The sequence below is a fragment of the Pelodiscus sinensis genome, chromosome 10 (genome assembly GCF_049634645.1).
Source record: "Pelodiscus sinensis isolate JC-2024 chromosome 10, ASM4963464v1, whole genome shotgun sequence".
In the NCBI taxonomy this organism is placed as follows: domain Eukaryota; kingdom Metazoa; phylum Chordata; order Testudines; family Trionychidae; genus Pelodiscus; species Pelodiscus sinensis.
In genome coordinates this window covers 3,976,430-4,120,608 of record NC_134720.1, presented here as the reverse complement: position 1 = coordinate 4,120,608, position 144,179 = coordinate 3,976,430, and the positions used below count along the sequence as shown (strand labels likewise).

Sequence of the window (144,179 nt, the reverse complement as noted above, 5' to 3'; positions counted from 1 at the left end):
ATGGCAGTTGTCTCCTGAGTTGCCAGCTGACAGCTGTTCTTCAAGGTTCTTTTTGTAATTTTCAAATGTTATAAACTCTAACATAAGTCATCACAACACTAAATGTATGGGCTCCTTAAAACTTCTACAATTGGCTCCCACTGTCATTTTGATTCATAGATTGAAACACAAATGTGAGTTTTCCCGCTTCTTTCAACTCCCAGTCAATTTCTTAGATTTGAGTGAATAATGCCAAATGAAAATATTCTCTCTGCCTACAGTGGAAGCTACTGGTGTGAAAAATTGGTTTAGCAACTGAAGGAACTCTGTTTCAAGGTTCCTAACTAATGATTTTCACTGATTCAGGGGAATTACTTTGTTCAAAACATCATGGCTGTGTCTAGACTGCATCCCTTTTCCGTAAAAGGGATGCAAATTAGACACATCGCAATTGCAAATGAAGCGGGGATTTAAATCCCCCTGCTGCATTTGCATAAACATGGCTGCCGCTTTTTTCCGGCTTGGAGCTTTGCCGGAAAAAAGCGCCAGTCTAGACTGGGATCTTTCGGAAAATAAAGCCTTTTCCGAAAGATCCCTTATTCCTTTTCCTTTTACAGCCCATCAGTAAACGATTAAATACATTTCAGGGGATGGAGCGAAACTACTATGACAGACATAACTGAAGAATGATTTTGAAATGCCCATATCACAGCAGCATCATTAGCTTTGAAGTTAGGTATCTATCTTTATACCTGGGGTTAAGAATGCTCACAAGAAAATGAGGGTGGAGTTAGTGTTTGATTTATTCACTTATTTATTGCCCGCAGTTTAACTTTCTGGTGAGGAATTTTTTTGTCAATGCCTCTTGAAATGCCTTCCAAATTTCAACAATGTCTCTGAAGTTTGTTTAGGGCTATGGACAATAGATTTCAGTATACCAAGCATATCCTCTACATTTCTCTTTAATCCAATGTTAGAAACTTCAGAAGTTTTATGAGAATAGGCCAATTAATTCTTAATAAGTTGTTCAAAACAATCAATGGTAGTAAAATGGTTGTTACAGAAGTATTTTGTGACTTTAATATTTTATTTTATTCCTGGAGAAGATGTACTTAAGTCTTTGGCTAAAAGATGCAGTAAACGGGCACTGCAATCATATGTTATTTAGGAGCAGTGTTCCTTTTCTTCTAAGGTTCTTCTCATCTTTGCCTTGGTTGTAGCATTGTCTTGTGACAAACCTGTGCATGGGACAGTTGAATTTTTGTTCACAGTTTATTATAGCTTTCACTGCCACTTCTTTTAAATATTCTGTTGTGTGGGCATTCCCTGATGTATCTATTGTTTCCGAAAGGTATGCAGCCCCATCTTCTGTTGTTACACAGATACACATTACTGGATCATTGTGTACATTGCTCCAGCCATCAAGGCTTAAACTGGCAAATTTGTCCTTGATATTTTTGCATGCTGTTCAACTTTCTTCTCATACACTCTATCAAGCAACCTTCCACCAATGTTTGCTCTACCAGATGGAGTGTAGCCTGGTCGTAACATGTCAATGAAGGTGTTTATGATGAAGTGAATTTTAGCCACCAAAGCTCATGATACTGTTTATATATTTTTGTTAGTTTGTAAGGTGCCACATGACTACTCATGTATAAACTTACAGACTAATACAGCTACCGCTCTAATATAAAAAGGAGAATTTGTGGCATAAATGAACCGAGCAATCTTTTTATCTATGGTGTCTTGATGGTATTTGTTGGTCCTTACTACAAACCTGTCCGTGGTGATGGTTTTACTGAATGATTGAAATGTTCTGCTTGCTACTGATACTCTGTGGTCTGAAATATATTTAATTGCAACATTGCTACTAAAAGTACCAACAGATGATTCCAAAGTTGTTGCAGTTAGACAGTCTAAGTCTTTTATGCTTAAATGATATCCTGAAATAAAATTCAGAAATTATCTTGAATAGTCATTCTTCTCACTCTAATATTCAGTTAATCTTTTACATTTTTTTTCGGCAAAGAGGAAAGTCCAGTTCCAAATTACCAAAAAAGCTAAGTGACTGAGCTTAGAATGCACTTGATTTTGGAGTAAACCCCATTGAACTCACTGGCACCACTGTGCCCTGTAAGCTGAGTGTTTGGGCATCTGCGCAGGATAGATTCAAATGATGCCAAGTTGATTTGCAGAGCACCCACAGGCGGCAGCATGTGTTTCTACTGGTGGTGCACATCTGCACATACCATGGAGCATATAACAAAATGTATTCTGCCCATGGATGGAAAAAATTAGAGGGAACATAGACTGGCACTTCTGTTTTTGGAGAATACAAATATAGGATGGGGTTCCCTTGGGAAAGCAGAGCTATGCTGAAGTAAAATAGGGAATAGACTTATGGCATCACAATTATGAACATAAGAACGGCCATACTGGGTCACACCAAAGGTCCACCTAGCCCACTATCCTGTCTGCCAACAGTGGCCAATACCTGATGCCCCAGAGGGAGGGATCACAACAGGTAATCCTCACGTGTTCTCTCGCCTGTCACCCACCTCCAAAGAAACAGAAGCGAGGGACACCATTCCTACCCATCCTGGCTAATAGCCGTTGATAGACCTAACCTCCATGAATTTATCTAACTCTTTTCTGAACTCTGTTTAAGTTCTAGCCTTCACCGCATCCTCTGGCAAGGAGTTCCACGGGTTGACTGTTCACTAAATGAAGAAAAACTTGCTTTTGTTTTTTTTAAACCTGCTGCCTATTAATTTCATTTGGTGATCCCTAGTTCTTAGATTGTGGGAATAAGTAAATAACTTTTCCTTATTCACTTTTTCCATACCAGTCATGATTTTATATACTGCTATCATATCCCCCTTACTCTCCTCTTTTCTAAGCTGTACAGTCCAAGTCTTTTGAATCTTTCTTCATATGGGACTCATTCCAATCCCCTAATCATTTTGTTGCCCCTTTCTGAATCTTTTCCAATGCTAATATATCTTTTTTGGGATGAGGCAACCACATCTGTACTCAGTATTCAAGACGTGGGCGTATCATGGTTTTATATAGAGGCAACACAATATTTTCTGTCTTATTCTCTATCCCTTTTTAAATGGTTCCTAACATTCTATTGGCTTTTTTGCCTGCCGCTGCACACGGAGTGGATGTTTTCAGAGAACTATGCACAATGACTCCAAGATCTTTCTCTTGAGTAGCTGTAGCCAAATTAGTCCACATCATATCATATGTATAGTTAGGATTATTTTTTCCAATGTGCATTACTTTACATTTATCAACAGTAAATTTCATTTGCCATTTGTTGCCTAATCACTCAGTTTGGTGAGATTTTTTTGAAGCTCTTCACAGTCTGCTTTGGTCTTAACTATCTTGAGCAGTTTGGTATCATCTGCAAATTTTGCCACCTCACTGTTTACCCCTTTCTATAGATCATTTATAAATAAATTGAATAGGATGGGTCCCAGGACAGACCCTTGGGAGACCCCACTAGTTACCTCTCTGCACTCGGAAAACTTACCATTTATTCCTACCCTTTGTTTCCTGTCTTTTAACTGGTTATCAATCCACAAAAGCACCTTCCCTTTTAACCTATAACAACTTACTTTACTTACAAGCCTTTGGTGAGGGACCTTGTCAAAGGCTTCCTGGAAATGTAATATACTATATCCACTGGATCTCCCTTGTCCACGTGTTTGTTGACTGCCTCAGAAAACTCTAGCAGATTAGTAAGGTATGATTTCCCTTTACAGAAACCATGTTGACTTTCCCCCAACAAATTATATTCATCCATGTGTCTGGCAATTGTATTCTTTACTATAGTTTCAACTAATTTGCCCGGTACTAATGTTAGACTTACTGGTCTGTAATTGCCAGGATCACCTCGAGAGCCCTTTTTAAATATTGGCGTCATGTTAGCTATTTTCCAATCATTAGGTACGGAAGCTGATTTAAAGGATTGGTTACAAACCACAGTTAATAGTTCTGCAATTTCCCATTTGAGTTCTTTCAGAAGTCTTGGGTGAATGCCATCTGGTCTCGGTGACTTGTTACTGTTCAGTTTTGTTCCAAAACCTCCTTTAATGCCATCTCAATCTGGGACAATTCCTCAGATTTGTCACTTAAAAAGAATGGCTCAGGTTTGGGAATCCCCCCAATATCCTCAGCTGTGAAGACTGAAGCAAATAATTCATATAGCTTCTCTGTAATGACTTTATCATCTTTGAGTGCTCCTTTAGCATTTCGATCGTCCAAGGGCCTCACTGGTTGTTTAGCCAGCTTCTTGCTTCTAATGTACTTAAAAAAAATTTGCTATTTCTTTTTTAGTTTTTGGCTAGCTTTTCTTCAACCTCCTTTTTGGCTTTTCTTATTATATTTTTACACTTAATTTGACAAAGTTTATGCTCCTTTCTATTTTCCTCACTAGGATTTGACTTCCACTTTTTAAAAGATATCTTTTTATCTGTCACTGCTTCTTTTACCTTGTTGTTAAGCCATGGTAGCACTTTTTTTCATTCTTTTCCTGTATTTTTGAATTTGGGGTATACATTTAAGTTGGGCTTCTATTATGGTGTCTTTGAAAAGTTTCCATGCAGCTTGCAGAGATTTTACTTCCGTCACTGTACATTTTAATTTCTGTTTAACTACTGTAATTTCCTCATTTTTGTGTAGTTCCCCTTTCTGAATTAAATGCCACAGTGTTGGGCTGCTGAGGTGTTTTTCCCACTACAGGGATGTTAAATTGTATTACATTATGGTCACTATTTCTAAGTGGTCCAGTTATATTTACCTCTTTAACCAGATCCTACTCTCCACTTAGGACTAAATCAAGAATAGCCTCTCCCCTTGTGGATTCCAGAACCAGCTGCTCCAAAAAGCAGTCATTTAAGGTATCAAGGAATTTGATCTCCGCATGCTGTCTTGAGGTGATGTGTACCCAATCAATATGGGGATAGTTGAAATCCCCCACTATTATCAAGTTTAATTTGATAGCTTCTCTAATCTCCCTTAGCATTTCATAGTCACTATCACTGTCTTGATCAGGTGGTTGATAATATATCCCTACTGCTATGTTCTTATTATTGGAGTATGGAATTACTATCCATAGAGATTCTATGGAACATTTTGGCTTATTTAAGATTTTTACTTCATATGATTCTACATTTTCTTTCACGTATAGTGCCATTCCCCCACCAGCATGATCTGTTCTGTCCTTCCGATATATTTTGTACTCTGGTATGACTGTGTCCCATTGATTGTCCTCATTCTATCAAGTTTCTGTGATGCCTATTATATCAATATCCTTCTTTAAAACTAGGCACTCTAGTTCACCCATTTTATGGTTTATAGCAAAGATGTTCCAAAATAAGAGAGATGTATTATTTAATATAAAATAATAAAATTACACTCACTGGCAACTCTCGATTTCTCATAATGCAGCATTCTGTACCATATACTTGGGTGATAGATTCTAAATCTAGTTAAGTAATTAAAAAAGCCATAAACACTAACTAAGCTAAACTCTTTTTTTCTGGCAACAGCCAACATAGCAATTTGTTTGGGAATTTACCTGTTAAATCACACTTATATGAAAAGGCATAGAGAGTGTCTTGAAGAATGATGCATTGCAAAGTTGGTCCACACTGTTCTTCAGACATATGCACATAATTTTTCCCCAATAAGTGGTTTTCCTTATGATATTTCATTCTTGCAAACAGGCCCTGTATCATCATCTTGCACTGCTTACACTTGACACATTTTCCTTTTTTACCCAGTAAATTAATTTCTTCAAAATATTCCTAGAGAGGGTCTCTCTTATGGTCAGAAGCCATAACAGTTTTTCTGTGGTAAAAGTGTGAGGGACTATAGGAAGCCATGTACATGCTGAATGTTTTCCTTTTTGCTTTCCAGTCCATTCCACTGTTCCTTTCAATGCAGCCTCTGTCCCTTCCTATATATTGTGTGTCTGTCTTTTAGACAATGTCTTAACTCATTCCTCTATCGTGCTTGGCCCAGGTTCACTACTACATAAGCACAAAACAAACCAATCCTATCCAATTTATGTCCTCCTTTGCACGTGATTTTAGTCTGCTGAGAAACCTGAAAGTGAAAGTCCAGACCTTTCAAGAAGCAAGAGCTGGTATTTAGGCTAGTCAGACTACAACCATTAATTCATTTTTATGAGACTGTAAGTGTAGGTGTTGCCTGTTTGTGATGAGATGTACTTGTAATGGTTATTTTTAATAACAGTATTATTAGTATTTTATTGATTTTAATTTAAAAAAATGTAATTAAAAAAATAATTGATTTTTATCCACCCTGTATATAACCATTTGTTTCCAATATTTTCTGCGTACTCTCATTTGAATCTCATCTCTCTTTTAAGAAAACTTTTGCCTATTTTCACTATAAACATATGTAAGTTAGTGTGTTAAACTGAGCCGTGAGCCCAGGTGTAACGGGTAAGCTGAACTGTACTTCTTCTTTGGGAGTGGCAAATCTGTGAATGCTATTGTCCAGTGGAAGAGGGGCTGGAGTCTCCAGGGAGATGCTCAGAGATTGGAAAGTGCCCATCACAGGGGTATGCAAGCTATGGCTAGCCAAGCCTTTTAATATGGCCTATGGCCCGTCCCACTGGAATGATTGACACAAAGCAGCTTCATGCCACTCAAAGTGCTGATTGCTCACTGTAGCTCTCTGCACTGCAGGCTGAGGCTTCATGCATTGCCCCACCCACAGCACAATCTCTCAGCTCCTATTGGCCGGAAACCAGCCAATGGGAGCTGAAATATTTGTATGGGGTTGGGGGCAACGCACAAAGTCACCCCCTCCCCGCAGTGACCCATGGAACAGCTCGCCTGCCTGAGGCTCCTGCTGGCTGGGAGCGGAGAGAGCCCGCCTCTGGCACGCTATGGGCACGAGACAGCCTGCCCCACTCAAGGGCACAACTCCCCTCCAGACCCTGCTCCTTGTACATCCCCTCCCTCCCTCCCTCCCTCCCCTCCCTGCCCACCCCCGCACCCACACTCCCTGCCGGCGGGACCTGGGCTGGCTGCGGGCATCGCTGTCTCCGTGCCAGCTGCCCCGCTGCAGGGCGGCGAAGGGAGCGCGGCTCGTGCGAGCAGCTCGCGGGGTCCCTGCGGGAAACCCGGCCCCTCCCAGCGGCTCCCCGGCGGGGCCGCCACAGCAGTGCGGGGCGGCTGCCCGCAGGGGCCGCTGCTGCGCGCTAGACAGAGCGGCCTGCAGGGGGCGCCATGGCGCGCCAGGACCCCGGGCTCGCACACGCGCCACGCTCCCAGAGGCACCCTGCAAGCCCGCGCGCGCACGGCGTGCGGTGCCCGCCTCCTCCGTACATGCACGCGCACGCACCCGCTAGCCCCGCCCACAGTTGGCCCGTGAGCGCGCGGGCCGGACTCTGGCCACGGGCCGGGCCAACGCCACAGCCGCAGGAGGGCTGCGGATGGGGGCCGGCGGCAGCGCGGAATGGGCGATGCACTAAGCACGCGCGGCGGTGGAGGCGAGAGCTGTGACGCGTCAAGCACGCGCGATGGGGGACGACGGCGAGTGACGCAATAAACGCGCGGGGGCGGGGCTGGTGACGCGTTAATCCCGCGCGCCCGAGGGGCTGGTGACGCAGAAAGCCCGCGCGGCGCGATGAAGGTGGCGGTGGCCGGCTGCTGCCATGGCGAGCTGGACAAGCTCTACGAGACGCTGGAGCTGCTGCAGCGGCGCCACAACGTGCGCATCGACCTGCTGCTCTGCTGCGGGGACTTCCAGGCCGTGCGCAGCCAGGCGGACCTGCGCTGCATGGCCGTGCCGGCCAAGTACCGCCACATGCAGACCTTCTACCGGTGAGCGCCGGCCCGCCTGGGCCCCCACGGGCCTCTGGGTCCCGGCGCCCCTTGGCTGGGAGGGAATCGGATCAGGGATCAGAGGGGCAGCCGTGTTACTCTGAATCCGCAAAAGCGGCGAGGGGTCCTGTGGCACCTTATAGACTCACTGAAGTGTAGGAGCGTCAGCTTTCGTGGGCAAAGACCTTGCATCTGACGAAGTGGGTCTTTGCCCACGAAAGCTTATGCTCCTACACTTCAGTGAGTCTATAAGGTGCCACAGGACTCCTCGTCGCTTTTGCTCAGGGATGTCAGTCTGTTAACTGATTAATGCTACAGACCACATGCATTCTCCCCCCCTCCCCTCTTCAACACACACACTCTTTGCCAGTACATTTTTTTAGCAGGCTGGCCAGCAGCCCAGCTCAGTCCTGGCTTGTGCTGGGTTTGGGACCCACTCCTGCTGTAGTTCTGCATTAAAAGCGTATTAGGGGACAGGCAGTCTGGCTGAGTCCTGCCTTGCGCTGGGTCCGGGAGCTCAGACACCCCTCTGTAAAAACCCCACTGGTTTTTAAACTGGCTCCCTTCATGTACCAGCTCCTGCATGGCACCCTGCGCTGCTGCCTCTGATACAGCAGCAGCAACAACATGGAATGGGAGGAACCGTCTTGGGATTGAGGCCAGAGCGCACTGGCTGCTGGCCCCACCCCCAGGAATTATAGAATAGATGAGTAATTGATAAGAATTCATGAGGTTAATCGACTATTTAATTAACTGATATTTAACATCCCTAATTCTTCAGTGAGCTGGTGGAGGCGGGGTTCCCTTTATGGAAACACAATCCAAAACTGAGCATTGCCGCTTGTATGTACAAGTACATAACAGTAGCTTTGCTTTCAGTGTTTTTGTGGAAACCTCATGATTGCAGCCATCAAGGCTTAAACTGGCAAATTTTTCCTCAATATTTTTGCCTGCTTTTCAACTTCCTGTGGTGCGTAGGCCTGTTAAACAGAAAGACTTGGGGCTCTCTTTGCACAAAGCAGATTGTGAGACTGATGCTTTCTGAAGGTTACATGTACGAATGCTGGTTTGGAACTATAAAATCATCTGATGGTTATCTTTTCAAAATAAAAAAAAATCCAACATAAGTTACTTTTGAAATAATAACTCCTGAAATAACAGTTTCAAAAAGGCATTATTCCTCATCACAAGCAGGGGGTTATTTCAAAATAACAAGCATGTTGTTTTGAAATAACTGTCTTGCTGTGTTGACCCTCATCTTGTTACTTTGAAATAACTTCCCAGTGTAGACGTGCCCTTCCATGTGGGCTCATGTAGGCCCAGTCTCTTCTGTTGTTTAAGCATGTAAACATTTTGGAATATCATTTGTGTATTGTTAAAGTGATGTTTTTCTGTTTTCTGAAATAGGTATTATTCTGGAGAGAAGAAAGCTCCTGTTCTCACAATCTTTATTGGGGGCAATCATGAAGCCTCAAATCACTTGCAGGAACTGCCATATGGAGGATGGGTGGCACCAAACATTTATTATCTTGGTATGGAATGTCACTTCCTTTTTTTTTTTTTTTCCAGCCTTCCTGTATAAATATGGGTTTGTACTTCTAGGGCTTAAATAATGAGGTATTTTCTATAAAGTCTTTGTCTGCCTAAGTTGAAATACATATTACTATTTTGAATTTTGTTTGTGGAGTACTGGTTATATATTGGGAAAACTGAGGGGGATTGAGTTCTGCTTCAGATGGTTGGTCCAAAATTAACAGAATGTAAAATGTCTTTGGCTGGGTGATCTTGCAAGCCAGAGTCCTTGATTTTCATATTTTTAGTTTCTTTCGGTATTTTTCCAGGACCAGTGTTTTAAATTATTGAGCATTCTCCAGTTTTTCTCTTTATCCTCCACCTCACCCTTTCTGTCTAATCTTTGATTTCTAATTAGCTCTGAAATTTCCTTTGGGATGACCAGCAAATGAATGGATTGCATCAAACAAGATGTTGAGCAGGTGGACTTTTGTGCTGCCGTGGACAGATGTAGATGGCAGTGTTTGTATGATGACCTGACAAGTTGATGGAATAAGGGGACGATAAACTGCCATCATATTAAACTCTGTCTCCGCAGCTGAACTTAATCTTCTTAATCTCTTTACTTGTGCTACATTCTCTCCTCTTTACTTATCTTTCTTATTTCTCAGGACCAAAAGCTCTGTGTTATTGCTGACCTTTTTTCTTATTTGGTTTCTTATTGGTGGCTTGCCCAAACTAGCTTAATTATCCCTGTGACAGGGTGCAGTCACAGAAGTCCCCTTGGGATTGTTCCTTGGTGTGCTGATTATGCCACTGATGCCTGCCTACCTTGCTCTATGAGGCTCCCCACCACCTTGTCCTTTCTGGGCCAGATCCTCTGGTCTCCCACAGACAAAGAAGAGAGTTGGAGATCCCTCCCCCTGCTGAGCAGTGTAGATACTGAACCACTGCAGCTCTCTGAGGACTCAGTTCTAGGGTTCAGCACCCAGGAAATTAATTGCTAAAAGGGATCAAAACCCCAAATAAATCCATCTTTCTTTGTGTAGAAGCTTTACGCAGGGAAAGCTTATAAGGTAAGCTCCTTTTATCAGTAAAAGAGAGATGTGCACAGTAGTTACTTCCCTCCAGGTAATAATTATTTTAACACTAGGCTAGTGGCCTGGCCTGGGCCACGTTGCTTCCTGTGGCTCCCCTTGGCTGCTAATGGGAGCCATGAGGCTCCATGGTTACAGAGCTGGTAAATAAACACACCAGAGCAGACAGTTAGCAGGTTTCTCAGAGTGGTTTTGTGGACCACTTTGAGAAACACTGCTCTCAGGAGCCACAGAACTACTCATTGCTTTTAAAATTACAGACTGACATGGCGACCTCTCTGAGGCTTTTTATCTGAACAAATTCTTTCATTTCTAGTGCACATTGTGTTCAAGTTGAACAGACCAGATTACAATTCCTGAAAGCTCTCTGGTTTCCTGTATATGTAGAGAATTGTACTTGAATCTCTTCTCATTCTAGGTTATGCAGGAGTAGTAAAATATCGTGGTGTAAGAATTGGTGGAATTTCTGGCATTTTCAAGTCTCATGATTACAGAAAAGGTAATATTCTTAACGCATACATTCAGAAACCTCTTGAAATTAAGACTACATGCATACTTTTTATTAGGTGTTCTATTTATTGTGGGGGTTGGAGAATTTACAGATTCTCTAAAGTTCTTGTAATCAGAATTAATTTAATGAGTGGAGATTGCCTATCTCCTAGAACTGGAAGGGACCTTGAAAAGTCATTGAGTCCAATCTGCTGCCTTCACAGCAGGATCAAGTACCATCCCTGACAGATTTTTTCCCCAAATGGCCTCCTCAAGGATTGAGCTCACAACCCTGGGTTTAGCAGACCAATGCTCAACCCACTGAGCTATCCCTCTGTGTCCAGTCTTCTTTTCAATAAGCTTACTTCTCAGGTATTGTCTTGGATCTGGCTCCCAGCTCCTCTCCACCATTGCAACTGCTGCTAGAGGTGCTCACCTTTCATTCTCCATTCACGCCTCATTCGTTTCAACAGGACAATGAATGAAAAGGGAGAGATCTATTCTACTCCTAGCAAAAGACATTTTCCTATTCCTAAGGCCTATAACATAAAGGGCTTAATACGAAGTTTCAGTGGTCTATAAGAAGTAAAGACCTATAAAAGATCTATCTATATAAAGACTTACAAAGTTTCTTTTAATACAAAGTTATATGAGAATGATACATGGTTATATGGAAATGTTGCGGAGATTTATCCACATTTTTCCTACTAGTAGAAATTCTGAAATTTTTGCAGTGCTCAGAGGGACTTAATTGTAAATTGTATTAAGTAATGTAGTTTGGTGCAGAAAGGCCCCCAGATGCATTCTTTTGTCCCCTGCAAACTGTTAGGCCACGTCACGGATTCTTTGTTTCTGTTTTTAAAATAGCGTATTGGAGTGTATTTGCTTCCTGAATGAAAGGTTATTGGCAAAATAACATGTGCAACTGAAGCAGCTCTGTTGCAAAAGTAGACTGAGGGACTGAGCGCTTTGGCGTCTTCTCGAGGCATCCAAGTGGATCCAAGGGTTTTACATAGAGAAATGCTGTTCATTACTTTGTGAGAACTATTTTTCTTGATCTGTTTCAGGTCATTTTGAGTGTCCTCCATACAATCAGCAGACTATAAGAAGTGCATACCACGTGAGAAATATTGAAGTCTTCAAACTTAAACAGGTCAGGGGCAAAGCTTTCCTTTAAAGAGGGTAGATAATATTGCATGAGATTAGGCTAATCTAGAGACGAGGATGTTAGTGATCTAATTTTTGATACCTGCTGATATTGACACAAAGTTTGCTTTGTTGTTCACAATAGAAGGGTAAACTGCTGCCTTCAGTTGATGAGGAAACACACTGTGCCGTGTGTCTCAGCATGATGCAAATTCTTAACTACATCCTAAGCAATATCAACTAATATTCAAGGAGACTTATGTAAACATCTTAAGTGTGCAGTGTGTTGGAGAAATTGGAGGCTGTAGCTAAGGTTTTATGTTCAAGTCTTGAGGGAGGCTAGTGGGGTTTCTGTGGTCACCTCATCAGCTTGAAGCTGAAGGATGTTTATTGTAGCGGTGCAGAGCCTGGGACTGTTAACAGACGTGCTGTGCAGGGATTGAGGTAAAGATAACAGGCATGGCATAGGGTTGCCCTTCGTGTGGGAGGAGGGGAATACAACATAATCAGTCTTACTTTTTTTTTTTGTTGTTTTTTTTTTTTTGTTTTGTTTTTGTTAGACAAAACTTCTAATGGAATTTCCTGACTTTAATTCAGCAAGTGTGTTTTGGGGAGGCCGTCTTGTGAAGGACAGTAGGGATGCCTGCTCCAGCTTCCCTGTGAGGTGTGAGGATATGGCAGGAGCAAAGAGTCTTGAGTGTGGGTGGAAGTGGGGCCTTTGTGGGCCTCTTGTCTGTCTCACTCCAGCACTATGGTACCTGTATTCTTGGGCAACAGGGACCTCTCAAGTACCATGTCTGCTCTTCTAGGATGTCATGGATCCTCAAAGGGGAGGAGCCTCTGTGAAAGCTACAGAGCTTCCGCAGAAGCTGGTGCATGCTTAGCACTGGAGCTTTTAGTTTGTCCCATGCAAACCTTGGAAGTTTCTCTCTGGCTAAGACAAGGTTTCAGTTTCCTGCCTATAGAGCATAGGGAGCAATTAACTTCCCTGAATTAAAAGCAGAGTTAAAGTGACACTTTCCATGTAACCGTAAGTGATGCCTTTGATCCCTGCCCTAAGGAGTCCCTGAATGAGATGACAGTCCTGATCGTTCCTCGGTCTTTTTGTAAAGTAGGATCACTGCAAATCTGCAGCAAGTACTTCTCAGATCGGACCCATTGCACGGAGCACAATGGCCTGTTGGACTAGGAGTGTTGCACTCCAGGGATGGAGCTTGGTTCCACATTAGGGAGGCAGGATAAGGGACCCACTGAAGGTAGGGAGGCAGTGTGTGAACTTGGGGATAGGGTAGGGATTTGCCTGCGGAAATGTTGCATTGGACTAGTTGGGCATTGAGAATGGTGTTTCTGGTTAGGGAAGGTAAGGTGCTATCATTCTCAATTGCTGGTGCCATCCCTTCAGAGACAGTTAAGGTAGTGTGGCAATTGTCACTGTAACTTTGCATTTTGTGATTTTTTTTTTCTAGCTGTCTTTGGTGTCCCAAGGAAAGCAAGAAAGTGGTACACAAACCATATAGTATAGAGAACGCAAGATCAAACTCTATGGCAGTCTGGAAGATTGCATCCAGTGGTATAACCTCAGAGGTTAGAGAGTAAGGCCATCAATCAAAGTCAGCTCAAAATCAGATAAAGAATCAAGTATGCTCGCCCCTCATTAGCAGTCATTCAGGTACTGCTGTTTTCCTATGTTTGTTTATTTTATTTTATTTTATTATTTTTTTTTGTTTTCTAGCTAAAGCACCCTATGGATGTATTTATGTCACATGACTGGCCACGAAGTATATATCACTATGGAAACAAGAAACAGCTTCTTAAAATGAAATCTTTCTTCCGCCAAGAAGTGGAAAACAATACTTTGGGAAGCCCTGCTGCTTCAGAGCTTCTGCAGCACTTTCAACCCACCTATTGGTTCTCAGCACATCTGCACGTAAAATTTGCGGCTTTAATGCAACACCAGGTAATAAACAAAAGCATGTCATCTGAATATCTCAGGAACTTTCTAATGCCAGGAGCCAGATCCACACAAGCATTCTTTTCTTTGTAAAAATGTATTTGCTTTTCCTTTCAGAAATGTATTTTCATAAAGCTTATGGAAAGTCCTCCCAGGTCGTCTAAATTACCTATTAATTTACCCTCTCAATCAAAGGCTTAACATAGTCTAAGAGTCTTAACTCATGAAGACAGAATGGCTACGTCTAGACTGGCCCCTTCTCCGGAAGAGGCATGGAAAGCAGGCAAGTCAGAATAGGGAAATCCGCGGGGGATTTAAATAAACATGGCTTGCAAGTAGGAATAAGAGATCCTCCGGAAAAGGGCTTTATTCCGGAGGATCGCGCCAGTCTAGATGCTCTTTTCCGGTTTTTCCCCAAGCCGGGAAAAAAGCGGCGGCCATGCCTCTTCCGTCTTATGTGGCCAGTCTAGACGTAGCCAATATGTTTTAACTTATTCTGTTTGTTAAACTTAAGATACTTTTAAAGCTATTTGTAGAACTGTTACCTTTTTTTGTAGTTTGAAAAAATTAGTTTTAAATTACTCTGCCCTCGTATCTGGACAAGCTAAGGTAGCTAAACTAGGAAATTTAATTTTAAAATGAAGCAGTTGGTTTTGGGAAGCAGACAGCCTATACATATGATGGCTTTGTCTACACTGCAGGGTTTTCGTGCAAGAAGTTTTTTGCTGCAAAAACTTCTTGCAAAAAGTGCGTCCATACCTCAAAATCACATTGCAAAAGCGATGTGCTTTTCTGCAAGAGAGCGTCTACACTGTATGGACACTCTTGTGCAAGAAAGTTCTGATGGGTTTCTTGCACAAAAAGAACCTCTGTTGAGTGTCCATACGCACCTTTTTGCGCAAGAACCCTGTAGTGTAGACATAGCCACAGTGAAGGAGGAGGGCAGAGAGCAGTTCAAAGGAAGATAACCTTTGGGTTATTTGAGATAAGTATCACTTTTGGATGCCTGAAATGTGGCAATGGTCAAAGCAGACAGGGAGAGTTCATAAATAGCCCAGATAAAACCAGAAAACCTGCTGGGTTTAAACTTTTTGGTTTATTTGTAGTTACTTGTCAACCATAGTAATTCAAACTAATAAGGTCATTAGCTGCATTCTCATTGTGCACCTTAACAGCTGGTAAACTCCAAGGTTACATTTACACTGACGGTTTTTTGCACAAGAACTGTTTTGTGCAAAATGTCTTGCACAAGAATGCATCTATGCTGCCATGTGCTTTTGTGCAAGAGATGTGCTTTTGTGCAAGAACATCCATGGCACTGTGGACGCAGTCTTGTGCAAGAAAGCTCTGAGGGCCATTTTAGCCATAGGAGTTTCTTGCACAAGAAACCCCTGTTGCCCATCCGCACTGCCTTCTTATGCAAGAAGCCCTCTGTTCCGATGTTATACTGTAAATTTATTTGCATAAGAATGCGTGTGCAGTGTAGACGTAGACCAAACAGTATAACAACAAACCTTTGGCAGCTCTCATCTGTCAAGAGCTTCCAATTTTCCTGGCAAATCTTTCTCCTTATGAGAACAGCCCCTTTTGAAGTTCAGTGTGTGGCCTAATTCACATTAGGGATGTAAGTTAAGCTATGTAAATTACATAACTTAAGCCAACGTAATTTACGTTGACTTAACACAGCGTCTGCACTGTGCTATGTTGATAATAGGTGCTCTCCTAATGACATAATTAAACTCAATGAAAGGCAGAAGCTAAGTCGACTGAGTGCTCTCCGCTTGACTTATTGCGTCTTCACCAGGTGTGTGAAGATGCATGTTGCATTGATGGAGATAAGGCCTTTGTGTTTGACTACACCTGATTGCTTCAGCTGAAGGAGACTTGTGGTGCACCCACCCCCCGCCCCCAGTGTTACTGGTGTCACTTACTTCTGCTCAAGCTCTCCCTCTTTGTGCCATAGCGACCCCCCCCTCTTTTTTTAATTTTTAGGAATTTAGAATATTCTGTTTAATGGAAACTTAAAACTTTAAATTCTGCTCTGGAGTCTCCATGCATAATTTGATTATTAGAGAAGTCCTATTGCAGGGAATCTTTAGCATTTCAGTAATGGCTTCATTCCTGTTTCCTAGGCAAACAATGAAGGACAGCTGCCAAAAGCAACAAAATTTTTGGCTTTGGATAAATGTCTGCCACACAGAGACTTTCTGCAGGTAAGACCACTGTTACCACTTAGTACTTGATATATCTCGGCGAGGGAGTGCACAGATAGGCAGCAAGCTGAAGAATGATTCTTCTATCCCCAGATAATGAAATCTCTCAGTTGCGGCTCATGTACAGGATGAGGATTTAATGGGATAATGGAAAATTAAGGGGCTCCTTTGAGCTGCACAGAAGTACAGGGGATTATAAGAATCCGTCCATATGCCCCTGTACAAACTGCCAGGACCTTGTGGCAGGATACAGGGATGAGGGGCACTTTGTATTTGCTTACTACTACTCTAGAGTACAAGGGTGGGGAATACACAGAGCTTCTGCTCTGCCCCCTTCACATGCTGATCAGTGGGGAGAGTAGTAGTAGTAACTTGTTGGTGGTATAGATCAAAATTACATTACTTCTCTCCCCCACCCTTCTTGACGCAAGTGGTGATTGCGGGAGGGAATTGTCACAATATCTCTTTCCTGGGCAGGTGCAATGATACTCCACATCTCACTGTTGGTGCTATTCTGGGTCCCCTGCCACTTGTGTTCTTCTGTCTTTGAAGACCATAGCTAAGTAACCGAAGGCTGCTGTAAAATGCCTGAAACAAAAGCCCAGGGGAAATATAAATAAAAACATTTGAGGACAGTAAACTTCCTAAGTCGGTCCTGCGAAGGAATAGGGAGAACCCCACCACAGGCTTGGTTTTGTCTTTATTTCATGATATTTTGAGCAGGAGTTTGTGGGGTGAGAATCTGACCAGGGCAAGGTGGAAAAATGGAGACAGTCATTCTACCAACTTTAATATTAATCTAGGGTGATTTTTAAAAGTAGCTGGTGATCCAGTGCACAAACCCCAAAGGAAAATTATTTAACAGGGTAGGGGTGTATTGCTGTAGGGTAGGGGTGGGGAACCTTTTTTGGGACGGGGGCCACTGACCCACAGAAAAATCATTCATGGCCACACACAAGTGAAAAGCAAAAAACAGCAACAACAACCCCTCCCCCCCCCCCCCCCCCGAAAACAAACAAAAAAACAACCCTCGTGGACGTGGTCCCTGACTGAGAAGGAGAGAGACTCTTTCCACATTCTCCTCGCACGCCAGAGTCTACAGCATCTAGGGGGCCTAGGCTAGTAGATTTTGTGTGCTCCAGCCCCATGGTCGGGCAGTGGGGGGACAGATTGGAGTGCCAGTGCAGGCTCCCCAATGCTGGGAAGGGAGCCCTAAGGCTTACGGGCCAGATCAGGCAAGCTGGGGAGCACATCCGGCCCCCGGGCCTGAGGTTCCCCACCTCTGTTCTGGGTTATTCAGGCCCTATCTGGCATTGGGACTTTATTGTGCTAGGAACTGTATATGTGCAAAAGAAAATGGTCCCTGCCCCATGAATCAAGACAAACTGATACAGTCAACAAAATTGAGCTTGGCAAAAGTCAACTACACTTCTGTCCCATTTCTCCTTGAGAGAGCCTCCTCTTCTGTGTACCATGGCCTGGCAAATGTCTTCAATTCTTGCTAAGCCAGATTATCCTCCTTCATCTCCTTCCGTCCTATTGGGAAATTTAGCCCCATTCTGACAGAAACAAACAAAAAAGACCCAAGTTGCCAAGGTGGTAGATCGCTGTCACTTCCCCAGTTTGCAGTAAGGTTGATGTCAGACTTGTTTCTAGGGCAGGTGAGAAGTGGCTTACCTGGCCCAGCCCTGTTGCACTCGCATTCCCAAATCTGGCACTGGTTCATGGACATGCTCCCTCCGTTCAGCATGAGAGGCTTTAATCAAGGGGATACAATTATTCCATATATGGCAAAAGCTTCAGCATTCACTATGCAAATGCTGTCACATGAACCGGTTTTGCTGGGATTACAGCAGCAGGAGCCTGGCTAATGACTGAGCTATGTCAAGGACTGCAGGGTTAAGTTGATAGTGAAGTTCCTTGGTAGACGCATCACCAGACACAGAAATAATAGAGTAGTAATTCTGATTGGACTGACCACTTAAAGACTTGACTTTCTGCAAACAGGACCCTGGTGGGTTTTCAGCTATCTCCAGCCTGTTTGGGTTTGAGTTTTGAACTTGACATACAAAACTAGAGAGAGAGTCTAGTTCTGAAATGGAAGGTGGAACACAGGAGTCCCTGGCTTAGTCCACTAGATCATTGTGTCTCTCCAGCTAGTGAGCTTTACCCTTTGTGGCAAGAGGCCACACAGACTGCTCAGCACAATAGCTGACCCAAATCAGGCCATGTCATAGGAGGAAACTTACAGTGGCCTTATTTGCCATCGGTGTCAGAGCAGCACTACTCTACAATCAAAGGTCAAGACCATTGCCAAGGTCAGTCCTACACGTAACTGTAGGGAAGACGATCAGTGGCTAGTACTCTAGACAAAAAACAGTGACTGATGCACTAGTGATCAGTTGTGTGTTTTCAAGGCTGTGTTCAAAAGGCCCAGGACCTCTTTTAGAATCGTATAACACAGGGGATGAATGAATCCCAGTGAATTCTCTTCTCGATCTGAAAGAGAAAAGCAGCTCTGCTCTTATTTTGCCTATGGGATGATTCTGTAACTACCATTCTATGGAGATGCAGCTGTTCCTTCCTTGCTACCTTTTGTTTACCCTCAGGGAAGGGTTAAATGAACCAGTTTGAGATCAGTGGAAACTGATGGACCAAAAAGTCACTTTTGCTTGTTAATCTACATCTAGGACTGGTTTTGTTCAACATCTTTATTAATGACCTGAATAAGAGGATGGATTGCACCCTCAGCAAGTTCACAGATGACACTAAGCTACAGGGAGAGGTAGATACTCTGGAGGGCAGGGATAGGATCCAGAATGACCTGGACCAATTAGAGGATTGGGCGAAAAGAAATCTGAGGAAGTTCAACAAGGACAAGTGTAGTGTCCTGCACTTGGGACGGAAGAATCCCAAGCATAGTTACAGGCTGGGGACTGAATGGCTAAGTAGTAGTTCTGCAGAAAAGGACCTGGGAATTACAGTGGATGAGAAGCTGGATATGAGTCAACAGTGTGCCCTTGTAGGCAAGAGGACTAATGGCATATTAGGTTGCATTAGGAGGAGCATTGCCAGCAGATCCAGAGAAATGTTTATTCCTCTTTATTCGGCCCTAATGAGGCCACAATACACTAGTATTGTGTCTAGTTCTGGGCCCCCCATTATAGAAAGGATGTGGACGCATTAGAGAGGATCCAGTGGAGGGTGACCAAAATGATTAGGGAGCTGGAGCAACTGGACCTATGAGGAGAGACTGAGGGATTTGGGTTTATTTAGTCTGCAGAAGAGAAGAGTGGATTTGATAGCAGCCTTCAACTTTCTGAAGGGAGGTTCCTGAGGATGGAGAAAGGCTGTTCACAGTAGTGATGGACGGCAGAACAAGGAGCAATGGTCTCAAGTTACAGTGGGAGAGGTCTAGGTTGGATATTAGGAAAAACTGTTTCCCTAGGAGGGGGTGAAGCACTGGAATGGGTTCCTTAGAGAGGTGGTGGAATCTCCATCCCTAGAGGTTTTTAAGTCTCGTCTTGACAAAGCCCTGGTTGGGTTGATTTAGATTGGTCCTGCCGTGGGCAGGGGGCTGGACTTGATGACCTCCTGAGGTCTCTTCCAGCTCTATAATTCTATAATCTCAGATGCGCCCACCTCAGCAGGTTATTGAATATATTGCCCACAAACTCTTTGCAACTTTAACTTTATTTTTAACATCAAGCACTCAGAAGCTTGGAAATGATAGAAATTAGGTTGCCTATGCGGCCTTAATTTAGCTTTCTTTTACATTTGCGTTATGATAGTCGTATGTGATGGTGTAATTAGAGACTTTTTTCACAGACCCCCCCTTCCCCCCGCTTTATTCAGTGGGCTTTAAATTAAAAACTGGCTGCCTAAAGATAACGTGAAAAGCGAGAACAATGTCTTTCTGTCAAGATGACCGAAATGCCTCATGTGTCAGTATTGTTTTTCTAAGGTAATAGATATAGACCATGACCCCAACGCATCTGAGTCTCTGGAGTATGACATTGAATGGCTTGCTGTTCTCAAGGCTACTAATAGTCTTATTAACGTGACTTCAAAGGCATGGAACATGCCTGAAAACAATGGCCTCCATGCAAAGTAAGTAAAATGAATATTGGGTTTAAGCTTTCTTTGAGCTGAAAATATGCACATACTTTGGAAAAGAGAGATTTGGGATATTGGGGAGAGAAGGTGGATGAAGTAGTATCTTCTGGGGGCCGGAGTGAGGTGTGCGGTGGTGGTGCAAACTCTCAGTGAAACATTCTTGATCTTCAGCCAGGCCCCTGCTCTTGTGGCATCTGGTTTTCCGTGGCATGCAGTGCCAGCTGGGCTCTCCATGCCACACTTTCATCATGGAGTTGGATGGCTTGCCAGTGCAGAGCCTGGTTCTGTTGTGAGTTGTAACGCTTTGGCTCAAAGTATGGAGTGGTCCTCCTGTGGTGGTCAATTCGGTCAGGCATCTGCAATATCCTATGGGGCATGCTGGGCAGGGAGTGGCCTGCTGCCTTCATGTTCCCCCTGGTTAGGCCTCCACCATGGTGGAAGGTTGTTACGACCCAACAAGGGCAGTCAGAACCATGGGTCAGAGACGAGGCAATCGTGATGTGGGGGTCATGGAGGTGTTTATCCATGTAAGGACTGAAATGGTCTCAGCCTTTGAAAGTCATGCTGCCTGGAAGAAATGTGCAGAGCTGAATTTTCATCTTTACTAGACTGGAGAAAGTCTTACACAAAACTGAAATGATGGGCAGCCCATCTGTGTATATTGTGGTGATACAGCCGTCCCAACAGAAAATGAATCAGTTGTTACTTAACGTGCAAGTTCAGGTTTACCTCTGTTGTGACTTTCCTGTTCCTCGTTATGCTGATTTGTTTCGTGTAATTCTTGATTAACGAAAAATCAGGCGCTCCGGGATGATTGCTGCTGTGATTTGATCGGTTTTCTCCCCAGGTTGAGGGGTTAAGAATAGGGATGTTGGAGTTTAACTGGTTAACCAATACGCTGATGCTTATTGGTTGATGTTATTGGTTAAACTCTGCCGCGCTCCCAGGGAAGCGGCTTCACTGTGGCAGTGAAGCCTCTCTGGGGAGCTGGGCTGGCAGCCCCATTGCCAGGGAGCCTTCACTGCTGGCTTTGCAGTATTTAAACTTGGTCCTGCAGAGCTCTCAGCACATGTAACTGCTAAGATTTTTAGCGGATACAGTTACCTTCTTAAACAACTTTTAACATCCCTAGATTCCCTTGTTTTGTCATGTCAGTTTCACTGGCACTACTGTGTGTTAGGAAGTAATTGGATACATGTTTACACGGTTAACTGATAATTCTCGGTTTATCCGTTGCCATGAATGGTTCCGCGTAGGCTGCCACCCCGTGCCACTGGCTCTGAATCTGGAGTGGGCGGGAGCCAGCTCCCGGCATGCATCTGTATCAGAGGCAGCAACACAGGGTGGTGTCGGCTGGCTCCCTGGGAGCAAGGCCACCAAGTGGCGCTGGTATGTGCTGGGAGCCGTCTTAAAAGCTGGTTCCAGGCATGCACCGGCTCCCAGGGAGCTGGCTGCAGGTGAATGTAACCACAGACATTTTCAGAGATTATATGGTTACCCAAGTACCCGCTTCTTAACATCTCTAATGCTCATGCATATGCTGAGTAGAAACTTCCATTCTTCAGACAGTCCCACCAGTATTTGTATATGCCTCCATAAGAAAGCCGAGCTTTTGGTTTAAAGAAAAATGCTTCCATTCAGAGTAACTAACATATATCTATCTGGGTTAGTTTAGCATATCTAAATGTGTGCAATCTATCCACAGGATTCACTGTATTGTAGTTGGCCACAATATTTGGATGGGCATTCTGGAATTTTTAGCATAAAGTAGTTGTGCCTTTGTTGTTAACCAGTTAGAAACCATTAACTGTCTTCCTATAATGGCATCTCATCTACTGGGGCTCATCATTAAAAGGCAACAGAGTTTCAGAGAACTGAATCTGTAGTCTTTGTGTGCCTTTATTTGTAGCCTAAAAATGTAGATAATACTTCAGTTAAAGGGAAAAGTTCCAGTAGTTGTATCAGTTTGAGTGACTTCCAAATATTTTAGATACTATTCTTGATTTGAATAAGAATTTAAGATTAATAAAGATGTAGCCGTGTTAGTCTGGTCTTGCTGAAACAAAAGACAGGACTATGCAGCACTTTAAAGACTAACAAGGTGGTTCAAATCAAAAGTTTCAGAGAGGTAATTGAGTTAGCCTGTAACTGGAAAAATTTAAAAAACAAGGAATAGTCAGCTGCTGCTAGAACTATTCATTCATTCGTGTTTTTTGTTGTTGTTAGTCTTTAAGGTGCTGCTAGAGTATTTTTTTTTTTTAAATTTATTCAAATCAAGTTAGATTTCGCCTCCGTGTATGGTATTTGCAGGATCCGTGCTGGAGTCCATAATATTAAAAGGATGATGATGAATTTGGGTGCAGAGAAGAACCACAAAAGTAGTTTGAGGGAAGGAGAAAATCCCTTACAGTGAGATTCAAAAAGCTCAGTCTGTTCAATTTATGAAAAAACATTGAGAAGTTTTAATTACTGCGTAGGTACCCTTACAGGGAGAAAATGCAGAGTATTAAAGAGCTGTTTAATCTAGTTGAGAGAAACATAAGAAGCAGTGGCTGGAAACTGAAGCCAGACAAATAAAAATTAGGCACTTCTTTAAAAAAAAAAGTGATGTGAATGAGTAGTCAACTAGTCGATTAACCGATAAGCCTAGGTTTACCAGTTAATCTAGTCGACTACTCGCATTCCCCCCCTCCAGTTCTGGGGGAAGCCGGCTTTTAAGTCAGTCCCCTCCAGCAACAGCTCCGCAGTACTGCTTGCCCTCCCCTCCCCCCCCCAAGGTGGGGGAGGGGCAGGGGAAGTTGCCATGAAGCAGTCTCTGCCTGCAGCAAGCCCAGGCCGGCTCCCTCCCTCCCCCCCACAGCCAGAGGCTGCTTTACTGCCAGCAGCCCTTGTCCACGGCCAGCCCAGGACTATGCTGTGGCCAGCCTTGGACCCCCTGTGGTGGGGCTGCTGCCGCCCCGTGCTGCTGCTTCTGATACAGAGGCAGCAGCGCGGGACAGCAGGCAGCCAGTCCACGAGGGGAGCTGGTTTTTAAACTGACTCCCCTCGTGGACCAGATCCTGCCTGGCACCCTGCCTCTGATAGAGAGGCAGCAGCGCAGGATGGCAAGGGGCTTCTCAGGAGTGGGGCCGGACTTCACTGGCTGCTGGCCCCGCCCCTGGGGACTATAGAACTGTTGACTATCTGCTAAGAATTCACGTGGCTAGTTGACTACTCAGTTAACTGATAGCTAACATCCCTACTTAAAATAGGAATAGGAAGAAACGTGTTTTGGCTAATTGAGCTCAAGATAATATGACATTATTTTTATTCCTGCAGGTGGGATTACAGTGTAACGGAAGGAGCTCTCAAAGAGGTATTGGAAAAGCTGAACCATAATCTCAAAATTCCTTGTAACTTCAGTATGACAGTTGCTTGTTATGACCCCAGCAAACCGCAGAAAAATATGGAGCCAGTTCATATAATCAATCCACAGACCACTGAGTTTTGTGCCCAGTTTGGCCTCACTGACATTAACGACAGGATTCAGCAACTGAAAGAAGAGGGTGCAGTTCGGGGAGAATATGAGGAGGAAGAGGAAATGGACAGCACTGAGTCAGCCGAGGAACCCAGTGAATATTATACAGATAATTCTGGGCTGTCTTCATCTATTAACCCAGATGAAATAATGCTGGATGAAGAGGATGATGAGGAAGCTCAGAGTACACATTCTGTGGATCCTTCTCCTGATCACCCTCCTGACTTTTCAGCAAGTTTTTCTGACACCAGGATCATGCCAGATTCCATGTTGGTATCCTCTGATGATGCTATGGACTCCACTAATGAAGACCTGGAGAAATCTGTTATGAGTGAGCAGACTGAAGAGAGGAGCTTAAATGAAAAAGCTTTAAAGCGGATTGGAAAAAATGAGAATGGAAACAGTGCCGTGAAGAAAATTAAAAGACGGAATCAGGCTATCTATGCTGCAGAGGATGAAGATAAAGTAGAATGAAACTGCATTAATGTCAGAGGGGTTTTTTTTTTTTTTTTAAACTGCTCTGACTAGTTACATTTTTGGTGTGTTGGAGGCACTGGTGAGGGCTTTTAAAATCAATTCAGCAACTGATATGGGCCACCGTATATTTCACACTATAGTATGCTGCAAAATTTCTGATGGAGCACCTGTTCAGTATTCTTGCTCAGTCCTTTTCAACTAAGTGTGCATACTCAGTTGGATCTGCTTCAGCTTTTGATAAACTCATTTTATTTACGTTCTGATTTGACTCCATACAATCTCTAATACTTGGCTAACCAAGGGAGAATTTCTTTAAATTATAGCTAGGTTTGGAGGGAGAGGATCTTTGCATTGCCTTTAATGCTTTCTTTCAGCAAAAGGTAACACTTTTATTGCAGAACAGTTAATGCGGTAATTTTCTGCAGTGTGGTTAAAAGCGGAACACCCAAGATAAAAAGAGCAATTAAAGAAGATAATTATTTTAAGGTCTTTGGAGTTACTGTTCCCATGGCAGAAAATCTTGACAATTTGTCTTTAAAAAATTAGTATGTATTATATGCATTGTCTAATACTGGTTTTTATTTTTACTTCTGATATATGCAAAAAAAATCTCACATTGTAAATACTAATGTTGAATGCAGATGCATTTGTTTTCAATATCAATTTTCATATTTCACTCCCAAAAGATCAGAGTAATATTTCAAAATTAAAATACCAATGAAAACTATAATTAAATAGCAATAATCTTATAGACATTTTGTATCAGAACTACTTTCTCAATAACTCTGAATCTTCTGATTTTCTGGGTAAGTTGCATGTTTGGTGCTTTCAGAGGAGAGGACTAAAAGTTCATACACTAACAAAAGATAGTGAAGCCAAGTGTTACCTAACATGTTAAGAGTGTTTATAACTTCATCAAATTCTATTTGGGCTAAAATTTTCCATGAGAGCGCTTTTACTTGGAAAAATACAGTAAAAAAACCTGTTTCCTAATCTCAGATAAAGGAGATCGAACTGATAGATGAAGCGTGTTTCTTCTAGAGATGAAAAGGCTGAGGGACACAATCTTCAAACATGTAAGAAGTTGTTGAAGATAATCATTCTCCTGTGTCCAGCAAGGGTGGGACAGCGAATAATCAGCGTAGTTTGCAACAAGGGGGATTCAGTTTTTTTTAAAAAAAATATTTAAGGATAGTTAAGTACAAGAATAGGTTACCTACAGACGTTGTTCAGTCAGTATCGCTGGAGGCTTTTAAGAATGGTTCAGACAACAGCTGTCAGAGATGGTCTAGTTTTACTTTGTCCTGCCTAGGGATTTTAATGAGTAATTGGTTAATTGGTTACAATAACTGGTTAACCAGGGCCTGACTGGGCTGGAGTGGCTGGGCCCACCGTCTGCTCTGGCGTGGCCAGGCCTGCCATGCTGCAGGATCCTAGTTAACTGTAATGTTCAGCATTTTGTTTTACCAGTTAACTTTTTAATCAGGATTTTACATCCCTAGTCCTGCCTGAGTGGAATGGGCTAGGTGATGTCTCCAGATCCCTTCTAGGCCCATATTTGTGCTTTTATTTATTTATTTTTGATATTTAAACAGTTTTTTTATTGAAGCTCTACTGTCTCCATCATTTGGTGCTAAAATTTGAGGGAGTTGCCTTATGCATAGCATTATGCCTTTTGCTGGCCCTATGAAAATGTGTTGCCTGCACTTACTGAAACTTCTTTGACAGCTTCCAGTCTGCACTGAGCTTGCTCCATCCCAGAGTAGCAGGTGCTGAGCAGGATGCTCTCACCACAGGGATGGCTATGCTGTTAGAGCATGTCTATACAGCAGGGCTAAAGCCGAAATAAGCTATGCAACTTGAGCTATGTCAATTGTGTAGCTTAAGTCAAAATAGCTTATTTCCGCACAGCAGGAAGTCTGAGAGAGAGCACTCTTCTTCCAACTTCCCTTACTCCTCATAAAATGAGGGTTACAGAAGCCGGAGTAAGAATTCCTCCAGCTCAATCATTTTGACATTATTGAAATAACTGCTTATAGTGTAGACGTGTACTGTTATTTTGGAATAACGTCAGGTATTCCGAAATGAAGCTACTGTGTAGACATAGCTTTAGATATTAGAACTGAGAGAAGGGGGAACATCTCTCCTGAGGCAGGAGACTAGCAGTAGGAAACACAGATTCATGGGCATCTTGTAACAGACCCTTAATTTCTATATATACTTGCGTCAAAACCTGAAATGGACTGGAAGATGCCTGCTTCTGCATAATGGATTTGGTTTGCTTTTTAAAAGAAAAAACCTACACACACAAACTACACTGAATGAATGTTAAGGTTGAATGTCAAGGATTCAAAAGTTGGATCTGAAAGCTAAACTGGGTCCTTGCCCCTTTCAGGGCATAGAATGGATGATGCTTTCTGTTATACTAATTTCACCCTTATTCAGTGAATAGCCGTATGCCTTATTTACTGCATACCATTCAACCTTTCTCTCAGTACCGTATTTCTTATGGACAGGGCTTGACAAATCACTAAATCTACTTGCCCGTGGTGAGTAGATTTCAACCAGTCGCCCTGTTCACCGGCAGCGTGCGCATGCACAATGCGGGTCTTGCGCATGCGGAGTGCGGGGCTGGCGAGCAGATTTCACTGCTGTTTATCAAGCCCTGCTTATGGACATTCATCCCTGACTCATTGATGGTGTTGTAGTCTCTGCAAAGCAGTACAGTGACAAGGAGGGAGTCAGTTTCAGGTACTATAGTGATCATATAGCAGAGGCAGGCAAAATACAACTCATGGGGTAGATTCAGCTCAACAAGCTGCCAGATCCAGCCCATTGCCCAATGGGAGGCTTGTGCAATCTTCCTGCCTACCCTGCCTCTGCATGTTGCGTAAATTGTCTGACTGCAAGGACCATGAGCTGCTTTGAGCAGTTGGGGACAGGCGTTGTGCACTGCCTTTCCCCCCAGCACAATCTCGCAGTTCCCATTGGCTGGAAACTAATGGGAAGCTGTTTGGGCTGTGTTTGAAGTGCAGACAGTGTGCAAAACACCTGCTGGGACTTGTGGTACTCAGGGACCATGTATTTCTCTGTAGCCAGCAGCTCCAAAAAGCATGCGGGGGCATGAAAGGCAGGGACTTCCCAAGGGACCTGCTGAGCGGGAACCGTCTAGGTAAGTGCCTCCTGGCCAGAGCCTGCATCTGGGACCCCAGCTCTTCCCTCCCACCAACTCTTTGCCCCAAGTCACAACCCTCTGCACATGTGTCCTCTCCCAGGCCCAGCACCCCAAACATCTGCCCCAGCTTACAACCCCCTCCTCTACCCAAAATCCTGCCTGCACCCCAACTGTCTCAAGCTTCCTTCTGCACCCAACCTCCATCCCATACCTCACATCTCCATTAATATCATGGAAGAGTGTGGCCTTTGTCCACTTACCAAATTCTTGAAGTGGCCCACCATCAAAAATTGTCCAACCTTCTCTTACAGGATCAAGTTCAATAGCAATTTTGTGTTTGACTCCAGTGCGACCTTACTGGTGCACACTTGTGCCTGTAGTTAATGCACCTTCACCCTGAAACAGTCAGGCTAAGCAAAATCTCCAGATCCCATGAAGAGGTACAAGCCTCGAGCACTAGGGACATCCACTGTACTGTTGAGTCCTACTGACCTTGAACACATTAAGCATCTGAAAAGAAAATGAAGTCCTGGAATTGTCTATGGAAAATGGCCAACACAAAAGGGGGAGCTGACAGAGTATAATGTGTTCCCTTATTGTTGTATGGACTGTAGTGTTTGCTGGGGTCCTTAGCTTATCTCCAGTGTAGGGAGTGCGTAAACCAACAAACAGCTTCCTTTTTAAGGCCTTGGTCATATACTAATACTGCCCCAGTACCTAAGTAGTAGGGCTACATCTAGCCTGTAGAGTTTTTGCACAAAAACTCACAGAACGTCCACGCTTCTAGTGCATTTTTGTGCAAGAAAATTTACAGTAAATCAGAAGAGGGGTTTTTGTGCAAGTTATTTCTCTTTGTATGAGGAATAAGCCTTTTTGTGTAATAGCTCTTGCGTAAAAAGGTGGGTGTGGATGGGAAATGGGGTTTTTGGTGCAAAAACAGCCTATCAAAAGAAGCACAGGTGCCCTGGTGGCCATTCTGTTAATGGCAATCACAGCTTTCTTGTGAGAGCATCCATGCAGCCTGGACGCCCTCTTGTGCAAAAGCGCATTGCTTTTCCGATGCACTTTTGCAGTGTGGACATGCTCTTGTGCAAGAAGTTTTTTTTTTGCAGAAGACCTCTTCTGCAAAAAGCTTCTTGGGCAAGAAGCCTGCAATCTAGACATAGCCTAGCATTGTGGCATCCAACCAGTTCTAAAGCAGTAGCCACTGTAGTAGCTACTGCTCTAGTGAACTAGCCTTGGCTCTACCAGCCAACTAGCCATATCTGGCTAGTGTATTCGACATCCCTGCACTAATGTGTCTGGTGTTTTGAATTGCAGGTAAGCGGGAGAGTAGACGAGTCACAAGTATCATTAACTCTGAAAGCAAAATCATGGGATTGGTTTTACTTTTCCCCCCGGCTATGCAATGGCTTTGCTCTATTTGCAAACCCATCAATGAACTTCCTGTAACAGGAGCAGAGCTCTTCCAAACTGCACAGCTGCAAGCGTCTGGGGAGTCAGAGTAATATTCTTACCTGTAGTGGAAACATCTGTTTTCCTCAAGACAGGCTTCCACTTTTTGTATCTGCGTGTATTTCTTTGGTTTCAATTTCAGAGTGGCACATAAACTTAAACTCTGCTAGGAAGGCTGTAGGGGTTTCATGCCAGTCCCAAGGCTGGATAAAGGAGGAGGGTTGGTCAGATGAGTGTCGATATGCTGATTGTAAATCAACAATATGAATAAAATCAGGATATTGGCATTTGAGAGGAGTTGTTATAGAAAGATCCTGAGAATAGGATGGCTGCAGAAGGTCAATGATGAATTTATATAGGAAGATACAGCTGAAAGAGTACCTACTGCAGGTTATACAATGGAAATTACAGCTATTCGGGCATATCTGCAGAATGAACAATAAGAGAAAAGTGAAGACCCTGGTATTTGGCATAATGGATGGTCTGAATAGGAGAGGCAGACCCTATAGAGAATAGGTAGATTATATACAGCTGCTCTCTGAGTTGCGAAAGGTCGAGTTACAACCGTTCGTACTTACGACCAAAGCTCCCACGGAGCGGTCTTAAGGCGGTCCCTGAGTTACAAACGCGACCTGCGCTTACGCAGAGCGCGGTCGCATGTAACTCAATGGGGTCCGAGTTACAAACAGCTCGAGTTATGGCCAAGTGTTTGGTCCATAACTTGTTTGTAACTCGGAGAGAAGCTGTAGTAGATTGGTGTGGAGCTAGTCTACAGAAACTAAGCCACTGTACACTGGACAGGGAAAGATGGAAGGAAATAGAGAGGCATCGGACACCAATGGTCACTGAGCCCATGGTGGTTGATGATATGTCAAACTTATCACAGACCATTTGTAAGTGCATCAGTTCCTGCTCAACACTAAGATATCTTGTGTGGATTACAGAGCACTTGAAAGAACCATTCCGTTGAATGCTCTTTACATGAGACCCTCAAAAGTAATAAAGGGAAGTACATAAGGCAAAAGCCATTAATTTGCCAGAGCCATTGTCCTGTAGTAAAACTGTCCTTTCCCCCTGGTGTTTGAATCCATTTTTACCAAGAGCCCCTGTAGAAAGCCAGAATGAACGTTTTCCATCATCGATATTTTCTAGGGTTAATAGATCAAACTCTCTATTTTGCTAACTGTGCAGCTCCCCTTTCCCCTCCATTCCCACGTCATCTTTCTGTGCTGCCTCCCCCCCCCCCCGTGCTCATTCAGCTCCCTCCCCTCCTAGCTCCACTCCCCTCCCTGCGCCCCCATAACCAGCCCAGTGCTCCCGCCCCCGCTGCTCATTCCCCGCCCAATGGCTCATTCCCCGCCTTCCAGCCACAGCTGCCCGCCGCGCTCCAGCGTTGGCACATGCGCACTGCAATTCCCACTCCGAGTCAGAAGGAACAATTCCGCCCCCCCCCTCCCGTGCTCCTGAGGGCGCCAAAGGCCTCCATGGGCGCATGCGCAACGGTTGGAGCGAGTTTGGAGTTGGTACTCGCCGATTCGTTAGAGCAGCTCCGGCGGCCCGGCCGGGCGCTGGCGCCGCCCCCTCCCCCCACCCACAGAGATGGGCCAGGCTCGGTGGCGGCGGTAGCGCTGGCTGCCTCGCGCGGGGTTGAAGGTGCCGCCGGTGCCGCGCGCGCGCGCGCGCGCCCCCAAGATGGCGTGTGTGTTGGAGACGCCGCTCCGCATGAGCGTCCTCTCGGTGAGTGCCCGCCCCGGCCCGGCCCCCGCGGGGCCCGCTCGGCGGCCGGTCCCGCGCCGCGGCGCCCGGGCGGTGTCAGGCGGCGGGGCGAACCCGACGGAGCCCCTGTGGCGAGGCGGCCGGCCGGGGGCCCTGGCTCCCCGTAGCGAGGCTCTGTCCCCGCCGGCGGCGTCAGGCGAGGGCGCTGCCCTGCTGGGCCCGCGCCCGCCGCCGTGGCCTGCGACTGTCAGCGCGGAGACAAGCGGCGCGACCCCCACCCCCCGGGCGTCCTGAGGGGGGCTCGGAGAAACCACAGGCCCACGCTGGGCGGAGAGAGCCGCCACCTCTTCGCCTTCTCGGCCCTCCCAGCCGCGGCGGCGGGCTCCGGGCGAGAGTAGGCACCCCCTTGGGGAGCTGGGCGGGTCCGCCAGGGATGCACTCCGGGGGGAAATGGGAAGGATGATCGTGTGGGTGGGGAAGCACAGACGATACGAGAAATGCAGAAGAGGTGAGAGAGGAAAGGGGGAAGAGATGCAAGGAGATGCATTGGAAAATGGCATGAAAGGGGGGAGAATGTGTCTGGGGGGAGAAATAAAGAAATGAGAACTTCCTGGATAAAGACAGAAAACTTACAGTTTTAATGATCTTCTGCGTGTGCATCTCTATTTTATTATGTCGCTAATAGATGTCCCATAGCTAGATGTGGGGAAAGATGTAAGAGCCAGAAGAGCATTTCAGTATACTAACACTTTGTGTTGGATATCCTCGTTTAGAAAAACTCAGGTCTTTTCGAATTATTCTGAATTCTCTGGTTATTTTTTATATAATATATTCAGTTCTTAAGGTTGTTTTTTTTTCTGATGGAGACATGGCAGCGATACTTATTTGCAGACATGGTAGGGATACTTATTTTCAGGAAGTACTCATTTTACCTTCCTCTACCTGTATTGGGTTGAGTCTACACAGTTTTATTGTAAACCTTGTACCAATCTCTAGGGATGCAGGGCTCCTTGTTTATGAAGACTGCTGTCTGTCCAGGGCTTTTGAAGCTCCCTTGCCCTCTCATCACTGGCAAGAGGGAATTTTGTATTGGTTGCTGAAGACTGTTCTTTGTATCTCTTCTGAGTGCTCTTCTGATGACCATGCTGCTGCTGCTATCTTGCACTCTAGTGAAAAGACAAGTAGTCCTGTAGCACTTTATTTATTTATTTATTTATATATATAGAGAGAGAGTTAGTCTTTATATATGTAAAAACTTCAACAACAATAGACTAGTAGCACCTTAAAGACTAACAAAAAATGTAGATGGTATCATGGGTTTTCATGAGCACACCTCACTTTTTCAGATGACTCCTGTCACCTGGTATCCAGTTGTTGTTTTTCCTGTTACAGACTAATAACTTGGCCACCCCTCTGAAGTTTTTCTATATATGTGGTATCATGAGCTTTTGTGGGCAAAACCCACTTCCTCAGATGAGTGGAGAGAAAAGGGGGGGAAACCTCACAATTTATAACCGAAAAAGAAAGAGGGGAAGAAAAAAATACCTGTCAATTGTAGTGCTGGTGCGAATGAGGCTAATTGAGTGGTCTGGAAGTATCCTCTACTTAGCTTTTGATGTCAGTGGGATGTGAAGAGGATCATCCACTGCGACTATGTTGACATGTTGTGTTAGAATAGACAACATTTTGTCCTCTTTCAACAGCACTGGAGTTTTAGAATGAAGGAGGGGGCGGGAAGAGTCCTAGGATGAAAGCATTTCTTCTTCCTGTTGCTCTGAAGGGAGGAGATAAGACAAAATACCCATGGTAGTTGCACTCTACTGCCACCCACCAATGTGCTGGGAAAAGTGGGAGATTGTGACTAGGAAAAAAAGGTGTTGCATTTCTTACATCTTTTATAATTGGCAGTGTTATTGGTTAAATGGCAAAATAAAAGAATACGTTACCCAGCACTTCTGGGTAACAGTGTATATTACTGAATGCAAATCTCCCATATTTTAAAATGAAATGTGAACTAAAATCGTGCTTGCCAGTCTGAAATGGGTACCTTAAACCTGAAGTATCTATTTCTGTCTTAATTTTGATTATTTAGTTTTTTTAAGCAGCGTGAAGTAAGGATGTTAAGGACTAGTCAACTAGCTCGTTCCCCCTCCCCTTGCTGCCTCTATCAGAGGCGGGAAAGACGGGGTACTTCAAAGCGGCAGTGCAGCATGGAACTGCCTTTTGAAACGCTGCCTCAGCATTTCAAAGCAGCACCACATGGAGCTGACCCCAGGCTCCATGCAGTGCTACCCCTTTGAAACTCCACCACAATGTTTGCGTGGAGCCTAGGGTCAGCTGGGGACTGCCTAGCTGATCCTGGGTTCCAGCGCAGTGTGCAGAGCCCAGGGTCAGCTGGGGAGCCCCCAGCTGATCCCGGGTTCCGGAGAAATGCTGTGCAGAGTCCAGGGTCAGCTGGAGGGTCCCCAGCTGACCTGGGCTCCATGAAGCATTTCAAAGCTGGTGCCTGCGTACAGCCCAGAGTCAGCGGTACCTCCTGCTGGCCCCGGGCTGCATACAGAGTTCCTCATTCCTCCTTTGAAATGTACAAGAGCCCCACCAACATCTCTTGTACATTTCAGAGAAGGAATGTGGAAGTGCCTATCGACTAGTCGATGGAAATTCCATCGTCTGCTTGACAAGTAAATAACTCGATATTTAACATCCTTAGCATGAAGGCATGTGCTTGTTTCAGTAAAATAGTGCAAAGGTTATATGCCAGCTACTACTTGTTTTTGTATTACAATTTCTGTTTACTCTTCCTTACAAGATTGAAATATCTATATTTGAAACTTATATGAGCAAATAAGTCTTGGTAACCATACTTATGAAAAATCTGGGAAGGTTTGACAGACTCATTCTTCTGGATATTGGTGGTGGTGGTCTTCCCAGCAGTGAGTAAACAAGTTAACTTTTGTGTGTGGAAGGGTTAGTTCTAGTCAATAGACTAAAGGACAGTGTAGAATAGATTAGAATCAGCCCTTATTGGGAGGTCTGCATTTTGTATCTATATACAGTTTGGTTTTATTTCTGATGGCACTGAGCCTGTTCTATTCTCAAAAACTTAATCTTTGGGAGAAATAGCTAAACACTTCTGTAGAATGTACATGACATCATGAAGCAAGGGGCCTTTCGGTTCTTTTCACTTCATGAGACAGTAGGGAGGAAGTTAGTGAACATCCTTGAAATCTACTAGATAGAAAGGAGTAAACTAAAGTCAAGGGCAAATATTTGCCCACTCAGAAAGTGTGACAGAACTTGGTTCCCTTTCATTCTTCAAGGAAGTCAGTGGGAGGAATGTGAGAGAAGCCTAATAAAGAGAATAGACTCAGCTGGCAAACAATACCATTTTTCCAGGTTGGCATCCAATCTTCCAAACTGGAAACTTGTGGTTAGTTATCTACGTTTACTTTAGGAAAACCTAAATAAGTCATCAAACTTTCAGGAGTGTGGAGTACCAGCAAGTTCCATTAAATGTAGTATAACCTGTGGGTGCTTATATTGTAGCCTGATCAATTCATTTTCTGGTGGAGAATGTTCTTGTGAGCTTGGAGTGGAATCTTTCCTTCCTTTCTTTCACTGTTGATTTGGAATCCTAGTTACTCACATGCACGTCCAACCTTGGACATCCTAAGGGACAATAAATATTTGAAGGTGCATAAATATCAATCAAATATGTTGTTGGGTATGCCTCTTGAGCAACCTTAACTGTGTTTTGTGAACTTTTTTTCTGTGCGGGGTTGTAGTACATTACCACTTGGTTAACTTTCTTTTGTGGAAATGTTCTGCAAGTGTTGCCTTTCCATTCAACCACTAAGAAGTGGTTAAATTGCAAAGCAAGGCAACCAGGACATTCAGACGAAAGGAGTCTCACATGTGCCTCATACACAAACATTATAATGCTGAAATGCCCACGCAGGCTCATCATTAAGGCTATGTTTTAGTCACAGGTATTTTTAGTAAAAGTCATAGGAAGTAAACAAAAATTCATGGCTTGTGATCTGTCTGTCTTGTACTATATACCCTTAACTAAAATTTGAGCTGTGGGGCTGCTCAGACACTCTTTGGTGCTGGAGGAGGCAGGTGATGGCACACGGCCAAAGATCACCTCTGGTGCTGGGAAGGGGCAAGTGATGAAGTGTGGCCTTGGGACCCTTCCTGGTGCTTGTGGGAGAGGGCTGTCGAGGCTCTTAGGTTCCCTATCTGGCTCTGCACAGCTCCCTGGAAGTGGCTGGCATGTCCCTGCAGTTCCTAAGGGGCTTTGCAGGCTGGGTCCATTACAAGTGCTGGCTCTGCAGTTCCCATTGGCCAGGAACCACAGCCAATAGGAGCTGCAGGGACAGTGTCTGCATGTTGGGGCAGCATGCAGAGGCCTTTGGCCCCTCAATCTAGGACTTGCAGAGACATACCGGCCTCCCCTGGAGAGCCCTCTTGAGATAAGTGTTGCTCTGAACCTCTACCTCCTACCCTGCCCTGAGCCCCCTCTCATACCCAAACAGCTTCTGTTGGGATGTGGGGATGCAGTGGTTGAGACTGCTTCAGCAGTGACTTATGCGGCTGGCCCAGGGGGCTGCCTGAGTTGCTTGGACATCACCAGAGCCAGTTGTAACAGCTGCTGCAGAAGTTACAGAACATCACGGAATCCATGGCTTCTGTGGCACATGCATCCTTACTCATCTACACCAGTGTTTCTCAACCAGTGGTACGAGTACCCTTAGGGGTACTCAAGAGAAGTCTGGGGGGTACATCAACACAGCTGAAATTGGGAGAAAACTGATTTTTTTTTTCAGTTTTACAGCGTTTTATTATTTTTGTACTTTTTACACCCCAAAATTTCATCGCCCGCCTGGGTACAATTAAGTTGTTTAAACAAATGTGTTGCAATGGTAGAAAAAATTTTGTCTGAAAACTGTAGGTACTGGGGGTACTTATAATTTTTTAACGGGGGTACTTTATAAAAAAAAAGTTGAGAAACACTGATCTATACAACCCCCTTTCATTTCCATTGTATGAATACCAAAAGTATGCACTTGTTTTATCATACACAGTGCTAACTCTTAACTTTGGTTGTAAGTATTATGCATTTGAATGTGATTATGCAGTTCTATCACAGTTTTGTCTGATAGGCTTTGCAGAGATATGTGTCCCTGTAGGCATAGGTGTTAGTTTGGAATTTACCACTGCATTAATTGACAAACTATAATTTGTCTCTTTCTCCATAGGAAGTAACTGCTAGCAGTCGCCATTATGTTGACAGATTATATGACCCTGATCCCCAGAAAGTCCTGCAAGGTGTCATGTAAGTAATATGAACTTGGATTTGAAGGTCTATCATGACTAGTCTCGGTTTGCTTGAAACTCAGCAGCTTTGCACTTGAAGGGAAAGAAAGGTACTCTGCAAATTTCTACATGAATTTATTTTGGAAAGGTTTACAGGGATTGAATACAAACACACAATCATGTTTAGTATATAATCATTTTGTAATGTGTACTGTTGGTAGCTTAGTCTCACTATCATGAGAAGGTGTTTTCCTTTCAGGTCTGATTAGTATTCTGTCCTTTTTCCATCACTACAGCAGATGTGATCCACCCTCTCCAACTCTCTTTTCTTGCCAGAATGTATGGAACATTGTATTGACCTTCTGATTCAGTCTGAGCACGGAATCCTCCCCACCTCAACTTGCTCATTCAGAGTCATTTTTTTTCTCTTTCTCTAGCCTAGCATCGGTAATAGTAGGGGGGAAAGTTGGTAGAAAGATTTTGAAGGAAAATGTCCAGGGTTTATTGACTGGTGCTATAATGTTATTTCCTGTCTTCACTTGGATCCACACATTCTTCATCCCTTTACTCAGCAACACTGCAAAAATGGCCTTGAGTTGCCCAGGACTGACTCCTATGACAGACTGTATCTTTGCCTTTCAACTGTCTCTTCCTGGCTGATGCTAACTAGATTTCCTAGAAGATGTGAAAGCACCAGGTATTCAGTGGGCTAAGAGACAGTTGGGGGGGGGGGGGGAGGCGGGGTGAGACATCTAATATTGTCTGTGGACGGCTTGTTTTTCCATGTGTCTTGTCTCTAATGCCTGGCCCCTCTATGGATTATTACTTTGAAAGTCAACAATCACCCACAAATCAGATTCCATCTGCCCTCTCCTTTCTCCCATACTTGCCTTTTGAGAAGGCCAAGGTCCATAGTCTCACTGATGGCTCCTTCCCAAACCCATCTCATTCTCTACCCAAATTTTGCTTAAGCCTCTAAGAAAAATTTGTCTAAAAAGAAGCAAAATTGCTGTCACCCTCTTCAGATAACTCTGCTAATTATAAAAAAAAATTCCCTACATCAGAGACATCAGACTCAGTCTGTGGGGAGGATTTGATTACGTTTTCACTCAGGCTGTGGGCTGGGAGTTGAATTCACTGGCAAGATTGAATCTTGCAATCTAGTCTGACTGTAGAATGCACCTCTTCAGTTAGTGAAGTTAGATATTGCATTAAAGACAATTTAAATAAATGCATTTTATTTCCTCCCTTTTTGTCAAATTAGTCTTTGTTCCCACTGTAACCAGTCCTTTCTGCCTCACTCCCCTCCCCCCCCTTTTATGAACTATACTGTCTATCCTGTCTTCTGGATACTGCATCCTGCCTCTTTCTCACTACATTCCTCCCCATGGTATTTATATACACTCCTTTCTCACCCACCAATCCCCTTTGGGGACCTGGGTCTCTTCTCTTGTCTTTCCCACCTTTTGGACACTAGTGGTGTGGGGTGCTGTGGGGGGCAAATCTCCCTTGAACTGGTTGCTCCAAACACATTGTTCGTCTGAGCCTGTTGCTGCAGAACTTGACAGCACCATGTAGGAGAGAAGCTTCAAGAAATAGACCACCTTGAAATTAGATCAGTAGCCTTCAGGTGGCTTATATAGACAGTACTTTTAACATTTTAAAATCAGTAGGTCTGCATAACTTGTACCCAGGAGATTTAAAAAAAGAGATGGCTGAAAATCTTGATTGAGCATTGATGTTCATTTTCAAAAGCTTTTGGAACACTGGAAGAGTTCCAACTAATATGCCAGTATTTAAAAAGGAACAGGCTGACCTGTGTATTATAGGCTTGTCAATCTGACATTGACCTCAAACAGAATAATGGAGCAGTTGATATGGGACTCGATGGACATTAACTATATAACCCTTCTTTAAGTCTTTATCAGTCAGTATGGGTTTATGGATAACAGATCTATTAAACTAACTTGATTTTTCTCTTTGATGAGATTACAAGTTGATTGGAAAGGGTAATATGTTGCTGTAATATATTTAGGCTTGGTCTACACTAGGGATCTGAAAGTATTCAGTTCATCAGTTAAGGTGCATAGTTACACACAGCCCCCCTCTATAGAGGGGGCAGGCGGGAACCGGTGCCCATGGGGAGCCAGCTTTTTGCCTGCTTCCTCCTCCCCCTTTCCCTGCTGGTGCCAGCACAGGGGTGGTGGGAGCTAGTGTATATGGAGCACGCCAGATGACTACCAGAGCAGCCCCCTTGCCTGTCGCATAGTGGTACCCAGAGAAGTCCTGCTGCTGTCAGAGGGCTGGGCTGGGCGAAACCCTTGCCCGCTGCAAGCTATCTGCATCCCAGTTAACCAGTTATGGTTAAAAATATATTGTTTAACCAGTTAACATTTTTAAGGAGTATTTTACATACCAGTCCACACTACAATAGTGATAATGCTGATGTAGTGGGTGACGTACATTGTCCTAGTAAGAGGCATAGTGCTTAGTTGGATGTAGTTAGTGTGTCCTTACATTGCCTGTTGGTCAACTGTGTGGGGCTGACAGCCCTGAATCTCCAGCCTGCTTTTCCTTTGCCTCCTAGTCCCTTGCCAGGCAGCTGTTAAGGCTCTTCTCTGCCTCCAGTCCCTAACTGGGAGGTTGTCAGACTCTTTCCCCTTGCCATCCCCATCGGGAGGCAACGGTAGGGCTCCAAACTAGAAGCCCCAGAAGCAAAGCTGGTGCTTTGGGCTTTGACAGTGCTTCACTCTAGTCCTTGGAAGAGCTCCTGGTGAGGACATGCACCGCCAACAGAAGATGCTACTGTGGACATGAAAAGCTGTTGTAATTACTCATGAGGGTATGTGCGCAAAGGGTGAGAATTCAAATATTTGTGGATGTTTTCTACATTTTCAAATCTATTTATTTCAATTAAAACAATACAAAGTATACAGTCCTTACTTTGTTTTTACTACAAATATATTCACTATAAAAAACAAAAGAGCATTTTTCAATTCATCTTATACAAGTACTGTAGTACAATCTCTTCACAGGGCTACTCAACACATGGTCCATTTGTTTGTGGCCCGCGGTGCTTTTTGGATTTACACTAGGCTCAACACGTGGCCCACAGACGGGAGCCAAAACAAAAAAGTAGTCAGTATAATGGTCTTCTGTTGATATGTGTGTTAGTAGCTAAATTCCTGGACTGTCATTACTCATTAAAAATGCTGTCATATGGGTGGAAATTGAGTAAATATTGCATTTTATTAATATCAGCAGAACTGACTTATATGGGGCCTGTGTTGTGTAGTTTTGCCTTAATCTTTGTATTGATGCCCATCAGTGTGAAAAAGCTATTTGCATATATTTGCATATATATGCAACCACACTTAAGTTGGGGCCCTACGCATGTGCTGTGTGTAGCATTGTGGCCCCAGGGGCTTCCAAAGTTGAGTAGCCCTGATCTGTCATGAGAGTTGAATTTAAAAAACTAAATTTATTTACAAAAAAAGGCATTCAAGAATAGAACAATGGAAAACTTTAGCACCTCTGAGTCCAATCTTACTACTTGTTCAGCAAATTGTTCAGACAAATGATTTGTTTATATTTGCAGGAGATAATGCTGTCTGCTTCTTGTTTACAGTGTCAGCTGAAAGTGAGAACAGTCATTCACATGGCAATGTTTTAGCCAGTGTTGCAAGATACTTATCTGCGAGATGGACTATAGATTCATATGTCCCTTCATGCTTCAACCACCATTCCAGAAAACATGCTGATGACAGGTTCTGCTTGATAACGATGCAGAGCAGACTGATACACATTCATTTTTATCATCCAAGTCATATTCAACCAGCAGAAGTGAGATTTTCTTTTTTGTTGGTTCGTATTCTGTAATTTCCACATTGGACTTCATCCTCTGAGTTTGGAAGCTCTTCGGAGTCTTAAACCTTGGGTCTAGAGCTGTAGCTATCTTTTGAAATCTCACACTGGTGCCTTTGTGTTTTGTCACATCTACAGAGAAGGTTTGTTAAAGCAAGCCACGTGCTGGGTCATCATCTGAGACTGCTATAACATGAAATATACGGCATTATGTGGATAAAACAGAGCAGGAGACATACAGATCTCCTCCAAGGAGTTCAGTCTCAAATTTAATTGACAGGTTATTTTTTTTTAACAAATCTTATCAGCTTGGAAACATGCCCTGGATTGGTGGCTGAAGCACAAAGGGACATATACTAAACATGTGTATCTCGCATGTAAATACCTTGCAATGCCGACTACCAAAGTGCCCTGCAAATGCCTGTTCTCACTTTCAGCTGACATTGTAAATAAGAAACTGGCAGCATTAGCACCTGTAAATGTTTTGCAATGTTTTGTTTGAGTGCAATTAAGCAACAACAACAAAATCTATTTGTAAAGGGCAATCTCATTATAGAAATTGCACTACAATATAGGGACATAAACGACTGGTCGACTGTCTGATAAGCAAAAGCTTATTAGATAGTGGACTTGTTCCTCGGCTAGTCTAGCCGATTTCCCCCCAGCACCATCTCTGTAGAGGAGTAGCAGGGACCATGCATGAGCCAGGAATCCGATGATTCCCAACTTGCGCCCAGTCCGAAACGCTGCAACTCTGCTTTTTAAATGTATTAAGAGCCTGTCGGCTCTTGATACATTTCAAAGGCAAAGCCGCAGTGGGGTTAGCTGCTGGGACCGGGAGCTAACCCTGTTGTGGCTCCCCTGCTTATTGACTAGTCGATGGAAAATCCATCAAGTCAATTATTTGATTAAACTATATTTAACATCCCTACTTTGTATGAAGTGAACTGAAAGTTACTATTTCTTTTGCAAACATTTGTAGTAAAAAATGTGGAAGCACTATACTTTGTATTTTGTTGAAATCGATATATTTGAAAATTTAGAAAAAAATCAAATATTTAATAGTTTTATTGTATTCTATTAATAGTGCGATTAAAAGTGCAGTTAAGCACAATTTTTTGAGTTAGTTGCATGAGTTAAATTAGTTTAATCGGCAACTCTGTATTTATTGTGGTTAAATATAAACATGTATCTAGGAGTAAAGAATGTAGGCTACACTTACAGAATAGGGGACTCTATCCTAGGAAACAGTGATCTGAAAAGGATTTGGGGATATTAATAGATAAGCAGAACTCTTAGTAGGACACTGTGGCCAAATGAGTCAATGCCATTCTTGGATGCTTAAACAGGCAAGTTTTAAGTCAAAGTAGAGAGGTTATATTACCTCTGTATTAGGCACTGGTGTGATTGCTGCTGAAATCCTGTGTCCATTTCTGATGTCAACAGTTTTGGAGTAATGTTCATAAATTGGAAAGGTTCAGAGAACAGCCTCAAGAATGAGGAAAGGATTAGAAAACATGCCTCATAGTGACAGACTAAAGGAACTCAATATGTTTAGCTGAGCAAAGAGCATAACATGTGACCTGATTATAGTGTGTAATTATCTAGATGGGGAACAAATCTAGCTATATATTTTAGAAATACGGATCTGTCTGAGTACATTTCTTCAAGAATTAAAGAGTAAGAGCTAGGACCACAAAATTTGATATGTAGCTTCCTCTTATAACTTTAAATAAGGTCAGGGTTTGGTTGTGCCAGGAAAATGGGATTTACCTAGAATGGGATTGTATTTCTTAAAATGGAAAGGGAGGGGGCACCTAAGAGGGATAGAGTGTAAGACAGTGGTTGGCTGGGGGAGGGTCTGTGAATATTACTGGCCACCATCCAAGGGGAAGGATCCCATGCTGGTGCTGGGCAGGGTTCCTGCCTCCCTTCCCACATGCTGGCCCTCATGCCCCACAGTACAGGGACCTTTTTATAAACTGAGGAGCTTGGGGGCTTCCCTCCTCCCTCCCCCCCTCCCATAGTTTATCTGGACTCTAGGGCTTCCTTGGGGCTGGAGCTGAGTTGCAGATGCTGGGGGTTCCTCTCTGTAGCCAGTCTGGCAAGAGAGTCCTTTGCTAGCTGACAGCAGCATGTGTGAGAATGGGTAGGAAGAAGCCCTGCAACAGCCCCAGTCATACAAGTCCACAGGGCTGCGTAGGAGCACCCAAACATGTAGCACAGTCCCTGCCAGGCCCAGAGAGCTGCCCCCGGCAGAGGACCATAGTCCCAGGAGCCCCAGGGAGCTGCTGCTGCTCTGGCAGCACCACTTTCACTGCCACAGGCAGCCCCAAGGATCCGCCACCCCAGGGAGAAGCCAGAAGGTGGCCTGCATGGCCCCAGCCCTGGGCAACTCCAGGTTAGTCTTCTAGTATTTGATAATTGGCTCTTAAGTTTAGCGTATAAAGGTTCAACATGACCCAATAGCTGAAAATTAAGCTAGACCAATTCAGGCTTAAATAAGATGTAAATTAACCATGAGTAGTTAATCAGAGCAATTTAGTAAGCATTATTGGAGTCCTACCAAATTCATGGCCATGAAAAAAATGTCACGGACTGAAATGGGGGATGGCCCCATGAAATCTAGTCTCTTGTGTACTTTTATCCTATACTAAATAGATTTCTTAGGGGAGATCAGTCTCTGTCAAAAGGGAGCTCCTGACCCAAAAAGGAGCTGTAAGAAGGAGACAAGGTTATTTTAGGCTGATTGCAATATTGCAGCCCTTACTTCTGTGCTTTCTTTAGAGCTCGGCAGCTAGAGAGCAGCAGCTGTTGGTTATGTGCCTAGTTTTGAAGGGTGGCTGTACCATACCATATTGTCCTTCTGTGGTGCTGCTGGTGGCAACTCTGCCTTCAGAGTTGGGCTCCTGGCCAGCAGCCCCAACCCTCCAGCTGCCCAGCTTTGAAGGCAGTGCCACCACCACCAGTAGTGCAGAAGTAAGAGTAGCAATACTGCAACTCCTCCTAATAGCCTTGTGACCCCCCCTCCACTCTGATTTTCCCCTACAACAAAAATGCTGAAATTTCAGATTTAAATAGCTGAAATAATGACATTTATAATTTAAATTTCTTGTCATTATGGAATTGACCAAAATGGTAGGGCCCTAAGCATTATGGTGAATTCTCCATAACTGGTCATTCTTAAATCAGGATTGGATATTTTCTTAAAATATATGCTCTGGGAATAATTTTTGGGAAGTTCTGTGTCCTGTTACACAATCACAGTAGTCCCTTTTGGCTTTGGAATTTAAGAATAAGAGGTGCTGAGCATCTGGAGCAGCCACAGCCTTCAGTCAGATGTGTGCTCACTAGTGACATAGGAGTTTTGTGGGAGTGGAGCATGCTCATTGCAGGCAGATTCGTTGAAGACCACAGTTGCCAGCGTCTAACAAAGCTCTGAGCATTTGCATGTAACATGGCCAAATTTAGGTGGATTTTTCACAGAGAAGGCAAAAGCCAAGCACATTTTACACTAACACAAACCCCACCAAATTTTAGGTCCATGTCCCAAAGCCTATAGGTGCTAGTGTTTCTGAATTAAACTTGGACATCTTTTTTGAGCACAGGTAGAATATATATTTCTCTTCGTTCCTAGATATGACTGAACAGGTTTTGCTGATACTTTCCAAAATGTCAGCCTGAGTCAGGGACGTATAAGTGGAAGGTTTCTACCTGAACAACTTGGCAAAGTTATAAATAATTGAAAACCAGGTTTTTGTAATGGGAAACTGTAGTTACCACTTCTGCCTAGACTTTCCTTTCCCCCTCTGGCATTTAGAGGGGAAAAATAATAAAAAGATGAAAACACTAACCTTTCTGTTGACTTTACTTAAATAGTGGAATAGCCAAAAGCAAAAACTGACGAGCAAATCCAATTAAAATTGTGTCCCTAAATATATAATCTTATGGATTGACACAGTAACTCTAAACTTGGTGAAAATGATGTTACGTGCTTGATGTGAATAGTGTTTTCTTAATGCAACTTTTTCTCAGTTGGCATGGTGACTAGCTTTCAGTTAGGACCACATGCACACGAACTTAGTCTTCTAAAAGTTTAAAACACACATACTAAAATAAAGACAATTTCAGTTGCTTCACCTGTTTTTAAATCCCATAGACGGTACAAACATGGAAATGCTTTGGCTGTAAATGGAGAATTATCGAAAGAGTGAAAATAGAGGGCCTTAATCATAGAACTGGAAGAGACCTCTTGAGGTCATTGAGTCTAGTCCCCTGCCCTCATTGTAGGACTCAGTACCATCTCCATCGCTGATAGATGTCTGTCTAACCTGCTCTTAAATATCTCCAGAAATGGAGATTCCACAACTTCCTTAGGCAACTTATTCCAGTGTTTAACCACTCTGACAGTTAGGAAGTTTTCCCTAATGTCCAACCTTAAACCTCCCTTACTGCAGTTTAAGCCCATTGCTTCTATCCTCAGATGCTCCTTGTGACATCCTTTTAGATACCTGAAAACCACTATCATTTCCCCTCTGTCTTCTCCTTTCCAAACTAAACAAGCCCATTTCTTTCAGTCTTGCTTCATATAGGTCATGTTCTCTAGACCTTTAATCATTCTTGTTGCTCTTCTCCAGTTTCTCCATCTTCCTTGAAATGTGGTGCCCAGAACTGGACACAATACTCCAAGGCTATGTCTACACTTGTGGGTTCTTGCTCCAGAAATATGCAAATAAGGCTAAGCGTGGAATATCACTGAGCCTCCTTTGCATATCGAATGAGCCACCATTTTTGTGGAAGAGGTTTTTGCGCCAGAAGTAGCGTCTACACTGCTCCTTGTGCAAGAAAAACCCTCTTATGCAATGCCGTTATTCCTGAAAATAATCAGCATAGCGGCATTGCGCAAGAGGGTTTTTCTTGCGCAAGAAGGGGCAGCGTAGACAGCTCCTTCTGGCGCAAGAGCCTCTTATGCAAAAATGGTGGCTCATTAGATATGCAAATGAGGTTCAGCGATATTCCACACTTAGCCTCATTTGCATATTTCTGGCGCAAGAACCCACCAGTGTGTAGACATAGTCCAACTGAGGCCTAATCAGCACAGAGCAGAGTGGAAGAATGACTTCTCATGTCTTGCTCACAGCATTCCTGTTAATGCATCCCAGAATCATGTTTGCTTTTTTTGCAGCAGTGTCACATTGTTGGCTCATATTTAGCTTGTGGGCCACTATGACCCTTAGATCCCTTTCTGCTGTACTCCTTCCTAGACAGTTGCTTCCCATTCTGTGTGTGTGGAAGGGATTGTTCCTTTCAAAGTGGAGTACTTTGCATTTGTCCTTATTAAACTTCATCTTATTTACTTAGGGTGATTTTCTCCAGTTTGTCCAGATGATTTTGAATTATGACCCTATCCTCCAAAGCACTTGCAACCCCTCCCAACTTCATATCATCTGCAAACTTAATAAGTATACTCTATACCAAACGGTTGATGAAGATATTGAACAGAACCCATCCCAAAACAGACCCCTGCAGAACCCTACTTGTTATGCCCTTACAGCAGGTTTGTGAACCATTAATAACTACTCTCTGAGAACAGTTATCCAGCAAGTTATGAACCCACCTTATAGTAGCCTCATCTAAATTGTATTTGCCTAGTTTATTGATAAGAATATCATGCGAGACCGTATCAAATGCCTTACTAAAGTCTAGGTATACCACGTCCACTGCTTCTCCCTTGTCCATAAGACTCGTTATCCAATCAAAGGAAGCTATCCGATTGGTTTGACATGATTTATTCTTTACAATTCCATTCTGGCTGTTCCTTATCACCTTACTACCTTCCAGGGGCTGGCACCGCTCATACGCCGCGTGCCTGGTGCTGGCACAGCCCTTGCGCTGTGCACCCGGGGCTGGGGCTGCCCATATGCCGTGTGCCTGGTGCCGGCACCACCCATGCGCCACACTCCTGGGGCCAGCACCGCTCCTGTGCCACGTGCCATGGTGCGGAGACACTCATACGCCATGCGCCCGGGGCCGGCACAGCCCATGTACTGTGCTCCCGGGGGTGGGGCTGCCCATATGCCGTGCACCCGGGGCCGGCACAGCCCTTGCGCCGTGCACCTGGGGGTGTGGCCACTCATACGTTACACGCCCAGGAGCCAGCACCGCCCATGCACCACGTGCCCGGGTGCGGGGCTGGCCCAATCACTTGGCGGGTGCACAGAAATGGCCCGGCGGGCGCCATGGCCCCCATGGGCACCGCGTTGGGGACCTGTGCCTTAGCATCATGAACTCTGTGATTTCATGATCACTTTCACCCAAGCTACCTTCCACTTTCAAATTCATCACCAGATCCCGCGCTTTGGATGATTTTTGTTAGTTGTTTAAAAAAAGTCTCATCCATCTCTTCCACCTGGGTAGGTGGCCTATAGTAGACCCCTGGCATGACATCACCCTTGTTTTTTACCCCTTTTAGCCTAACACAGAGATTCTCAACACGTTTCCTATGTCCATCTCCACCTCAGTCCAAGTGTATACATTTTTAATGTATAAGGCAACACCTCCTCCCTTTTTTCCACCTCTCCTTCCTGAGTAAGGTGTACCCTTCTATACCAATATTCCAATCGTGTATTATCCCACCAAGTCTGATATACCAACAATGTCCTAGTTGTGTGTGTTTGTTAGCACTTCAAGTTCTTCCTGCTTATTACCCATACTTCTTGCATTTGTATATAGGCATCTTAGTTACTGATTTGATCTTGCCTCCCAGTTCTGCCTTGTCCCTCCTTTTTCTCTGCTATTATAGCCCATACTCTCTCCCATTTCTGACCCATCTCCCAGATCTCCATGTTCTTCACTTACTTGTGGGCTTTGGTCACCTGCCCCTGTCTAAACATTGCTTTTGGTAGAGCTCTCACTAATACGGAAGATGAGACACCATTTGAAAAAAAAATTAGGGTACAATATTACTTAATCCAGATACTAAAATGTTAGTTGAAATGCAGATTCTGAATTTAGAGGTCTTGTGTGTCTTGCCTTTCTGCTAGTTAGAAGGGTTTTGACTAGGGATGTAAAGTCCTGTTTTATTGGTTAACCAATTAGTGTTTAACCAGTTAACTGATTAACTGCAGGCAGGGGCTGCTGAAGCCTGGCCAAAGGGGGCCAGCCCTCTGGGCCCTGCCCATAGCTAAGAGCTGGCTCCCAGGTACCAGTTAACTGTTACCTGTAGTAAGAATCACTGGTTACTCGCTCACATTCCTAATTTTGCATAGTCAAAGATTTTTATACTTTCTATGTTTGCAAAGTCTAAGATTAAAATCTTTATACAGTTTGATGGGAGTCAAGAAATGTGTTCTGTTGAGCTATCTGGAAGCTGGGACAGACTGCTGGTTTTCCCTCAAGCTCATTGACAATCATGTGTATATTAAAAGCAACTAATATAAGAAAATCCAAGTGGGTGTTTTGTGGTTTTAAGTATACAGCAGTGACCTTCTGCACCACACTAGACTGCAAACTAGCCATTTCAACAGGTGCTTGACTGGAATGTAGAACTTTTATTAGACACCTGCCTCTTGTTTGGTGTAGTCTGCCTTCCTATGCTAGGTACTGCCTAATTCCTTCTATCATATGATCTTAGCACCTGATAATCCAGGGGTGGGCAAGAGGCTGTCAGCTGTCCAAATCCAGCCTGCCTAGCTCTTTTATTCAGTTCCTCCTCCCCTCCCTTCCCCCCAACATATTGCCTGGGAGCCAGAAACACAGGAGCCCTTTCAACTGCTTCTGCTTGTGCCTTCCCCGTGGCTGCTTAGGTGCCAGCCTTTTAAATAACAGGAGTTGAAAGAGCTTGCAGCTCCTGCCCTGCCCCTCCCCGCTAATGTGTTGCCTGGGAGCCTGAAGCCTTTTTAACTTCTGCTATTTAAAATGCCCTGCTCCTTCTGAGATGACCCATGACCACTTAAATTTTTTTTGAAGTGGCCCCCCCTTCAAAAATTCTTGCCCACCCCTGTTGTATCTTTTAGTGTATGTATGCTCACTGCATCCCTGTGAGGAAGGAAAGTGCTGTTGTCTCCACTCTACAGCTGCAGAACCTAAGGCAGTGAGGCTGTTCACAGTGGTATTGTAGGTATTGATCTCAGAGTATGAGGGACAGAACGTGGGGGGTGAGTGTTTTTTTTCTGGATCACTTTCTGTTGGTGGGAGACCTGAGGTCTTCAAGCCTGCCTGTTCCATCAACAGAAGTTGGTCCAACAAAAGAGATTCTCATCCACCTTGTCTCTTGCATGTAGATTGTGACTTACTTTACTAGGTTAAATCCCATGGTGGAGCAGTAAATTGAACCCTTTTCTTCAGAGTCCCAGGCTTACACCTTATCACTCTCCTACCTCCTCTGTCCTTTAGTAAGAAGTAGGTTTTTTTTCCTGCTCCCCTCAGAACAGTGCTTATGAGTTCACATTACCAAGGTTTGTTTTCCCCACACCTGACTTATTTACAATGCTGGATGAAGTGGGTGGATATGATCAGGTGGTCCACCTGACTTGATCAGTAACAGCTCACTTCCACATGCAAATCTAATGTGAAGTGGTGTGGGGTTTTGCTCATTTTGAATGAGTTTGGGGCATAGTAGAAGCCTGGAGATCTGGTTTTGTGGCCAAAGGTATTGTAAAGTACTGTGTCCTGAAGCAACGTTCAGCCCTGTAGGTGCAGCGTGGAGATCTGAAAGACTACTTGATAGAATGTTTGGAAACTAGGGGTGTAAAATCCTGTTTAATTAGTTAACTGGTTAAACAGTAAATTTAACTGGCTAACTGATTAAATGGGGAGAGGTAGGAGGGGGCTGTTCCAGCCTACTTGCTTAGAGTGGCCCGCTGCCACGGCTGGACTGCCACGGTTGGGCTGCTTGCTCCCAGACAGGCTGGAAGCGGCAGCAGGGGTGGGGCTGCTGGCTACCAGCCCATGTGGACTTCTGCGTACCCTCCCCCCCTATCCCTACAAGGCTGCTGGAGCAGCCCGATGCTGGGTGACGGTTAACTGTTACCCATTCACATCTCTATTGGAAATAGGGCTCAGTTATATACAATTTTCTTTATACTTCAGCATAATTTACCAGGGTTTGTTTCTCTTTCTGGATTTACAGAGATATGAAAAATGCTGTAATTGGAAACAACAAACAAAAAGCGAACTTGATTGTTTTGGGAGCGGTTCCAAGGTATGTTTTCTGCTACTCTCCTTTTCACTGATGCAGGCTCTGCTTTTGACCTGATCCTGAAAGCTGTAGTTGATGGATTACTTTCTCTAGTTCAGGAATGGGCAAGACTTGGCCCACAGGCCGCCGTGCGAGGACCCTCAGTCACATAGCATTCAGCTGCTTCAGAGCAGCCCCATGCCACTTTAAGTGGGTAGCTGTTCCCTGTAGGTCTCTGCTCTGCGCACTTGGGGAGGGAAGGCTTCATGTGCTGCCCCCGCCTCTTCGCAAAATCTCTTGGCTCCCATTGGTTGTTTTTTGGCATTCCATTGTTTCCTTTCTTCTAGTGGTACTGGAAACTGCAGCTGCCAAGATCCCTCTAGTTTCCCCTTCTTCCCCAGCATTGTGTAGAGGTGACCAGACACTGCAGCCTATATGTATGGGGCAAAAGGAAATTCTGCGGGCCCAACATTAATTTCTGCAAAATTCTGATAGAACTCTTTACCCTGGTTGGACCGCTCAGTGATGACGTCCCCTAAATAATCTTCTATCCTTTTGGAGGCTGATATAAGAGAGAAATAAATGAGATCACAAAATATTATTTGGAAGACTCCTTTTGCTTCCTATAATGTGGTTGTGAAAGTTAAGTTTAAAAAAAATGAATCAGTCTCCAATGAACCCTTACAGTCCAGTTATTACTGGAAATCCAGCCAGCAGGCCAGTGCATCCCAGAATAGGGATTAAAATAAACATCATCTTGAGGTCAGTTCACTCTGTTCAGTTGGGTAAATTAAGGAGTCTTTCACCTTTCCCACACCACTCAAAATTAGTCTGTAGTTACTCAGAGCAAATTGATTCTCTCCAGAGTGACATTGGTGGTATATTACAGAATTCTTCTATCCTTCTCCTGTGGGTGGGGTGGAGGGTGTGTGTGTAATTTGCTCGCTTGCTCGCTCGCGCGCTCACAGACGCACACAGACACACACACTGCATTTTTCAATAGGATGACATACCTTCCAGTAAGTTTACCTTTCAACTTTGTAACCATCACCAGAACTTTCATAAAAATGATTGAGGTTGCACTGTTCTCTAGAGAAGGGATATTTTTATAAGCCAATATTTCAAGTATCTAATTATAGATCCTTTCTACAAAGCACTATGGGTGATGACCAGATACAAAGAACTTTCAGTCTCGTTTGATCAATGCAACAAAGACCTCCTTGGATCCGTAAATTGTCTTTCTTTGAAGCACTTACAGAAATTCTAAAAACTGTTATTCCCATTGCTTGACAAGGTGGACTAGCTGGATTAGTTTATTAATTGTGTGCATATTCAAGAAATGGTCAAGGTGAAGTCTTTCACTTGTACTGGGACTTGTATCTTGTCAGGATTGTCTCGCTCTTCTCCTCCTCCAGTCCAGTTACCTCATTCTTACAACAGATTTTTGAGATGCTTGTGCATCCATAGTCTCTGGGAAGAGACCCTCCAAATAGTGGGGTGATCAGATATGAATTGGATGCCCCTCCAAAGTCTTGTTGGGATATATCTGAACATAGATTAGTTTTATGTGATGCAGGGAAAGCATTTAGTTTGAAAATGACATAAGATATTTGGTATCAAATATAAAGAAATTTATATATTACCATTGTGGAACAGATCCATGTTGGGTTTTAAAAACACATCTTAGTTATCTTCTGAAGACAGACTGCACCGAAGTAGCAACATGCATGCACTGCCTTGCTTAAACAAAACAGAAAAACGATTGCTCTGACAGTGGAGAAATATGTGGCAATAGCCCTGTGGAAGCTTGCAACGCCAGACAGCTACCAGTCGGTTGAGAATCCATTCAAAGTGGGGAAATCTACAGTAAGTGCTGTTTTATCCAACTAGCCAAGGTCAAGAGAGGTGCATGACGTGTGCATCTTTAGGCACTCCTGCCTGTTTGGCAAGATACAATTTAGAACTTTTTTTCCCGACCAGAAGTTTACAGTCAGAGATGTTGAAATGCCAATAGTGATCCTTGGAGACCCAACCTACCCTTTGCTCCTGTGGCTCATGAAGCTGTACATGGGTAGTCTGGACCACAGCAAGGAGCAGACTAACTTACAGGCTGAGCAACTGCAAAATGGTGGTAGAATGTGCTTTAGGGCATTTAAAGGGAAGGTTCCACAGTCCGCTTGCTACGTTAGACCTCAGGGAACACAATGTTCCCATTGTAGTGGTAGTCTGCTGTGTGCGCCATAATGTTTGAGAGATCAATGGGGAAATGTATCTCTTTGGATGGAATGCTGAGGCACGACGTCCCGCAAGGGATTTTGAGCAGCCTGACACCAGGGCAGTAACTAAAACACAGCAAGGGGAAGTGCTAATTAGAGATGCTCTGAAAGCGTTTTAAGAATGCCCAATTTTGAGTCATGCATGTTGCTCTCAACGGGGTGCCCCTGCATTCAGTGCATAACCCTCCACTTCTTCAATACAAGCAATAAAGAGATTGTTCACAAATGGTGTGTTTTTATTAAGGGAACACAAAAAAGGAGTACATGGTGGGAGCTTCAGGGGTGTATGTGCTCAAAATTATGAGGATAACCTTGGCTGAAAATGTACTTCAAAATCTCAAGACATAAACAGACTTTCCAGAATTCATGGATGATACTCTATTGCTCACGTGAAATGCATAGCAGTGGAAAGTGTCTTTCTCCACAGAGAATTCCTATTGCTTTACAAAATGCAATTTGCAGACCTACAAATCTTTGCTACATTGTCTAACAAGGAATGCTGATATTAAAGGTGACTTGTTTTGAATTACTTCTTGGGTTGCAGTACCAGTGACCAGAATCTTGATCAAAACTATAGTAACATTCCTGGAATGATAGATATATTTTAGAGAGGCAATTGGAACATCTTTTTGGGAAATATATGAGAAATACATACAGAAAGCTAGTTTTATTACTCACTTGCTGGCGGAGCTATAGTTGATCAAGAGCATGGGATCTCTTGTATTCTTTTGATAGACTTGGAATCGGGGCCAGCTGATGACATCACACAGGAAATAAAGACTTTTCGGAGTTTTGCGAAGCAGGCTGGCTCAGATAAGTGAGGATCCTCAGTTTAGATAGTTCAGCAGTGAAAATAGGCTGTTCAAATGGCATGCAGGCTATTCTGGATCTCAAATATCCCTCTCTTTACAGATTAGAATATTTGTAGACATTTTCAAATTTTATTGTTTAAATCCCAGAAGTTGATAGCACCAGTAAGCTCTTGATGACTTAAAAATAGTTCTAAATTGTCTTTAAGAGTTGTATCTATCTTGTATGCTGGGTTGCTAATGAGTCCAAAGGACTCAAGACAATGCCATTTCTCTGTCATTCATTTAAAGTGTATTGAAGAAACTGAATAAGTGACGGATGTAATAGACATTAAGGGTATCTTTCTTATGGAGAGTAAGATAGGCAAACTAGCTCTGTCCTTGCAGCAATCACATATCTGGCCCTGTTTTCATTGTTCAGGAAGATCACTTTGAAGAAGTAAATGTCTCTGTATTTTAAGAGACAAGCTGCCGAAAAAGCAGAATTAATATTTAAAGCTGACATCGAATCACTAGAATAAGGTTCACTAACCACAATGCATTGAATTTCATTTTTTTGATTCCCCAACACTTTTGTTTGATGCACATTTTGGAAATGTACAAGTTGTCAGTTGTCTAGGCCTCTTTGCATAGGCTTTGAATGGGGAGGAAAAACTGCATGTCCTACGCTATTCATTGCCACTGAAATTATGCTTATTGCAAAATTTACAACAGATGCAAAGGCACAGGAATGTTCATCATAGCTTTTGACCAACAAGCCACCTGCTTTTCATGATGCATAACTTATGGTAGAAAGCGATTCTCATCCTTTTATAGGACTGTAGTGGTAGAATGTTCATTTCACAATAAAGTTAATCAAAACAAACCTTTTTGTAGCAAATTATATTTCAGTTTGATGCGGAAGCAAGTATTTGAATCAAGCGTAGCTTCTTTCCAACTCCATTGGGCTGGTTTCTATTGGCTTGCAACAATACCAGGAGCAAAAATTTTTGGAGAATGCAATCACGGTGAACGCTCAACAATGGAAAGTGCTTAGTGGATGGCTAGATTAGTAATAAAAATATCAAATGGAAAAGTTGATAGAGTTAAATTCAGAAAAATAAAGGAAGCTGAAAGTAACAATGAAAAATCCATGGGCAGGAGAGTTAAGGAAATAAAAAGGAATTTAAAATGTATCAGAAATCCATATAGTGACATCAGTGATGTAGCCAAGGCAGAAATGTTGAGCTGTGGAAAGAAGTTGGTTGATATTTTTGAATATGTTGAAGTACTTTAAATTCAAACAGTGACTGAGGAGGATGTAAAACTGCATCTGCTAAAGTTTAAACATTTTAAAATAAGCAAGTATGGATGACTTGCTCTCCCCCCCCCCCCCCCCCCAAAGAGTTTTTCAAAGAATAGGACCAATAGCTGTGTGACCTGCTGGTAACTTTTAATAACTCTTGAAACCTTAGGGAAGTTGTGCTAATATTTTAAAAGCAAAAGCTAATGGGATGACCTGAGTAATTAGATCTGCTTGCAAGAATATTAAGACATTAATGCAAGTTAGTTTGATTTTGTGGAAAATAGGATTTGTCAAATGAACTAGGGATGTTAATTGAATAGTTCATTAACCTCAGGAATTCTTACTCGACTATTCTGTAGTCCATGGAGGTGGGGCTGACAGCCATTGCACTCTGGCCCTAGTCCTGAGGAGCCCCCACCCCCTGTCTGGGGTAATGGTCTAAGCTCCTGGATCCGTCATGAGCCGGAACTTTGCCAGGCTGCCTGCCTACCTGGATCCTAATATACGTTAAGTGCAGAATCACAATGGGGGTAGGTCCCAGACCTGATACAGGCCAGCATTGAGCTGGACTGTTCGGCAGCCTGCTAAAAAATTTCCTGGATGGGGCAAGGGGACCAGGGAGCTTGTGAACAGGAGCAGCAAACGGAGTTTTGAGAGGGAGTTCTCTAGGTAAAGGAGGAGTAAGTACGGGACCTTTGAGGTAAGTGGCTGTCTGTAGTGTGTGGGGGCGTTACTTGCTATATGCTGAGTTTGTTTGTGTCTGGTTGGTTGGTTGGAAGGAGCGTGTGTTGTGGCCAGCAGCTGCAAGCTGTGAGCTTCTAAAGGTTTGAAATCTAGAAGCCTCTGTTAATTGGCTGAGCCTCAGTCGGGGAAGGGGCTACCAGGACTTTATAAAGCTGTGAGTCAGCGACCAGGAGCTTGTGAACAGGGAGTTTTGAGAGGGAGTTCTCCAGGTAAAGGAGGAGTAAATATGGGACCCTTGAGGTAAGTAGCTATCTGTAGTAGGGTTTACTTGCTGTATGCTGAGCTTGTGTGTGTCCGTTTGAAGGAGCGTGTGCTGTGGCTTCTAAAGGTTTGAAATCTAGAAGCCTCTATTAATTGGCTGAGTCTTAGTCCGGAGGGGGTGGGGGGCTACCAGGGCTTTATAAAGCTGTGAGTCAGCAACCAGGAGCAGCAGAGAGGGAGTTTAGAGCGGGAGGTTAGAGGGCTCTAGTTTCTTCTGACCTTCTTTAAACATAACTTTTATAATCATCTATATTCCAGACATTTAATAAGAAGCCCAGTTTATAATTAAACTTATTCCTAAGAAAAGTGGAGACAGAAGCCCAGCAGCAGAGTGGGGGCTATCCTGTTTATTGCGTTGAGTGTAACATGTATGATTACCTGCCATGTGGGCGGGTGGCATATGTGTGCACCCGTTGCAAGGAGCTCCTGACCCTCAGAGACCGAGTTCGGGCTTTGGAGGCCAGGGTGGCTGAACTGGAGGAGCTAAGGGAGGCAGAGAGCTATGTTGATGAGACTTTCCGGGACACTGTAGTACTGTCCCACCTCCAGTCTGAGAGCCCCAGAGCTCTTAAGGAGGATGAAAGTCTCAAAGGAACAGAGCATTCAATGGAAGCAGAGGGAAATCATCCTGTAGTTGGGATCCTCCTTCCAAAGGATGTTGTGGTATCCTCTTGCACTGAGGATACCTCTGAGGGGGAGGGAACGCCAGTTGTTAGGAAGAGGCAGGTTTTAGTAGTGGGTGATTCGATCATTAGAAACATAAATAGCTGGGTTTGTGATGACTGGGAGAACCGTATGGTCACTTGCCTGTCTGGTGCGAAGATTGCGGATCTCTCGAGGCATCTAGATAGACTTATGTGTAGTGCTGGGGAGGAGCCGGTGGTCGTGGTACATGTAGGTACCAGTGACATAGGGAAGGGTAGGAGAGATGTCCTGGAGGCCAAATTTAGGTTGCTAGGAAAGAGACTGAAAATTGTCAGGCATGTAGAAGAACATAATTTGTTGGACAAAAGTCAACATGGTTTCTGTAAAGGGAAATCATGTCTTACTAATCTATTAGAGTTCTTTGAAGGGGTTAACAAACATGCAGATAAGGGGATCCAGTAGATATAGTATACTTAGATTTTCAGAAAGTCTTTGACAAGGTCCCTCACCAAAGGCTCTTGTGTAAATTACATTGTCATGGGATAAGAGGGAAGGTCCTCTCATGGATTGAGAACTGGTTAAAAGACAGGAAACAAAGGGTAGGAATAAATGGTAAATTTTCAAAATGGAGAGGGGTAACTATTGGTGGCCGCCAAGGGTCAGTCCTGGGACCAATCCTTTTCAACTTATTCATAAATGATCTGGAGAAAGGGGTAAGCAGCGAGGTGGTAAAGTTTGCGGATGATACTAAACTGTTTAAGATAGTCAAGACAGAAGCAGACTGTGAAGAACTTCAAAAAGATCTCACCAAACTGAGTGATTGGGCAACAAAATGACAAATGAAATTTAATGTGGATAAGTGTAAAGTAATGCATGTTGGAAAAAATAGCCCCAACTATACATACAGTATGATGGGGGCTAATTTGGCTACGATAGATCAGGAAAGAGATCTTGGAGTTATTGTGGATAGTTCTCTGAAAACTTCCATACAGTGTGCAGCGGCAGTCAAAAAAGCAAATAGGATGTTAGGAATTAAGAAAGGGATAGAAAATAAGACACAGAATATCTTACTGCCCCTGTATAAAATTATGGTACGCCCACATCTTGAATACTGTGTACAGATGTGGTCTCCTCACCTCAAAAAAGCCATTTTGTCCTTAGAAAGGGTTCAGAAAAGGGCAACTAAAATGATTAGGGGTTTGGAACGGGTCCCATATGAAGAGAGGTTAAAGCGACTGAGACTTTTCAGTTTAGAAAAGAGGAGACTGAGGGGGGATATGATAGAGGTCTATAAAATCATGAGTGGTGTGCAGAGGGTGAATAAAGAAAAGTTATTTATTAGTTCTCATAATAGAAGAACTAGAGGACACCAAATGAAATTAATGGGTAGTAGGTTTAAAACTAATAAAAGAAAGTTCTTCTTCACACAGCACGTAATCAACCTGTGGAACTCCTTGCCAGAGGAGGCTGTGAAGGCTAGGACTATAACACAGTTTAAAGAGAAGCTAGATAATTTCACGGAGGTTAGGTCCATAAAAGGCTATTAGCCAGGGGATAGAAATGGTGTCCCTGGCCTCTGTCTGTCAGAGGCTGGAGAGGAATGGCAGGAGACAAATCGCTTGATCGTTGTCTTCGGTCCACCCTCTCTGGGGCACCTGGTGGTGGCCACTGTCGACAGACAGGCTACTGGGCTAGATGGACCTTTGGTCTGACCCAGTACGGCCATTCTATTGTTCTTATCAATGCGTGTAGTCTATAGCATTAACCTATAAGCTTTTGCTTATTGGTTAATTGACTATACTATTACATCGCTAGGTAGAACCATTTATATTTAAATGTTGCAAATGTGTCCTAAACTGAGAGAAGACCTTGGGAAAAACCAAGTCCTCTTGGACTCTGCAGTAACTTGGCCCTAAATGCTGTTACATGGTTTTTGGATTTGGTGTTATCATTTTAAATAAAATTATTAAAAAAAAAAAAAGGTTTTCAGTTAAATGTGAAAATAATACAATAGTATAATCTTCCTTTGTTATATTTATTTGAGTTTACTTTACACTCTCTTCATTTGTTTAACTTGGTTTGTCAAAGATGTTTCTGCTTGCAAAGTGGAGATGTTAGCAGCTGAACAGAGGAGCAATTAGGGCTTTTGGTCCCTAGGAAGAAATGGGAGATTGTTTGGTTGCTATATTAAGCATAGACATATCATATAAAAATTAAAACCTGTAGGTGAGTACCGAGAATATCTGTTTTTCACTAGTCCTTGCTCTAAACTTTCAACTCGGGGGCAGGGGGGGGGGCGTTTTGGTGTAAGGGAGGGTCACAGAGTCTGTACTATTCCACACTATAGGGGGAAGGGATGAGAATGTAGAGATGACTGGACAGCTGTATTCAATAGACTTCCTCCTGCAACTGTGCTGTTATTGAACAGTTCTTTTGATGATTGGTGGTGCCAGAAGCCACAGTTAGAACCTCCTGTCTCCATACTGTCGGACCTCTGCGTCCTGCCCAGACAGCTCTTAAGAGTTAGCAGATTTGGAGAAACATGGGCCAGAGCAGCAAACCCTATTTCCCCTTCTTCCACCTAGAGGATAGGTACCAGGGGGTGGATATGAGAGAGCGAGAGCGTGTGTGTGAAAGAAATGCTGCTCTGCTGGAAACCAAACAAAATGTATATTTTAAACGGACACCATGAACTTGAAAACAGTTTCAAAATATGTTTAAAAGTAGCTTCAGTTACTGTGCCTGTTCCTGAGCTCTCTGCCAATTGCTGTGGCTTTACTGTTTTCATTAAAAATAAAACAATCATACATTTGTTGCTATATGAGAGACCTACACAAACTGAGGAAACTGACCATACAATGGTAACATTGAAATTCCCTATATATGGAATCATAGACTAGTAGAACTGAAAGGGACCTCGAGAGGTCATCAAATCTAGCCCTCTGCCCTCATGGCAGCACCAAGCACCATCTAAGTCCGCGGTGTCCAACATGCTGGCCAGTTGAGTGTGGCTAGTTGGCTTGAATAATGTGGCTAGTTCACTATAGCAGTAGCCACTGCAATGGCTACTACTTCAGAACTGGTTGGACATCATGAATCTAAATCATTCCTGATACATGGTTTACTCAAAGAGTTGAATGACTGTTTTCCCTTCTGGATCCATTATTATTTCTGGTGCATTTTATCTTATTCAGACCAAGATTCTTAACAGGAAGAAGATAGAGGAAGAATGCAGAGATGTGCCAGTCTGTCTGTGCCACCCTGTTTTCTGCCTCCTTCAAGCATGTTCCTAAACTGCAGTTACTGGGGAGACTGGAAATCCTGGGTCCTTTGGCCTTATTGGAGGTCACCCTAGAAATTTTTCAGGTACTCTGTGCATGGTTGCAAAGGTAATGTTTCTTGTATAAAGGATCTGAGAATCCAGAGATTCTCCTGTGGCTTTTTTAGTGTTACAGATATACTTGAAACATTATCTGAGGAAGATGAAGCTCCTGTTCAAAGAGAGGAGCAGTTTTTTAAATCAAATATGAATCTGGTTTATTAGTGTTGAAAAAGTGGGGCTGGCTCCATTCTTCTCTCCTTCTGTCGATGCTACAAAGTTCCACTGTTTGGTGGATCATATTGTTGATAAATTCATTGGCCTGACCACACTGTGGTTTGTTATGAAATGTATTCAAGAGATCAAAACAGTCAGTCAGGTTTATTGTGATGCTAGTACTGGAGAAAGGTTCCAGGTGATACAAGTCTCTGGGAGCAGTCTCGTGCAGCATTGTTGTGTTCACCTTACTCAGAAGGTGTGCTGTCAGTTATACCCCCTAAAATAATCTTTTTATCTCCCTCCCACCTGTTTACCACTAACAAAATTAGTACATTATATGAAACTAGATTTAGATTTCTGCTTTGTTTTTGTGGTACAATGATGTATCTCTCTGTTTGGAACACAGTCATTCCAGATACCAAAGGCACGAAAGAACCTCTGAGGTCTGTACTAGGGAAGAACAGTCATGTTATATCCTCTTCATTTGGGACACTAGTAAAAGCCTGAAAGAGTAACTCCCTTCCTGTTATGGTAAAGCGCTCATCTGTCTTGCTCGTCTTGGCAGCTTCCTTGTTTACTTAAGCCAAAACTTTCTTCATGAATGCGAGGGGATACTTATCTTAAATTGGCCTATATTTTTTATGCTATATTACTGCTGTTATGTTACTGTTATGTGCTTAATCCATACTGATGTGTGGTGTCAAACACAATATATCTAAATATCTAGATATGGTAGCCTAGCATAGTTTAGTCAGCTGTATGCCGTCTACTTTTAGTCTTGCAGTTCCAATGAAAGAGACTTCTCATAAGGTATTTGATATCTGTGATGCTATTTGGAGTAGAATATCATTACTGGTTTTGGTTTATTGGCTACAGGTAGCAGAATTTTTGTGAGTGGTGCCTGTTTCTTATCTGCCTCTTTCTAAGAAGGATGAGAGGTTGCATCAGATGTCCTCTGAGGGGTTTTCCTACTTTTAAACCTACCGTGTCCCAAATCCAGTTGTGGAGGCTAATGCCAATAACAGGGAAAGAACTGAACAAACATAATCCATTCTAGCTGATAAAGATGGAAAAAGGATTAATTTGTCAGAGGAAATGTTCTCCATCTTCCCTCAGTGTGGTGTGGCAAATCATCAGGCAGTCATGGGCTGTTACCAATTCCATTTGTATAAAAGTTTACATTATTTTTACAAGATTTACCTGACCAAAGAAGATTGGTGAATCCCATGTTAATGGAAGGCCAAAACATAGCCAAATTTTGCCTTACGACTAGCGGTGTTAACAAATGTTTATTTTTGTAAACATGTAACTGCTGAATTCTTCAGCAGTTACGTATTTACATACGGGGGGCAGGTGGGAGCCGGAGCTTAAAAACTGGTTCCCTACAAGCACTGGCTCCAGCCTGCTCCATCCTCCTGCTCCTCCGCAGGTAGGTGTTGATAGGCACTTCTGCATTCTTTTGTTCTGCAGGAGGCAGCAGGAGCCAGAATGCACAGGGAGTCAGCTTGAACACTGGCTTCCCGTGTGTACCGACTCCTGCCTGTCCCCTCCCCACTTTCCCCACTTCTGTGGCTCTGCTTGAGCTGATGCTTGTGGGGAGCTAGCTTAAAAGCTGGCTTCCCATTCATACTGGCTCCTGCTTGCCCCCACCCCATGCTGCTGCCTCTGATACAATGGCAAAAGCATGTGGGGGGGCAATCAGCTCAGTGGGAGCCAGCTTAAAAGCCAACTCCTCACAGGCACTGGCTCCTGCCTCTCTCTTCACCTTGCTGCCTCTGAAGGGGAGGTGTGTAATGGTTAAGATTAACGGAAGAGCCCAGGCTTATTGGTTAAGCATGTAAATGGGTACATCTTTCCTTAGGACCTCTTTTGAGAATTGGACTCTGTTGTCAGAATGTTGGTATCTGTTATGAGCATCATAAAGCATTCCTGGTTTGTTCTTCCTCCCTGACTCTAGACATGAAAATTAAGTTGGAGGACCTTCCCTTTGAAGGGGAGGGTCTTTTCAGTGTGAAAATAGACAAATGTTCAAAGGAATTAAATGGATAGCCGCTGTTCGTTTGATTTCCTCTGCTAGGAGACCTTCTCCTTTCTGGTATCGGAGATAGTCCTATCTCCCCAGTCATGGTCTTACTTTAAGTTATATCAGACACTTCAGCAACACCAGCAGCCTGCATCCCTCCAGAGTCAACATGGTAAGAAGCCTTTCAGACTGGAGTCTAAGTCTAAAGAACCCACATCCTCACCACCATCTTAGTCATGGAACAACAAGCCTCAGTTTTGAAAAGACAGTTGTGAACTGGGAATGAGTAATTGAGCACCAACCTAACCCCTTCTTTGCAGAGCACTAGCTCACTTTATCAATGTTTGGAGACTAATTATGTCAGAACAGTGGGTTCTAGAGATTGTAGAAAGGGGCTATGCCATACAGTTTCAAAGACTGTCTACCCTTCCCTCTACCCTTCTCTCCAACAACCCCTCTCATGATTTTATTCTCATAGAAGTAAAAAAAATTGCTTCTAATAGGAGTAGTTGAATGGTGCCTCAAATACCCAAGATTGAGAGTTTTAATCTAATTTCTGGTGAAACAGGAGGACAGTGGACTTCGTCTGGCTCTAAAGTTATGGGCATTGAACAAGTCTATTTGGAAGTTCAGTTTCCACATACCGACTTTGACCTGCATAATCCCTTTGGTATTGGTCACAAAATAGTTCGTAACTCTTTTTAAAATAAAGGATGCATTTTTCATATGTTGATCTGTCACACCCATCACAAGCATTTCTGTTTTATAGTGGTCCTAATGGCTTTTCCAGTACAGGATTTGGTGCCCAGAATTTTTACAAAATGTCTTATGTAGAAGCCTCTCATTTAAGAAATCAGGGTATTTTTTGTTTACCCGTATTTGTTTGCTTAAGGGTGCTGTATTTGAAGTAAGGATGTTAAATATCGAGTTAATTACTAGTCGAGTAGTTGATGCAGAGTTTTTCTTTAAGAATACTTGATCTCATAGAAATTGCTTTTTGTTGGCCGGCTTTTCTTTTATGTGTGAAAGAATCAGTTGGTGCCACTCAGTTCATTTTCTTCAATTCAGTGAATACTCTGATGCATTGTTCTTTTGGGTAATTGCCTGCAACAACCCTAGAAAACATTTAATTGAATTTGTTAGTATAACTCTTATACAGGAATATTACTCCATGACCTTTTGCCGTTGCGAATGGGAGAGAAAAAGAGAATATTTTTCTCACCCTGGAAACATCTGTGGCTGCTAAAAGTGTTATAGCACCCTACGTTCCTTATTTTGCTGGTTTAAAAAGTAGTGCTTTTTAGCGATGCCTAAATATAGTAGAAGAAGAGTTAAGTGCACAGGTTTATATGGCATTAGGAAACTCATGTAATACTTGCAGAAATAACTTCTGGCCCTTTCCCACTCTTAACATTGCATCCCAATGAGGCTGTCTAAACATGGGGGTGGGTTTACATGCTGATGTGTGAGCAGTGAAGAGGATGTTTTAAATCAGATGATAATGATTTTGGCTGTTGTCTCATCCATGAAGATCATGTCATTGAACTTGTTGCTTTCAAGCCATTCTAGGGCTTTGTGTGTTGCAACTGCTAGTACTTAACTGACCTAAGTCAATGGGTATTACAAGAATATTCATTCTGTTAACAGTTCTTACAGTATTGTATTGTACATCATACTTTTTATACATTTAATTTCAGTACTTGTGCTTTATTTTATTACATTCTAAATCACCATGTCTTTTTGTAGCATCAGCCATTCTTTTGATCAATTCAGTTCAGATTTCTGTGGGATTATGTCCACCTCAAACTTTCTGTGTTCATTGGTCTTAGGTGAAGATCACAATCTTCTTTGAAATCGCTTATCTCCTTTTTGAATATCGCTTCAAGAAAAGAATAAAACTAGAGGCAAATTGCCTTTATAATAGTATATTTTCTCTGTATTCACCATATGCACTTCCTTGGAGATGTCTTCTTGTCTGTTACACGAAGTCCAACAAGTAACTCAGAAGGATTGGAGCAAGAAATTTGGATGCCCATCCCAGCAAGTAGCTTATTCCTCTCTGTAGCATCTTCTAGAGGAGAATGCTAAACTTTCAACTAATCTTGACTAAGTTACAGCTGATAAAATTCCTCATCTTTTCATGAAAGTTGGTATTCAGCTCTATTTAAGTGATCTTTTGTGAGCCAAGAGCCGCCAATTGTAATCAAGCCTTGCTACTCCCAATTGTTCCAACAGTGTTAAAAGGCTGCTTGACTCACAAGTGGGGGACAAAGTCAGTTTCTTGGCAGTACCAGCTGGCATTCCATCATGAATTAATTGCAGCATGTTAAGGTCAAGATGGAGCAGTGACAGATCATCCAATGAGACATGAAGGCTCTTCAGTTCCTTAGTGAAGACAGCGTAGTCATGGAATTTATGGAAACCAGACTTCAGAAGAGTGATGTTGAGGAAGGTGCCAAAGTTATACTTCACCAGAAATACCCCAGAGATGACAGGCTGTCATTTGAAGTAAAAGTTCTCAAGATAGGAGGTACTGTAATTTAAACCTCTATTCTCTGTGTTGCCTTCCACATGCTTGTTTCTAGAGCATGATGGAATGCTAGCAATGGTCCACCGTTTATTAACAATTAAGTTTCACCGTTTCTTTTCCTAGGTATTTCAAGACTATTGGGGATGTTGTGATGACTTTGAGATGGGACAAGACAACCAAAGTAAACAAAGTAAATTGAAAATGTAGCTGAGCAACTAGAACAAAATCAGGGCCATTGCTGGAAATCCAGTCCAGGAAATCTTGGAGTGTTGATAGAGAAGATGTATCATGAACACAGGGAGTGGATGTCTGAGGGTAAGACCTAGATATTGGCATTAATATAGTTACAATGTATGTTTCCTCGTGTGGTCTTATTGCTTTAACTAAATTCTTGGTGTTGATCTATTTTGAGATCAAAGCATTGTTTCTTTTTCAGTTGTACAATGGTTAAACCTGCCTGGTTCAAGTCTGTGCTAGTTGGGTAGGCTTAGTCAGGTCCAGGGATCCTCCTCCTAAGTTGTGAAAGGGAAGGAAAATGTGAGCTATTTGTCTTCCTTGCTGAATTGCTGTCCATCAACTAACCCATACCATGCACAGCAATTGTACTATCTTATATTTTTTGTGTCCTCATTCTGTAAGATATTGCAAAATTCTCCTTGCTAAATCTGTCAACTGTGTGGAAACTAATGTGTGTCAATAATTGTTCTTATTCTTATGTTTTTCAGGCATGGAAGTTCCTGGAGAATATCAGAAGCTATTCTTGACCTGGAGAGGTGTACACTATCATCATTTGTAGATGTGTCTAATTTCCTTAACCTAATCACTGCCAGATGAGGATTAGGTGCTTGCTCATCAGTAGACTGACAGTAGAGATGTAGAGATGTATCTGAGAAAATCAGATTCTACATGCCCATTTGGGAAAAGAGCTCAAGAAATTAACTAGAAAATTGAAACAGTTGAGTTCCAAAGTAGGCATGGACTCGGGAATGCTAGCCGGGGAGATTACATTGCAAGAATTTGCTGTTGGGATTCCTGTCTGCCTTATCCTGTGGTGATGGATATTGACACAGATATTGCAAACTGAAGTTTGAGTGAACAAGGACATCAGCATTTCCAGTGGATTCTCCTAGATGTCTGCTCTGTCAGTGCCTGCACACCGCATTCTCCATCTGAAACTTTGCTACTCTGCATGTATTCTCATCCCCAGTTTTTGATGACTGGGAGTTTATTAGTGTAGAGGTGACTTGTTTTGGAAGTCACCAAACAACACACAAGGTCTTCTGAGATCTTCAGAACCAGCACTGATTAAGCCTGCTGCAAATAATGACTGAGGAAGCTGGTGTGCAGTTGGTGAAGAGAAAATCTGTATTGTTTGAGAGCTTGGTGGGAACTGCAGTTGAAGGGGAGCAGAATAAAAACTATCTTCAGACTTAAACAATTATTTGTATTTTTGATCACAGAATCAGTGAGGGTGGAACATTTTCAGCATTCCTTCATTACATCTTAAAAACCAACCCAAACAAACCCTAACACCCTCTTCCCACCCCCAAACCCGCTGCAACATGACAATTGCTTTTCTGTGAAATCTAATAGTTATTTTTGTTGCTTATACTTTCATGGATCTATAATCTTTAAAGAGACTTTGCAAAGACAGGCTTGATGTAAAACGTGTGTGTTAATTCCATGATGATTCTGCATCCAGTGATAATTTTTCTGTGAGATGGTAGAATGTTCATTTAGTATTCTGTTGGTTCTTAAGGCATAGCTGGATGTTCTTGGAATAGGGGAGAGGAGGAAAGGTGCTATATGATCTGAAAAGCACAAGATTCTGAAGCTGTTCACTGGGAGGCAGTGCTCAGCAAGAGGAGATATGGAAAAGCTTGCCATCCTTTTGCTGCCATCCACATTTCTAGGGGTCATAGTACTGCTTAGACCAACTACTGCATAAACCCTTGTGACATCAGTCAGATCTTGGCTCAGATAAGACTGTATACTTGCAATCCCTTTGAAAGTGAAGAAATACACTGTTACTTAGTGAATGAATAAAATGCTTTTACTTAATGTAACCGTTTCAGACAATATTGTAATAGATAAACTCTGGTAGCTATAATCAGTTTCCAAGGACAGTGGAGTTTCGGATTGTTTGAATTGGATCTCTTTATTGGCTTCATTCATTGCTATAAACCGATGCCCCCAACCATGTTTGCTGTGCTTTAACATTCTTGGATAGCCCCATGATTTTGCCTCTTGACCCGTCAAAGTTCACTTCGCTAAACCAAGATTTGTACTGTTGGTCTCCACAAAAACAAATTCTGCTAGTTTTGTGGAGAAACTGAGGAGCAAGCAAGTCAGACAATTTCGTTCTCTTTCTTGGTCTGATAGAAAAGAACATTAAGACTATCCGGAGCCCATCAGCAGTAGGGTCCAATTCCAACAACATGAAACTCCACTGTCCTTGGAAGACATTTCCTACTCCTTCCCTCTCCGCACCTTCAGTGTGTTGAATTGCCTCATTTGTGCTCCGTCCCAGCTCCTCTCCCTCTCTCCCAGAGCTGGAATCCTGCAAATCAGCCGTTTGCTCTTTCTTCAAGCTCTGAGGGGGAAGAGAAGTGGGGACTAAGAGCAAATGAGGTGATTTGCACACTCCAAAAGTTCTGGGATGGAGGGGAACGAGTAGGAAGTTCAGGGCTCCAGTGTGTGAGAGGTGCATGGGGGAGGGGAGCAGACGGGGTCCACAAGGTTGCTGGTGGAATCTCAGAGGGCCATGGGCTGCTGCGGCCCACTCTTGTTTGCATGATTTCAGCTCATCTGAAGAAGTGGCTTTGGCTCAGAAACTGATTTAAAATAAATGAGATTATCAAAATTCACTCTCTCTCTTCAAAAATGGATTGTAGTGGTATCTGGTAGGAAGCTTTCTAGAATGTCAACCATCGTTCTGCTTTTATCTTTCTAGAAGATTCAGAATATAGTATCTTTTGGTATAAATCGGAAATCTACTCTAACATATACTTATTGTAAAAATACTCTCATGACTGTTGTAGGATGTTTGTTTTACACTTTTGTTGCATCTCTGGCCTTCCCTCCAAGAGAAACAATCATTTTTTTACCTGGAGGGCTGCACTTGAACTAGATATTGTGATGTTATGGTTTTCTTCATTAAACCTGACTACTGATATCTCTGTAAATACAGTACATTCTCATTTATTCGGATGGCTTGGGGACTTAAGGTTCAGATAGCTAGGTATATGGATAAACAGAAGTGCTCAAAACACTGATTTTTGCTTAATATTTTGCACTTTGTTTATTAAAACACCCAAATTGTATTACAACTACTGTGTACATAACTTAATTCTGAATTATTCTGATCTACTATACAAATACTAAGCCATTGTTACTAGAAGGCTGACTGAGAATTGATTAGCAAGTGATTAACATAGGGCTACGTGTGGGGCACATGGTAGGATTTTGATAATTAAGATTTTTGGGTAAGGGGTATTTGGGTAACTGCAATTCTGTATTTCCATTTACAGGTTGCTGTATTTGCTTCAGCAAGAAACCTCCAGTACGGAGCTGAGAACTGAGTGTGCAGTAGTGCTAGGAAGCCTTGCGATGGGTACAGAAAACAATGTCAAGTCTCTATTAGACTGCCATATTATCCCAGCCTTATTGCAAGGTATCTTGGCTTTCATTTAATGCATTGTACTTTGCTAACTATTTCTACAACACTTGCATTTGAAAGAAGCAAAAAGAATGAGACAATGTATGTATATTCACAGGATTGCTGTCACCAGAACTGAAGTTTATTGAAGCTTGCCTCCGATGTCTTCGTACCATTTTCACCAGCCCAGTAACTCCAGAGGAACTATTGTATGCAGTAAGTTTTAGGCAATGTATCTTTACTCTTGTAACTTCTGTTTGTGCATTGCAGTGAAATGTGGTTATGATGCTACTAACATTTAATATTTCACTCATGCATGAAGAGGCTAGAGGTCCTCACTGTGCAAACGTTAATTTTTTTGGCCAGAGGAGGACCTGACTACGGATGCTACTTTTACAACAATTAACTACTGTAAATATTCTAGCTTTGTGACCTATTTTATATAGAAGATACAGGAATACAATGGCTTGGTTTAATTCAAGTATCATTAAAGAAGAAAACAAAGTATTAAAGAATCATAATAATTAGAATTGGAAAAGATCCAAAAAGGTCAAATAAATCACGTGGGCAATGCAGCATTTTCTTCTGATCTAGGGGTGGGCAATAATTTTTGCAGGGGGGATTACTTCACAAATCGTGGTAACTGGTTATGGGTTGGCTACAGGCCCCCAGAAGGGGTGGAGTCTTGGGCTGAAGGGATGGGGATGGGACTGAGGGGTACAGAGAGAGGCGAAGAAAGTGTGTGTGTGTGTGTGTGTGTGTGTGTGTGTGTGTGTGTGTGTGTGAGAGAGAGACAGACCATGACGCTGAGTGTGCAGCAGTGTGTATGAGACAGTGACTGCATGTGTGTCACAGGCACGGAACTGAAGGTGTGACAGTGACACTGTGTGTGCGCTGGTTGCTGCTGGGTAAGTTTCTGAGAAGCCACGCTCTGTCTCTTTAAGGGAAATCTGTGCTGCTCCCTTGTCTCTGCCCTCCTCTGAGTCACTTACCATCCACACTTCAGATGAGAGCAGCTCTTCTGTGTGTCTCCCTGTCCCAGACCCCTGCTCTGCAGAGATGAGGTACAGGGGCAGGGGGGCACCCTTCTTCATCCCCGCCTTCCCGCTCCTTCCCCCTCTCTGCACTGCTAGCAGGAGACTCCTGGGATACCTTGACTGCAGGAAGGAGACTAGCAAGGTGGGGGGAAAGGCAGCTGAATACAAGCTGCTAGCTCTGCTAGTTAGTTGGGCAGGCAGAGAGAAATGCTTGGCAGGCCTGATTTTGCCCACCCCTGCTCTAACCTAAAGTGCTTTATTTAGTTTTAAATATTTTGGGTTGCTTTCATCACTCAGCTTGGAAGATCCCCACTTTCAAAGTCTAAAAGATTATAATTAACCTACATTGTCACTTCATTAGTTAGTATGTAAGAAAGGGCAGAATTTATCTGGCAGAATCTTTTTCTGGTTCGTGTGTACTCTTCAGCAATAATCTATCTTGAGTCTCATATGCCAGGCTAAATTAGCAGGGGTTTCAGCTAAAGGATGAAAACAACATCCTGGTTTTTTAAAGTGAATTCAATATGAACTTGGAGAGAGAATGAACATGGACAACCTATAATGCCATTTTTAGTCACTTTTCAGGGCTGACCCACACCATAAGCTTGCAGTATACCCGCAAGACTGCATCTAAATGCTCATGAGCCAAATGTGGGCTAAACAGCGTTCAGGCCAAAATGTTTGAATCCTTGCACTGCTAACATTGCAGAATGGGTGGCTAAAATGTGTTGTTTGGACACGTGGAGCATGCATTTCATTGTCACTGTGTGCTGGTCTTCCACAAGGGTGCTTGGAGTCTTCACTAGATGGGAATGAAGAGATGTTGAAATAGTTGGATCTCCTGTTCTCTTGCTGAGTAATTTGAGACTGTTGCATATCAAGAACAAATATCACTTCAGCATGTGAAACTTCACATTGTATTTGTGGGAAGGGAGGGATAGCTCAGTGGTTTGAGCATTGGCCTGCTAAACTCAGAGTTGTGAGTTCAATCCTTGTGGTTGCCATTTAGAAATTTGGGGCAAAAATTTGTCAGGGATGGTACTTGGTCCTGCTATGAAAGCAGGGGACTGGACTCAATGACCTTTCAAGGTCCCTTCCAGTTCTAGGAGATAGGCAATCTCCATTAATTTAAGTTATTGTAAAGAGGCACTTATATAGTTGGAGGCCAAATTTAGTGAAGACATTTCCACAGCTAGGTTGATGTAAGATTGCAGTGTAGACCAGGCCTAAGTTTTTCTACAGACATGAAGAAAGCTCTTTGTAAGCCTGAAAATTTGTGTGTCACCAACAGAAAAGCATCCAATAAAAGATATTACTTCACCCACTTTGTTTCTATAATATCCAAGTACCATCACAGCTACACTTCTGCATACCTGTTCCCAGATCTCATTTCAGCACTTCTGGGTTTATAATTTGAGGATTTGCTTTTCCCTTTGAGAACCCTGCCAAGGTAGCTGTCTGCATTTATTTACCTATTTTCCTGCTGTTGGTCTGTCAAGACCAGGGGTGGGCAATAATTTTTGCTAGAGGGCTACTCCAAGAATTTGGTGAGTAGTCAAGGGCCACACTCTTCCATTGTATTAATGGAGGAGGTGTGGGATCTGGGATGGAGGTTGGGATGCAGAAGGAGGCTTTGGATAAGAGATTAAGGTGTGGGAACTGGGAGGGAGTTTGAGTGAAGGAGGAGGTTATGACCCGCAGCAGGGTCTGAGATGGGGTATGGATGCAGGAAATTATTCTGACCTAGAGAAGGAATGTAGAAGGTGGTGCAGGGTCTGAGACAGGATTGTGACTTGGGGCAGGAGTGCAGGAGGGGGTGCAGTGAGTTTGGTTGACCAGGGCATTGGGGTGCAAGGTCTTGGAGTGGGTTGTGACCTGGAGGAGTGGTATCGGAGGGGGTGCAGGGTTTGGGAGAGGGAGTGGGGGTGCAGAGGGTTTGGGTTATGTGGGGTAGTGGTACATGAGGGGAGCAGAGGGTTGGGGGAAAGAGATGTGGCAGAGGCAGGCCACATCGCAGCAATTCCATAAAAAAGATATCTGATATTTAGCCTCCTTTGCTTAAGCCTTTTGTCGTAGAGATGATTTAGTTGAGATTGGCTTCTGGAGTTCTGCTTCTAGTGGAATCTCCACTTGTAGCTGGCTTCTGCTAAAATATATGTTAGACTTCTTAAAGTTTTCATTGATTTATAATAATACTTAGGTATTTCTAATTAGTGTAGTTATTTTAAGAAACAAGATTGGATTCTTAACAGAACAAAACTGAAGACTAGGTAGTGAGGTGATCTCCCTTTGCTGATTTCTCTTCTGATTACTATTTGGTTTTTTCCCACTATGAGAGTTTACATGTGCTTTGTCAGTGCTAAAGGATATCCTTTGAATTGGACTGTTCAGCTGAAAGGCCAATGTCACTCAATTATTTGGATGTCCCCCCCATCTGCTGGGGGGGGGGGCGGGGATTTAAAAAATCCAGTGTCTATACTGGCACCTCACTTCCTAAATTCCCTCCACTCCACCCTCTCAGATTCAAGAGGTAATGAATTACAAGGTAAGTAAATTACCATTCTGGGAGGAGGAGGAGGAGGAGGCCACTGGTGGATTTTTGTCTCAGAAATGCACAGAACTTTTAATCCAATGTTTGTTGGCCATGACAGGTTGTGCTGTGAGTCGAATGAGACTCTACCTTTGCCCTATGACTTCTTATTAAATAGGTTACTCAATGAAGAGATTTTCAGTGACACATAGCTTGGCATTAAGAACATAGCATTTGGTGGGAATAGGCCCCCAAGTGGTCTTTTTCTTTGAAAATCACCACCATACTACTTTTATGCCATTGTCTTTTTTCCTTATTTGTCTCAGCAGGTCCCCTGTTTTAGGCTCAGGTACTGACTATTGGAAATTTTAGGTGCATCTTGTTAGTTACTGCTAACTAATGGTACTGAAATTTTTAGTTTTAATACTGTTTTCTTTTCTGGCTTGTTTCTAGGATGCTACAGTTATCCCCCACCTCATGGCACTGCTTAGTAGGTCTCGATATACACAAGAATACATATGTCAGATCTTCTCACATTGCTGCAAAGTAAGGAAAGAATAAATATCCTCAACATGGGTTCCTGTGTTTCTGCCATTTAGAAGCTGTATAAGATAATATTGACTTCTGTGGCTGGAATAATAGGACAATAAAGACTGAATCTCACTCCCCCTCTGCCTTTGCTCATAGTGTTGTTTCTAGGATTATAAGAAGATACAATTCTTAGAGCAAAGTATACAACTAATAAGTACTTTGGGATCATTTAGAAATAGAGTGTATTAATCAAAAATAAAAAAACTTCAGTCAGACATAAAACTTCATTGTCAGCATGACTATATTTGAGGATTTCATTTTTTCTTGTTGCTCTGGTTTGGGATTTAATTGAATTAACCTTAACTCAGACAGCCTCTGTCTTCTCAAGGCAGCCATTTTGTACCCATGATACTTTGTATTTTGGGAGATTATAGGCCAATGAAAAGTGTTCTTGTATTAAAATTGTACTTTTCCTCATTAGTTCACATACAGTGAGTGTGCTTCTGTACTCATGGAACTGCATTTTTTATTTAAACTGAAAACTAAAGTAATATTAAGGATCAATTCAAATTTCAGCTCTTTAAAGAGGCTTTCATTTAGTGGAAATATCAGATATGTAGAGGAAAATTGTAGAGGATGAATTCTGCCATGTCTTCCCTGACAAAATGAACAACTTGCTCTGTTTTGTAACAGTTGCCTGCTTTTCTGTATCAAAAATATTGAATTAACTAAACCAAACCTCATTTACTAATAAAGAAAAAAGCAAAAGTCTTCTGTAACAGTATACTATTTACACTAAATTGAAAAAATTGGGACCTTTAGTTTACCATGAATATTTTGAAAACTTCGTATTTTTACAGCAAAAATGTAAAAATCTTGAAACATTTCATGTGAAATTATAGAAATCATGAGCGTGTAGAGCACTCAATACATTAGTGTTAATGACTGAAAGTACAGATGAAAAATGCTAAATGAAATAGTTGACCTCAAATAAATCCCAGCATCATAACAAGAAAACAATACTGTTTTAGAATTGTTAAAAGGATCAAATCACAAAGAGAAAGAGATCCAAATTTGTTTGTTTGTTTTTTAGGTCTTTTGAAGCTGTTTCTTAAATTATTTAAGAACTCGATTTGTTTTTTCCAGATAAACAGAATCTTTCATGGGAAACTTAAAAATACCTTTTTTTTTAAAGCTTCTTTATTCCATGGATACAAAATCTAGCAACCAAGACACATTGTCTACTGTTGTGCTTTCAGAGCATAATACCAGAGAGCTGATATGTTAAAGTATAACATATTGCCAGGGTTATAGGAAAGATATCAAATACCCATGAAAGTTTCAGTATGCCTGTAACAATGGATAGTTCTGAGCTTACTTAATGAAGGCTACTATCTTCCCTTGAACAGATTGTGTGCTGGAGAGAATCTTTCTCATTGATTTCTCTGGGGAAAACACGTCACTATGAATACTGGTTTTAGGTAAGCTTCAACATGTATTTTAAAGGGTTATTTGTGCTTCAATGTATTCTTTTCTTTTGTTTACTTTCTAGGCAGGTGGTCTAGAATTTTTGAAGATAACTGATGCCCCACTCCCCTTATGAACCAGTGTCCCTGTGAATGGTTCCCCACTGCCTCCCTCTTCCTGGGTAGAAGGTCAGCTCAGGTTGCAGGAGGCTTCTGAGCCTATTAACTTTTTTCTTTCCCACCTTAAATTTCATTGACAACGGTTGACATTTTCCTTAGATAGAAAAATCTTTACTCAGTGTTGTTAGTAGGGCTTCATACTTCCTGTTGTTTGCAGCACATCCTTTACTATTTTCACAGTGGTAATGACTGACAGAATGACAACTCTGAAAAATTTTTTGAATGGATGTGAAGGGGAATGCTGGTTCTCAGGGGCAGGTGGGAGGCCTGTTCTTTACATACAAATTGTAGATACCATCTGCCTATAAAATAAACAAAATCAAGTTAATTGAAAACTAAACTACAATAATGCACAAAGCATTGTAAAATGCATGTTGAAACTTACCTTGAAAGGGAATACGGGACTAAGATTCTCTCTCACAGTTTATTTGTTTTCAGGGAAGATGGCATAAGTGAAGAAGATTTATTACTAATTTAGTTGTCAGAGTGAGCTTTTTATTTAAAAAAAAAAAGCCAATTATTTTTGGTGCCTTATTGTATGATGATAAACTTTAGAAAATTACAATGGAAATATCATTTGACTATAGTTACTATTACTGTTTAACACCTTGATGAGCTATGCAGAATAAATGAAATTCACCCTCTGCAGTGGTACAGCACAAGGCTTCTGACTTAGGTAAATCCCTCTTAAGCCTTGTTCTAAGGATGTAAGTGAGCCTTAGCTAGTTTGTAGGCCTTGTGCTGAACCTCTGCGGTGTAGTCTGTTGCATCCAAAGTTATTTTTGATATTTGTCATCATAAATTATTTGTTACATGGTTCTTTTGAGTATCATGTGTAATAAGCCATGCTTTGAACTATAAGTAATGAATGAAAGTTAATCAAGCTGTGATTTCTGTTCCCTAAATGTTATGTCCAAGGAAGATTTAAAATTGAAATACCATGACTCTTTGGAGGAGAGGCACAATATAATTATTTAGGTCCTAGAACTTGATCATTATATTCAAAGACTAACAAAAAGAATTACCTCTCATTACTGACTAAGTGTATGAGATATCTGAAATTAAAAATGAGTTAATACTGTATAATCAAGTCTTCATGTGTCTAGGTTCAAAACAACTTATTGTTGAATAAGCCTGTTTGAGTTCTAAAATGTGGTCTATTAATGCATAGTTTGATTTTTCAAAGATTTGTATGCATATATTAAGCGTACCTCTTTGGTGCAAGGAAACACTGCATCTCCCCAAAATATTTTTTCATGCATGTCTAGTTGTGCAGCTAACTAGCCACGAATACACACATTTGCGTATTCAAGATAGTATTTATCTACAATAAATTAGATGCTTCTCTTTGAAAATCTGGCACCTGGGAACTAGATAAGTGATACATTGATCAGGTTACAAAAACAAGTTAAGTCAAAGCAATTCTTTACTTCAGTTTCACTCATTTCTCCCTCCGATTTTTTAATATCTCTTCTTCAGCTTCGACACTGGCATAGCTGCGGCTTTAAATCATCGCCTCAGCCACTTCTCTGTGCCAATGTAAGTGTTTTTCTACCAAAGGTATTTTCATTGCATTTTTTAATAGAAGTTGTCAGGGTAGCAGCTGAAGTGTCTTAAAAGAATCAGAAATGTTATCTCTAAATGTAATTTTCCTGTTTTTTCTGGAAAGGGATGATTATAAATGAGGTACTAAAAATATTTTTTATAATTCCTTTAAGTCCGTTTTTAATGACTCCTCACAAACTTGAAAATGAAATATCTCTACCACAGGCATAGTCACAGATGTTTGTGAATTGCTCATGTGTGCCGAGTTGATTTAAGAGAATACTGAAATTTTCATTCTGGCTGGAGGACCATTAGCATTTAGGTTGCAAATCGTCAAGAAAATCCAGCAATGTTTTGCAGGTCAAGTTTGTGTTTCCCATCTTTGTCTCTTTTAAACCAATGAGATAGTTACAGAAGCTGTGCATGGGAGTAGATATTGCACCAATGTGGGAGCCCCAGAGCGGATACTGAGGATACTTTTATTCTGAGGCTGTGGTGTCCAACCAATTCTGAAGCAGTAGCCGTTATAGTGGCTACTGCTATAATGAACTAGCCATACACAACCGGCCAAAGATCCACATTGTTCAAGCCAACTAGTCACACTCAACCAGCCAAATAGCCACATGTGGCCAGTGTGTCAGATGCCACGGTTCTAGGGTATAGGGTACTGACGTTTATTGATAGGGATTATGTAGTTTGTGGCGATGTGCTGTTGCCAATGGTGACACTCTTTAGAAATTTAACGAACAGTCTGACTGTTACACATTTGCAAATGGAATACCAGTCCCTTGATTCCTTACTCATTCTACCAGTATAGAAAATGATCAGTTTGGTGTGCAATGGGCCATAGAGTTGTTCCACAGGAATGGGTCTGTGGAGCTATTGAAAGGGCAGCGAGCCTGTGTGATGACTGGGGGTCCTGCCCTTCTATCCCCATGCTCATACTAAGCAGAGACCACTATAGCCTTGAGGGCACAGCAGTACCTGTCAATCAGCTATGGAGGATTAGATAAACCAGGGATGGGGAACAAAGGTATCCACTCAAGAGTGAGAGCAGGAAGGAGTCTGTCAGGATTGTGCCTTTGTTCCTCCAGACGTCCTCAGTCTTGATGAGGCCCATCATCTCTATCTGACGTCTCTATTTTGAAGTTGCCAGACAGTTCTGCAGGTTGGGGGCACTCCTGCAGAGGGAACTCTGACGCGCCACTACACTCATCACCTAGGATTCGTTGAAACTTCTGATCTTAGGAGGTCCCCTTAGGGTTCCATTTCTCCTCTGCCTCTGTAGGGTCTGGTCAGACCACAGAGATTGTAAGACTTGTGTCTTGTAGATAAGATAAGGGTCAGTTTTTGGACTTCTTTCAAACTGAGTTTTTCAAAGCTGAACAATGTTTTAACACTCCAATCACTTATTTTACTAGCTCTTTAAATATTTAAATATAAGTTTGGTTAGCTGTCTTTACTGTTGATATACTTGAAATGTTTAAAAATAGATTTCATGTGTAGGAGTGAGACCTAGTCTCACAACACTGTCAGCAGCTGAGGCACATTCCAATATATAGAAATAGTTTTAGAATTGGTTGCTTGCTATATTTTCTGGAGTCATTATTGCTGAAAATGCAAGGGATTAGCCATGTAAGAGGTCTTGTATATTATTGAGATTCTTATGTAATATTGCAAAGATTGGTAACATATTGTTTCAGTAGCACTAGATGAGAAATGAAAGATAAGATCCCTGTTATCAATTATTGTAAAACTCTTCCTTCATCAATAAAAATGAAATAACTTCACTCGTTCTACTCCTTATCTCTCTAGTTTTGGTATTTTCTTCCAAGAATGAAATTTAATATCAATAAATAGGTCAAGCTCAATGAATATAACAGAAGATTAGCTTCAGCCAGTAAAGAAACTAGCACATCTCAAATTTACAAAGCAAAGAATGGCAGGAAAACCTACATTTTAGTACCTACTGAAGTTGCAGTTAACAGAAAGCCTCTTCCATATTCTTTTTTTAAAAGAATACTCTCTTTTTTCCCTTAATAGGGTCCAGATCATCAGACAATATTGTTTAACCATGGAGCAGTTCAGAATATTGCTCACCTATTAAGTTCCACGTCCTACAAAGTAAGGCATTAAAAATGAGATTTTGATTTCACATCCGCTGTAAAAACAATCTGTATTTATATATGTGCGCACACACACATGCATAATACACATTTCTCAGATCTCCACCATTGTTGATTTTGTATGTTATATAGAGATGTAGAGAGAAACCTGCCACAACATATCTGTGTGCTGTATAAAGTTAAAATACTAGTAATTGAAGAGCTTGGTTGAAAGGCAAGCAGCAGTTCAGCCAAACAAAAGAAAATGAGCAAATGAAGATATCTTAAAATAAAGAACTGGTGGAAAGGGAAGCTGAGATGAGCTGACCTGGATAGAAATAAGTCAAGTATGTTTTGAAAACTTGATAATGTGTTTGAAGAGGCTCTTGTGTGATTTTTATTCCTCCAAATCCTTTGGAATCTGGACTCCACCATATTTTTTTTGTTTCTGAAATCCATTATGGATGGGTCCAAGTACCAATGAAGAAAGCTGACTTGATTGCACAGTGTTTTCTTGAAGTGGTATTTGTGGGAAGACGTGTCGTATGACTTGGAATTTGATTGCGGTGGCGGGAATTCTACCTCTGATGACTATTTGCTGGCAAACTGAAACTAAATTTTCAAAGCCTGATTCAGTGAGAGAGGTTGAGCAAAATTCCACTTTTACTCAAAACTGCAAGTATGAGTGCACAAGCTGATGCATATGTGTCCTTTGTAAGACTGAGAATTTGGTGCCTTAGTTTAAAGTATGTCTGTAAATGCCTATGGAAAACAGGATTGTGGATTCAAATCAGTGCTGTGATTTTTGCAGTGGCTAAGCAAATAGGAAAGGTTTTTAGGCATGTAGCATCTCACACAAATTATTAAGCTTGAACAGTGTCACTCTATATAAACTCTCAGAATGAAATCTTTGAAAGTAAATAGTTACCTCATTACTTTTTTCAGTTACAACATTTAAATATACCTTATGCTATATTTGTTATCTCTTGGGGGTGGTACTGTATCTGTATGTTTATAGATCCATAAGTATAAAGGCTGTAAGAGATGTTCATAATCATCCAATTTGATCTCCTGTATAAGTGGGTCATACGGTTTCTCCCAGTGACTTCCTGCATATATCACAAAAAGGCTGTCCTAGCCTTTTAGAGAGACCCAGTTTTGATTTAAAGATTCCAAGTTAATGGAGACTTTATCACATCTCTTGGTAGTCTGTTCCAGTCATTATTTACCTAAGTGTTAATTTGTAAACATCTTATTTCCAGTCTTAACAATGATGACTTAAGTTTCCAGCCACTGGATCTTTTTATATCTTTACTTTCAGCAGCCAGAGCCCTGTCTGGTATCATCTTCTTGTATAGGCAGCTATGGACCATAGTCAAGTAGCCTCTTAATCTTCCGTAAGCTAAGTAGTTGAGCTACTTCTGTTTTTAATTGAGAGGCTTTTCACGCCATGAATCCTTCTTTAGTTTTACTCTGAGTCCTTTCCAGTTTCTCAACATCTTTTTTGAAGTGTGGACACCAGAACTGGAAAAAGGATTCCAGTGATGGTCTCAGCAGTACTATATACTTCAGGTAATATCACCTCCCTCCTTATAGTCAATATTCTTCCCTAATTATTCATACTGGAATCGCATCAGCCCTTTTGCCCATAGCAGTGATAAGCTCACATTCACTAGGTAGTCAGCAATATTCCCTGAGTACTTTTCATTGTCACTGGGGCATCCATTTCTTTGTAATAGTAATGGGGGATTTAATGATTAGGTAATAGTCATTAGAGAGATAGATAATGGGGCTTGTGATGACAGAAAGAACCACATGGTGAATTCCCTGCTGGGGGTGAAAGTTGCAGATCTCTCAACATTTAGACAGGCTTACATATAGTGCTGGTAAGGAACCAGTGGTCATAGTATATATAAATACCATACATAGTATATATAGATATATAGTGATATAGGGAAAGTAGAGAGGTCCTGGAATGCCCAGTTTAGGCTGCTAGGTAAGAGTTTAAAATCCATGATATTCTCTGAAATGCTTTCTGTTCCCCACACAGGGCCAGATAGTCAGAACTGCAGGATCTAAATGCCTGCATGAGGTGATGGTGTAGGGAGAAAAGATTTAGATTTGTTAAGAACTGAGGAACCTTTTGGAAATGGAGGAGCCTATACAGCTAAGATGGGCTCCACATAAATAGAAGCAGATTGTATCACATTTTTATTTTACATGCCAGCAGTTTCTAAACTAAGGGGTTGGGGAAAAGCTGACAGTTCTGAAAAGAGCACGTTGTTCAGACAGACACATTCTTTAGGGGAAAAACAGTCAAATGAAATCAAGTACCAGGAGGGTAGCCGTGTTAGTCTGTATTCACAAAAACACTGAGGAGTCCTGTGGCACTTTAAAAACTAACAAGATTTATATGGGCATAAGCTTTCATGGACAAAAACCCACTTCGTCAGATGCACGGAGTGCAAATTATAGACAAGCATAAATATACTAGCACATGGAAAGAAGGTGAAGGACCTTATCAAGTGGAGGACCAGTGCTTACAAGGCTAGTTCATTCAGGCTGGAGGTGACTCAAAGGGGGAAAATTGCTTTTATAGTGAGCTTGCCATTCCCAGTCCCTGTTCAAATCCAGATTAATAGTGTAAAGTTTGCAAATGAATTTCAGCGCTGCAGTATCTCTTCGAAGTCTGCTTTTGAAGGTTTTGTTGTTGCTGGATGACCACTTCTAAATCTTACTGATTGTCCAAGGAGATTAAGGTGTTCTACTGGTTTTTGTATATTACCGTTCTTGATGTCTTATTTGCGTCCATTTATTCTTTGCATTGAGACTGTCTGGTTTGGCCAATGTACATTGCAGAGGGGCATTGCTGGGACATGAAGGTGTTTATCCCATTAGTAGATGTGCAGGTGAAAGAGCTCCAGTGGTGTGGCTGATATAGTTAGGTCCTGTGATGGTGTCGCTTGAGTCGATGTGTGGGCAGAGTTGACAGCTGTGTTTGTTGCAGGGATTGGTTCCTGGGTTAGGATTTCTGTTATGTGATGTGTAGCTGCTGGTGAGTATTTGCTTCAGTTTGGGATGGGGGGGGGCTGTCTGTAAGCGAGGACTGATCTTCATGCCTCCCAAGGTCTGTGGGAGTTACTCAAATGAAAGAGTCCCATTCATTTACGCCACATAATGGCAGATAGCTGAAAAAGTGATACATTTTAAAAATTCTTGTATCTAAATGTTAGAAGTCTACATATTGAGATGGGTGAATTTGATCATTAAATGACGATATTGATATAATAGGCACCACAGAAATTAGATGGAATCAATGGGACATGGCAATACCAGGTGCAATATATATATAGGAATGATAGAATAGGTCTTGGAGATGGGCAAGTGGCATTATATGTGAAAGAGAGCAGGGAATCAAATGTAGTAAAAATCTGAAATCAACCAATCAGTACGATAGAATCTCTCTGAATAGATATTCCATGCTTGAATAATAAGATTATAACACTAGGGATATACTATTGATCACCTGATCGGGATGGTGTTGGTGACTATGAAATGCTCAGGGCAATTACAGAGGCTATTAAAAAAAGCGGGGGAGAGGGATTTCAACTATCCCCTGTGACAAAATCCCTTGGTAGCTCCTTGGGGGTTCTGCGCTTCTTGCAGTTACTTGAGTGCCTCAGAGACTCATGGAGCCCCCTTTGTTGCCCTGGGATTTCCCTAGAGGCAAGGGTTCCTGCTTACTGAGTCAGTCTCATCACAGGCCAGTCCTTGGGGTTCAGCATTTCCTTGCTCTGCTCTGCTCTCCAGCTCTCTTCTGTGCACCTTCCAAAAACTCCTTCCCTGCTGCCTGGGAGGAATCCTTTTATAGAAACCCTGTAGGCCTCAGTTTGCAGCAGGTGCTTAACTCACCCCAGCTGCAAGCTGCCTCCTAATTAGGCCTCTATTTTCTACTTTGGCTGTTGACCTGTGTTCAGGTGAGACTAATTTGGAAACAAGAAAGCATTAACCCACCTCCCAATATGGCTGCCTTCTATAAGAGCTTTGTGGTTTGCAGGCTATGGTCTGTGTCACCCCATATAACTGGGTACATGTCACCTCTGGATAGGATGTGCGGAGAAAGCTTCTTGACAACTTAAATGACTGCATCTTGGAGCAACTAGTTCTGGAATCCACAAAGGGAGAGGCAATTCTTGATTTAGTCCTAAAGGGAGTACAGAGTCTGGTCCAAGAGGTGACTATAACTGAATTACTTGGTAATAGTGTGACCATACTGTAATTAAATTTACCGGCCATATAGGTTATAAAATAAAGACGTGAAAGATCAACGGGTTAACCAGTAAGCATCACCTTTAATCACGGTTATACACAGGCTCCCTAGGAGCTGCCTACATCAGTATTGTCAGCTATCCTGCGCTCCCTGGCTCTTTCACTCAGATAACTTTAAGGCTGCTAGCTCCTCAGGTACCTACGGCATGGCTAGACTGAAAGTCAGTAAAGCCTTGGGCCTAGAAAGGCCATCCGTACCAGAAAGGCTCTTCTTCCTTCCTTTCCTTCCTTGGTCCTGAAGAAGCCCATCAGTACCAGAAAGACACTTTCTCCTTCTTTGACACAGAAGAAGCATCCACGACCTTCAGTATTGTTACCACCCTTGGCTACGATCCCCTCGGTGCAGACTATAGGTTTGGTATTGATAAAACTCTTGGTACTACGTGAGTTTTGTTTCCCCTGGAACCTGGCCATGGTCCTGGGACAAGAAGTCTGGGTGAAGCAGCGATGGGTGAGGGGCCCCACTGCGGGAGGCTCAGGAGAGTGCCGAACCACTGCTGGTGGAGCTATGCTGGTGTGATTAGTATCACCCCTGTGGAGTCCTGCCAGATCTTCTGGAGGACCTTGTGGATCAACGGGAACGGGAGGAACACATACATGAGACCGCCCGTCCAGAGAAGCAGGAAGCCATCTCAGAGGGAGCCTTTCCGCAGACCTATTCTGGAGCAGAAGGGGGGGCACTTCACGTTGTGTTTTGTTGCAAACAAGTCCACTCTGGGAGAGCTTCAGCCTTGGAAGAGCGTGAGGGTGACTTCAAGTTACTGAGACCACTTGCAGTGAGATGAGAGCTCTCCGCTCAGGCAGCCTGTGATCACATTGGGAACTCCAGGAAGGTGCCGTGCCTCCAGTGAAATTTTGTGGAGGATACAGCAGTTGCAGAATCGAACTACCGGATTGTTGTTGTGTTGGCATGATGGGTGGAGAAATAGAAATGGATTGGGAAGTGTAAAACGGAAGTAGACTGTAGACATGGATGATTCAAGAAATGACACACAACATTAAGCAGTCTGAGAACCAGTTGGACCAGCATTACAATGTCTTTTGAAAATCCATCTGTCCAACTCTCTGAATGAAATCAGAAGCCTACATTTTATGGGAATTAGGCTCTTTAATTTGAAACAAGGCTGCTTTTACCTCTCAGTGGTGGCATACTCTGTTCCAGGAGTGATAATTTTCCCATTTTTTTGCGACTTGAACGTGTAATATTTTGAGCTAATACATGTTCCGTTCCCAGCAGGCAAGAGGACAATTGTTTTCATTTCATGATTAATGTATTTAATTCGTGCAATTTTGTGCAGAAAGATTACCCTAGTACACAGGCTAACACACACTAATGTCATTTTTCTCTTCCATCATGTTGCTTCTGCTTGTACATACTTGAATCATAAGTAATCTCTCTCATTGCTGTTTACATTCAACCACCTGAAGGTGGTTATGCCTCTTCTTGGTTAGAAGATGTGTAGACAAACTATACAAACATAGGTCTTTATCCAAAGAGGTGCAAAACACCTGGGTGCATGGCATCTTTCAGGACCAGGCCTTTAAGATCATGTAATAGTTCCTCTCTCTCAACAATCTCTTCAGCATTTTAATCTTCTCACATTTCTTTGAAATGCCTCATATGTGTCTATGTAGCACTTTTGAAAGATGTTCAGAGCTGAACACAGTATTCCAGATGTAGCCTCAGCACAAAGATATGGGAGAGAGTCTATCCTTTGTTTTATGGTGCGAACTCTTCATAAGCAAATAACTCAGTCATATTACTGTACATTGTAAACTCGTGTCTAATTTTCTTTCCATCATCACCTCTAATCTCATGGCTTCACTACTTTGTTATAATTATCCTTTCCATTGTAGCTTTTCTGCCTGAAATCATTCCATTTAGCATTCTTGTAGCCAAGACAGTTTCAAGAAATTTGTACAGTAGCATTTAAGGACTCATTTTGTATAGGCATATGAAGTGTTATAAAATATAAGATCTGTGCCAAAGATGTCCCTGTCTGAAGATCTTAGGCCAGGTCTACACTAAAGGAGAAGGTTGAATCAAGATACACAACTCCAGCTACATTAATTATGTAGCTGGAGTCAATGTACCTTGATTCGAGCTTCCCTGTTGTCCTCACAGTGGGAGGCTAACAGCAGCAAACACATCCCTTACTCCTCACAGGAGCAGAAGCACTAACCGCTGAGGGAGGTGTCCTCTGATCTTGATTTAGCAGGTCTTAGTAGACCCACTAAATTGAACTTCAGAAGATCAATTGTGGCACTGTTGATCTTCTGCTGAGCGAAGACTCGATCATGTCTAAGCAGAATTGCTCCAGTGCTGCACAGTACAAACACAGAAACAAGAGGTTGGTGTGCAGTGGAGTACTTCACAAAATAAATGCACTTGTAAAGTACATCACACCATCTAGTCTCTAAATGTTTGAAAATAGTTTGCTTTCAAAGCTTGTTTCCATTATTTTACTAGGCAAAGCAGTTAGAATGAAATTATTCAAAATGTATCCTTTTTTGCAACAGAGAGACCTGGTCATTTTACCTCTTTGTAAAACTCCTAACTTGATTGTGCATGATTATCTGCCTTTTGAGATCATGTAGGATATTTTTGCTTCATTAAAGCTGGAGGCATTTTTGTATTTTCTCGTTTTAATTTCTGTAGACAGCATTTGAAATACAATTTTATTAGTTTCTAATTTATTTTTCCAAGGATTGATACAAAAGTTTGTATAAAAGATACCTTATATAAAGTGAAGCATTGATAATTTTAAAGGACATGAGTAATGTAACCCACTATGCCTTGAAGCTTCTCCGAGGGTATCTTTACATTGCGTTTTGGAGGTGAAATTGCAGCTCACATAGGTGTTGAGCTAACTCCCTGACAATAGTGTAGCTGTGACTATATGGGTGGTGGCATGGGCTAACTGCCCAAATACAGGCCCTTCTGTGACCTTGAAAACATACTTTGATGACTAGCCCATACCACTGCCACTTTGTTATTAGTGAATTAGCTCAGTCCAAGCTAGCTCAGGTATGTCTATCCATGCTGAAGTCTCACTTCTGGTTGCAATATACAGGACTCTGTATATTATGGGAGCATTAGACCCTTAAGACCTTGTTGAAAAGCCTGATAAAATAGTATGACTAAGCAATACTTTTCATGGATTATTGAGAAAACAAAAACAAAAAAAAAATCAAGAGGGAAAGGAACCAAATTTCAGTTTAAACTCTAGCCTCACCACCAATCTCCAGTTTCCTGGAATATTAAATCAGTGAAAACAGGACTCCGTGTTGTGTTACCAATTGAGGTTTAATTGCTTTCTTCCAAATTTTAGAAAGTGTTGTAGACTCTTGTTTAAACAAAAGTGAATCGCTTTTCAGCAACAATATTCAGCGACTGTTTTGCTCTCCCCAGTAAACCAGATGTTCAGATCAGCAGTTTGTTTTTATTTTTATTTTGTTAATCATGTTTTATTATAATAGTGTCTAAGGGCCAGTGAAAAGTGGAAAACCTCTCTACCGGTACTGTGTAATTGAACCCTTTCACCAAGAGCTGAGCATCTAAATAGACCTGACAGACACAGGATGAGGGACAGAGTAGCATAGTGAGCAAAAGTGATGGCAGCCAATGTTATGTTATTTCCTTGATTTTTTGGTGGGTTTGCTTAGCTGGGGAATCAGCTCAATGGAGAGGTGTGAAGGGAATAACACAAGGGAGAAGAGTATAGGAGAGGCAGGTGTGGAGTGCAGTTGAAGGGAAGAAAGTGCTCCAGCCTTCTTTCTCTGCCCTGGCATAACTGGCTATTTGCGGAGGGAGGAAGAAAGTCCAGTCAAAACTGTAGAAAGTTCTCTGAATAGCCAAAGGTCTGTGCTTTATCACTTAACTCACAGTAGGGCTAACTTTTTATTTTTTTAAATATATATTTAGCTATATATAGAGAGAAATATAAATTATATATTTTATAATTTGTACAAGAACATTTTTATCAGTGTTTTATCGTGTCTGGACAAAGCTTATCTCCAAAACTCCCTGAAATAATATTAAGTTTACAGCATTTATCTGAGTTAATGGGTTTTTGCCTTCTGCTCTTTTATTTACATCATCACATACTAGGACTCCTTGCACACTGACTGCTGAGGTTTTTGGAAAACCTTACCTTCACCATGGGGCCATAGGGCTTGATTTTTTTCAAAAGAGCCAAGCACGCACGCACTCCATTTGAAGTTAATGAGTACTGTTGATGTTAGGTGTTTGTCTAGTTGGGCCTCCATATACTAAAACATCACGATTAGGTGATTATTCTGTAAATTTTAGCTCTAATTACTCTGATTCAATTCCAATTTGTACAATTGGCCTAATTCACAGGGTTATTATAAAGATAAATTAATGTTTTGAGTACAAATGCTACAATCATGAGTGTCATAGGAAAGCCCATGAAGTTTTATGATTCTATATTTAGTGCAGGATGGTCTGCAGTGAAGGGTGGAGGTCCTCTTTTGAATATTTAGGATAAAAAAAACCCTGAATTGTTGCTTACCATCTGTGCTATGCACTGAATGAGGCAAGTCCTTTGAAAAAAATAACATGATCATACAAATAAAAGATGATGATCTGATCTGCACTACGGGGGAGGATCGATATAAGTTATGCAAATTCAGCTACGTGAATAGCGTAGCGGAAGACGAAATATTTAGATCTATTTGCTATGGTGTCTTCATTGCACTGTGTTAACAGGAGAGCGTCACCCTCATCTTCCTCGCGCTTCTTTGAAAGGTGGGGGAGTACACATCTATGGGAGAGTGCTCGCCCATTTCAGTAGTTTCGTCACCAGGCTCAGTAAATTGATACTCATTGCATCAATTGCAGCAGAGCCAATCTACTGGCAAGTGAAGACATACTCTATATCAGGGGTCTCCAAACTTTTCAGCCCGAGGGCCGCATTAACTATCAAACAGCAGTTCGGGGGCCGACTACACACTTGAGGTCCAAATAAAAAACAATCAAAACATGGATGTTGTTTTTAATTATTTATTTAATATTATTTTATTCAGTTATTATTTAATAACACATTGATACACTACACATGAACACCTGTATTAGTGTGAATGGTGAAATTGTTTCCTGGATGCCAAAATAGCAGACATTTCTGGCTTTAGATTTGTTGTCCCTAACATCAACAGTGACCTGAGATTATCATCGGACAAGTTTGTTCTCAAATTGTTCTTCACGTATTTCATTCTTGAAAATGTTTGTTCACACAGGTATGTTGTTCCAAAGATTGAAAGGTACCTTGATGCAAAAGTTTTGACATTAGGAAAGTCTTCCTTGGGCAAAAACTGGTTAAAAACCCACCAGTCTATTTTAATTCGGTAAAAACATAACATCCACGTAAGCGGCGGCTGATCTTGGCAGGATACACGTAAATTTCCGTAATTTTTTTTCCGTAGACAAAAAGGTCTCCACGGGCCGGATGAGAGGGCCTCGCGGGCCGCATCCGGCCCGCGGGCCGTAGTTTGGAGACCCCTGCTCTATATGATGATATATACCCACAGAAAGCAAAATTCTGTTTTGTTGGGCAGCCTCGATTTTAGTGTTCCCTGAATTAAGAATAGAACAAAACACTCAACATATGTTAGTATTTTCTGTATAGATTGTATCTTTAACCAGGTACTTGCTTAGTTCACTTAATGCTTGGATCATTTTTATTTTCTTGCAACAAAGTTGTCATGGTGGGTCAGTAAATTATTATACACTTTGGCTGGGTTTAGTTTTGGGATGTTCACTTCACATTGACTCTCCAATTTATAAAATAAATATTTTATCTTGTTTTTTTTAAATAAAAATGTAGTTCTCAGGATTACTGAAAAATATTGATTAAATCACTTTGATTTCAGATAAGAGCATGTCTCTTTTATTGTTTATGCATGTACTCAACTCTCTACAATCTTGTAGTTATGATTATGTAGCAACAGATCGCTCCCATTAGGTTTCGAGACTTTCACACACAAGATATTCAGTGTCCAGAACACATTTACAGTAAATTGCCTCTATTTTTAAACAGACCTAGACAGATTTACATAGTACAGTTATACTACTTTTAGTACTAATAATATGAAGTAGTTCTTTAAAACCACTAAGCCTGTATAATCACCATTGATGTAGAACGTTTTTGTTGTTAAAATCATGCTTTATGGGTGTTTCGTATATTACAAATTCTACCTGCATGAGACAACTGAAAGAGTTGTTTAATCTGTACACACATAAGTAATTCTAGGGCCTTGGTCAGAAACAGTTCCATCAAGCCAGTAGAGGAAAAACATCATAGTTGTAGAAAAACAAAATACAGGACTATGTAGCACTTTAAAGACTAACAAGATGGTTTATTAGATGATGAGCTTTTGTGGGCCAGACCCACTTCCTCAGATCATAGTTGTAGGTTGTAGTGACTTCAGTGTTTCATCTTTTCTGGCATGCTTTGCCAGACAACATTCTCAGGAACCATGAACCTTTCCTCTCAGATATTTTTACCCTGCCCTTTTCCCCTGTAGTAACAGACTCGTTCCTTTTTACTTGGCATTATTAGAGAATTTCATCAAACAGATGGGTCACCCAGAAAGTATATCCTGCTCCAGGCTGCTTCCCCAAAATCTCTTACCCCCACCTTTTTCAGGAAGAAAATACAGAGAGTCTTCCTCCTTTATTTGGAAACACAGCTTCTTCGGTAGCTTCTGGATAAGGGGCTCTCTTCCCATTATATTCTTATTGCCTGGAAAAAAGGAACGCTTTGCCCAGTCTTGGAGATATGAAGGTAGAATAATTATATCCAAAAATTTGGTTCCCATATGGTGGGTGTAAGTCAGCAGGATTTGTTTGGGGCTCTCAGTCTTAAAGGCACTTAATTTTATGTTTCATTCAGGCTGTCTAACTATGTGTGCAGTATAGTTGTAGCTGTGTCGGTCCCAAAATATTAGGGACACAAGATGGGTGAAATAATATCTTTTAATGGAGCAAAGCATTTAGTCCAGTAAAAGCTATTTACCTTACTGATGTTGTGAAGACCTGGACTTTAACAGGGTTCAAAAAAGAAATAGATACATTCATGGAGGACAGGTCTATCAATGGCCATTAACCAGGATGGGTAGGAATGGTGTCCCTGACCTCTGTTTGTCAAAGGCTGGAAATGAGTGACAGGGTTGGATCACTCAGTGATTTACTGTTCACTCCCTCTGGGGCATCTGGTGTTGGCTACTGTTGGAAGACACGATACTGGGCTAGATGGGCCTTTGGTCTGACCCATTAGGCAATTATGTTCTTATTCACCATGTTGGTCTATGCTGCAGTCCTCATTACTTGTACTTGGTTCTATGCTTTGGTCTTTTAGCAAACCCAAGATTCAGGATTCTTGTCCTTACATCAAGATTGTGATATTGTAATGAAAATTTCACAGCTCTGATACAAAATCTATTTTGCTTATCTTTACCGAACCCTGGTAATGGAAAACCAAATGATTCCTCTTAGTTTTTAATTTTTTGTTTTAAACAATCCCTGTTCATTTGTGGTTTTGCAAGGTTACCTTATCTATGACATTAGCCAAAATAACTCTTTCCACAAGGGGTGCAGTATATTTCAGACCCTGTGTATAAATGTGTTCAGTTCCTTGGGCTCAGGATCAGCTATGAAAAAAACATTCTTATTTAGCCATTTGAGTTCAGAGGGGGCCATTGTGGGCTCTACTCTGCAATAGCTTATTTATTACAGCCTGAATCCTAGTGGTTTGGAAGCCTGTGGACCTGTGTGAGAAGGGTAAAAAAACTTGATGAGCAAGGGTGGAGTTTCCTTCCTTGTTTCAAGGACAAGACTGCTTTTTGGGAAATTGCACTACCAGCATCTATTTACTCCATGAGTAAGGAGGAACCTGATTCCAGCACCAAATTCAGGAAATGTCCCACTTCTGAAGTGGTAGATTTGTCATCAGATTAGACTCTATTTGGGGATTGATTCCCTGTGTCTGTCATCACTCTCCTCCTGGACCACTGGTGGATTTCAGCATACCATGAGGCTATCTGTCTCTGACCTGTGACCCATGCTCCTCTTCTTGGCCATGATTTTGACATTCCCTGTCCAGTCCTGGCTCTCTGCCACCCTTCTACGTTGTATTTTCAGTGTTCTGTTTGATACACTACCCCCAAGTTCAACTCTCCCAAAGGCCTCTGTCTTCTCTTTCTCTTTTCGCTAGCATCCGGTAATCTGATAAGTGACTCGTAAATCTCTCCCAACTTCAGACCCAGTTTCCTCAGTCTACATCTACATTTTGGTCTCATGGTCTCCTGCTTAAATTCAACATTGCCAAAATGGAGTTCTTGATCTTCCCCTCTCCATCCAACCAGTATTTCCTCCCCCAGGTTAGGAGGCCAAGGTTGACTGAATAGCAATAATCAGTTTTATTTTGCTGTATTCAAAAGATGATCTTATATCATGTGGTATCTTCATAGATAGCAAAGCAAAAGCAAACATTAAAAGTGACATGCAAATCCACCCAGAATACACGTGCACGATATTGTTTAATGTCTTTATATAATAGCAGTGGCAGTAGTGCAGATAACTGTAAAGATCTATAACCACAGCAGATTAAATAGTTTTAACTGATTTTTGCTAGTGTAGTTACATTCAATTTAATTATGCAGTGCTCTCAGAAATTCAGAAGGGATTTGGGAGCACAAGTCCTATTACTTTTTAATCAGATTTATGCTCCTAACTCCTTTGGGTGCTTCTGAAGCTCTCCCTCAAAGTATGCAAGAGCATCTTTGACTCTGTCTTCTGTGCTGTTGGGAACAAGTCTTGCCAAGGTTTGTACAGGATTGGCAGCTTGTGTCTGCTCCTTTTGTTCCCACCCATCAGTAATCACTTCCCCTGGGTCTCTCAAATGTGCAAAATACAACATGCAGAGATAATAGCATATATATTGCTGAAGAGTCAAGCGATGTCCCCAGACACTTCCACCTGCTTCTCAGCCTCATCTAGATTTTTTCTGTCAGCTGGTATTTCCAAAAGCCTAGATAGCTTAAAGTAGTGTAACACAATGAGAGTTATTTTGGGTTAATATCTGTGAAACATAAAGAAATGTAAATCCTATGTTTTTGTGCAGGTTCGAATGCAAGCATTGAAATGCTTCTCAGTTCTAGCCTTTGAGAACCCCCAGGTATCAATGACTCTTGTAAATGGTAAGCTGAAAGCTTCAGTGGCTAATATATTGTTCATTTTACAGATTAACTGAATTTGAATTATTTCCTGAATCCTCTTTTTCATTGTTTGCAGTTTTGGTTGATGGAGAATTATTACCACAGATTTTTGTGAAGATGTTACAAAGGGACAAGCCTATTGAAATGCAGCTCACATCAGCCAAATGGTAATCCTCAACAGGAGCTAGAGGGAGAGGGGCTGCATTGTAACTAATGCTTAAAATTGCAACTCATGAATCTTTTTGTTATAAAATCCTTGGGGAATTGTTAGTCTGTAGTCCATCTCCTTGCACTTATCAAGATAAACTCCTTTTCTCCTCAAATAAAGTGTTGCTATTAAATAATAATCAGAATATATATTATGCTTGTACCCAGAAGTCCCAATTCAGGATTGTGACGGACATTATACAGTTCTAGATAAGCGCTAATCCCTGCTCTGAAGCATTTGTAGTCTGAAGTAATATCTACATCTGAAAGATTCTGGTGTTGCTGGAGACATCTTGGAAATTATTCCATTGATATTTAATATTACTGGTTAATTTAAAGATTTTCCTCATTTTAGTTTCAGCCTCTTCCACTTCCACTTTTTGACAGAGCAGGCTCTTGCATGCATCAGGGTGGGGTCCTTGCAGCTATCTGTTGTTGTGTGCCAAAGTTGCGGAAGCTCACAAATGAAGGAAAATCTCTGGAGTTAAAGCCTTTTGGCTTTCTCCAGAAGTTTTTCCCATTTGATTGTGCTCACTGCTGGCCAAAGTGGGTTTTTTTTTTTTCAGGATCTACAAATGAGTGATGGGCAGAACAGCACATCCCTTAATTATTCGTATGCCAAGTAAGCCTAGTTTCTGACATCAGTTTTGGTCCATTAACATCTAATTCCATTTGCCTTGTTGTTTACTAGTCAGAATCCCAGCACAGTCCTTGGATTGTTTTGGTAGACCCTTTTGTATGGATAGTCAAGGCTTTTTGCCGCCTTTTTGTAGCTTTGCCCATCAACATATATTGTTACAGGTGTCTGTAACATTTTGCAAACTTTTACCCATTTTCCAGTAATTCAGCCAACAATTAGGATGGGCTTGTTAGGCCCTAATTATTACAGCACATCTTGTGTCCCAGCAATTCATCTCTTTCTTCTGCACTGATCTGCGGGTATCTCTGCTGGTCATTTTGCATGCTGAGTCCCAGCTGCCTAGTTCCATAGAACAGTGCAGGGAACATGGACTGGAATCAGTTAGCTTTCTGAGTGAGAAGTTGGAAATCAAAGGAAGCAGCAGGCTGGTCCTGGCATGGCAGGAGAAGTAAGCAAAATCCAGGCACCTGGGCACAGCAAATTCATAGCAAGGGTGCTGAATTCTGTGGTATCTTGGAAAAATGCCAGATTCTAGAGTTGTGGAATTGTGGCCTCAGTGGAGGTCTTTCTTGAGATGCCACCGGACTCTCAAAACTATAGTTTCAGGCTCAGCATGTGTGTGTTCAAGTTAATCTCCATAACCACAAGGAATACGAAAAGCTGAGTTTTAGGAGTAGTATTCTGTGGCAAAACAGAATTATTTTGTTGGCGAATGGTATAGAATGGAGCTTGGCCCAAAGTTATATTAAGTAATTTTTTCTCCCTGTTATTCTGTTGTATTTTTTTTCTAGTATGGTACTTACTCTGGAGGCACCCAGTCTACTTTCCAGTAGTGAAGGTGAACAGTATTTTTTTTCTAGTATGGTACTTACTCTGGAGGCACCCAGTCTACTTTCCAGTAGTGAAGGTGAACAGCTATCAGGAATTATAAATATTTGTAATAGTTTTGGGCCCTTATTTCAGTATTTTGCCTTCATTAAAGGCACTCGAGAGGAAAATGGATATACTTCAAATCAGTTAATCAAGGAGGCGCATCTGGAAGGTGGACAGGCTCTGGCAAGCATACCATACAAGTGTCTTGGGGGGTGGGAATGAGCTGAGCACAGGGGGTTTATCTCTAGAGGCTTATCTAGGCTACCTTTTTCTGATCTCACTTTCGAAAGCTCCGATTTCGAAAGTGAAAGTAGTTTAGATGCAGCTTTTTCGGTGAACCCTTCCCTCCCCACCCCTTGTCATAAAGCCGCTTTTCCTCAAAAAATGAGGTTTACACAGCTTTTTGACAAGGGGAGGCTTGCCAAAAAAGCAGCGTCTAAATTACTTTCACTTTCGAAAGCTCTGATTTTGAAAGTGAGATCGGAAGAATATATGCATATTCCCACGGAATTTGCATATCCTCTTTCGACACTTTAGTGTGGTCTATATAAGTCCTAGGTTTGTATGATCTGTAGGAAGTAATGCACTATCCTCCTGCTTGCAGTCTCTGTCCTCCACTATGTTAATCAGCAAGGCTCTGCATCCCATAAGTGGCCCCCCCAGTGATCTCTCCTCTCCTACTGGTTTTATTTTTTCCCTTGTTTCTGACTCCATCCTCTTCTTACCTGAGGGCTTTGTGTGAGTCAGAACTCTCAACTTGTACTACACTTCTGGATAATTCACCCTGAGAGATAGAAAACTTGCGGCATGTGGTTTGGTTATTCAGAAAACGCCGTGGAATGTGGGCATATTCTGTGGAAAAAAAGTTTCTTGAAAATAATGTAATTAACCTCAAGACCTGTTCTACAAAAGTAGCTCTTGGTGAGAAATTGACATAATTTCAGGGGAACCTTCCTTAATGCCCTGGCAGCCTTTCATGGACATCCATGAAGTAAGCAAGAGTTTGAAAAATACCGTCATCTAATAAAGACAGATCAAACACTTTGAAGAGCAATGTCATAGATGGACTGATTGTTTTTTAAAAGCCTTTCAGCACTCTCCTGCAAACCTGATAGCAATAAATGTTAACTTCTGCTGTCCTCAGGTGATTCCTGTTTCCCCTACAGGGTTTCCTAAATGTAAACGTAACGGGCACCTTTTGAATTTTCCAAGGAACAAGTGTACATAAAAATACAATGTGCCTGTTGTATCAGGAAATGTAAACATATACAGACAGCTGTCTTGTATATTTTTATATGTAAAATATGCATTAAATTCTACTAAAATTCCTATATTTCAATATGTTTTTAGTATCATAAGAGCACGGGAGATGAATTTATCTAAACATGGATAAAACATTTTTCTTGAATAAATATAATAAATAGTACAAATATAAAACCAATTTTAGAAGATGCTACTTTGATTATACATATTGACACTACTCAGTGCTCGTCAATATAAAATATATGGCCTTATAAACAGAAGGACTAGTTCTATGGAAACAACTATGCCAGTTTGGCAAATTTCTATGATATCTTTGACTTTCACCAGTCCTGGAAATAAAATGTTTTATAGGAACATAGGAACTTCCATATTGGATCAAACCTATGGTCCATCTGATCTAGTATTTGCTCTTTGACATTGGTCAATTCCTGAAGTTTAAAAAAGGAACAAAATACTGATACTGTGGGAAGATACTTCACTATCCTAACCAGATAGTGGTTGGCTTGTGTCCTGAAACATTAATGTGTAGCCTCTAAATGTTGCTTTTTTATAGTAATTTTTTTCTTAAAATCTTAAAGATATCTTCATCCACTGGTGAAACAACTTCAGCCTCACGAGCAGCCTGGAAAATTCCAGTTCATCAGTTTTTAATTCAGAAATTTAAAAGGTCAGCCCACAACTAGTTTGATAGCATTACTTCCATAGTTCTGTGAGCAACTGTCACCATCATTGTTTTATTACAGTACCAACCAGATACAATCCACATGCAGTCTTTTTTCTCCTTGGCACCCTATTGTCATTGGTTGTTTCAAAACGTAGCTCTTGACTACATAGCATGAGCTACATAGCGTGAGCTATGTCAGTCTGGTGCCCATAATGCCATCTAACTCATGACCGAGCAGATGATTCATCCTTTGACCCAGCTATCACCTTGTGTTCAGTGATATTGGACTTCTCTTGCCTTGATTTTTCTTATCACATGTGATTCTCAGATTTGATGAATCTCTCAATACTCTGCTGATACACCTACTGATTTAGTTTAGAGTAGGTGAAATAAACAAATTTGTTTCTTTAATTCATATCCCTAGCAAGGTCTTTCAGTTTGCGTTAAGACTAGGAGCTCACTTGAACACTTTTGATTTTGGGGTAGGTAGCTGGTGAAAGACATCAATCCAACAGACTGGGATGGTGTTGTGTTTTGATATAGCTAGCAACCTCAAGTATTGGTCTTTCTGATCTGGTCCACAACTTTCTAGTTAAGTATAAGAATTGCTGGTGCACAGAAAATAGAGTGCTGAGAATACTTAGTACTTTCTGTAACAGAGCAATGCATCATGGGGTGTTCTCCAGGTGAAGACCTGAGAATAATGGGACTGGTTTGAGTGGTAACACTAGCACATTTGAGAATTTCTGTGTGTATAGCAAAGAAAGAGTGACAGTTTTGTGGCCGGCTGTCATTGTACAAGAACTGTTAAAACCATATTGAGCATATTAACCCCATGGAACCTGGCTTCATATTCAGTAAATAACCTGTAGTGTGGACAGGCCCATGAAGACACAAGCTTTTTCTCAGGAAACCAGTTCATCCTAAAATGTATACTTGTTCTGGATTCTAAAGCTCTTGGAGTAGGTATGGGGAACTCAAGCAGCCAAGAAAGCACTGATGAGGGATGCCATCAGGCATGCCACTTACTCAGTTTTATCCTGCCCGGGTTCAGGATCCGGTCCAGATAACCTACTTGTAGCCCACATGGTATATTCAAGTTCTAAGCACTTTTTTGAGGTTTGTAGTACTCATGCTTTCAGATTTGTAGACATCTTTCCAAGTGTTAACCAGACACTTGCTGATGCCAGTGTTGTTTAAACTAGCTCTTGAGTGTAAAACACCAATGGCATCTAGCAACTGGTTTGTTCGAAGGCTCCCAACATTGCTAATACTGGTGTGAACCAGTGATAATGAGAAACTTATGCAAAACTGTGCTACAAACACCTCCGGTATCCCTGCTGCTGTTCCTCCTGTAGATAGGCATTTAAAATTATGGTGGTTACTATAGTTTAACAGCTTTTCTTCCATTGATTGTTGGATGTTGCTGCAGTTTAGGAAAGGCAGCTGAGCAACAGCAGAGATATTGTGGGAAGTGGAGCTAACACCATGCAGGTTTAGTACAGTGTTGTAATCCTACTGCCAACTGTCCTTGCAGGAGTCTAGGGAGTGTAGGACTATGGTAGAGTAGCTGGCACACCCCACTCAGCAGCGAGTGGAATCTAGGTGAGGGTAGAGTAGCAAATATGCTCTGCTGTTATAGCAGCCAGAAGGCTCAGGAAGGGACAAGAGAGTCAACAAGTGACTTTTTCCGTTTAATTGCTAATAGTTATGGAGCTTCACATTTCTCAAACACCCACCAGCTAATCCCTACAAACAGGACCTATGCACAGCGCATCATTAGAAATCCCTGCACCTCTTGCCAGTAGAGGGGGCTGGGCTTATCACCAAGATGTTGACTCTAGACCTTGCTGGTGGAGACCCCATCACCTATAAGCTAGTGGGTTTAATCCTCAAGTTAGTAGTATTTGATGGCTTTTCAGTTCAAGATCGTCTGTCTGGGTCTGTGGATTGAGTGTCAAAGCAAGAGTGAATGGGCTCTTCGCCTTCCCTGGTGGAGTTCCATGTAGTCTTGCAAATGGAAGTTCTCAGTACAGTAGGTGAAAGTGTGTAATGGTCTGGAAGAGGGACCTATGGACTCTTAACTGATGGAAGTCGGTGCATTTGTGACTATTACTGATGATTATTAATATAGTCAGTCCTTATATATGCTGATAGAAATGTAGCTGTGTTAGTCTAGGGTAGCTGAAACAAAATACAGGACTATGTAGCACTTTAATATATGCTGTAATTTTAGAAGTTGTCATCTTAACAACTTCACCAATTATGTGGTCTATAGCCTTCCATTTTGGGGGAAAATCATTAAGAAAGTAATGCTGGTTCACCTCTCTCAGCATTTGGATGCCTCTACTTCCTGGCTCCCTGTCTGACCATTTTATGCCTGTTCATGGCAAAAAAACCTGTACAGATCTCCTTAGTTGACCTTCCTCAGGCAAGGGTTAGCTGGGATAGCATGGCATGAGAAGTGGCAAGTGACAGGACAGGGAAGATCCCCATAACATGTACCCATGTGGGTTTGTACTTGAGGCGGCTAGCCTGTGCTGTCACCTGTCATTGCCTGGGCCACTCTGCTTCCACTGCTATTTTTGGCACACCAGCTCAAAGAAAGCTAGCAAGAGTATGCTTGTGTGTGCTGGGAATTGCACTCCTAGTGCCAAGAGTAGTAGAAGGGTCTTACGTGGATAATCACAAAGGAATCCTTTCTGTCTTCCCCTTCTGTTCATTGTTTATTTAAGAGGAGATTGTGAGCTGTTACGACTCACACTTTCCTCCATGTAAAAATGATAGATCTGCATCTCTTTCATCAAATCTGGACTTGGCCATTTTCTTGCTTTCCAAATAGCTGGCTAAGACTAGGACCAGTACAAAAGTGGGCTGGTTGCCTTATGCTCAGAGTGGGCAGGAATGCTTAGTCCTCCTATGAGTTCAGGGCGCTGGACTAGATGAACCTCTTGAGGTTCTTCCAATCCTACGATTATATGATAAAGTAACTTCTGGAGGTTGGCCCTTGGAAAATCTTTTTGTATCTTTGGTAAACTCATACTGCCTCTCTTGCTGGGGCAATAGGCTGATGAGTACTTCACAGCTGAGTTCTGCATTGCCTGCCAGCTTTTTTCATCCAGGTGTAATTAAAGATAGTGATGATTTTCCATAAAGCTGTTATGTTTTGTCTGCATATGAGAGTTACACCAGTTTAACTTACTGTCTTTTAAAATTGATTTAGTTAAACCAATGCCAAAGGCACATAGACACTCACTTTGGAATAAATCAAGTTTATTTTGATTTAATTAATGCTTGGTTGATTTCATTAATGCCTGGTTTGTACCGGAGCTTCCATCAGTTTAGAAAAACAGTGCAAACTCCTGACTAGCAAGGCTGGTGTAAACTGAAACAAATATGTCTGTACAGCAATTCGCACTAAGTTAGATGTTTTAAAAATCACATTGTAAGTTAAGCTGTTGCAACTCTCCCATGTAGACAGGTCTCTAAATTGATTAGAAATTGCTTCCAACTAAACTGAAAATTAGCCTCTCTTAAACCAAAATAAGTATGTCCATACAAGAGTTTTTCATTAATTTAACTAAAACTTGTATAAAACTGATTTAAGTGAAAATGGTGCACCTTTCTTGTGTAGGCAAGTTCCAACTAGTCCAAAGACACAGCTGTTTGAGAGACAGGTTGTCTCCTAAGCAGTTGCAGAAATTACAAATATATGTAGTACTCTCTTGGTTTTGTGAGGATGGTAATGTCAGTCTCGGTGGAATGTCACTGAAGTGGGGCTCACTTCTGCTGACAGATCCCATCGGCTCACATTTAAATGCTCATGTGATCTCTTTTATTTATCTTTTTCTTTGTTGCTGGTTTTTGGTGTGGCATGTCATTTGATGATGGGTGGCTTAGGGCAGGATCAAATCTGTTACCTTTGTAAAAGTAATTTGTTTTTTAATTGTGTGTATGTATGTAGTGCCAGATACCATGATAGTAAGTGCTTAGACATCTGACTTCCGAACCACTATCTTTGCTTACAGTACTCCTGATGAGTAGTTAACACGGACTTTAATAACCTTTTTAACTTCAACCCACTGAGTAATTTGTCTTTGTTCTAGTTTTGTCAAAGTTCTTAAACTTAGTTAAATAACTGTCTCGACAGAGCAGGAATTTGACATTTGAGAGCCCCTTCCAGTGTCATTGGAAATGTAGGTGAAGACATAGTAGCCCTCACTGCACTATTTTTTTTGGCACACCAGGTGATCCTCCAAAAAGCCTGAGAGCACCACCTCCCTCCTGCCTAGGAAAATACGTTGATGTGTCATTCAGGTCTGACTTTCCCTGCAGTGCTATAAACCCTGTAAACTACCTCTGGCCTTTGAGTACCTTTGATTCATCTTTAACAAGCCTATAACAATTTCCATCAACTCACCAGTCTTTGTACCTTTCTTGTCACCCTCCATCAGGCCTGCCAACATGGAGGCAAAGGGGGCAGCTGCTCCAGGGGCCGGTTTGCTCCCGGTTACTGCTATTGCAGTGGGGCCCAGAGCCCTGCTGGCTGCCCAGCCACGCCCATTCTGCCTGATGCCTGCCCTTTCTGGAGCTCAGAGCTGGCCCCCAAAATTTGTTCTGAAACCTGATGAGTGTCTCTGCTTCCTTGCCCTCCATCTAGCCATTGTTTACTTAACCCAGCAGCAAGTCTGTCCTGTACTCCTTCCCCCGTGCCACAGTTTCAGGGAGTACTTTTCATAGAACATTGAGTGTTCAGTAACCACCCAGTATCTGGAAGGGAGCATACTTTGTTCAGGAACCATGATGTTCAGCTGATTGTTGGAACACCAACAAGTTAGTTTGCCTGCAGCTTTTTTTATTCTAAAGGAGGTGAACTACAAAATGTTGCTTTGCTGCAGTGATAGGACTCACCATTTAAATGTACAAAAGTTAGGAAATTCAGCATGTACTCTGCCATCTTATGCACCTGTATCCCAAGTCAAGAAAACACATAGCAAATGTTTACCTGCTGTCATGAACAGGGATGGATTTAAGTCCTAATAGGAATATTTCCTGAATCAAGGCAATTACCTGGTTCTCTAGTAAATTGTATTTTGTTATTTTCAACATGGGTCCCAATTCTGTTCACATGGACTTTTGTAAAATTACAAACTTAAGGTGGTGTAACCAAGAGCAAAACCAAACCGGTCTTACCATTGCTAGTATTTCAGGGTTTGACAACTAATTTTTAAAGCTGCACATAGAAAAAAAAATTACAATAATCAAGGATTATATGGAACAGTATCTGAGCCCATTAAAATTGCATTTGTTAGAATGGCTGTTATAACAAAGTTAAGTTTCCACTGGCACAGCCATTCTTTTTATAAAAACTTTGTAAAGTTTATAAAAGCTGGCAGTGAATTTGTTTTCTGCTGTCTTGTTACAGCCTTACTTACATGTGCAGAGCAGGAGCAATCCGGACAGATGATAACTGCATTATTTTAAAGGTAAGCTGATTACATAATTGAAATTTAAGCAGCAGTTAAACCACAATTTTCTTAAACTGTGTTTGTCACTATTTTATCTGTGTATAGCTGTCAAAAAGTGTTACAAAAATCATTATTGATTCTAAGGGGAAGAGTTTCAAAGGCACAAAATGCAGTTAGTTAGCTAACTCACTTGAAAATTAGGTACTTACCTCTCATTTATGCCTTTGAAAATTTCTTTATGTAGCAATATGTTCTTTATAAATATTTAATAGTTATCATATTTTAACTCTGCTTATTAAGCTAGCTATAGTAAGTCTGAAGCCACAGGAAAAAAGTTTGACAAACATCCATTTTATGTTTGTCAAGTTAAAAAAATGCAAAAATTAAAAGTTGCACTGCCAGTATTGGACAATCATTTGGAAAGAACATGCAAAACCACTTCATCAGGCTGCCCTCTGTGTGTAAGTGAAACATTAATGATTTATTGTTTTCAGAGACCGTTCTCAACAGAAGGTACTCAATGCTTGCTTCAGTTTATATTTTTTAGATCTGAAATAGCATATCTGCTTAGAATAGTTTCAGAACATATTTTTCTGAAGGATCTGTGTGAACATCTTGTGTTCATTTCTCATATGGTGCCTGGCAAGTGAAATTTTTGAGACTGTTACCATGGCATGATTGGTAAAACGAGTCTTCTGTCAGAAAATTGTCTTTGGAGAGTAGGAATTACACTACTTTCTAGTTAGTTACAGAATCATGGCTAGCACTGAAAACTAGAACAATCGTGTATCAGTTAGCATTCTGAACATTCTAGAGCTGAGGGGATACAAACAGTGTGCTCTCTTAGGCATTCCTCACTTCCTTATTTATGCCAGTGAAGAGAACCTGTGCATTTCCTTTTTAGCCTATCAATTTTTAGAATAATTGTAGAATTTGGTAGGTTTAAGAGCTGTCTGTCTAGTGAGATTTCTGTATTTACCATCCCAGATGATGGCAGACCATTCAGATTTAAGAAATATACAATCTAGAGATGCAATTGAGCAGTGCTTGCAGTACCTTTTTGGCACGTGGGACCTTCTTGCCCCTAGCCGGGAGTAGGGGAAAACTCAAGCTATGGATAAGGCCTTAGCAATCAGAGTCAAACCGACTTTCATCAGAGTTGTCAGCGAAACTTGATCTTGTTCCAAAAACTTCAGGTCACAGCTTTGAAGTCTTTTCATAGAAGATGTCGTTGTCCTTGGTCAGAGGAGCTTGTGTGTGTGATGTTAGTCTGTTCCCTCACATGAGGGGATAGTTATTGTCTACAAGCCTCAAGAGTACCAGGAATCCACCGTACAGTACAGGCAGTCCCCAACTTGTGATGCGATCGGTTCCTGAGAAAGCGTTGCAAGTCGAGGATGTTGTAACTTGAACCCGCATTTACTGCTTCATGTGGCAGTACTGAATTGGAAAATGTTAGATTCAAAATAGGATATTTGATGTGATCATTTATATCTTGGTACTTAGAAGTCTTTTTCACAATGGTGATGGTAAGTTCTATTAAGTGGACATTTGAGTTTCCATATAGAACATTTTGATTGTGGGTCCCTTCTGGACATGAAGTTTGCAGAGAGGATTATGACCAAAAATGGTGACAGGAAAGAACCCTGTACTGCAGTAATGAGTGCTAAGTGCCTGTAAATGAATAAGTTAAACTTAATTTCTATACGTATCCCCACAAGCTTTTAAATCTTTTTTTAAAAGAAACTTTGGTGAGGAGTATTGTTCTAAAAAGATGTACACAATTACTTCTCTGAAACTAAAGATGAATTTTGTACCCTCCAGACACTGCCAACTTTGGTTCGGATGTGTAATAAGGAGAGATTGCTGGAGGAGCGAGTAGAAGGAGCCGAAACACTTGCCTATCTGATTGAAACAGATGTTGAGCTTCAGAGAATCGCCAGTATTACCGACCATCTTATTGCAATGCTTTCTGACTACTTCAAGTATCCCAGCTCAGTCAGTGCAATCACTGATATCAAAAGGGTATATGTTTTTCTCAGTCAGTTCAGAACTTCCCAGAGTATATGGAAAAGATTTTCAAACTGCCAACGAATGTCTTAAGTACTCACAATTTCATTAAAATTGTGTTCCCGTTCTTGTACTGCTGTATTAGTGTCTGATCCCATACTTCATGAAATCAGTGGGAGTTGGAGCAGTCCCATAATGTTTTTGGCTATTCAGGCACAAGACCTTTCTTTTATTGTATTACAATCCCTCCTTCCACGCTAATGAGGAACATTCCCGGCAGATACACTGTAGGAGCAGTGAGTAGGCAAAAGACCTGCCAGCCAAGCATCATGGGCATCAGGTACATAAGACGGGGGAAGTCTCTGCCTTCCCAAACCACCAGTTATAGCCCTGCCCACACTCCTCCCTCAGACCGCCTGCTGTAGGAGTGTTGCTGCCCCAAGCGCCCTCCTGCTGCTGCAGAGGCTAGGAAGTGTGGCACGCCTTCCTCCTTCCCCCGTGCTCCAGGACTGGGGAGGCTGGGGCCACGCTGCATGGAGCAGCACACCCTGCCTCCTCCCTCCCCGGAAGCTGGGCTGGGCTCGGCCAGGCTGCACAGCATGGTGTGCCTTCCTCCACACTGCTGGGGAGGCTGTGGCGAGCGCATGCCCTCTCCCTTCCCCTTCCCGTGGTTGAAGGGGGACCCGCCTCCTGGAGAAGGGGCAGGGCAGGGTCTAGCAGAAGGGGTGGGGCTGAAGGCCTGCCTCCTCCAGCCCTGCCTTCACCAGCCGCCCATGCTAAGCATTCTGCTCAAGCACCTACCCCACAACCTATTAGACCGCTCTTTAGCCTCCTTTGCAATGGAAGCATGGAACTGCAGACTCGGTCTCCCTGTCTTGCCTACTTTCTCTAACTCTAATGCCCTTTCACTGGTGGAAAGGAGAACAAAAGGAAGGAATGGTCATCCCAGGCAGGAAAAGTTTTCTTGGCCTTGTTCCTCCCCTTCTTCCATGGATTTGGAATGTACTTGAGAGAGAGAAAGGCCTTCGAATCCCATTTGGCCCTGGAATAGCCCAGGGGAGCATCGTTAGCAGATTCCATCCTCAAACTCTTACTGTTTGGAGCTGCTCATGCTTACCCAGATTTACCAAATGCTCAGAGGGTCACAGTTGAAAAACAACCACATAAGTACAAAGAATGATTGTTCTTCTTTGAGTGATTGCTCACGTGCATTCTGTGTTTGCATGTGCACCGTGTGCATGATCGGCGGAAGACTATTCCCTAGTGGTACCTGTCAGGTCGGCGTTGGCGCCCCCAATGGAGACGCCTCGTGGTGTATTATATATACCCCTGCCAACCCAACTCCCACTTCAGTTCAGTTCTTTCTTTCTGCCACTGAGGATTATTGACGCTTCTTGCTTTGCAAGTAGTTAGTCCCTAGCATAGCATTTTTTTTGTTGCTTTTGTTGTGCAGATTAGTTGTTTCTTTGAGTTACTTAGAGTAGTTAGTTTAAGGTCCCCCCTCCCCCATTGTTTGTGCCCCTGGGGCATATAGTGGCCCCAGGATTTCAAGCAGTCTGTGAAAGTCGACTTGAAATGTCTTGAAGAGGGTCACCTGCCAGATAAGTACAGTATCTGCAGAAGGTTTAAGCCTTAAACCAAAAAGGAAAGGCACCAGCAGCTTAATCTGATCCTCATGGAGTCAGCATTTAGGCTTCAGCCAGCTAGTCTGATGTCATTGGTGTGCAGCATGCCAGTCTCGGTGCGCCCTAAAGAGTGGCATCCACACCATTTCTCTGTGCAGAAGATGTCATCCTTCCAGCACTGGTCTTGTTCCCTGGTGTCGCACAAGAAGAAGAGGACAGACAGCAGCCGATCCCCCTCCAAGAGATCAAGGAAGGCCCCAGAGTTGGCCCTCACTGCACCCAGTGTTTCAGTTCTGAGTGCTTCATCCCCAGCGCTGTTGACTCCAGGTCTCTGGGTGGGTCCGTCGAGTCTGGTGTTGATTGACTCCCTGTTGCTAGTGCTAATGGAGGAGCACTTCAGTCTTCCTTCCATACCAGACATGTTTGAGGCCACATGGAACCTCATTGAACTCATGATGATGGCACCATTTGAGGTGCAGCAGCTTCCCCTGGTGGCACTGGTGTCGAAGGCATTGATGGCACCTCTATCTGCACCCATGTTCATGGGCAGCATTGATACACGGGACCCATCGAGCATGGCACTCACGACTTCAGCATTGACTATGGCTGTGCCACCAGCACTGGTGACCTCTTCAACACCGCAGCACCGTGGAAGCCAGTTGCCATGAGCATCCATGCCTGCTTGCCTCAGTACCATTCTTCAGCACTATCAAGAGTCAGCTCCTCCATGGTCAGCATTGGAGTATACTTAGGAATTGGAGTCCTTTGTGTCCAGGAGCTCGTGGTACTACTTCCGTTCTCAGCACTACTACTGGCACTAATACCCAGAGGACCCAACTGTGCCAAAGCAGGCCTGGCCTCCACAATGCAGATGCCAGTTCAATGGCCCTTTTGTACCCTATAGGTCTATTGCCAGGGCCAGGAAACGTCCTTTTGGGCTACCTCAGTGGCACCTTTCACTCGGGCACCAACTTCTGCCTTGTCAGTGGCCCCAGACTCACTCTCTGTGCAGGACCCTAATGGGCAGGAGGGACAGGCCGTGATGGTGGCCCCACCGACAATTCCACTTCTAGACTCCCAGTTGGCCAGGGACATGGACAGAGAACAGACAGACCAAGATGACCTGGTCCCCATGGTGGCATCTTTCTTGTCATCCCCTGATGAAATATTGGTGGGTATCACCCTGTCACTGCCCTCTATGGATTCTAGGACCTGCTGGGTCCTGCTCAGGGCCTCAATCTACTGGCAGAGGAGGTAGTTGAAGAGTCAATCCAGACAATCACCAAGGTTCTCTGGCAGATCCCTGCCTCAATTGCACCATAATGAAGAGGTGCTATTTTGTGTGTCAGAGGGAGCATGAGCACCTGTGTACTCACCCTCAGCCAAGCTCGCTGGTGGATGTGGTTAACCACTGAGAGTGATGCTAAAATGCTAGACCTATTCAAGTGCAACATCTGTTCAACTGGGAGGCTTCCGCTGCAGGTCTCAAACCAGCAGGTGTTCCTCAGTCAGTATGTATTTAACTCCTGGAATGTCCTCTTCAAATTCCAAGAGCTTCTCCCCACCCCTCGGCAGGAGTTTTCAGTGCTGCTGCAAAAGGGCCACACAGTCACATAGATGACCTTGCAGGTGGCCCTGGATTCTGCAGACTCAGCAGCATGTACAATGGCCATTGTGATGCAGCATAACTCATGGCTGCAGGTGTCTGTTCTTCTGGTTGAGGTGCAGTGCACAAACTCCTTGGATATCCACATCCCTGTTTTCCCCCAGTCTGAACATGTAATTCTGTGTGGGGTGGGAATGTGAAAGGAGGCCATTTCAATCTGGTGATAAAGGAGGAGAGCGGGTCTTGTTGGGTCTGAAAAAACGTTAACTGGTCTCGTCTTGTATTTTGAGATGTTCATTATGTATGCTGCTTGGTTTACCTGCCTGTTTACCAGTATAGGCTACAATTCAGAAAAGCACTTAATAGTGTGCTTAACTTTAGATACTGATTTCAGTGGGACATAAGCACATATTTAGAGTTGATCTGTAGTTTGTGGTGATCCCTGCCTGTCTGGTGTGTAATGCAATCAAAACCCGAGTCAACAGGAACTAAACTGTAACAATTAAGAAAATCCCATTTGCAGGTCTGAATTCTAGCTCATATGATATCTGACTTGGATTATTTTTTTCAATAGCTTGACCATGACTTAAAGCATGCTCACGAACTGCGCCAGGCTGCATTCAAGCTGTATGCTTCACTTGGAGCAAACGATGAAGACATCCGGAAGAAGGTGAGTCTGCATGAGGGTCATCCTTTGATGTTGGCAGCCATTAGGCAAGGAGTAACATCAACCTGAAAGTCATGGTGGAATTGCCTTATTACTGACTGAATGAGATAAAGTAGAGAGACTAACAGCATAAGTGAAGAATGTGTAGCATTCAAGTTTGGTTTTGACATGTTGGATTGACAATGTGTTAAATTAACATTACAGTGCATTTCTTTGGCGTGAGTTCCAGATAAGTTTGATTTTACACTGTGAAGCAACAAACACAATCAACAATACTATAAAAGCTTATTTGCAGAAATACCTCCTTTCTAATGTCAGAAAGAAATTCACATCTCATATTGTGCATGTGTCCTTCAGGATATGGCCTGATTATATTTTTAAATTTTGCTAATATGCAAATATTGTGTATATAGAGCTTCAAGTGATGGGTTTATGGTAAGTGATCAGCTGAAATTTAAAATCTCTAAAAATTGTTTTGATGTAAAGCATATCCCTACATTCTTTAAGCAATGTCCCTATGGGTGTGCTACTCTAGGTGTTCGTACCCATGCACTTCTAATCGGAGAATTTTGGTAGCAGGGTTCACATGCAATCTCCCTCCTTCATGGTCTGCCTCGAGGTTGTCTAGAGCTACATGAGCAAACCCTCTCCCAGTTTCTTCTCAGCCTCCTTTGACCTTGAATGGAGCAAGCAGTAGTCTTGTCATTCTTGACTTGGATAGTATTTAGTGTAAGTAGTAGCCATTCTTAGTTTCCGTGTCTTTTTTAGTAGTTTAGAGTTTCTGATTTTGGGTTAATAAAGAAGACTTTTTCTTTCACTGTATGCTGCATTTTGTTGGGGATATCTCCCCTACATTGGCATGCCCAGTTCCCCTGACTTGGAGATGCCTCTCCTGCAAGGAGGCAATCCCAATAATGGACAGACACTTTGGTTGCATCCAGTGAGTTGGAGAGAGACGCGTTGTGCAGAAGTGCACCATCTGCCAACAGTTAAAGATGACATCTTGTAAGAAGTGGGAGCTTAAGTTGAAACTTCTCCTCACAGTGTTGTGCTTAAAAGAAGCACCCGGAATCTTTTTCAGGGGGATAAGGCAACACGCCACATTGATTGAACGTACATAGATCAATCAATACTTTATCATATGCATATGACACGTTACACTCATGCATTCACACACACATGCACAAGCACACTCCTTGTTGTTACCAATAGTTGCTCCCCCTAACTGCACTGGCCAGGTAAGTTAGATGGGGGAGGGGTGGAGCCGGGCTTCTGCTGATCCGGATTGATGTTGACAAGACGAAAACCCGGGGTCCCTCTGTAAGATGCCTCATATTTATCATTCTGATGCAGCCAATTAATCATCACCTTGCCTTTCCTAATGCTGCTTCAAAGAGAGTTCTTCCAAGGGCAGGCACTTGCTGCTCGACTCCCAAGGCACCTGTATGTCCAGTCTTCTTTTCAATGAGTTCACTTCACAGGTATTGTCTTGGATCTGGCTCCCAGCCCCTCTCCACCCTTGCAACTGCTGCTGGAGGTGCTCACCTTTCAGTCTGCATTCACACCTCATTCATTTCAACAGGGCAATCAAGGAAAGAGGAGAGATCTATTCTACTCCTAGCAAAAGACATTTTTCTTTACTTTAACTATTCCTAAGACCTAAAACATAAAGGCTGCGTCTAGACTGGCATGATTTTGCGTTAAAAGTAGTTGCGCAAGAGAGCATCTATACTGGCATGTGCCTTTGCGCAAAAGATTTGCTTTTGCGCAAAAGCATCCGTGCCAGTGTAGACGCTCTCTTGCGCAAGAAAGCTCTGATGGCCATTTTAGCCATCGGGCTTTCTTGCACAAGAAATTAACGTGGCTGTCTACACTGGCCCTCTTGTGCAAGAATACTTGCGCAAGAGGGCTTATCCCTGAGCGGAAGCATCGGAGTTTTTGCGCAAGAACCACTGATTTTGTACATTACAAAGTAAGTGTTCTTGTGCAAATACTCGCGGCCAGTGTAGACAAGTGGCAAGATTTTGTGCAAAAGCACTTGCTTTTGCGCAAAAGCATGCCAGTATAGATGCAGCCAAAGCACTTGATACAAAGTTTCTATGGAAAAGATTGGATACAAGGTTTCTCTTAGTACAAGGATTCTATAAGAAAGCTTAACATAAAGATATATCTAAAAGAACAAGATCTGTATATATAAAATCTCTTAATACATGGTTATATGGAAATGTTAGAGATTTATCCACAGCAGCAGGTGCACTTCAGCTACCAACAATGCTGGGCCCACTTTCAAGAATGGAGAAGAGGAAGCTAGTAGTGAAGACCTTGCTCCAATCTGTAGTAAATCTGGCAGTTACCTCATTATTCTAAGTGGCCATTTGCATTGTCATGAGGAGGGAATCATGACTCCATTCCTCTGGTTTCCCAGAGAAGTACAAAACATCATTGAAGATTTCCCTTTCGATGAATTCAATCTTTCCAACAGAAAATTGATGATTTCCTCCACATCCTCAAAGATTCGAGAGCAACATGCTTTGTTCCTTGGGTATTTGCACACCGTACTGAAACACAAGCTGTACTGTACACAGCCAGCACAGCCTTATAGAACCTCCCCATTTTTCCATCAGTGGCTTTACAAAGCATCAGAGGATAATGAGTCAGGCAAAGAGAGTAGATTATGATGTTTAATTGATGAGTTCAGTGGTTCCTTAAGGCAAAATAGGAGTGGTGATTGTTTCTAGAGTAAATTATCTTTTCATATGCAATACTTAGAATGTCATAGATAAACTACAATAAACCATAGCAGTTACAATATAAAAGTTGTCCACCTCATGTTGTTTATGCATGGTTAACATTTTTTCTCCAGATCATTGAGACTGAAAACATGATGGACCGAATTGTGAATGGCTTGTCTGAGTCTAGTATCAAGGTGCGGCTATCTGCAGTCAGGTATGTGCTTTCCTTTTCTAAACTAAAATAATTTTCAGTATGTTTATCTCTGCTCTCTTTTTGGTCCTCGATTTGCTAGAAATTGTAGACTAAAACTTAAAGTGGTTTCTAGTTTCCGAAAATTCATCAGAGACAGTAATAAAATATTTCTTAGTGTTTGTATTAATTATCATCAAATTCCTGGCTGTATTTTTATGGCGAGAAACAAAGTAAGTATTTCGCAACTCATTTTATTTTTCTTTGTAGATGTTTGCACAGTTTGTCCCGGTCAGTGCAGCAGCTACGGACAAGTTTCCAGGATCATGCAGTATGGAAACCCTTAATGAAGGTGAGACAGAAAATAGAATCACCTTGACATTTGTTATGGGTGATCTTCTCTAGAGGCTTGCAAATCAGCAAAAGTCCAGTAACACAAACAGCGTTGTGGCCTGCATTTTCTTTTTTGAAATGTAATACAATATATTACAAAATAAAACAGGGACTGAAAGCCAGATTGCCCCTCGCCCTTACTCAGCAACATAGAAAGGGTTCCCCTCTGCTCCCTTGCTCAGCCTGTCACAGCAACCTCAAGTCAGGCTGCAGCCAAAGGGAGGGGATATTAATCCTACACTCCACCGAGAGTGGGATGCTGGAAGAGGCAGGGACCATGATGGTGGGAAGAGCATTGCTCTTCAGTCTAATGTAAAATCCGTATTCCTCTTGAGTGTCATACATTGCTGCCTGAGGGGTAACTCAGCCCCAGAATCACCATCCGCATGGAGGAGAGAGGAAGCATGGCTTATAATTTTAAAATCAGGCTGCTTAAATGGAAACTAGAAGGAAACAAGCATGGTTTGCATTGTCATCCGCACTGAGAGAGGACAGAAGAAGCTGTCTCTGGGGAAATGGCAGCCTCTGCAGGACAGAATGGGCAAACCAACCAGAAGGAATGTGCAAGGCTAAGAGGCTTTGTTCCTGCGATTTGCACAGAAGAAAAGTATCTGCTGTTCCCTGTTTGTTCTCCAGGATGCATGGTGGTTAAGCTTATTGCATAGGAGCCAGTGGTGTTCCACTGAATAGCTGGCACCTCCATGAAAACCTGTTCAGTTGCACAGCTTTCGTCAAAAAAGCAAATACACTTGAACCTCTCTATTCTGGCAACCCTGGGAAACTGGGTAAATGGTATTCCGGATTAAAGAATTTGCTGGGTCAGGGTGTGAGGGCGATGAGAGGGTACTTGCCTGGCTCCCCGCTTCCAGAGCACACACGCTTCCTTTTTCCCTGCTGCTCCCAGGCATTGCCCCCTCCTGCTCTGGGAGAGGTGAGGTAAAGCCTCTAGAGAAACGGGTTGCTGTGCTGCTGTTTCCCCAGCTGGATTAGGGACACCCGGAGTATGGAGATTCAAGTGTAAAATATTACATTACCTGAAGAAAAAGAGAGTACAGTGCTATGCACAAATGGGTCCTTGCCCCCTGACTAGCACTTGTAGGCACCTGTGAAATGGTATTAATAAATAATAACAATGAAAATGTTATAATGTTGTGTAAATCTGGGTTATAATTGTACCTAGACTGTGTATTGAGTTCTGCCCTCAAATCTTATACAGCAGAAATAGGAAAGGTACAGAGAAGCTCAACAAAAATGAAAAGACATAGGACGATGAGGGCCATATAGCTTAGAAGATTAATGAATTAGTGATGACATGGTGGGGTATATAAAACAATAATGTAAAAAAGGTCAGTAAAAATTTCTGTTTGTGCTTTTTCATATGACTAGAACAAGGGTGGGGGGCATTCAATGAGGTTAAAAGGCAGCAGATTTTAAAATGATAAAAGGAAAAATAATGTCCTGTTAATTCCTGTGCAATTCATTACAAATCCTGAGTTTAACAAGATTCACAACTAGGTTAAACGGAATGAAAATCTGTAAAGGGTATAAACTCTCCTGTCTCATGGTATAAGCCAGGCAAGTGTGTTGACAACCTGACGAGAAGTCCTGTGGCACCTTATAGACTAACAGATTTATTGGAGTATAAGCTTTAGTGGGCAAAGACCCATTTCATTAGATGCATCTGACGAAGTGGGTCTTTGCCCACTAAAGTTTATGCTCCAATAAATCTGTTAGTTTATAAGGTGCCATGGGACTCCTCATTGCTTTTGCAGATTCAGACTTAACACGGCTACCCCCCTGATACTTGACAACCTGAGCTTCAACGTGTCTTCAGGGGTCCTGGAAGTAGCACCAGAATTAAGAGGAGCCAGAAACTCTCACAAGATATATCATTGGCAATCTCTTGAGTCTGAAGATGAGCCCTTTCATAGGGGCTTATTTTTTATGGATCATCTGATGACTGAGGACTCCAATCTGTGAGCCAGGAGCTCTTTGACAGACATTGGAGGTGGCATGGGAAGTCATGGTTGGGCCACAACTGCTGCGTGATATTTGTCTGTCTCTTTTTTCTGTGACTGGGCAAGGTGATTTTTCCCTCAAAATTGGATGTTCCCCTCTGACAAGTCTTTGTCAGCTATCCCTGTTTTGGGCTACTGTCTTGCAATACGTGGTCAATGCCGCATCTCTTGATGTTGATCTTGATGTCTTTCAGATGTTTCTTTTGGCCTCTCATTTCCTTTCTCCTTTGAGCATACGGAAGTTGTTTTGGTAAGCGTACAGTAGATATGCACACACAGTGCCTTGCTTCTCCTCATCTCCCAGCTCATGCAGGATAATTGCTTCAACACACTAAAGATGTTGGCCTCTGAGAGGACACACGTTAGTGCAATGATCCTCCTTCTTTCTCTTGAGGCTCTTCCAAAGAAAGTGCTGGTGCTGATGTTCCAGTTTTTTCAGGTGTTTTCTGTAGATCATCCAAGTCTCACGTTCGTAGAGGAGAGTTTGAGCAGCAGCTCCAGAGATGAAAATATTGAAGAAAATAAGCCTCTTTCCCATTCCAAGGAATCTAAAGGGTAGATCATCCCATAAATCTGACTCCCAGGAGACCTTGTGTCTGGCAAAGGGTACAGCTGAGTCTCTTACTGAAATAGTAAGGCATTGGTACACTCTGAAAAGCCTTGATCAGAAAAGCTTTCCATTAGGCATTGCTTAGAAGCATCTACCTCAGTACCATAGGACACCTCTTGGCACTGAGATGCACCAACGGCTCCTACACATGTTCTGGTACTGTCGTCTTAATGACAGCAGCACTCTGAGCTGAGAGATCCTATCCAGTCAGCTCTCCAGTACAATGTACAGCATTTCCAACCTGGTACCCATCCCTGTTCCAGACCCTGGCACCAACCCAGGCTCCAATGTCAGGCTGCAAATGCCCTCAAGTACCCTTCAGGTTTCTCTCGCAGGACTTCCTCATATTGAAGGAACCAGAGTCTTTCCCCATCCTCAGGAGCTCAGAGTACATGTGAGGATATGAGGTAAATAGTTGCAGTTTGCACAAAGCCTCTTGTGGGAGTTGCCACTACCCCAGAGGAGAACAGACTTCTCTTAAGACTCATTCTCACCTGGACTGCTTAGCACATTGAAGAGATGTTCCATTCATAAGGGGAGAGTAGATTGCTCCTCTTTGGTGAGCCAGCACAGCAGTCCACTGAAAAGGAAAAATGTGACTATTTTAAAAAGCTGTTCCTCTGTGGAGCAAATCAATCACAGACTATGGAAGAAAAGGACACGAGTGTGTGGGTGGGGGAGACTAATAGCTCCTCTATCCTACCTTCGCATAGGCACTAGTGCCATGCAGATCACAATGCCCGAAGGTCTTTGTTCAAAAACTGCCCTACTTCAGCGTGACATGGAAGTGAATTCCCAAATCTCAGCATAACCCTTTGTTGCAGTATGAGGTCACTGCAACACGTCTGGCTCTTGCTAAGCAAAACTTGAACTTTGTTTAAATGTGATTTTAGTCTCCTTCATAACAGTTAATGGCGCTTCCCACTCTCCTCCTTGTGCCCTCAGGTTTTACAGAATGCTCCAGATGAAGTCCTGGTGGTAGCATCTTCCACACTATGCAACCTTCTCCTTGAATTCTCTCCAAGCAAAGAGGTTGGTAGTCCCCTATTTCCTCTTCATGCTGTTTAGTAGTACTCTGTGTTACAGCAATGACTTTTGAGTAACTAAAGAAGTTTTTAAATCACTATCAGGTGATTATAGTTGTAATGTTAGGGTGGTGGAATTTTATCATCGATAGGCTGTCAATTAAAAATACCCTGTTAATTGTGCAGTGATATGACAGAATAAGTGGTTCTATGAAATGTAGTTAGATGTGCATAGTCTGTATGAGACTTAACTTTACAGATAGACTCTTCCTTTAATAAGATTTTATACATTTTTTTTTTCATTTGAAAATCTGCCTTGCTGCCTGGGCTGTATTTTCTCTAGAGATTAATCAGATAACTTCAGTCTCTGGGGCTGTCAAACAAAGAATTTTCATAAGCACTAGTCTCTTAAAAAAAACAAACCCTAGAAACATGATCTAGTTAATTGCTGGTAATTTTAGCAGCTACAACGCAGGTTGGTGTACCTGCAAGGAAGGAAATGCAGAGGGAAGAACATAAGAGAGACACAGAAAAAGGGAAAAAGAGAAGGTTGGGGAGGAAATGGAGACAAAAGGCAGGAATAGCGGAGGCCTAAAGAGAGGCAGATAGTTCTCAATGAGAACTATGTCTACACTACCACCCTAGTTCGAACTAGGGTGGTAATGTAGACATACCCTGAGTGATGCTGGGTATGACAATGAGGGACTGAATAAATAATAAGGTTATAACTAAAATCTTTTATTACATAAAGGCCAGAGGCTCTCCCTGATCTCTGCAAGTGAAATCTGCAGAGATCAAGGAGATGTTGGGAATCCCAGCTCTAGCTCCTGCCTGATTTCCATCAGCATTTTGCCCAGATCAACAGATTGGCAGCTCTGGTATTTGTTATCTTAATACAGATTTGTATTTTAGTTGCCAAGGAGTGTCAGCACACTTTTCTCACTCTGTTATAATACTTGTTCAACATTGAGACAAGTATTAATACCACTGGGAACAGTGATTATTAGAAAAAAGCTAATATACATTTAATCTCAATCAGGCGATAACATTTACAGTTAAGTGTTTGCAAAGATATATGGCATTTTATTGTTTATTCCACAATTTCAGAATAAACCATGTCACCCAAGGTGTTTCATTTTTAAATTTGTAATGGTTAATCCATATTTGTAAATTAACGTTTGCCAAATCATGCCACAGCAGTGTTCTGGCAACCTGTAATAAAAGACCCTGTTATAAAGCACACATGAGAGCAAACAGAATTAAGGGCCAAATTGTGTTTTCACGTATACACATTTCACATGTAAATTCAGTGAAGTTCACCCCTGTGCAGGGAGCCCTCACCTATTTTGAGGCCTCATGTGAGATGTAAGTGGTGCAGAGCACTTTTGCAGACCTTGTGCATAGGACAAATGTCCTCTCATCTGGAGTAATTCCGCTGACTTTGATGATGTTACTGCGGATTACATAGGTGTAACTGAGGGCAGAATGTGGCCTGTTGTCCCATTGGCAACGTTCACTCAGAGTTTCCTGACTCTTGTGGATTCACGGTCTCAAGCTTTTATCATCCTATGTCTGGTTCTGTTTCATTTAATGGTTTAGGGCTTTCAAAATTCATCTGTTTGTATTTGTCACCTAACCTCAGGGTCTGATAATTTCACAAGTGATTTGAGTTTTACTCAGGTTGTCACCAGAAGTCTTTAAGAGTTAGTCTTTTTTGCTTTATTGTTGTTCTATTTGTACGTGTGTTGAAGTCATTACATCTCAGTGTGTCTTCATTAGTGAATGTGAAGAGCAAATACAGCCTGTTTAAATGCAGTTAAAGACAGTAAAATCTGTTTTACACGTCTGCTCAAGGGAGCAAAATCCATTGTTCAATGAAGGTGGCCTTTTATGAAAGGGGCTACCCTGCTAGCAGTCTGAGACAATCCGGAAAGAGTGTGTGTCTACACATTTCATTATAGTTGTGTCTGCATTTCCTCAATGTAACCAAGGTCCACCTTGAGATAAACATAGTGTGCTACCATGTTTATAGATCATTGATGTATATGTAAGTCCAGTAAATTCTCACACAGTGTTCTAAAGCTATCTGTTTTTCTTTTCATTGCAGCCTATTTTAGAATCAGGAGCTATAGAACTTCTATGTAGTTTAACCCAGAGTGAAAATCTTGCTTTGCGAGTGAATGGCATTTGGGCTTTAATGGTAAGTACTCCCTCTAATGAAATAATTATACAAACACCACACACAACCAGTCAGCCACCCAAATACACTTCAAGGAAAGAGATTCTGAACTTTATTTTTGACCATGAAGATCATACCAGTTACTAAACACAGTTGCAGACGTTCAGCCTGCCTGTATATGTAACTATACAAGAAAATAGTGATCAGTCACTGAAAGTATCAAAAGAGAGGCCACACTTAGTCAGATCAATGGTCCATCTAGAGCAGTATCCTTTCTTTTGACAGTGGCTAGTGCCAGATGCTTCAGAGGGAAGGGAAAGAACAGGGCAATTTTGAATGATCTATCATCCCGTTCTAACATCTAGCTATTGGAGGTTTAGGAATACCTGAAGCATGTGGTTCATGTAAGCTTCACAGTGCCATAATTTCCAACAAATACAATGAAGCATAAATCCATGGAATTATGCAAGGAGTGTAAAATTAAAGAATCAAAGCAAGAATAAAAATTCATACCTCATCAATTTCACTTGTGCATGTCAGTCAAGAGCTAATTGAGCAGCATATCTGGTTCAAAAGTAAGGCTATTGCTGAGTACTGGTAAGCAGGAAGATTTAAAATGAGGGAAACTGAGTGAGTTTTGGGACTTTGTCAGGAATGTGGAGATCCAAAAATGTCCTTCATAAATTGAAGTTTTTCTTTAAGTGCTTGTTTCTCTGTGTGGTGTACTTCATGTATTGCACATGCTTTCTATGGGCTCAGAACTGGAGGATTTTTCCTGAGTGAGTGTCTGGTCCATACATGCACCCCCAGTTTTCTCATGCTCTGCGTCTTAGTTCCTTCTTGACTCTCCTGGACTGGCACAGCGCTTCACTGTATGTACTAACTTCTTCTTCTCTCCATACTTAAATTGTCATTAGGATAAATATTTGGGCATTAGTCCTTAAGATTTAGGACACCTTGCCATCTTCCTGGGGTGAGGAGTGGTTCCTGCACAGAAGCACTTCTTTCCCTTTCCCCCTGATCTTGCAATAAGAGGAGGAGGAATATGACAGAAATCTGTAGTTTCAAAAGAACTGTCAACTGCCATACCCCTTTCCTGGTCACTATCATCATACCCGTCTGTACAATCTGGGGGAAACGTGTTCAGGGTCTGCAGTTTGTTCCCCAGTAAGACACAGTCGTCAGGGGACTTCCAACTGCAAGCATTCCTCGTGGATCGATCTGTCAGTTTGGTGACAGCCTTCGACTAGGGAGAGACCCTCTTGTACCTCAGTCTGAAGAAAGTTGGAGCCACCTCTTGAGTTTTTCAGTCCAGTTCCTAAACCTCTGCTACCATTTCTCCCCCCAATCCCCACCTCCCTGGTCACCAGTCAGTTTAAAGACAGGGCAGATGGGAGAGACAAACATTCCCATAAAGACAAGAGGGGAAGTTCAACCTCCATATCCAAGCCCTCTGAGAGGAGACAGAAGTCCCTGTCCTGTACCAAGTCAGGAAACTTTGTGCTCTGGACACCAATGTCTGTTTCTGAGATTGACCTGCTCAGGACTTCATCAAAGGAAAAGACAGAGCCACCCTCCATTACCAAGAGTTGTACTTCAGTGCCAACCCCTGTGTGGCAATAGCATCGTCAGACCTGGGGCTTTTGGCACTGGTGGTCCAAGTTACAGAACCTTCTCAGCACCCCGTGGCCTAACCGTGCTCATGGAAGCAGCTCCTATTCCCCACACCAAGCCCACCAGCTTACCTTTTTCTACTTCCAGCTACAGCGTCAGGAGCACTCTGGAAGAAGTATCTAATTAGTGCAGGGCTGCAGGCGCACTGCTGCACGGCTCTTCTAACGAAGTGGGTGGGTCTTAAATTTTTCCTGTGCAGCTGCACACCCTACAGGGAACTATAATACCAGGAAACAATTTCAGGCTCTCGTTAATAAAGAAAAGCTGGTGGCCAGGTCTTCTCTTTAGATGGCCTTAGATGCAGCAGAGATAGTACGAGATGCTTGTCATAGCTCTCTTCTTCGGTACAAAGTACAAAAGACCATCCATTCGAGTGCAATGCTGTTCAGTACAAAGATGGAGGAGTCCCTCTGCTCATTAAGTCTTGCCCCAATTGGTTGGCATATATATGTCTATGATTAAGCAGAAATTCAGCAAGCCACAGTTTCAACAGAGTCTCACCAGGTTTTTGCCATCTGCGGTATTTATGAGTTGCTTTGTAAGCATCACAAATGCACAGAAAAGGGTGCCCAAAGACATTGGTCCTTTGCCTCCCACGTGTTGGAGTGGAGAGCTATCAGGCTGCCCTACAGGCAATTCCTCCTTCACTTTTAAAATTGTGCAGTGCAAATGTTATCAGACAACATGGACACAGTTTATTGCATCAACACGCAAGGGCACTTTGTGGAGTGGAAACTGTAGATGATCCTCACTGTGGTTCATTTGCCATGAGTCCAGGTTGTACTTAGCAATACTAGGAAGGACTCTACTGGAAAATGCCATGCAGCAGAGCAGAAGAGATTTATATTCTGGTGTGATCAATAACAAATTTCTCCATTGGTCAGGAATCACAGAGTTATGAGAATCCATGGAACACTGTGGCCATCAGTGTATTTTACCCACCTGTACACACGTACTTCATGTTTTCTCATCTAGTTATATCTCTGTTCCTGAAAGGCAAGATTAGAGTCTTGCCTCCAGTAGCAAAGCAGATACCAGCCTGGGATGTGAATCTGATGTGTCAAGTCTGATAAAAGTGCCCTTTGAGCTTTTAGGATCTTGTTGTCTACTACATCTTTCCATGTATCATCTCAGTCATGTCAGCCAGAAGAAGTGCAGAGTTAAGGGCATTTGTGGCAGATCTCTCACCCCAGTACAGTTTTCCACAAGAATAAGGCACCAGCGAGACATTACCTGAAGTTCCTCCCTGTCATGGTGTCACTTTCACATCAAGTATCCCTCTGTGTTCTACCCTAAACCACATACCAGATGGGAAGAGGTGATGTCCTTGGATATGCATAGGGACCTTGCCATCTACTACAGATGATGACATTTTGGGAATATCCTAGACTGTATCATTTATGGAATGTATGAAAGAGAGACCATTTCCACTCAGAAACTGTCAAAAGGTATCCCAGAGTGCATCATGTTCTTTGATGAGATGAACAGTCTCTCTCTTGTGGGCAGTGGGAGAGCACTTTCTGTCCAGGCATCTGCAGAACAGTGACTTGAGTCTCTGAACACATTTTTGTGAAGCATTATACACTGGTAGAGGGGGCTGCCTCAGATGTTTCCTTAGGCAGGGCACTTGCGAAGTTTTTTGTGGCGCTGGACTCTGGGTATCCACCTCCTTGATGAGCTGTTGCCTGTGAATCACTTGAAGTGCACTACACATAGGGACAACAAATCTCAAAGAACTCCAGATACTACAAAGTGAGTAATCTTTCCTTGCTTGTTCACAGGTTTATTTTATCTAGTACATATGCATTGCAGATGTAATCATTCTTTTGTGGACAAAATGGAAACCACATTTTGAGAGAAAATTAATAGGAGAAATGCTAATATGAAGCGTGTGACTCAGTTTTTATCTCTTTCTTTCAGAATATGGCATTTCAAGCAGAACAAAAGATCAAAGCAGACATCTTACGAGGTTTGAGTACGGAGCAGTTATTCCAGTTACTCTCTGATTCAGATGTAAACGTTCTAATGAAAACATTGGGACTACTCAGAAATCTTTTGTCTACTCGCCCGGTAAGTAAAACCACAAATAGATCCTTCAGAAAAAGTTGCCCTTCAAACACTAGATAATCATAGATAACATTAGGCCATCATAGATAATACATTATAAATCTGTAATGCAGAGTATCCTTTCCAGTGATCTAGTAGGACTGAGAACAAATCACCATTCCCTTTGTTTGTATTTGCATATTGTTGAAACTGTGAGGCTTCCATTGTGCATTATCTGACCTCAAAAACATGAATGGTCAGAACTAGCACATGGTAAAGTGAAAATCCTTAATAGACAGAATTTTGTATAGCCAGCTGGAGCTTATTCTCACTAGTGATGTCCACAGATACCACAGCAATGCTTTTTTGTTGGATGTGTGAGTGCGTGTATGTTTAGATAGGCTTTTGACTGACAAACAACACCTTTTTGTAGACTCTGTTAAGAGATTATTTAACAGGAGGAGTGGTTTGCATTTTGAAATGAGCTTGGAGTGCTTATGGCAGGGCTGGGGAACCAGTCGGGGGCCGCACACAAGTGAGAAACAAAAATAACAACAAAAAAACCCTTGCTGGTATGGCCCCAGACTGAGAAGCAGAAAGACGCTCCCCACATTCCCCTCTCACAGCATAGCCTAGGTGAGCCCAGGCTAGTAGATTTTTGTGTGCTCTAGTCCCGCAGGGGATGGACTACCGGCACAGGCTCTCCAGTGCTTGGGCAGGGGGCCTCAGTCTTGGCGGCCGGATCCAGGCAAGCCAGGGCCACATCTGGTCCCTGGGCCTTAGATTTCTCACCTCTGGCTTATGGAGATCCAAATATTAAGGATATCCATATTTCAGCTTGTGTACACAGTGACAGTGTGCACTAAGTGTGAGATTTGGAGAGTACTCTAATATGCTATGCTCTAATTGCCCTATGTAGACCCTGAAACTGAAACACAAACTGAAACTTCCTCGGTACCGAGGAAAACTAGGTATCCTGCGCCAACAGATACGGCAGTTGGAGCACAGCAGCCAGTGCTGTATAGACAAACCCTGAGTGTCTGAGCTATTGTACTTGTCTCCTATCTGTCATTCTAAACAGCCACTTCGGTCTTTGATTCCGATCTATTGGATTGTGCATTCACACAGGTCATATGTTCATGTTACAGAATATAATAAGGGATCAAGTTTAAGCATGTGAACTGTTCTATGGCAAGGAATAAAGTGCTTGAGAGAGAGATGGACAGGCGCTTCTCACTTGGCCCCAGGTTGCTGTAGTAACATAGGGCTGGGGTTGTCGCGCCCCCCCCCCCCCCCCAGGGCAGCCTGCATAGTGAACCCCTCATCCCCAGCCCCACTCCAGAACAATGATTTAAATGAAGAAAAACAAAACTTATTTCAGTTAAGGACCCAAGCAACACCAGGTCCATCTTCTAGTTCTCAATAATATTTATATCAAATTAGCTCCATCTACAAGTAAAAAAAAAAAAATTCAAATTGTCCTGTAAACTGACCTTGAGGTCTAACAGTTAAACTGGTGTCTTAACTGTCCGTTACAGAGGTTCTGCAGCCAAATTATGACCCCAGCTATTCTTGTGTAACCTTATTTTCTTTTGGATATTTTTAAGGCCAGAAAGGAACATTGCAGTTCTTTACTCTGAGCTTCTGCCCTACCACATGGCACAGAATTTCCACAGTGCATTGAGCCCAATAACTTGTCATTGAGCTGTGGTATTTTTTGTTTTGGGGATAAAAAATCTAAACTTAACTTTGACTCTAAGTGAGAGAGAATTTACCACTTCCTTGGCAATCTCTTCCAGAGCACAATCCTCTTCACTTAAATGTTTGCATTTTATATCCAGTTTGAACTTTCCTGACTTCAGTTTCTAGCCACTGGATGTTATGCCTTTTTCTACTAGACGAATCCTCTTGTGTATCATTTCTCCTCCAAGCAAGGGTACTACCAACAATGATAGTAAACTTTAAAACCTTCGCTTCAGTGAGCAAAACAGATTGAATGACTGAACTCTTGCTGTGAGACAGATTTTCTGGCCACAAATAATTTTTATGACTTTCCTCTGAACCCTCTCAGAATTTTGGTGTCTTTTTAAAGTGTAGAAACTAGAACTGAATACAGTATTCTAGTACTGCTCTCTTTACTAGTACTGTATAGGAAAGTGATATCACGCCTTTCTGGTGTTGACCATTTTAGATCATGCTGTCCCACAACATCACACTGAATTCCTGTGTTCATCAAGTTGTCAGTTTGACTCCTAGATCCTTCAGTCTTCTGATAATGCTCTCAGTGACCTGTATAGCTATGGGTAGTTAGTATTTATATGTTCAACAGGCTGCAATGGAAGTATGGTCAGACATAGAGTCCCTTAGGCCAGGGGTTCCCAAACTTTTTGACACGGGGACCACTAAATCCATTCACGAGCTTTCGAAGGACTGGTAACATTCATTTGCATATTTGCATATTCATTAAGCAAATTACGAATATGCAAATATGGTGGTTTTGGTCCTCCCAAAGCCCCCAGAGCCATCTTTAGCAAAGCTTTTGATACGGCCACCCACAATATTCTTACCAGCAAGTTAAGGGAATATGGATTGGAAAAATGGACTGTAATCCAATAAAACCCTGCACCACCACATCATGTATTGAAAAGGGGCTCATTTATTTTCAGAAAGCTGACACCATCTTTGGAATTTTTTATCCATATTCTCATTCCGGATGGTGAATGCACCAGGTTCTCTCCATTCTGACAGATTGTAGTGCCTTTAAACCTCAGTCAGCAGTGGGGATATTTAAAAGGCCCTGCTTTTACCTTTTTATTTAGGATCTGCGTGTGCCCTGAACTGTCCTGCTCATCGCTGGCCAATTCTTCTGCCCCCTGCCCCGCCAGACCTGCTGTCCCCGCCAGCCGATTCTCTCCCGATCTCTCCTGGCAAGCCCTGCTGCCCCCGCAAGCTGGTTCTCCCCCCCCCCCCCCCCAGCCCCACTGCCTTCCCCTTCCCCCGCCAACCCTGCTTCTGCCAGCCAGCCCTGCGGTCTCCCCCAGCCAGCCTAACTGCCCCCACCAGCTGGTTCCCACCCCTGGATCTCCCCTGGCCAGCCCTGCTTCTGCCAGCCAGTCTTCTCCCCCTCCCCCTCCCCCCTTCTGCCAGCAAGTCCTCCCCCCCCCCCCCCCCCCCCCGCGATCTCCCCTGGCCAGCCCTACTGTGCGCCCCCCCTCCCCCTCTGCCCTGCAATCTCACCCAGCCTGCTTCACTGCCCCTGCCAACTGGTTCCCACCCCTGCAATCTCCCCTGACCAAACCTTGCTTCTGCCGGCCGGTTCCCCTCCCTATCTTCCCTGGGTACCTCCACTGCCCCAACCCTGCTTCCCTGTGGCCCATATCCAACCCCTCCTCCTCCCTCCACAGCCAGCAATAAGAGCTCACCTGGTAACCCTCACTATGCCTCTGCCGGGAGCCTGAAACATACGGCTGCATCCGCCCAGCCCGGCTGAGGGCTTGGGGAACCCAGCGCTGCACGGACAGTCCGGGAGCCCGGAACCCCCTGGCAGCCACGCTGAAGCCTGGTATTTTTTTCCTGCGGCCCAATACCGGGCTGTGGCCCATAGTTTGGGAAACGCCGCCTTAGGTCATGTCTACACTGGAAAGGTTTGGTGACAAAAGTGCTATTTACGTGCAAAAGTTGCCAAAAGTGAAAACTGGTCAAACCATTGTCAACATTTCATGAACACATTTCTAGTGCCCTGTCGACAAAGCAAAGCACTGCGGGTAAGCATCCCACAGTGCAGTGTTGTGGAAAGGTAGAGAGCTGATCCCTGCACTTCTTGGGATTCTGTAATAACTCTGTGAGCTCTGTCCTGAGGAATGTCAAAGCTGCACAGCCGTCTCTCCAGCCCTTTCCCTGCAGCAGCATCCTGCCTGCCGCTGTGTTCCTGGAGGAGCAGAATAGAAGCACTCCAATGATTTTCTCTATGTTCCCCAAATGGAACAGCTCACTCAGTTGTCATATATTTCCTGGAACTTTAAAAGGGGAGGGACTCATGCCTGCAGAGCAGCAGAGATCACAGAATACTGAGCACAGCCATCAGGGCACAGACATGGTGGGATACCGGCAGAAGCCAGCTCTCTCTACAAACCATACAGCAGAGTCCACGCTGGCTCTTTGTTGACAATAAATGGAGGGGAAATGACAAAAGTCTCTAGCAGGGCTGGAAGCTTTTTGCATTGTAGTGTAAATGCTGTCACTGTTTTGGTGACAAAACATTCCGGTGTAGACAAGTCCTTATTCTTCTCCCTGGGACAAGGGTTAGTTAAAGTAATGAAAAGGAAAATAATTTCTGCTGTGATAGGTTCTCACATTTGACCTTGCATAAAGATACTGACACCTAGAAATACTGATAATTCTATTCCCTTTCTCAGTAAGAATGTCCCTGTTTTGTCCCTTTCTCTGGAAAACGTATACTAATTGTCAGCATCCCAACCTGAGGCAAATACTAACTACCAACTTCAAACGTCACAACACAAACACTAACCCAGGAACCTGTCCCTGAAACAAACCCTGTTGCCAACTCCGTCCACACATCTATCCTAGTGACACCATCACAGGACCTAACCATATCAGCTATCCTATCAAAGGCTCATTCACTTGCACATCTACTCATGATGTATGCCATCATTTGCCAACAATGCCCCTCCGCCATGGATGTCGGACAAACCTGACTGTCTCTACGCAAAAGAATAAATGGACACAAATCAGATATTAAGAATGGCAACATCTAAAGGTGGGCAGGGAGGAGGGGACTTTAACTTCCCTGGGCACATAGTTTTGGACTTGCTATTCTCAGAGAAAAAATCTTCAAAAACAGCCTGCAGAAAGAAACTGCTGAGCTGGAATTCAGATGCATAGTTGACACCCTGAACCAAGGTCTAAGTAAACACATGGAGTGGGTCTTGTATTACAAGAGGTAATTTCCCATTCAGGGACACTCACCTTCTCATCATTGATGAGCCACATCCACTCTGATTTAATTCGCATTTAATTGTCTCACTCCCATTGCTGCATCTTTTTTTGGGGGGGCGGCTGTCTCTTTCTCTTCAGCATCTGACAAAGTGAGTTGTAGCTCATGAAAGCTGATTCTCTAATACCTTTATAAAGTTGTTAGTTTTTAAAGTGCCACTGGACTCCTTATTGTTTATATTAATGTTGTGTCTCTAATTCCTTTGGCAGCATATAGACCAGATCATGAGCACCCATGGAAAGCAAATCATGCAAGCAGTGACTCTTATTCTGGAAGGGGAGCACAATATCGAGGTCAAGGAGCAGGTACCCTTTACTGTTCTGCGTGTTGTCTTAGCTGGATAAAAATGTTGAGGAAGGATGAAGGTATTGGCATTCATCGGGGTATATTACTGACAGGTCTTCCCTATTAGGGATTATAAATAATTTACCTTGAATATTTTACCATGATACCTGTCAAATTAAGTCTTGGGAAAGCTGTGCTACCGGCCAACAGGCAATCTATTTCTCTTCATTGCTGGCAGCTTAGGCATAGTGTTTGAAATGAGGTCAGAATGGTTTTATACTCTGCGATACTGATTATATACATTTGGCAGAAATCAATGCTATGTGCAGTAGAGCTGCAGGGATGTAAGAGAGGAGGTTCAGCGCTTCCCATTGTATGGAACTAGGAGAGAGGGAAGGAGGACTGGCCTTTCACTAAAATTAGGTGGTAACAACTGAGCCTTTGGGGAAAAGATGAGATTAGTTTAGATGGGATGAAACTGTTGACATCCAGTCTCATTTCCTAGTAGACAAGACACTGGCAAAAGCGGGAGAGAAAAGAACAGCAAGGCTAGTAAACACACAGCTTCTGGCTCTGGTGTTGACTCACTTGTAGCCTCGCTGCTTGCAAAACTAAGACACAGCACAGCCGTAGCAGCCACTCATGAGATCTGTTTCTGCCAGCCTCAGGCCATTCAGGGTGTTGCTTTGTTTGCCTCTTTCTGGCCACACCTTTACAGCATTGTACTGTCTTATTAGACAGAAGGAAAAGGGAAAGTTAGGAAAGAGAAGAAATGGGGTGTAGAAGGTAACGGACACTTGGATGGAGGAGAGGAAGAGACTCTTTCCCAGTGGTATTATGGATTTAACTGGAGCTGGTGGAGGTGGCAGTGAATCTGGTCTGGTCATGTACTCTGTCAGGATTAGGACAAGGAAGGTCCAGGACATAGGCAGTCCTCTCTTCTGGCCAGGGGTTCTTGATACCCCCTCTTCTTCTCCAGGCTTTGCTCCTGCTCCACCCCTTTCACTCCCTCATCTCTTCCCCCAGCATGTCCTATCCCCACTCCTCCTTCCTCCTGCAGCTTGCATCTGTGAATCAGCTGTTTGTGGTACTCTGGGAAGGGGAGAGTTGGTCAACGTGGTGCCACTGACACATGAGAGGTATGGGAGGAGGAAGCAGAGGGGAAACTTGGCACTGGTGATGGTTCTGCATCCACTACTTTTTCCCTGTGGGTGCTCCAGCCCCAGAGCACCCATGGCATTGGCACCTATGGTCCAGGGTTTCAGGAGATGGTGGGGATGGAAACCATGGAAACTTGCTCCCATACTTAATTTTTCTCCCAAAAGTTTAAGGACCCAGAAAGGGATTGATGGATGGAATAGCCCATCCCTTCATTATTTTGTCCAACATTTAGGTCTAGTTTATGATGCCCCAATTTTGGCACATTGATTTTTCTCCCACATTTTTCTTGGTTACCAGGCTTTTTCCTAACTCAGTTCTTGAATTATATCAATAGGCCTTCTTGTTTGGGCTAATTCATAGTTTGTCTCCCTTTTGCAACTTTTCCCATCAATGTTTTATTATTACTGGCTATTGTGACACTTAGGAACTTTCACTCACTTTTTACATCTGAGTTCATGATTAGGGTAGATATGTAGACCCATTTATGACGGAGAATACAGGCTCTTAAAGAGGGTAAGGTTGAGGGGAAGCAGCACAAGAAGAATGAGAAGGGAGAAGAACGCAAAGAGGCAGAAAAGAGGAGAATGAGAAAATGCCTGTGTGGAAGTTGGAGAAGATAGCACTGGCTGAAGGAGAAGTGGAGTCACGCTGTGGTGTTGAGGGGAGGGATACTTGCTGGACATGAGGGATGCAGCAGCAGATAGAGGGGAAATGGAGCTTTTGCTTGGGGAGATGGGTGAGAGAGTGGCTGGCACCTTGCCAGGATAGTGAGAACAGAACTCACTCACAAAACACTCTGCTGATGGCCAGGCTGCAGAGATCATGCAGAGTCCGCGAGGAGGAGAGCTAGACGCCGAAGGAAGAAGAAAGGTAGCTTTGATTCCAAAATAGCAGATAGTCAACTGGTTTTTTAAATTTATATATAACTAGAAGTTTTGCCCGGTGTTGCTCCTTGAGTCTTTAACTGAATTAATTTTTGGTTTTTGGAAAATAAAATGAAAATGTCCATGCTTCATTTGAATCATTGCTCTGGAAGGGGACGAGGGGTTTGGTGTGCAGGCTGCCCAGGGGAGAGAGGACATCCCCAGCCCTCTCACTGCAGCAGCTTGAGGCCAGGTGAGAAGTGCCTCTCCGTGACTGCTGCAGCTCCAGCAGGCACAGCTGGGGGCGTGGGGCATTTCCCCCAGCTAGGGCAAGTCCAGGTTCTTCTGCCCCCTGCGCTCCCCAGCCACAGTGAGGAATGCAACACACTGTGCACTTCCCCTCACTCTCTAAGGGAAACAGCCAACAGTATCTCCATACGAATTGGGGGTGGGGAGAACTTCAGGACCCCCCCAACCCTCGCTGAAGGGCACCTGGTGGATGGAAGGTTCAGGGCTGGGGCAATCCCAGACAGGGAGGGGAGGCGCACGCCCCCAGGCAGCCCTTCACCTGCTTGGTGATCCTGTCTCTCCTCTGTGTGGGTTTATCAGAAGTAATCATATTCTAGGCACATCCCACTTTCCACACACAACCAAACCCTGACTTGGCTTTAAGTTACGATAAGAGAAAGCTGTATGCAGAATTTGGTGGTCCTAGCTCTTACTGTTTGAGGGGTTCTTGTACAGACAGACAAACTCTCTTAAATGTATAGTAGATAACATGGAAATCTTGATCATTACGAAGTCAGAAATAACTTGATAAAGGCAGATAAGGAAACATTTGAGCATATGCAGATCAGTGGCTAGAATGGCCTGTATCTCAGGTAATTCAAGGAATTAGCTATTTAATTTATCAGATTGAATTGTTTTTGAAATGTCATGGAAAGGCCTATCCAGAAGGATTGGCAAGGAGCACATCTGCTATATATCTGTGAGAGCTTGTGCATCTGTCTGTGTGTCCATCCGTGAGTCTGTCTGTTCAACTCCAAAACAGAAAGAGCTAGGGATGTTAAATTGCGAGTAACTGACTAATCGAATAGTCGATGCATTTTGCATCAACTGTTTGATTAGCCGATAGGGCGCCTCCACCTTTGAGGGTTGTCACTGCATTTCAAAGGTGAAAGCGCCCATGGAGCCCAGACTCCATGCAGCGCTGACCCCGGGCTCCGTGCAGCACTGCTGATTTAAAATGCTGTGGGGAGCACAGCGTCAGGCTCCTTGTAGAATCAGCAGGGGACTCTCCAGCTGATCCTGGGCTGCACATGGTGTTTCAAAGTGGCAGCGCGACGTGGAGCCCGGGCAGGGCCGGATTAAGGCCTTTAGAGGCCCTAAGAACTGAAAAGATTATGTTGCTTCCCATATGTAATTCAAAATAAAAACAATACTATACCGTAAAATCCTTTTTTTTTTTTTTTTTTTTTTTGTGCCCCTGCTTTGCTAGTGCCCTAAGCACGTGCTTAGTCTGCCTGTTGGGTAATCCAGCCTGGGGTCTGGACCCAGGCTCCATGCAGCGCTGCTGCTTTGAAGTACCCCCTTGTCGTCCCCCCCGCCCCTTCTGCCTCTTTCTGATAGGGACAGCAACGAGATGGAAACGACTAGTCGACTAGCCTGTCCAATAAGCATTTGCTTATATGAGAGTCTACTAGTGCTTCACATCCCTAGTAAGAGCTAGGACCACCAAACTTGCTATGCAGCTTCCTCTGAGTGGAACTTAAAGCAACATAAGGATTGGTTGTGCCAAGAAAATGGGATGTACCTGGAATGTAATTGTTTCTCATAAAATGCTAGCAGGGACAGTTATGCTGAAAAATTACAACAAGGGGGCAGGTGCACTGTAAGACAGAGTGGCTGGGAGAGGGGCTCTGGATGTTGCTGTCAATGGGTAAGGTTTCAGTGCTGGCCCCTATACCCCAGAACTGGTGCCCAAACCACTCCAGTCCCCTTGATTCCAACATTGGACCCCGGGGGAACCCCGGGTGTGAAGTGCAGCCCCTGCTGGGCCCAGGGAACTACTGCTGGCCACCCAGCACACCCCCAGGAAGCCCACCCACATCTCCCAGTCGCCTGCTGTGAGCCCCCACACTTCCCATTCTCTTAATCTGACTCCTATACCCTTCCATCCCCTGCCCTGAGCCCCCACAAAGACCCGAGCAACACCACGTAAATCCTCTACTATTCCATATTTATAAGGGCCTCATCCTAAGAAGTTGCACTGGACTTTTGGAGGGTAGTCACATGGGTCTTCATACACAGGGCTCGACAAGTCGTGGTGAGCTCCGCTCGCCAGCCGCGTGGTTCAGCACGCTGCGCATGCACTGATCGCGTTGCGACGCCATGCCGGGCTATAATCTACCTAAATTGTCGCGCCTTTCAGAGTGAACACAAGCCTTGGAAGGATGGTCCTGTGAGCCTTATTTTAGTAGACTCTGAGTTCTGCCCTCCAAACTGCGATGCTGCTAACGGGTCCCCTCCCTGGAATGCATGTCTGCATCTATGCAAAGTTACCTCTGTAACTGTGGTTCTTTGAGATGTGATGTAGACACGTATTGCACGACTCACCCTCTGTTCCATCTGCATTGAAGTCTCCTCTCATGGGAACACAAGGGATCAAAGCAGCACTGCCTCATATAGCCAGTCTAGGAAGGCATGAGCACCACCCTCGACAGGTACTGCTACGCAAAAGGCTCTGGCTCCAGCACATTGGGTGTGCTTGCATTCTACATGGAATGCATGTCTGCCTCCCGTCTTTAAGAGTGATGCAGACATGCATTACAGTTAGTCAGGGACCATTTCTTTTATAAGCACTGTCCACTCCATTATCCACATCTTGAATGAAATTATTAAATACTACCAGACCCAAAACTGAGCCTTGTGGGACCCTACAAGATACTCTCACCCAAAGGACCATTGACAAATTCTTTGAGTGCAACCTTTCAATGACGTGCGCACCCCACCATATAGTAAATTCATCTTGACCCCATTCCTTAGTCCCACGTGCCATCCTCATATGCAAATTGTCAAAAGCTTTTCTAAAATCAAGATCTATCTACTTCTTCCCCCATCCACTAAGCCAGTACTCCTTTCAAAGACAGAAATTAGGTTGTAACTCGTGATGATAAATGTAAAGTAATGCACATTGGAAAAAATAATCCCAACTATACATACAATATGATGGGGACTAATTTGGCTACAACTACTGAAGAGAGATCTTGGAGTCATTGTAGATAGTTCTCTGAAACATCCACTCCGTGTGCAGCGGCAGTCAAAAAAGCAAATAGAATGTTAGGAATCATTAAAAAAGGGATAGAGAATAAGACAGAAAATATTGTGTTGCCTCTGTATAAAACCATGGTACACCCACATCTTGAATACTGCGTACAGATGTGGTCGTCTCATCTCAAAAAAGATATATTGGCATTGGAAAAGGTTCAGAAAAGGGCAACAAAAATGATTAGGGGTTTGGAACGGGTCCCATATGAAGAGAGATGAAAGACTTGGACTTTTTAAACTTAGAAAAGAGGAGACTAAGAGTGACATGATAGAGGTCTATAAAATCATGACTGGTGTGGAAAAAGTTAGAGGAGTGAAGTTCTGGAATGGCCTTCCAAGGGAAGTAGTGGGGGCAAAAGATCTATCTGGTTTCAAGATTAAACTAGATGGGTTTAAGAAGGGGATGGTTTGATGAGATAACATGATCTTGGTATCTAATTGACCATTCATTATCAGTGGGAAATAGGTCAATGGAGGGATGATAGGAGTTACTATAGAGAACTTTCTGGGTGTCTGGCTGATGAGTCTTGCCCACATGCTCAGGGTCTAGCTGATCGCCATATTTGGGGTCGGGAAGGAATTTTCCTCCAGGGTAGATTGGCAGAGGCCCTGGAGGTTTTTCGCCTTCCTCTGTATCATGGGGTACAGATCACAGCTAGAGGATTCTCTGCATCTTGGGGTCTTCAAAGTATTTGAAGGCTTCAATATCTGAGATATAGGTGAGAGGATTATTCTAGGAGGGGTGGGTGAGATTTTGTGGCCTGCACTGTGCAGGGGGTCAGACTAGATGATCATAATGGTCCCTTCTGACCTTAAAGTCTATGAGTCTGTAAGTGAAAAAGGAGAAGTTATTTACTTATTCCCCACAATATAAGAACTAGGGGTCACCAAATGAAATTAATAGGCCGCAGGTTTAAAACAAAAGGAAGTTTTTCTTCACTCAGTGCACAGTCAACCCTCTGGAACTCCTTGCCAGAGGATGTGGTGAAGGCTAGGACTTTAACAGGGTTTAAAGAAAAGAGCTAGGATTCTTAGGAGTTAGGTCCATCAGTGGCTATTAGCCAGGATGGGTAGGAATGGTGTCCCTGGCCTCTGTTTCTCTGGAGGTGGGTGACCAGGAAGGGATCATGTGAGGATTCCCTGTTGTGATCCCTCCCTCTGGGGCATCTGGTATTGGCCACTGTTAGCAGACAGGACACTGGGCAGGGTGGACTGTTTGTCTGACCCAATATGGCCGTTCCTATGTTTGTTAGTTATAATAGTCCATGCTGGCTATTCCATATAGTCCTGTTGTTATCTGGATACTCACAGATTGATCATTTAATAATTTGTTTCATTATCTTTCCATGTATCAAAGGCTGACTGGTTCTCTTTATTTCCCCTTTCAAATGATAGATACTATGTTTGCCCTTCTCCAGTCCTCTGGGTCCTCATCTGTCCTCCATGAGTTCTTGAAGACAATTGCTTATGGTTCTGAGATTGCTTTGGCTAATTCCTTAAGTACCCTAGGATGAATTTCATCAGGCTCTGCTTACTCAAATTCATGTAACTTATATAAAACTTATATAACGGATTCTTTCCCTATTTTGACTTGTGTTCCTTTCCCCTTGTAGTTAATATTAATTGTGTTGAGTATCTGGTCACTATTAACCTTGTTAGTGACAAACTGAAGCAACATAGGCATTATACACCTCAGCCTTTTGATGTCATCAGTTATTAGCTCCCCTTGACCACTGAGTTAAGGGTCTATGCTTCCCTTAATCTTTCTCTTGATCCTAATGTATTTAAAGTATCTCTTCTTGCCTTTTATGTCCCTTGGTAGATGTAACTCATTTTGTGTTGTAACTTGTGTTCTGACTTTTGATTCTATGTGTTTCTGCTGTTCTTTTGTAAACCTCATTAATTCATCGACTTTTCTACTTTCTGTAAGATACTTTTTTATTTTCAGGTCAATAAAAAGCTCCTAATGGAGCTATATTGGCTTCTTATTATTCTTCCTGTCTGTCCTTTGCATTGGGACAGTTGTAGTTGTGCCTGTACTATTGTCTCCTTAAGAAACTGCCAGCACAGAATTCTGTTTTTCCTTAACTTTCTTCCCATGGGACAGTAACTACTTGTTTTCTGAGTTTATTAGTCTGCTTTTTTGGAGACCACTTCCCTTATTCTGCTACTTACTCTCACCTTTCTTTCCTTTAGAATCATGAAATCTGTTACTTCATTATCACTTTCACACAAATTGCCTTCCACTCAGATTTCTTGCACATTCCTCCCTGGTGGTCAGAATCAAGTCTAAAATGACTGATTGCTCTGTTGATGTGGTTTAGACAAAAGCTATGGGCTAAATTCTCTGTTGGCATAACACCACTGAAATCAGTGGCACCGAGCCAACAGAGTACTTGGTAAACAGTCTAGAAACGCCAGAATCTAATAAAGAAAAGTTTACCATGAAAGGTTAGAAGTGTCAGGAAAACTATGATTCACACACAGATGGACTGCAAATGACAACTTTCTCTCTTTTTCAGACATTATGTATACTTGCCAACATAGCTGATGGAACGACAGCAAAAGAACTCATTATGACCAATGATGACATCTTGCAGAAAATTAAGTATTACATGGTATGGGGAATTGCTTTGAAGGGTGTACCCTCTCATCCACCCTTAGAGAGAGCATGTCTGTTCAGTTGAAAAATTATATGAATGCAGTGTTAAAGCTGGCAGTTCAGTCAAAAGGGAAACCTAGAAATGAAGACTCTCAGCCATATCGTGTATTAAAGTACACCTGTAGCATTAGACAGTAATGCAATAGAAGGTGTTTCATCCTAAATTAGATAGTTGCGTCTGGTAGGTTTTGATATATAATCGCTTGTTTGGTGTCGGGGGAGTTTGGGAGCACAGACTCCAATCCTCCGGACCTCAGCAGCAAGAAAAAGAAGCTGCAGTACCCTAGTGGCTTGCTAATCCATGCCTAGTGGTTCTTGGCCTCCCTCTTTCCATAGGCAGCAAGATCCTTCAGCTTCCAGGCCTTTCCAGCCTATTTAATGTCAGTGTTTAATTGTACAAAACAAGAGGCCCCATATCTGCATCCTGGGCACTTCTGACATTTATGTAAACAGCGTAAATAAGAAACAGCAAGCCCAAAACACACAATAATAAAAGAGCACAGATACGTAATCTGAACACCGCACATCACCGCTAACAAGAGTGCTTCTTCAGTAGCCCTCCTGAAAAGAAATGCCTTGCATAACGCCAGAAGAATAACAGGTTCTTTCAGCCTCTCAAGTGTGTGCTCCCTTGCATGCTACTTAGCTGAAGGCAAACATGGACTCCAGTATTTGTTTGTTAACCTACCTGTGTGCCATTGTTAACACTGATCTGTTCCCCATTGGCTAGCATCAAATTTAGACAAATTGAGAGGAGCTCATCTTTGCTGCTTCTTTTGGGCTAGGTCGATGGGTTTCAAACATTTTAAGCTACTTTCCCCTTTCCAAATAATACGCTCCCCATCTGAGGTGCAGAAGCAACAAATAAGGAAAGGGGGGCATGCAAGGGCATGTCTCAACCCCCTACCCCCAGATTTTTGCCTGCCATTTAGTAATGGCTTCATGAGGTTTTCAAACGGTGGTGCATGACCCCGGTAGGCTTGGAAGAGCATTCCAGAGTAGCAGTGCCAGGTGGCTTGGGCCAGTCCCGCACAGCAGGGCTTGGGGAAGGAGTGCCATCTCCATCAGTGGGCCACCAAATCGGTTTGAGTTGGGGGTGTGCAGCCAATGATTGTAACTCAAAGGGAGTGCCAGCTCCATATGTTTGGTATCTCCTCTCTCAAGCCTACTCACGTCCTCTCAACCTGCAGTCACATGACATCTATCATGCTCCATGAACTCGCCATTAAAGGCACAACTAATCCTTGGAACAGAGTGAAGGGATGTGTTCTGTGAACACCAGGATTGATGCTTTGTTACACAACCAGTTCAGCTCTGGCTCTGTTTTCCATAGAGCTCCCCATATAGGGGACTTTGGGCAGCCATAGCAAGAAGGGTCCCTTGTTGTGCAGCTCTATCACATCACAAGGCCTTTTGGCTAACAGATTTCTGGAACACGAGGTTGACAGGATAGTAACTTATCTGTTTACACTGAGTCTTGCTGGCTCTCTCTGAGCAGAAGTTCGGGCTGCAATTAGTGTTCTGCAGGCTTCTGGAATTTTCTGTGAGATTCTGAGACACAGCTTTGTTCAGAAAAATATACAAGAAAGAAGAAAAGTAAGCAGAGGAATGTTTCCCCCAACACTATTAAAAACCAAGCTAGTTGCTGTTGGAATGAGGGCAGAATCTGACATAGCTATCCTTCCATTTGGTGCCTCTTGAACAACAGGCCAAGGCAGAATCAAAACACATATTTTATAACTGTGGTGAAAAGAATGTGCTAGTATCTCAAGCATAACAAACACAGCAGTCTAGGGGAGCTGCCTGAGAGTGAGCGTCAGGAAATAGAAAGGAAGTCTGAGGAAAACAGAGTTATGCTCTGCAGCAGTGTGGTTGGTACAGTCTTCCTGATGGCTGGTGGGCTGGACTGGATTTGACATGATGCCAGATGAGTGGCAGCAGCAAGAGCCACTTTGCTGTATGGTTAGTGTAGCGAATGCAACATGGTGAAGGTAGAATCTGTTTTGAAATGAAGGACAAAGTACCTCTTAGTTCAGTGAGCACTGTACCTGGCTGCCCTAAATAGTAGAAGTGTCTTTAGTGCAAATTGTGGATGAGGAATTGCCCAACCTCAGTCTTTAAATGAATCTTAAAAAATGTAAAAAGTTCTGTGATATTTAGTTTCTGAATCTCCAAAAATTCTGTTTCTATATTCAGAGTCATTCGAATGCTAAACTTCAGCTTGCTGCCATGTTTTGCATATCTAATCTCATATGGAATGAAGAAGAAGGTAAGAGATTCTCATACTTTCAGATATAGTCTTGGGCAGAAAGTATTGTCAAAACAAAATCTTTTCATGGGGAGAATGGCAAATGTTAGGTAGTAGGGATGTAAGAGACTAGTCAACTACTTGCAGAGGCAGCAAGAGGGGAACAGGAGCTGGTGCTGGAGGGAGCTGGCTTAAAAGCCAGTTCCCCTCCAGCACTGTCTCTGCGATTTGGGGAGCAGAGAGGGGTGAGGTGTAGTGTCCCTGAGCCAGGACACTCGATTAGCTGATGAGCTGCAATTAATATCCCTAGTAGTCAAAACTAAGTCCCATTGCACTTTGTATTCCTTGTATAAACAAAGTGAAATAAATTTGATGCCCCATTAGGTGTAATGCAAGATAGGGATGTTATATAGAGACAGTTAACTGATAAGCAAAAGCTTATCAGTTAATGCTATAGACTACATGCTTTCCCCCGCCCCCCAGTAAATTTTTTAGCAGGCTGGCCAGCAGCCTGGCTCAGTCCTGGCTTGCGCTGGGTCCGGGACCTACCCCAGCTACAGTTCTGCATTTAAAGTGTATTAGGAGCCAGACAGGCAGCAGCCTGGCTCGGGTCCAGTGAACACCAAGTCCGGGAGCTCAGACCCCCTTCTGGACAGGGGCTACTGCCACCCCGCACTGCTGCCTCTGATACAGAGGCAACAGTGCAGATGACAGACAGCCAGTCTGCGAGGGGAGATGCTTTTTAAACAGGCTTCCCTCGCAGACCAGGTTCTGTCTGGCATCCCAGGGCAGCAGCCTGGAGAGGCAGGGGGCTCCTCGGGAGTGGGGACTATAGAATAGTCGAGTAACCAATAAGAATTCATGAGGTTAATCAACTGTTCAGTTAACCGATATTTAACATCCCTAATGCAAGTTCCAGCACATGAGTGTGATAGACCAGGGGTTCTCAACCTTTCTCTTTCTGAGGCTCCCCCTACCTGCTGTAAAAACTGTGTGGCCCACCTGTGCCACAATAATTATTGTTCTGCATGTAAAAGCCAAGGCCAGTGTTAGGGGGTAGGAAGCAGGGCAGCTGCTTGGGGCTTTATGCCAGAGCAGGTCCCCAAGAAGCTACATTGCCCAGACTTCAGAGCTTTGCATGCAGCAGGGCTTTGACTTTCTTCCCTGGGCCCTAGTGAATCTAATGCTGGCCCTGCTTGGCCCCCCCTAAAACCTGCTTGCAGTCCCCTATGGGTCTCGTATCCATTGTGGTAGACCATAGGGAGGCTAGGGGAAGGGAAGGCAATGAGACTAAGACTCCATCTGGTTGCTGTGACAGTTTAATGGTTCCGCAAGGACAACGTAAATCAGGGATGCTTTGTGAAACCACATGCTGGATTTGCATGGTCCAATGGAAGAGGGAGAATATCCATTTACATATGTGATTGTACAGGGTTTGCAACAAATGAAGGATTGCCATTTTCACTTGGTGAATATGTGGGGCTGGAATTGATTGCCGGGCTTGTGAATGACGTGCCTGCTTATGCAATGGAGGATGGGGGCTAAGAACTGTGGATTTATATAATATGGCTTGAGGAGAGGAATATATTAAGAAATAGGGTTTGGCTACCACTTACTGGTTGCCCCTTATGTGTTTACCTTTATTATTTTAAATGTATGTTGTAGGATATAATGCAGTAATGATAGTACAATTTTTTCATGAAATTAAAAGCTTTATTCTGAGCCTGTATGGGGAGAGCTATTAAACCATTGTAAGGCACACTAGCTACTATCAGAAAATCAAAACAGCAGCAGCAAAACAAAGTGCATAAACCATAATTATTTAACTGGTTAAACGTTAATTTTAACTGTTTAAATGGAGGCAGACGGGGGGCACGGCCAGGCTGGAGCGGCCCCCGTGCTGCGGGCAGAGGTTGTTCCAGCCTGGCTGCTTCCAGCCCTGCGCTGGGCTGCCAGCTCCCTGAACGCATGGTCTGGGAGTTGGCTGCTTTGCATGGGGCCGGAAGTGGCATATCCCCCCCTTTTGCCCCCCTGTCGCTTCCAGCCCTGTGGGGCTGCTCCCAGGTAATGGCTAATTGTTACCCAATGAACATCACCCATTAATCAGTTACCTATTCACATTCCTACATTGAACAGTGAAACCAATGCCAACATTAAGAACATCAGCATAGCTATTCTGGGTCAGACCAGTGGTTCATTTGGCCCAGTATCCTGTCTTCTGACCGTTGTAAGGCCCTGTGGTAACTGTCAGGATGGCCAGACTGCGCTCCTCTCCCAGCTGGGGCTTTCTGATCCAGCAACATCCGGGGTCTTGACGGACCAGAGGGTCCCAGACCAAAGAGGTTCATCCTGTAGCAGCACCTTAGCAAAGGCCTTCTTTGTTTTGGTGTCTGGAGAAGGTTCACTCTGCTACCAGCCTAGCAGTTGGAAGAAAATGGAAGGGTTAAAAATGGAGCAGCTGTGCTTGACCCAGTGGATAGCTTCCATTTGCTGAGGACTGGTTTGCCAGTCTTGGGATACAAAGCACATCCCGTGGGTGTGTGGAATGGCATTGGTGGACACTCTCAGGACTGAGTCCAGGAGGCCTGGGCCTGAGCTCTTTCCACACTGTAAAATGATGGACCCAAATCATGGCAAGGGCCTGGGCTCAAACCTTCCATCCTGTGGGGTCCTGGGCTTGGGTGCAGATTAGAGAGAATTATGTGTAGATGGATACAGGGGTGGGACTTGAGTCTCAGTCCAGTTTACATTGCAGTACAGATGCATCCTATGACACAGGATTTGGAAGGTCCTAGAGTTGTAGAGCAGGAAGTGGGAGCAGTGGTAGGGGGTGGTGTGAGTGGGGAGAGCAGAGATGTGGTTGGGGCAATATGACTTTTGGAGGTTTGTAACCACCAATCTAAATCTGCTGTGGTGTTCCCCAACAAGGACACTTGTTTTGTAGTTGGATCTCCTGCTCTCTTGCTGAGTAATTTGCGACTGTTGTACATCAAGAACAAATATCACTTCAGCATGTGAAACTTCATACTCTGTGGGAAGGGAGAGATAGCTCAGTGGTTTGAGCATTGGCCTGCTAAACCCAAGGTTGTGAGTTCAATCCTCCTGGAGGCCATTTAGGGATTTGGGGCAAAAATTTGTCAGAGATGGTACTTGGTCCTGCTGTGAAGGCAGAGGACTGGACTCAATGACCTTTCAAGGTCCCTTCCAGTTCTAGGAGATAGGCAATCTCCATTAATTTAATTTATTTGCACCATTTGGATTTCCTGTATTAGCTTGTGTTGAATGCTGAGTGCTACAATTTTGACTCTTGACAAGTTTTCAGCTAAACACTCAGGGTGCGTCTAGACTGGCAAGATTTTGCGCAAAAGCGGCCGCTTTTGTGCAAAAACTTGCCAGCTGTCTTCATTGGCCACTTGAATTTGCGCAAGAGCACTGACTTTGTTATGTACAAAATCAGTGCTTCTTGCGCAAATACTTTCACGCTCCCGCTCGGGAAAAAGCCCTCTCGCGCAAGAATACTTGCGCAAGAGGGCCAGTGTAGACAGGGAAGAACTGTTTTGTGCAAAAAAGCCCCGATGGCTAAAATGGCGATTGGGGCTTTCTTGCGTAAAATCACGTCTAGACTGGCCACGGATGCTTTTGCGCAAAAGCATCTATGCCAATCTAGACGCACTTTTGCAGAAATACTTCCGTTAAAAGTATTTCCGCAAAATCATGCCAGTCTAGACGCAGCCTCAGTGTATCAGAGACAGAGTTGGAAAGGAAGAAGCCAGAGTCGAACGCTTTACTTTATAATAAAATCTCTTAAGGGTCTTACCTGTTTAATTTTTTCTCAGTTATTCATGCACGAAAAATGTGAGTAGCTTCTTCCAAAAAGGAAAGACAGAGCAGCCATAGGATAAGTAGACTTAGCACAGCCTTTTACTTGCATCCACATATTATACCCCTTCATAGCTTATACCTGCCTCCAATTCTTCTAAATAAATCACTTGTTTGATGTTATCTTCAATAACATTTTTTTTAGGTTCACAAGAACGCCAAGATAAACTACGAGATATTGGAATAGTAGATATCTTACACAAACTGAGTCAATCATCAGATCCAAACCTTTGTGACAAGTAAGTATCAAAGAACCCCCAAAATAGAGATCAGAGGGAATTCTGCTGCTGCTGCTTAAAAATATCCATCTTATTTTGAAAGTATTTGGGTTACAGAAAAATCCATGAGACAGTACTAGCAGGAGACAGGCCTTTTTGTACATTTGTATCTGACTTTCCCTTTATATTGGTAGGTCCTGCCTCATGAATAAAATATGATATTCATCTACTTATTTGAAGAATGTTTGCTAAGTAAGATTTATGAGAAGTTCTAAGGCAGTTCAGCACTCAAGATGGTTATCTCCCCCCCTACACATTGGCACAACATTAGCACTTTTCTGGAACTCTTCTAGTGTTCCATGTCGTATTAAAAATCCGTGAGATTTCTGGATCCTCACCTATTTTTTTAAAAAAAATCTTGAATATCATTTATCCACTCTTGCAGATGCATGTGTTGTATACAGTGCTGTAAATAGCCTTTCAGTCCCAGGATATTAGGGAGAGAAGCTTTTAAGCTTACACAGACCAAGTAGAACGGATTGCTTAGCATAAGTAGGAATGAACACTGCAGCCCATACCTGCAGAATAGGGCATTGTATCCTGGGAAGCAATGACTCTGAAAAGGATCTAGGATGAAAGTGAACAGACAACTCAGTATAAGATACTAGTGCAGTCCTGGGATAAATGGCGCACATGCACTTCTTCCATATTGTTACATTCTAGGGTGCTTCCAGACCAGTGGACTAGATCCTGTTAAAGTAAGGTGGAAGGTGGGATTCTTAACTCACTACCAGCTCACACAGGCTGCATCTAGACTGGCAAGTTGTTCCACAAAAGCGACCGCTTTTGAGCAAAAACTTGCCAGCTGTCTACACTGGCCGCTTGATTTTGCGCAAAAGCACTGATGTTCTACTGTCCAAAATCAGTGCTTCTTGCGCAAACGCTTTGACGTTCCCGTTCGGGTAAAAGCCCTTTTCCGGAAATGTTTTTACACAAGAGGGCCAGTGTAGACAGCTAAAAACTGTTTTGCACAAAAAAGCCCCGATGGCGAAAATGGCGATCGGGGCTTTCTTGCGCAAAACCGCATCTAGATTGTCACGGACGCTTTTCCGCAAAAAGTGCTTTTGCGGAAAAGCATCCGTGCCAATCTATATGCTCTTTTCCACAAATGCTTTTAACGGAAAAACTTTTCCGTTAAAAGCATTTGCGGAAAATCATGCCAGTCTAGACACACCCAGAGTGTGTGTTTTAGCTATGCTCATTGCTCATATAGCATAAAACAGTTTTCCTTTTAGCTGAAGAAACCAGCACAAATATCACTAGACTCTACTTTTGCTGAGAAACTCCAGGCTTCACGTATTAATAGTTCAACCTTTTATTACCAGATGAACCATTTATCCCTCACTAACTGGCATTGTGCACAAAATCTCATGAGATAAATGTGGGTGGTTTGGGTTTTTAACGACAGATTTGATGATTAATGACATGTTTGTGATTTCAGGGCGAAGACAGCACTCCAGCAGTATCTTGCATGATAAAAGACTAAGTGACTCTTTGGACACCCCTCGTGTGTTTAAGGACTAACAGGAAATAGCCTCAACTGATTCCTTATATTTGCACAAGTCACCTTGGGCTGCATTTCTCTCAGGTGCAGGGAGCTGCTTTGCAGAAACAGTTTAGGTGATCAGGTCTCCAATGCACTTGAACTTTTTTGAGGTAGTTCTTTACTCAGAGGACTATTGTGGGGGGAGGAGGAGGTTGTTTTGTTTTGTTTTGTTTTTCCTGAGCTACCTGGACTCACTAATAGAACAATCAATCATCTTTTTCTTTTGGGCCTACAGTTTTCTGCTTTTGCTGCAGCCTGTGTGTGTGTTTGGGTGTATGTGTGTGGGTGTGATACCTCAGAATTTTGTTTTTCCTTTTTTGTGTGTGAAAAATTTTTTCTACACATTTTCAAGGGTTAACCATTGTTTGCTGTATGAATACTTTAATGAATTATATACAGTTTGAATGAAATGTTATTTAAAAACACACTGTATCCCATAAAGTTTATTTTGAATTTTGAACAGATGAATGTTTTTAAGTAAAACATATGCATTTCTGAATCTCAGCTTAACTTATACTTCCTTTTCGAAGAGAGAAATTGAGGAGTACAGTAGACACAAAAAAATCCACACATTCTGTGCTATGGAAAAATGGAAGAGCTTAGCAATTTACTGCCACACATAAGGTACTGATGTCATTTTCAGCTCAGTAGAATGGGTCAGAAATAATTTTGTGGTTTCTTTACACTTTTAAAAGACAAGGGTGGACTCTCACAAATTGTATAACTGTGTTGATCTTCTGCCAGAAAGAAATAGATGGCTGTAGTATCAGCACTGTGTTGGGGGAATGAGCCTGTTGCAGTGAAATCCAAGGTCTTGCTGAGATTATTGCAGAAGGTTTGGCTTCTCTCTGTGATAAGGAACACCAGCTGACTGTGACACCAAGATTCAACAAACAGGTAGCATGTTGCAAGACTTGGACTTTCAAGATGCCAAGAGGACCTGGCAAATTATGGTTTAAGGGACTTGTTTAGTCACATCTGTACCTCCACATTCAGTTAACTGCTTTATAAAATACTTCTCCATAATATTAGCTGAATAGGTTAGATTGCAGGAAAATTGACACATCATTAGAAAATGCTCTTCTAGTGACATTGCTATAGTAATAGCAATCTATATACAGAGACATTCAGGAATTTAGATAATGGATAATAGCCCAGATTTTACTGCACTTAAAAATCAGATTATCAAACCTGGCCTTTGTGTGTGTGCCTACAATTTGTGGGCACCTACAGTTGTGGTTGTAGTTATGTGTAAAAACAGCATTTACTTTCCTCATTGCAGTCAGACACTTGGACAACTATATGGCTGAAATTATGCCTATAATTAAATATTGATGAAAAATTGTGATTGCAAGAATTCACATTCACTCAGTCATGGGCATAAAGAGAAAATCATGTAAGATTCTGTTGAAAATCAGATACTGAATTCAGCTTCAGGAATTAAATATGCGTGCAAAGAACTGATTGCAGCAAGAAGCTTTCCTTGACTGCAATTAAAAGTTACTGCTTTCCTCCTGCACCTGTTTCCTAGGTTTCAATTTTGGAAATGACTTTTAATAGCATTAAAGTTTCCACACACCATGTCTACTTAGCACTAGAGCACCAACTGAAGAATTCAAGTCTCGGTTACAAATATTTTTTTGAAGTTTGAGCTTCAGGACAAGAGGACGAGATTTGTAACTCCACTAACCAATTTTCACAAATGTAACCTTAAACCTTTATCATTTATTTCTAAGCAGTGTCCAATTATAATTGCCTTTCATTGCTGAGTAGTCCTATTAATTTAATTAAATAACTCATGTGAGCAAAAGCAGATCACAGGTTGGCCTAGAGTTGAATGTTTGTGTATTGAAGTGTTAGCATTTGGTTGCAAAGAAAAATACAATTTTATATAAGTTTAATGTAATTTTTTTCTCCACTCTTGAAAGTCATATAAAACTGAGCACCTGACACTCCCTCCCTCGCCCCCCGCCTCCCGCCCCCCCCCCCCCCCCCCGCATTTGGTCATAGCAATAAGTGAGTGGCCATTTCTTATTATTGCTACAAGTCTCTTGGTAATGGGCCTGTATAGAGAGGCAAGTATAAATATGTGAGAACCTGATAAATATCTAGTAAAGTAAAATTTACTATAATTTTGGAAGCACTGAGAAAACACTTCCTTGGCTAAACTTTATATACATGTGGGGGCTACATTTTCAAAATACCCTGCGCTTGAGTTCTAAATTTGCACACCTGATTTTTGTGCACACATTTTTGTGTGCTCAGGTTTTTGCATGCACCCCCCCCCTCGCATCACCGAAAGCAAATCTGAGTTTTAATGTTCAAAAAATTGGGTGACTAAAATAGTACGCAAGTGTGCAAATTTAAGTGTGCATGTTTAAAAATGTTGTATTTTAAATGTGGCCCTAAATGTACCCGAAAACTTAAAAATGATGCTCAGACAATCTGGATACTGCAAAGGAAAAAAAATTAACATTTTCCATAATATCAAGCTGATAGGTCAAATGTCCAGTGAAATAACATTTTTACACCCCTTAAGTTTTGTGAATAATTTTTGATGTTGCTGTAGGTATGTACAAATAGAAAAAATAAATACTGTAAATAAATAAAAAGTACTTTACCAGAATACTACACTTTTATTGAATTTTATGAAGAAAATATATATTTAATTTTTTTTGATGTTTTTAGCTTTACAGACTTGCAAATTTTAGTTGGAGATTCAGACAACACTGGAAGGACAAGAGAAAACAATCCACTGTGTGAGTGAGCCAAACCCTACTAGCCTTACTCAGGTAAGGTCTCCCACTAAATCCAGGGATTCCTTGCAAGAGTAAAGCAAGCAGAATTTATTCCATCATGGTTTTTCTTCTGCCTTTGTTGCATCACACTCTTTCTCCTGGGTCCCCGCTTCACAGATGTCCCTGATTCGTGTATTTATATGGTAGAAATGAAGGAAGCCAGAAAATTGTTGTGTGTGTTTTTTTTGGCCCTTTTCTTGTTTTCCACAAATATTTTATGCCCTGATCACAGCCCACCATTCCACCTGTGTGAAGTGTCATTACAGTTGAAAGGGATATGGCGAGTGGAACAGATGTCAAGGCACATGGGTGGAGGCACAGAAATAGAGTCCTTGGCAAACATGTTCATGAGCAGGATTATTTGTAAGTCGTCATGAATTTGAAACACATTAGAGACTATTTGCAAAAATCAAATTTTGAACTTTTAAGTTTGTATTTGTATCCAAATTGGATACAGTTGTGCTTAACCTGTCAAGGAACAGATTCAGTGCAGTCAAAGCTAACCAGCATACCTTACATTATAAAAACAGCATGCAGTGCTATAGTCAAGACAGTCCCATGGTATCAAAGACAAGGAGGGTGAGGTAATATTTACTGGACCAATTACTATCGCTGAACTAGACAAACTTTCAAGCTACAGCGTTCTTCTTCAGGTTTGTGATAGTTACTGAGTGTCACAGCTAAATACAAAACCCAACAGACTGTTTGCATAAGCAGTTAGCATGCATTCTAAGGCAGTGGTTTTCAAGCTACGGGAGGAATGCTAGGAATGCCTCCTAGGAGCCAGACCTGCTGCTGCCTGTTTCCAGGGTGCAGAGAAGTTGGCAGGGCCAGGACAGGCAGGAATCTTTTCTTAGCACCCGTTTGTGCCACTGACCAGGAGCTGCTGGAGGTAAGCCTATACTCAAACCCTGAACATCAATCTCCAGCCCTGAATCCTCCCCTTGCACCCAAAATTCCTCATTCCTGGACCCATACATTAGACCAAAGATATAATTATGTTGGGTCACAGGCATCAACAATTTTTTCGTCTTAAGAAAAAAGTTTTTAAACTAATGTTCTAAGGGGCCATTCAAGGTAAAGGGGCCCAATAGCACCTCTGGGAGCTGGCTAGGTCCATCCCGCAGCACACTGGTTCATCATGGTGCAGGTTGGTCTGCGGGCCATATGTTCCCCACCCGTGGGTTACAGATCATTGATCATCATCAACCACCATGGGCTCAATACCTGTTGGTGTCCGATGCTTCCCTCACTGTTTCCTTCCATCTTTCCCTGTCCAGTGCAGGGTGGCTTAGTTTCTGTAGACAAGCTCTGCACCAATCTACTATCTCCAATGTACCCATTCTCTGTAGGGTTGGCCTCTCCTATTCGGACCATCCATTATGCCGAATACCAGTCTTAATTTTTCACTCATTGTTCATTCTGCAGATCTGCCCGAATAGCTGCAACTTCTGTTGTATAACCTTCTGCAGTAGGTTCTCTTTCGGCTGTATTTTCCTATAGAATTCCTCGTTGGTGACCTTCTGCACCCATCCTATTCTCATGATCTTATCATTGATATCCTTCAACAGCCGTATCAGTCTACTATTGTTGGAATCTATTATGTGTGTCAGAGTTTGTGCAATTGTCTGTGCGTGTTTGTTCTAGAACTTCCCCCTAAATGGTAAGAGCTTGGACCACCAAATTCAGTCTGCAGCTTTACAACTTAAACCTAGGTACTGGTTTGATTGTGTCAGGAAAATGGAATGTTCCCAGAAAGAAACTGCTGCTCATAAACCCAAGGACTGTGTCTAGACTGGCAAGTTTTTCTGCAAAAGCACTTGCTTTTGCGGAAAAACTTGCCAGCTGTCTACGCTGGCCGCTTGAATTTCTGCAAGAACACTGACTTCCTACTGTCTGAAATAAGTGCTGCTTGTGGAAATACTATGCTGCTCCCATTCGGGCAAAAGTCCTTTTGTGCAAAGCTGAGATTTGTTTTGCACAAAAAAGCCCCAATTGTGAAAATGGCCATTGGGGTTTATTGCACAAAAGTGCGTCTAGATTGGCACGGACGCTTTTCCACAAAAAGTGCTTTTGCGGAAAAGCGTCCGTGCCAATCTAGACGCTCTTTTCCACAAATGCTTTTAACGGAAAACGTTTCTGTTAAAAGCATTTGCGGAAAATCATGCCAGTCTAGACATAGCCTGGCTACGTCTAGACTGGCATGATTTTCCAGAAATGCTTTTAACAGAAAAGTTTTCAGTTAAAAGCATTTTCGGAACAGAGCGTCTAGATTGGCACTTTTTGCGGAAAAGCATCCCTGGCCCATTTAGACGCACTTTTGCGCAAAAAATCAAGTTTTTTCCAGAAAAGCGGCTGATTTTCTGGAAAAACTGGCCAGTCTAGACACAGCCGGGCTGTTAAGGACTAGCCAACTAGTCATTCTCT

At 42.7% G+C, this 144,179-nt stretch overlaps 2 protein-coding genes across 6 annotated transcripts; both read left to right on the top strand.

The window, feature by feature from the left end:
• Nucleotides 1-7,360: 7,360 nt before the first annotated feature.
• Nucleotides 7,361-25,118, top strand: DBR1 (debranching RNA lariats 1). The gene is made up of 8 exons (XM_075937370.1): nt 7,361-7,847; nt 9,255-9,379; nt 10,875-10,955; nt 12,013-12,098; nt 13,824-14,048; nt 16,175-16,255; nt 20,220-20,365; nt 23,690-25,118. The coding sequence occupies exons 1-8, from the start codon at nt 7,651-7,653 to the stop codon at nt 24,360-24,362; spliced, it is 1,614 nt and encodes a 537-aa protein (XP_075793485.1). The 5' UTR covers nt 7,361-7,650; the 3' UTR covers nt 24,363-25,118.
• Nucleotides 25,119-30,471: 5,353 nt separating this feature from the next.
• On the top strand, nt 30,472-141,580 carry ARMC8 (armadillo repeat containing 8). Of its 5 annotated transcripts, none has more exons than XM_075937363.1 (23): nt 30,474-30,732; nt 35,973-36,049; nt 49,025-49,096; nt 66,714-66,856; nt 66,960-67,057; nt 70,862-70,954; nt 74,065-74,124; nt 76,174-76,254; nt 89,708-89,783; nt 89,878-89,968; nt 98,874-98,934; nt 100,741-100,941; nt 104,732-104,827; nt 107,688-107,770; nt 108,017-108,098; nt 111,713-111,799; nt 113,900-113,992; nt 117,566-117,715; nt 122,915-123,010; nt 130,864-130,959; nt 133,200-133,272; nt 137,276-137,369; nt 138,850-141,580. In XM_075937363.1, the coding sequence occupies exons 1-23, from the start codon at nt 30,688-30,690 to the stop codon at nt 138,881-138,883; spliced, it is 2,082 nt and encodes a 693-aa protein (XP_075793478.1). In that variant the 5' UTR covers nt 30,474-30,687; the 3' UTR covers nt 138,884-141,580. The 5 variants fall into 5 exon arrangements, with proteins under 5 accessions (XP_075793481.1, XP_075793479.1, XP_075793478.1 ...); XM_075937367.1 differs by lacking the exon at nt 30,474-30,732 and adding an exon at nt 31,050-31,105; XM_075937366.1 differs by lacking the exon at nt 76,174-76,254 and having other exon boundaries at nt 30,472-30,732.
• The last annotated feature ends 2,599 nt before the right edge of the window (nt 141,581-144,179 follow it).

What these genes read in the sequence shown, in the direction of transcription:
- DBR1 (XM_075937370.1), top strand. Translation starts at nt 7,651, where the DNA reads ATGAAGGTGGCGGTGGCCGGCTGCTGCCATGGCGAGCTGGACAAGCTC. An exon ending in CACATGCAGACCTTCTACCG is followed by an intron (nt 7,848 to 9,254) that starts GTGAGCGCCGGC and finishes TTTCTGAAATAG; the next exon opens with GTATTATTCTGGAGAGAAGA. An exon ending in CGGCTTTAATGCAACACCAG is followed by an intron (nt 14,049 to 16,174) that starts GTAATAAACAAA and finishes CCTGTTTCCTAG; the next exon opens with GCAAACAATGAAGGACAGCT.
- ARMC8 (XM_075937363.1), top strand. Translation starts at nt 30,688, where the DNA reads ATGGCGTGTGTGTTGGAGACGCCGCTCCGCATGAGCGTCCTCTCG. An exon ending in TAAGTTCCACGTCCTACAAA is followed by an intron (nt 76,255 to 89,707) that starts GTAAGGCATTAA and finishes GTTTTTGTGCAG; the next exon opens with GTTCGAATGCAAGCATTGAA. An exon ending in ATATCGAGGTCAAGGAGCAG is followed by an intron (nt 123,011 to 130,863) that starts GTACCCTTTACT and finishes TCTCTTTTTCAG; the next exon opens with ACATTATGTATACTTGCCAA.